Source organism: Rhinichthys klamathensis, unplaced genomic scaffold (genome assembly GCF_029890125.1).
Source record: "Rhinichthys klamathensis goyatoka isolate OS25496 unplaced genomic scaffold, OSU_Roscu_1.1 h1tg000008l_1, whole genome shotgun sequence".
In the NCBI taxonomy this organism is placed as follows: domain Eukaryota; kingdom Metazoa; phylum Chordata; class Actinopteri; order Cypriniformes; family Leuciscidae; genus Rhinichthys; species Rhinichthys klamathensis.
This window is the reverse complement of record NW_026606561.1, coordinates 704,429-836,611: the sequence shown is the minus strand read 5'-3', so window position 1 is coordinate 836,611 and position 132,183 is coordinate 704,429. Positions and strand designations below refer to the sequence as shown.

Sequence of the window (132,183 nt, the reverse complement as noted above, 5' to 3'; positions counted from 1 at the left end):
TTAAACATTGAAGTCCATGTTGCACAAAAATAAACACTGAAGTTTATAATTACTATGTTGTTGTTGTTGGTCATAATATATCATATCTTTTAGTTTGTCAGTGTGTTTTGTGGTGTTAGGAATTGTTTTTCTGCACTAACTCAAAACGTGCGTACACCACCTCCTGAGCTGGCGTAGGATTTGAGCGTGCCGTACACCAACGTCCATATTGATAAATCTCAAAGTCACCGTGGTTTTGGGTGTACGCCAGGTGTACGCTGGAAATTTGGTGTACGCACTTTTGATAAATGAGGGCCAATGTGTATATAAAATTGCATATAAATGGCATTAGATTATTAATGTTTTTTTCTTTCATCAAGATAAATTATGGCAACAAAATGAATGTACTAAACAAAATAAAGTACATGCAGAAGATGCAAAATCCCAATTTACCATTAACTATGTTGGTCACAATGTTTATTGGTGCTGGTCTTGGTGCTGAAGTACTAGCACTGTTCAAATTAGGGTTATTCTGTTCATTACTCTCAGTATTGAGTCCTGCAACAAAGACACATGAACAGTTATTGATTATGGCATCCTTGCACATAAACCGATCAAGTACTAATACCAACAGATAAAAAAATCAAAACCTGACAGTCTGTGCTAGAAATCTTATAATGGGCCATGTTTGGATCTTCAAAAATGTGTCACTGAGCACAAAACCAAGCATCTGCAATGGCCATCCCAGTCCCTGACCTGAACCCTATAGAAAATGAGTGGGCTGAACTGAAGAGAAGAAGCACCAACATGGATCTGGGAATCTGGAGAGATTCTGTATGGAGGAATGGTCTCTGATCTCTTGTCAGGTGTTCTCCAAACTCATCAGGCGTTATAGGAGAAGACTCAGAGCTGTTCTCTTGGAAAAAGGAGGTTGCAAAAAGTATTTAATAAAAGGTGGCAAATAATTGTTCCCAATGTGTTTTGGAGAAAAATATTTATTTCATAATGTGATTTCCCCCCACTTTCAATTATTTTACCTCAATAAACATTTTTGTATTTTTAAAAAATAAAATATCAAAAGGATAAACAATGCAGTTTTTTTTTTTACAGCCATCTTTGATCATAATTACCATGGGGGCAAATAATTCGGACCAGCATTGTATCTTTTATCCCTCAAGCAATTACATTTTTAAATTCTTCTTCTAGTGTTAATTGATGGTCAGCTGGTCTGGTTATTTAAATTAGATTTATTTGCATTAAATTATTGTTTATATATGTCTTTTTAAATGTCTGTTCATGAGAATAGCCTTAAACAGGCTATTCTCAGTTGTAACTGAGTTATGGTCTGGCAAAGCGTCATAGACAAATCATTTCCAGAGGGGCGTCACCAACAGACGTCGCAGATAGACCTAAAACCAATCAGAGCGATGAAGGAGAAGACGTATGCAGAGCGGCGGAGAAACATCTCCGAGTGTTGTTCTTTGCTCGGTTTTTAACAAAAAGGAAACGTTCAAATCGCTTAAAACAGACGCGATAGCGGATTCAAACGAGTGATGTTCGACGGCGGCATCCATCTTTGTAATGTAGGCTACAAAATCTGCTTCAAAATCCCAGCGCTGAAATCGTGTAAAGCCCGCCCCAACGTTTCTGATTGGTGCCTCGATTTTGGCGGATTGGAAATGGGCTTGAATGAGCTCTTTGCCAGACTAACTTTCAGAGCAAATCTAAATTTGCCGGAAGTTGTCAGGGTTTTCCCAGGCTACTTAATGTCTTAACTTAATTGTAAATATCTGTAGTAATCTGTACAATTCACATATGCTTTGTTTACTCAGAAAACCCAAGTTAAGATTAATTGATTGGTTTGAGTGTGGTTTTTGAGGCAGGGAAATTCTAATGGACTTTTCACTCATTTCCTGCACTTATTTTTCTCTGTTTGCATTCACTCATTTCCCAAAGTCATCTTGAATGTTGAATTGTCAATACAACAAAAAAAATTGAGAGACCATCACATAAGATGACTTCATAAATTGATGTTGATTTTCCTAAAATGTCTTTAGTCACTATTATGGCGATTAGTGATTACTTTGGTTGGGCACTTGGAACTTCATTTACACTATTTGTAATACAGTTATTTGGTTTCAAAGGAAGAGAAGTAATATATAAATATATATATATATATATATATATATATATATATATATATTAGGGCTGTGCAAAGATTAATTGCGATTAATCGCATCCAAAATAAAAGTTTGTGTTTACATAATATATGTGTGTGTGCTGTGTATAATTACTTTGTATATATAAATACATATACATGCATGTGTGTGTATTTATATATACAAAATAATTATACACAGCACACACAAATATATTATGTAAACACAAACTTTTATTTTGGATGCGATTAATCGCAATTAATCTTTACACAGCCCTAATATATATATGTATGTATGAATGAATGATGTATAACATAACTATATTTCATGTAAATTAATTATCTTTTATCGTTGTGTTGCTAACACTTGTGTCCTTAACACCTTGTGAAACTTTTAATTGGATTTATTTAATCCCTCTAATCTATATTTGTGACAATCTTGCAATTGATCATGCTTGAGTCACACAGACTTCAACATTCAGCATGCAAGACACAAGAATGGTAACAATTATATTTTATTTAAAGTAAATTATCAAGTACTCTCAGTCTCTACAGTTCTTTTTTAGTTACTAGAACTCTTGTGTAACTTGTTTTTTTTAAGGCAATCGGTTTCCATGCTTTTTTTAAGTAAGTCTAATAGATTTTACAGTGTATGCTGCAAACTTACTTTCTCTACGGGGATAAATAAATGTACTACTATAACTATAAAAGCAAGTATTCATGTTGTACATATTAAGGTATTATGAATGTTAATATGAATACTGCTTATACAATGTGACTGTCAAGTAAAAAAAAAAAACGTCAACAAATATATAGCTTTAGACAGAACCATAAATGGAGTCTAATAATGTTTGCCTTGTTCTCTAGCCTTTCAAAAAAATTCAGATGTTTGAATATTGTTCCCAAAGGTAATTGATTCCCACGTGTAAGCATTGAAAGTTGATAGAGAAGAAAGAGTACAGCTGTAACATTCACTTTTTGCTGTAATACTATACAAATCCTACATGTGATTTTTTCCCCCTCATGAGATCTGTCCACTAATAAAAATGTTGTCCCCATGTAACACTATAGCTCAGGATGGGTAACACTAATTTTTAATGTGCTAAATAAGATATTAGGCCTACATCCAGACACATTTTATACTGATAGTTTTACAATATTTTTTAAAGTATGCATATTTATCAGTTTAGTTTTTTTTTTAACTTTATACTCCTAATCATTTTCACAATTGTGGCAGATATACCTTGTCCCATATCAGAACAGTCAACATGGGACTGTATATATTATCACATATTTTCTCATCATGCTAGCTGTATCAGGACATACTGTATCAGTAATTACAACTGGCACAGTTGAATAATTTATTCAAAAATAAAAGAGGAGGAAGAAAATGTCTACCAATAACAAGGTAAACTCACTTTTACATGGTACTGGTGAATCAGGATTATCAAGCTTGCGTTTCCTTCTGACACCACCTGTTAAAAATCAACCACAACAGATCATAGATTACACCTACTGTACCTATATATTGAGCTCATAAATCTCTTTCATAAATGATTGTTCTCTTACCCAGGTCTTCGAAGAGGTGTAGTTCATGCTTTTCCAGCAAATTATAAATGGCAATTTTGACTTCATCTCCAGATTTGAATGAATCAAAAAGCTTTCTCATTTGTCCCTGCTTGGTTTTTTCTGCTTTGATCTCATCATATTTCTCTCCATGTAACATGCCCTTACTTTTTAACTCATCTGCTATTGGCATCACTGAATCAACCCTTTGAATAAGCGCTGCAGAGTTATCATCCACAAACTTGGCCTCTGGGGACAAATTAATAAAATGTATTACACTGCAACCTTTGCTGTAAACGTGCAGTTCTTTTTTTTTTTTTTTTACTCTTGTTCAGAACAGCCACCTCAGAACTAGCATCAGAAGTAGCCTGTGTTTAGTGAAACTAAAGTAAGTTTCACAATTCTAGTAAATTGGAGGAAAATGCAGTATCTGAGACTGGTGTCTCATGTTGATGTCTCCAAATTTTCTTCCCCATATCAAATAAAAACATAGGCTACCTTGTTTTCTTCAGCAGTCCTAAAGCATTATTGATAAACACTTCCATTAACCAATAGCTTTTGTTTGTTTGTTATCAAAGTTCTTCAAAAAAAAAACATGTCAATTTACATAAAAATTTAGTTTATCTTAATAGATAGAGCTACCTTTGCATCGCTCCCGCGGCTCTCCTTCAAGGTTGCTCTCGCACATTTTTGTGGATAACCCCAAAAACACGAATTCAGATGATATAGGCTATAATCTAGGGCTATAGGGAAATATTTCAATTTGTAAACCTGTCGAGACTGTTTCAAAGTTTCGTTGTTTCACGGAAATGAAGTGGGGTTTAGTCGAATAAAACGAAAGTGATGTGTTAAAAGACAATATGATTGGTCAATGTAACTGAGCCGCGGGTGTGTGATGATGTCTCTGCGGAACAAAAAAGGGCGTTTCACAATTTTGGGGCGTTTTCAAACGGGGATCGGTGTTTTTCTATTCGACCTCTTTACCTTATTTTCTCAAATTGAGAGGGAGATTCCCAGAAAAGAGAGATCGCTAGCATATGAATATAAACGGATTGTGTTAAATCAACGGTTGTTTAACGTTTCATTTGTGTGAATTTGCTAGCTACCCATTGTAAAAAGATCCAAGCAATCTATCCAAGCAATCTAATTATTAGGCCTATACTTCCACTCACAATCTAGCATTAACTATTAGGCAACGATTTACCATAACAGCAACAGTGAGAGTTGTAGCCTGCAAAAATACAAGATTCATCATTATAATCTAAATATTTATAAAATAGAAAAATTAATTTGTTTTTGGAGTGTACTAGAATAGATTTTCATTCTTGAATGTAAAAAAAAATCATTATTTTTCCCATATTTTACAAAAAGTACAGTTCTGTAGCCTACTAGCCTATGTGAAACAGAGAATAACAGCAACTAAAAGAAAAACTAACGGGATAAAAAAAAGTGCTATAATATTAGGGCAGTTATACATATTTTTTAAAAGCTTTACATTTTTTATTGTTTTTATAAGCTTTTTGTTTTGTGATCTCATGTTTGAGGGTTTCAAAATATGTGGGATTACAAAATTAATTTATGAGAATTTATTTATTTTTGTCTTAAAAAGTTATTTTTGTCTTATGAATATAGCCTACAACTTAGAACTACAACAAACCCTAACCCAAAATAATTAAAAGATTAATAATGTAATTTTTCTGAAAAATATGTTTTTTGAAAACAAAGTGAAATGTCATAAGGTTCTAAATTAAGAGTTTTGTTTAATTTTTTGTCATGTCTATTTTACAGTAAAATCAATCCAAAAATAAATAGGAAAGTGTCATAAAAATAATTGTTCAATATCTTCAAATGATGTGTTACAAGTTAATTTATCACTAACAGTATGAATATATAATGGCTGCATTTACAGGATAACATTAACATGTAATTTTGAAAATTATTATATAAACCGTTCCGGTTCACCATCTCAGGAGAATCAGACAGCTGACTTCTAAAAATCAGAAACCAAGCACTTTGAACAACTTAGAATGTCAGTGGAGAAAAGCATATAGGCTAGTTCACCATAACATCGTAATATACATCATATACATAAATCAATATTGCAAAATGTACCTGATTTTTCATATCAACAAAAAATTATACCTCTTGAGACTCCCCTGCTTCGCATTTCATGATGTGCTCCCCAGTCCCCACAAGTTGACGTGATTGGTTCCAAGATAGTTTGTGACATAAGAAACACAACACTTTTTAAGGACACTCAGCAATGGTGTTAACTTATTATTTGCACATGCTTTGTCTTAAAGCATATTAAAAACACAGACATATAACAACCCTTGTGCATTTCTTATGGACATTTTTGTCCTTTTCATTTTTTTTTTTTATCACTTTGCCTGTGTTAATGCTAACTGCATAAAATTTGGCACAGGTGTGTATTTTTATTGGAATTTTACTATTTCATCGCCAATTTCTTAAAAAAAATTTTTTTGCACTAGCTACACAAAATACTCCCTCTCAGCGCCTTTTGGACAAAAACGGCCCCATTGAAACCCATTAAAACTGCAATTTTTAATCCCAGGTTCATTTAACTATAAAATGATGAAATCTTTGTTAAGAGGCTTTCATTCTGTTGGCAAGGCTTCAAAATTTAAATTTTGACTATTTTTTTATTAGATGGTGCCATTTTTCCAGGTTTGGCCAATAAAACAAATATCGCTTTATTCCTGTTTTCTACTTTGGCATATCATAGAGCCAATTGGATAAATTGTGCAACGATAATTGTGTGGGTGTGTTGGTATGGATGTCTGAGTGTGGTTAGTATGTGTGTTATAAAAAAAATACGTGCATGTGTGTGTTTGTAATATTGAAAGAGAAAAACTCAACTGCAAATAACAAATCCAGTCACTGTGTGCACCAGTGGAGTTTTGCTGGCACCCAATGGGGAAAATCGGTTACTGCGCCCAAACAAACTCTTACCGAAAGCTCATTTTTTGAGATGTCAACCTCAAATTTGTTGATATCTTATTTAGATTTATGGCTTTGATTTTCTTGCCATTTTAGAGTTCAACTTGTTTTATAAAATATATATTTTATATAAAATAATTTTCATAAACTTATACCTATATAACTTTTTTTTTAATTCACTTATTAATTTTGTTTTACTTCAGCAAAATTTGCCAAGGGTCTTCTTTAAAATGATACCAAACTTAAGTCTGTGCTCCCAAGCTTCACATTTTTATGACACAGACATGTTTGTCCTCTAGTCTATGTACCTATGAGTAACTTTTTTTTAATTGATGCACAAGGGTTAAAAACTTTAATATTTCTTTTCAGTTTACAAATCCGTTTATCTTGCATTCTAGCATTAAACAGTTAAGTGATTTTATAATTTAGTTAGTTAGTTTTGCTGTCCATATTGCAGTGTTGTTCTAAAGCAATATATTCACTAAGAGAATCATTAAGAATCAGAACGCAGCAGTTCTTCAGAGAGGTAAGGCTCCTGTTTCTGAAGAATCACAACGAATTTAACTTTTGCAATCATACCACTTGAATGCACTGTCACATCTTTCTCATACTCCTGACTGGTTAAATTAGTATGTGTGATTTCAGAATATAGTTCCTCATGAATTATTCTCTGCTCAAGCAGTTTATCTGCAATGCTCTTCACGTTTTTAACCCTTTGAATGAGAGCCGATCTATGTTTATCAAAAAAATGTGCTTTATCAATCACAGAATTCAGTTGCGGCTCATCTTGGACTTGTCTTTGATTTAACTGAGCAAGTTTGGCTTTCCATATTGTGGCAATTCCACACAGATTTCTTGTCCTTTTCTCTGACTAGATTCATCTGTACATCACCATCCTGATGTTGCATGATCTTAAAGAAGTTTGGATCAATATCGAAATGAAATCCCCTCAGAAGCACCAGGGACCTCAAGAAGGTGCGGCGTTTTCATCTGAAATGGCCTGTTAGGTCTGGGATGGCTGATCGGATGACTTGATTTTTCATTCTGCTCAACTTTCCCTTTTGAACAAGTGTCATTCACTGGAAAAAAGTAGACGTGAAGAATGAGAGGAACTTTACAGCGCATGTAGAGAAGAAGGTTACAGTGTTCTTCCCACTGCATGAACCAGCTTATTAGAGTTGTGAAAGAGAAAGATGGTTGGAGTATTTTGGCATGATGACGGGTCAACTCTACAGGTTGTAAAGATATTCCTTCATCTCTTTTGCTGAGGAGCTTCACAGCATCTTTGAGAGAGGGGTCAGACTCTGCTAAACAGGCGTAATGAGATGCTGAACTTTGACCCTCCTTCATCTGTACAGACTGACGGCTCCACATGAACCCACTGATCACGGTCGACAATGTGAACACAAGACTGACAGTGAAGATTCATTTCAGAAGGTTCAGACGCAGAGACGTTCAGCCTGGAGAACAGAAAGGGTAATGATATATTAGATGACGAGAGATGTATAAAAGAGAATTTTTTTATTTTTATTAAATGATCTCACTCTTCCAGCTCTTCCAAAACCTTCGGTTTGAAGTGAATCTTCACTTTCTCATTGCAGCTGTGACTCCAGTCCTGTTCTGTGCACTGGTCAGTGAGTTTACGGCACTTCCTCCTTTTAAAGATGGAGATATGAAGAGATATGAAATAATGATAAGAAAATGAAACTGTATTTCACTTGTATTGATAACATTTTAAAAATAAAATTTTGGAGATTAAAATGGAACTTGATGGAGATTATGGTTTACCCTTCAATGATCACAGTGCAGTGTGGATCCATCAGTGATTCCTGCAGTAACTTGAGTCCCTCCTCAAGCAGCAAACCAGTGACACTGACACTATAATACAACATTTGATCATTTTTAGTCTTTTGTACAGGAACACTGTTCTAATGACAAAACATTCAGCACAAAGATTTTAAAATCACAGCATGGTCTGGTTCATTAATTAATGCTATGTTTCACATCAGTCTTACCAGACTGCTGCAGGTCTGGATGAGAGAGAGAATCCTGCGAGCCCAGCTCCACACACTTGATTCAGACTGAATATCATCAGCTCCACACTCTTCAAACCACACACAGAGTGCAGGAAAGAAAACAGACCATTACATGCTCATTACACTCTGGAGATCTGCAAGAAACACATTATAACACATCACTACAAACCTATGACCAAAACACTAAGCTGGGCATTTAACTATTGCCTTAAAAGTGCATCAAGTAATTATTTTCCACTCAACAAAAGTTTTAAACTGAAATAAATTATTAGTAAAGGGTACATGTTCACTGTAAAATGATGGACGCTGAGCGTGGACAAGGGAGAGAGATTATCGAGAGAATTTCAGACTTCCGTCTATGCCTCATATCTAACCTAAAAAACAAAGTTTAAACATCAGTGTTAATGCAAATACAGTTATTTGAGCGATGAGTTCTTTCGAAGAAAATTTAGTATGCATTCCTAACACTGGATGTGTAGTGCCTGAGTATGTTTTTTTACTGGAAATCTGGAATTTCATTGCCATATTTGTGTGTGTAGGGCAAAATAAAGTACAGTGCATGTTTTCATCATCGTAAACTAATACACTAAGAGTTGAGAAGAGTTGCTGTCTTCCTCAATACTGGCAAAACAGAATAAAGGATAAAATATATACATCGCAAAGTCAAATATCATATTTATCTGCAAAAGAAGTAGACTTTATGAGAAACACTGAAAGCTGGCTGTCTCCACTAGTAAAAAATAAGTTAATTTAGTAGAAACTGTTTGGAAAAAATTTGTAAATAATTTTTTGTAAAGCGTTCCCTCTTTTTTCTAAAATATGAATCGTTTTTATGTCGACTGGCATGTTGTAGGGTTAAAAATAAACAATGACATTTGTTTTTCTGTTCCAAATCCCCTCTTTTTATTACCCCGTCTCCATCTCTCAGGTAACATTCTGGGTTCAATAACTGTTTCATCATTTCAGACATCTATTCTGTAATAATTTCAAGTGTAATCATAGGTCATTATGACTTATGTCTGTAGGTCTTGCCAAACACTGTACATTGTACACATTGTATTAGATTCTGTACTACTCATGAGCTGCTGGACAAAACTATTTATTCTTCTTTACATCCAAATATAAAAAAGTCACTAAAAAGTACAACAAAGACATTTCAAAGTAAATTTTTTGTCAGAATTCATAATAAAATAAAACCCCTTATTTTTACCTTTAACATTTTTCTGATAGGTTATATAGAATGTAGAATCACTAAATGTCCCATAGAGGAAGCAATATTAAGGCCATCAGTATTTTTGATTTATTCATGTCTGCAAAAGATTACAACCATCCACACACAAATACACACATAGCTTGAGGTTAACCTCGCTCATAAATAAAAGGTCGTTCTACTTAGTTGCGCACATTCATGTAAGTGAGGAGAAAGACAGAAATCTAAAGGTACCAGATGAAGAGCCTGCTGCTTATTTCAGATCATGGGCCTTGGTATGTTCTTACCTTGGGCATCTGCTGTAACATCAGACACCTTGTCCCTTCTAGAGATAAATCAGAGACTAGAATAATCAAATGTAGTCATTTATTTGTCAGGTAAGAATAATGCCCTTTACAAAATTAAGAAATAAAAAGAACAATGTAAACCAATTCACAAAGTTATCAATTTATCTGGAATGTAAAAACAGGTGCACAATAATTATGTCAATGTGTTGTGAAAGGAAATGAACAGTAAAGGCAATCAGAGATATAAAGGCAGCGCGACATGAAGGCGAGTATATGGCACTAAATTGTGACATCATCACTGATGTATAAGTCAATGGAGGATTTTTGCAAACACTGTAAAATCATTCCTTATTTCTTTTAAAAAAAAATCATTTTATTAATATAAAGGCTTTAATCCTTTAGATGATGATGTATAAAATGTTATCTTTATAGCATTAAAAGAGCAGTAAAAAAAATGTTTATGGGTTTAAAATGCTCAGCTAAGATTTTTTAATATTTTCTTCCATGTAACACAAAGGTCAAATGTTCCAAAAAAGTCAAACTTTACTTTCATACATTTCAAATGTGTAGAACACAGCCTACAAATTCTGGTATATTAAACGAATTAGATTTTTTTTTTTTTTTTTTTTTACATGACAAAGTTGAACTGTTCCTTTCATTTTAAAATTTCTTTCATGTTCATGTAGCTGCATCTTCTCTATTAGGTCTGTAAAGTCTTGCCCAGTACTGTCTGTTGAGCATCAAGGACAGAATATCAGTAATCTGTAAAAATAAAAATAAAAGTTTGCTTTGTTCTCCAGTGAGAATATTCCTAACAAAGGAGGTTATTGTTTGATTTCAGATCATAAGTGTTTGACATGTAGGGTATATTAAGTAGGCTATAACATGCAATTGACACTCACCGTTCAGTTCACTGTAGCTGCATTCTCTCCGGCAGGTTACACTCACTGTTGTCCAGCTCACATGTGTTTTCAGTAACACTACCACCTGTTATCATCAACCACAGGACAGGACAGGTCATATACAGGTTTGAGTTTATAATCTCAAATAATACCAACTGTAGATTATTTTACCCAGGTCTTTGAAGAGGAATGGTTCATGGATTTTCAGTGCATGATAAAAGTCATGTTTCACTCTGTCTCCTCCGGCTTCTAGAGCTTCAAAGAGATGTCTCATTTTTTCCTGGTTGGTTTTTTCTGCTCTGATCTCTGCATATTTTTCACCTTGTATCATGCCTTTATTTTGTAGCTCATCTGCTATTGGCATCACTGAAGTAACCCTTTGAATAAGAGCTGCACGGTTCCTATCCACAAACTGGGCCTCTGGACATAAAATAATGAATAGGCTATACATCATAGAAACAAGGATATATGTAAAAGTTTAAGTAACTCGTAACCATTATATTGAAAAAATAAACAGGTTAATTGTTTACTTGTACAAAATAGAGATTTAGATTTGTTTCAACTATTTGAGTTTGCCAACTAGATCGCGCCGTTTCTCTCACTTACCAATCCTGCTCATCGTGTTGAATAACCTTGATCCACGAAATGGCGAGCTATGATCCGCCACGTCTGCCTAGTTATAAGTTAGGCTATAACTCTTGAATTAAAAACAAATAAACAAAACAAATTTTAATCTGCCGTACACACGTTGGCAAAATACAGTCTATTTTCAACTGAACTAGTTTGAGGTAAAGAAAGAGCTGCAGCAAGTCCCGGACGTGAAAAACGAAAGTATTCAATGTAAATGTAAACCATATGGGCTGGGCGTAGCTATAAGACGTAATGTCTTCGTAATGCATCACTCTAGTGGGCCTATTATTAGTAGGCTACAGTGTAGGCTTACTATATATGCTATTCAATAAAATAAGACACTGGATGATTTGCGCTTGGTCTGGATACAACGTTTTTTAAACTAATAATTTCCATATTTATAAATAGTAGTTTCTATTGTGTATCTAGTAGTGTATGCATTTTAAAATTATATATTGACTAATAATGGTCCTAAAATGAATGATCATTCTCAGTGGTGTGACAAAACAATCTAATATTTTCACCGTTAAATTGAATCAATCAAGATCAAGAAACTGAAAAAGTGTTTGACCCACTACTAGTGCTTAATGCAAATGAATGGAGCCGTATTTGAGAATAGGGTTATTTATTCCGACACAGCAGCAGCAGACTTGTCCCATGAGCCTTTATGTAGTCACTGATGTCCAAATATCATTTAAGAAAGGAACACAGGAACAACACATTATTTCACTACATGACTTAAGAGGGCTGCTTATTAGCATAAACGTGTCAAAATGTTAGTTTGGCTTTGATTTAAAATTAATAACATTAATTAAAAAAAAAAAACCTAATAAGATTAAATAATAAAATCTATATCATTAGAAAATATACAACATAAACAACCCAAGAATATGGGAGACAAATATTATAAAACACAAAAAAAGTGCAAGATCATAGTATCAAACTATTTCACTTGTTAATTGAAGTTTAACAAGCCTATGTGCCAATGCCCAAAACATTTAATCTAATGTTTCTTTCAGCACTACATATAGACTGAAGTTTAGATTCCCTTCATAAATCTACATTTAAAAACTCAATACTTTGATCCATGCCATCAATTCAGAGGCACTCACAAGGGCTGCAAACTCGTTCAAGCAAAAACAGTGAAATCCAAACATCAACCACTTTAAATGACGGACTTACTTGACAGCATTTACAAAGGCAGTTTACATTGACTTGGTTTTGATATTTGCACGAGCAGCTGAATTTTGATACAGTAGTTGCAGCGGGCCATAAAAAATATCCATATATCAGCCAAGCATTGGACTGCATGTACATCTCACTCGAACATGTTCCACTCTTACAGTTTTCACTCAGCAGTTTGCAATGATACATCAGAAATTACTTAAATAAAGAAAACTGCATCTATTTCCAGAGGCTAGATTCAAACAGGCAAGTACAGACACACTGTGATCTGTGCGGACACACAGAGATGCTATAAAATCTCAGGAAGGCCACAGAATAGATCACATGACACCACTGAGTGTGTGTTTTTCCAATTATGTGTGGTGTGGTTCAGTGTTTGATAAAGGTTACTGAATGGAAGTGCATATGTAGCCAAGCACACTACAGCAAAGCATCACATCCCAATATGGCTCAGGATCATGAGACACACAGACACATGGCACTGGCAGTCAATCAGTTACTATGTACATAAAAAGGGTTTGCATTTATCTCAGCCATACACTGTGAATCAGAATTTAAGGTCCAGAAACAAAATAAATACACAATCATACCAATAAAACAGAAGCACAGCGCCACACATATATAAATGCACGTGTTGTTTCCCTCTAGTGGCCAGAGCTGGCTCTACGTGGCCTGTGTCCAGAGTGTGACAGTGCGGTCAGCGGAGGAGGACAAGAAGGAGAGGTGGTGTGTGTGCCACCTGCACTGGATCACCTTATCCGCATGCTCTCCTGCTACAGTCAACGGCAGCGGCTTCGTAAGGTCACCTGTGCACACATACAGTATAATGATCAAAAAATCATTTCATTGCTTTAAATGTTTTAAAAATGTTAAAATACATATTTTCACTGCATCATCTGCATATATTATACACTGCATTATAAGTGTGGCGGACACTTCCACAAACTATAAAACAGGTTCCTGCCCTTTTTGACCAATGAACTTCTTCAGTTATTTGAGATTATCGGATATTTTACAGATAAAAAAAAATATATATATTTGATTTAGATTAAACTCACAAAGAGCAATTTCAAACTGATTACTGTAAATATTTTACAGAACAACATAACTGGGAAAAATATATATTTACTATAATAAAAAAATATACTATAATTTTTGTGTGTGTTATCCATTTTTTTACAGTCTATGGTGTTATCCTTTTGGCACACACCGAATAAATGGGAAAAAAGTGAAAAATTATGCCAAAAAATACAGTATTAATACTAAATACTTTTGTTTTTTCCATTTAAATAATTTTCCGTTATGCACTCTTAACACTCTCTCAACTCCATGTAATCTGGATACACTGAAAATGTATATAATTCAAATGAATTTCTATACTGTAGTAGTAGGTAACTGGCCCGCAGTCTATGGATGTGTAAAAATGTAGTAAAATAAATTAAAATGTAATAAATAAATATAAAAGTAAGTTTAATGGAGGGTTATAGTTAACTAAATCTAAAACTATAAAAAATGTGTTACTTGAAATAAAATAAACTTTTAACTGAAATAAAATATAATAAAAACTTTCATTTCATTTAACTTGATGTACTAAAACAAAATTGAAATGAAAATAAACAAAAATTATACAGACATAAAAAAAGTACTAAATCTTTAAAACACTAAACTTGTAACTAAAATTAAAATGAAAACATAAATATATATAAAATTCAAACTGAGGGGCATCTGCGATCTCACCTTGTAGGTCAGTGACGATGACCTTGGTGTCGTAGGATCCCGTGAGCAGGTAATGAGCCCCGGGGGAGAAGCGCACCGATCGGACATCGCTGGAGTGCGGTTGGTACGTCTGAACCATGCGCCCGCCTCTGATGTCATACAGCATACAGGAACTGTCCTCCTGGCCTGTCGCCAGCAGACGCCCGCTCGGGTCCACCGCCACCGACGCCACAGGACTGCCTGAGACACACACACACAGGATATACACCACATCAACAATCACTAACTCAACAGCACTGACCAAAACTGATTACCTAGACTGTAAATGTGGAGACTAGATTTATACTAATTTTATTTAGTCAAAAACTTCTCAAAATATTTCTGAATGGGGCATTAAGAGGCAATATAATGTCATTCACTGTTGTAATTATTTTCACTGTGGTATGTTTTAATTGTCCATCACAAAATTTTGAAACAGGGTTTTAATACAGGGTTTATTAGTTAACTAAAACTAAAGCCATAAAAAAACCTTTATTACTCAAAATAAAATAAACTTTAACTGTAATAACATTTTTATTTCAGCTAGTTGCTGAGGCAACTTTGTCATTTTCATTTAACCTCATACTAAAATAACCAAAACAGAAATAAAAAGTAATACAAATTATAGAAACATATTTCAGAAAATAATTAAAATTACAAAAAAACACAACAAAATTACCAACCCTTCAACTAAAATGAAAACAGAAATAATAAAAATAAAAACTGATTCAATATATTAATAAAAACGATATTATCTCAAAGATGCTAAAATAACAGTCCTGAAAGTGAATTAAATGTTGTAACATAATATCCAAAATCGCAAAGCGCATTAGTATGTGATATGGCAGCCATACGATGTTCCCAGTGAATCAGGTCAGATTTCAGTGCTGGAAAAACCAGGTCATACCAGTTCAGGTGTTTTTTTGTTGTTTTGTTTTTTTTATGTGATACTGTAGCTGTTTTGTTACCATTTCTAAATAGCTTGACTAAAATAGTCTACCAAGAAGATTTCAGCCCCACCAGCATTTAATGAACAATACACTCGGACATTCTCTGCTTCCACGTCCATTGAAATGCATTGCAGTTAGTCAGTTTTCATTCGTTTTTATATGTTTTTTTCTTGTCATTTTAAGTTTAAAATGGTCAAACGGTGTGCATGGGGTACATGCAACACCGACACTAGGTATCCCGAGAGGCAGGGCGACGATGTGTATTTTATACCCTTTCCCAAGCCACATCTCAACCGAGATAAGTGTCTGCTCTGGATAAAGTTATGCGGTAGACCACAACACCAACTAAACGTGGATAAATTAAACAATTAAACAAGGATGTCTACATCTGTTCTAAGTCAACAACGTATTTAAACGTTATCTTTAACATCTCTAACGTAACGTTAGCCTAACATAAGAAAACGTTGATGTTAGCTTCTAGCTGCGTTGTACATCGTGTCACTTAGCTTCATTAACGTATCTTTAAATAACCGAGATAACAAATGTTAGCAATGTTGTGCTGAAAGATTCATGTAAATACTGCAGTGCATGAACAATGCTGATCCTCTATCTTGTCTGAGATGGTGATGGCAACGAGATGCGGTTTATCACGTTTACACTGTGACCTGTAAATTTTTGCCTGGAGCTGAAGCTTTTCATCGACCTTCTCAACAATAAAATTATTAATATAACCCTCCAATGAATAGTTAAGGCCCTTTTGGTGACTTCGAGATGATATATAATCTTTCTGTCTCCAAAAATCATCAATTGCCTCCTGTGAAATGTCTCCTACTGTGACAGCGCCTGTCACCGAATGTTGACTGTTTGTCCCGAGTGAGTGGAGGGAGCGTGGCTTAGCCATAGGTCAATTGTTGAATTTTATTCATTTTCAATGGTTGAAAACTACAGGCACGCAAACTTAGGGGGAAACAACACAAGAAGTGCTTTTTCACACTTTTGAACAGTCAACATTGGCATGTAATGCAACGACGATTGCTTAAGTCAACAGCTGTACCCCCCTGTAATTTGGCAGATTCAGATCTCAGGTAAAAAAAAATCAGGCATTTTCATCCCCTCTACAAAATATCAGATTACTCAGTAAATATCCATCCATGCCATTTAATATTTTGGCTTTCTTTTTCATTTATGTATGTCTTTCACCAGAAAATAAATCATTAAAATCAACATTTTTAGCCAGGGATCTCTGGTTGACACAGAATCACATTTTAATTGTGTGCATTTCTTCAGCAGGTAAAGTGCTAAAAGAGTAAAATGAAGGCAGTGAAGGAGGTGAATCCCACCTGAGCCTTGGAAGGACGTCCCCACCACTCTCACACAGCTGGGAACACGTAGGTCCCAAAAACGCACGGTCTTATCCTGAGAGCCGGACGCGATCATCCAGCCCCCCCATGTGTACAGAGACAGGATATGACCTGAGGAGAGAAAACACACACATCACATATAAGAACGAAAATATTTCTGAGGATCCGTGTATATATAATATAAATGGGGGGGTTGTACCTGTGTGTCCGCTCAGTGCATGCAGTCCCTGTCCTCTCTGGCAGTCGGTGGTGTAGATGTTACAGTCTCCAGCTCCTGCACTGATTAAAATGGCCCCTCCGCTCTCAGGACCCTCCATAAACGCCAAATCTCTGATAGTCCCATCATGCATACTGAACTCCAGATCAGGACCTGAATTTTAATATATAAAGTACAAGTCATTCAACCAAACTACATTCAATTCCTCTATGAAGATTAATGAATGTTGGTTTGCAATCTTTGTCCCCTCACCTGTAGCATTGCAGGTTTCAGGGTTGAAGGGCAGCACTTTGACGTATTTGTCGTTGGAGCCGGTGGCCAGTAACTGTCCGCAGGGGCTCCAGGCCACACAATATATAGAGCCTTTGTGATGCTTGTTCCTCTTGAAGCGGATTGCAGGAGGTTTACTCGTGCCCGAGCCACTGAGAGAAACAACAATACAACTATATTAAGACATCATATTAATATGTCAATTAAAAGGTTCTGATTCCCTACAAATGAACTGCCGCACTTTGTTGATTCAGCCAGAACAAGTTACATTTGTATGAAAAATTACAAGGACAGTTTTTTTTTTCTTTGGAATAACATGCACTGATGAATCGTTCACAGTAAGACTTGGATAGGGTGATCTCTATTTGGATAGGAAAATGTCTCTATTCTGGGGTTTTGTTGATAGCGAGACGATATTATTAAGTTAGAATAATAAGACACTTTAGGCTTAAATGTATTTACACTGCAGTTATGATTGCGTTAATAATGCATTGTTTAAAAAGTTCAATTTGACTCATTCTATAGTTTAATTCAACTATAATACTTTACAAGCAATACTTTACATATGAAACTAGTATGTAAACTGTAACTGTGTAGTTAACTGTGAGTCACTGATTCAATCATTCAAACGGCTTATTCATTCAGGAACAAAGCAAATGGCTCTCTTTATGAATGGATCATTGAATCGTTCAAATTTCTTTGGCAAAAACAGCCCCCTTGCTCGTTACTCAGACACATCATCGTGTTTTTCATTTTCTAGTTTTTTTAATTAAAGTTGGGTGGCTGAAATGAGGATTTCAGGCCCTTGCTTGTGTCCCATCATCTATAACGTATCTGATTCTGATCTTTTAAGCAGGTTTTAATGCAGTGTGTGGGCGGCTGACCTCGTGTCCAGTGTGTCGGGGTAGGCACACACGCGCAGAGTTTTAGAGTTGGAGCCGACCGCATATAATGTTCCTGTGGGGTGGAAGGCCACGGCGCGGACCGCCTGCGTATCCTCCAGGGTGTTGACAATCACAAACTTGGCTTTAGACGTCTCTTTCTGCAATATACGCATATAAACACACATTTTGCATGTGAGAAGGGTTATTTGAAGATTATGTTCATTTAATCTCAAATAATCCCTCAACAATCTCTTATAATCTGTTTTTGATCTGAGAAGTTTTAGAGCTGTAATTAAACTAACACTAAAGCTTTCAGAGGGAGAATGTTTTATTCAGTGAATGTTAACCCTGTAAAGCCTGACATAAGAAACAAAAGTCTAAAAAAACTAATTTGTTTGGCATATTTGTTTTTTGTTGAGTATCTAATGGACATTTTTAGAATCACACTAAAAGGCCTTTTACCTGCTAAATGAACTATCAATCAGATGAGAGAAGGCATGTAAACAGGGTTTTCAGCAATGTTTTGATCATGTTGATATTTTTGAAGCATTATAAATTTGAGAATCAAATATGACACAGTAGGCTTTATAGGGTTAATTAGGTTGAGCTGTACCTCTGGGCCTTTAGAGCGGGTCAAACTGCTGTCATTCAGTCCAGTTTTGTCTTCAGTTTGGACACTGCAGGTGAAAACAAAACCTTTTTAGAAATTTAGCAAATTTCACAAATTTGATATGACAAAAAGCTAATATTTTTCTCAAAAACAATCTTACGTTCAGGATTCACTAGAATAGAAATTTTGAAACTCTTTGAATGACTGATAAATTGATTGAGTGTGACTTGAAAGAGTTAGAGAACTGGTCTCTTCTCACCTCTGGGGCAGTACAGGAGACTGGCTGGGCGGAGGGAGGGCTGCTTGCCCTGCTGACCTCTGAGGAGTGCTGGTGACCACATCACTGGCTCCTCCAACCCCTTCCTGTGTCTGTGGCGTGGCTGAGGCATCTATCGCCTCGCTGTTGTTGTTACTGCCTCCATTACACTGCTGAGAGAGAGCCTGCACCTCTTCTCCCAAGTCATCCATTCCCACATTCAGCTCCTCCAGTCTTTGAATAGACCTGCACACATACATACAAAAACATGAAGCTTTAGAGCCAACTTGGTGCCCACAGACTGCCCGCTGACTGTTCACTGAAAAAAGAGCTTTCTCAAAATCATAAGATCCTATTAAAATCAAAAATACAAATTGGCTTTATGGAGTAAGTCAGTAACTAACAAAATTATTTTTTCAGTAGAATTTTAAAATGAACTTTATACCATTATCAGTGAGTAAACTGAGAACATTTGCCATGCATAAATGTCTTACAAGCCATTAAACTGTATTTTGCACTATTTTTACATGCTCTGGACCCTGGTTGTGGACCCAGGGTTTCATCTGAGACAATAACAATTACACTGTAGAGATATGTAAACTGTATGTGAATATGAACACTGGTCATTTTACATGTCGCTCATACAGTTGCTTCCTGTCAAAGTGACCAGAATGATCTAATACTAATAGTTAAATGCCTGGCTAAATGGGACTAACTTTGGGCTTGTTCAAAAGATTTTATTTTTAAGTTCACATGATTACTGATGATCACAGTTGCTTTTTTAATATCATACACATCAAAGTGCATATAGCTTATGAAATGTATTAGTGTTTTCTTTGGGGATTTCTCCACCCACTGAAAGATCCATAGCTGCTCGCTGCACCATCTGTAGAAGCCTGAGGTTCATCTTATTAGCCTTTCATTTGATATTCCTCTTAATCTCTGCCAAACACAAGCCACGATTAACACAACTGGTCATTTCCCTGTGGTCAAGGGGGGGTTTCCCCCTCAAAATCCCCTGAAGCAGATGGCATGAGGCCAGTGTGAACACAGAATAGGTTTTTATTCGTTTTTAGATTATTTGTCCTAATAAGCTATACTTATATATTGTCCTAATATATTTTCAAATTAATATCCTAAATTTCTTTAATAACTCAAGACAAGTACGGCTTCTGTTGACAGAACAATGAATGTTTCTTCTGCCCTGCCCTCCCCTCTGGCACACTGCATTATTTATGGTTGTAGCCTTTAATGATGACATCACCAGTGGAACGGTACGGCAGAGTTCCAAAACCTCCCTTTGTTATGTTTCTGTGTTACAATTGTGCCGTAACCACAGCAACACAACTAGAGAAGTATCAAAGCCAAAAAGACACACACACATCCCCGTTACAAGGGCCATCAAATAGGGGGCGGGACCTTATGGCAAGAGAGGCCCACAGTCCACCAAAAACTCACAAAAAGGTAGGCCTCAAAAATATTCAGAATTCCAAATATAACTTTAAGGGATATTTCCCCCAAAATTTGTATTGTTTCATTATTTACTCACACTCATTTTGAAAAAACTTTTAGTTTCATTAAAATAGCTTTATTTGTGTTCCAAAGATGAAGTAAACTCTTGAGGATGAATATTAGATGACAGAATTTTCATTTTTTGGGTGAACTAACACTAAAGCTGGAACTAGAAAGAATAAAAAAATAATAATAAAAAAAACACTCTAATGTCAGCTTGAGTTCTGCTGTCATTGAAGCAAAAGAAGACAAACCAAATAAAAAATTCTAATATTTTATATTTTTCATTCAAATTGTTATCAAATTTGTAATGAAAAAATTGACTATTTCATGTATTATTTAAAAAAAGGTTGGGTCATGGATGGTATTGCCTACTTGTCAGACCGGAGGAGCATGGCCACCCATAAAAAATTGTCCTGGAAACCATGAATACAAGCTACTACCCTGTCTGGTACTAAATAAAACACTATGTAAATGTGAGTTGAAGGCACACAAATGTAAAACAGGTCATGTGTGTGTATGTGTTTGTATTCCTTAGGGAATTCTCCTCCCACTTCAAGTTCTGTGGCTGCTCGCTGCACCATCTGTAAAACCCTGAGGTCATTCTCATCTACATCTCATTAGTCTTTCATTTGATATTGAACCTGCCATGCCTTTTTCTCTGCACCCCACCCTCTTGCTTCTAGCAGCATCAGATTTCACCTTGCGTCTTTGTGTTTGTAAACTTCAGCTGGTTTGCTGTACATCAGTGTGGCTCTAGACACAAAAGCTGACCTTTGGATGTGATGTTAGCGGTGACGTGGAGCTTGGCTGACCTGGTAAGGAAGGCCTCTGTGAGGTTGTGCTTGGCGGTGGGCGGAGCCTCGTGCTGCTGGACTCCGCCCTCTCGCAGCATCTGCTGGTAGAGTTCCCGCTGCTGCTGCTTCTGTTCCAGATGTTGCTGGACACGCAAACGCTGGCGGTAGTACTCCTGAAACTGCTCTGTGGAGTCCCACAACTACACAGAAACAGAGGGGACAAAGATGAGATGAGAGAGAGAATCTTAAAGTCACCATGAAATGAAAATGGATAGTTCTTATTTTTTTTATGGAATATAACAGTGTTTATTTTAAATGATTTATTCGTGGACATCATTATTTTAATTTTTATTCGTGTGCCCTCGTAATCTTTAACCAAAATAATGTCCCTTCCTTCTGGCAGCGACATCTCTTCTCTGATGTCGTGTTTACTGACACGAGGGCGGGACAACCTGTCACTCACATGACATCTCAGCAATAGCAAACAACAACCAACCATCCGATCAAATCCACATCCTAAACTTTTTCTTTGTTCAAGAAGACCATTCACTACATCACAATAGGGAAGAAAAGACGATCACAACTTTCCATTTCTGACTTTAAAGCCTAAAGGCCCTTCCACACAGAGTCCGAAATTTTCGTATGCGTTTTTTCGTATTCGTGATTCGGTGGCTCTGAATTGTCAAAATACCATTTAAACTGCTTGCTACGGATGCGAAAAAACGCATACGAAAATTTCGGACTCAGGGCGCAAGGACCTTAATGCTGAAAAGTTACTCCCATTTCACCCTCAACGCTTATGAGTAGACAGACGCTGAAAGGGAGTCACTTTCTGTTCTGGTGAACAGATTTAATACATCACAGCTCTACAGTGATTACAACCACAGATTAAAAACCTAGACAGGAAATAAACTGTGTTTGTTGTGACAGAGCTCAGAGTCTCTGCAATCAGAGGTATCAATACATTGGCTGTTTCTCAATTCTAAGAACGAATTTGACTTGGAAAGACATGAGGAGATGACGAACTTGGAAGGACATGAGGAGATGTGCTGTGAGGTTGTTTTAGATTTCCTTGTGCAGAGAACACAGAAGGTTAAGTAAATGGCTGTCTTTCTGAATGTGTCCTCTCTCCTTTATTAATTATTTTATACAAATGATTGCAAAAGAATTTTAGAATTAGACATAAAATTTGCAGACTACTCTGTAATTGTTAGTTTTATATTGAGTGTGGAGGATACAACACATGGACCTGTGTTTGATGATTTCGTTACCTGGAGTCAGGATGCCTTTTTTTAAACTTAATGTTCTTTAAACCAAAGAGATGATTATTGACTTTAGCTCTTGGAAGCAATCGATTCAGTATAAACAAACAACAATAAATGGAATGGGTGTTGAGAGTGTTGAGCAGTATAAGTATTTGGGCACTATTTTAGATAAAACATCTCCTAGCTGTTGCTGCACGGTGCGATGCAACAACGGTTCGGGTCCTGTGTAGACACTGTAACAGTATCTTAATGATACTAAAACAACACTGTTCTATAGCACAACATTCCAATTTACTTTTAGAACCCTTCGTACAACAGACTAAATATCAGCATTCCAGACAACAGCCACTAATGGTGAACAATCTAGAACTCTTTTCATCACAACCTCTGACAGTCAACATTCTAGAACCCTTCACACAAGAAAGATCTATAAAGGTAAACATTCTAGAACCCTTCACACAAGAGAGATCTATAAAGGTCAACCTTCCAGAACTCTTCACACAAGAGAGATCTATAAAGGTCAACCTTCTAGAACCCTTCACACAAGAGAGATCTATAAAGGTCAACCTTCTAGAACTCTTCACACAAGAGAGATCTATAAAGGTCAAAATTCTAGAACTCTTCACACAAAAACAAACTTTATCATTAAACATTCTGGAATGTTTGCTCATACAGTCCCATCACAAACACATGCCTAGCAACTGTAGCTGGGAAACAGCCAATCCAAGCCCTCTGCAACTATGCAGTGATAAATTGCAAGCAGTAGCTGAGCTTGCCTGGGCTGTTTATGAGAGAGAAGAGAGTGCACATGCAAACTTCTACTGCTCACAAACAATTGCAAGGCATGTTAATAACAACAGCTGGAGCTAATAAATCAGAGAGTCACTAAAAATTTACTTGAATTTTAATGCTAAATTAAAGTTTTATTACATTTACATCTAGATGCATTTAGCAGATTCTTTATCCAAAGAGACGAACAAAGCAATTCGTCAAGGAGCCAACAATATTCGTAAAATACAATGCCAGGTTTATTTGAAAACTAGATTAGGAAGCAAGCTAAAGAAGGTGAGATTTTATGTGTGTGGGAGTTATAGTCACATAACTAATAATTGGAAAAGCAACATGCCTAATAATTCAGTTAAGTAGCCAAGTATCGTTGAATCTAATGTTCAGGTGATATCAATGGATTCATTGACTGACAAAATACCTCATTCTTCTCTGCAGAACCAGGTGCTGGAGCATCTTGACCCGGGGCAGAGGCTGGGCGAGAGTTTTGAGGACCAGGTGAGCTCAACATTTTATCAGATGGAGTTTCAGTTCTGGAGCTGCAAGACCAGAGAGTCCACATTACTGTTTCAGACGCACACCGTACACACCTTTGTAATGACTATGTTCTGAAAAGATTCTGCTTTCAAGTCATTCTTCTCTACCACACCCATCAAAATTTCTCTGAATTGAAAAAGCCTTGAATATGCAACAAACATTGCCATTTTATTCACAGGGTGTTTTAAACAATAACAAAAAATTGGAATAATCAAGATTATATAATGCTCATGAAAGAAGTCTCTTATGCTCACCAAGGCTGCATTTATTTGATCACAAATACAGAAAAAACAGTAATGTTGTGAAATATTATTACAATTTAAAATATCTATTTTCTATTATAATATATTTTAAAATATACCAGAAAGTTTTATCTTTATTTATTTAAGTCATTGTCATTTGAATAATTACAGGTAATTTGCTAATAATCAGCAAATTCAATCTGTGATAGTGCTCACCACATAATAAATATTTATAGTATTCTGGAGTTTGTTTTAAATGGGTTACGCTTCTCGAGCTCGAATGCAGATTTACAGGTGTATCAGATGATGATTACCTCTCTGGTGACTCCTCAAAGATGCTGTGACATCCTGAATTCTCCATCATCACACTGCGGTTCAGGTGTTGAAAATTTGCAAATGAGTGTGACATGGGAGAAGTTTTCCCTCCGTCTGTTCCCGCACCTCTCTTCTCTTGGCCAGAGAGACCGTAGGACAGGCCGTCCAGTGCTGGGTTCAGAGAGCGGGTCATGTAGGTGTCTGCAGACTGCGGGCGCCGGAGAGGGGAAGCGGGATACGGGGAGAGCTTGCTGATGAGCGGAGTGAGGAGGTCGGCGTAAGTGGCCTTGGCAGGTTTAACAAGCCGATCCACGTGGATATTGAGCATCTTCTGCTCAAAGGCGCAAGAGAAGACGTTGGGCGACAGGTTCTGGAGCCAAGAAAGCAAGCTCAGGTCGAGATCATCGCAGCCGTTCCCGCACAGCATGTCTATACCCAGGAGAACCTCACTCTCTGTGATCTCCTCTCCGGTGGCTTTGCTCTGGCAGAACTCCACGCAGCATTCGTACAGTACGCCTTTAATCAGAAGCTGGAATAGACGGTTGGCGCTGGCGCGGAACCCCGCCTCGCTCAACTTTCGGTCAGCGGGAATAAACTCCGCCACCATGACACAGGCCTCCTCAAAACACTGCACGCGTGCCGTACTCGGATTCCAGTCCTTGAACTCGGCATGGTTGGTGAGGCGGGGCAGCGTCAGGAGAAGGCAAAGCTTGCTGTAGTCATCTTTAGTTGGACAAAACTCTTCCAGAGCATGAAGACACTTCACAGCCTCTTGCATGGTTAGCTCCAACTGAACATAGACAGATAGAATGAGAGAGAGAAGCTTAAGAAAGCTGGTCAGAGCCATTTGCAAACAAGCTCTATGCAGTTTCTCAAATGGTGTTACCATAGTTTTTTGGACATGATAATCTTTCAAAATTTACATGCTAGTAAAATAAGCTTAGCAGAAACAAAGTAAACTAAAATGACTACATGCATATTCCTTTATCTTCTATATAATATATTATATATATATATTTATCTTCTATATAATATAATATAATATTGTTTGGTTCACATTACTGTTGATTATTATAAAGATTATTATTATGCATAAACTACAGCTCAAAACTTTAAGGTTTTTTAATATTTTAGAAACTCTCTTATGCTCACCTAAACTGCATTGATTTAATGACAAATATCGTAAAGACAGTAATATTGTAAAATATTATGGCAATTTAAAATAACTGTCTTCTGTTTGAATATATTTTAAAATGTAATTTCTTCCTGTGATAGTAAAGCTGAATTTTCAGGATCATTCCTCCAGTTTTCAGTGTCACATGATCCTTCAGAAATCATTCTAATATGCTGATTTGGTGCACAAAAAAAAACATTTATTCGTATTACCAAAAATGAAAACAGTTGTGCTGCTTCATATTTTAGTGGAAACTGTGATACTTTTTTTTCAGGATTCTTTGATGAATAGATGTTACTCACATGCTGTGGCTCATCCTCGGCTGACATGGCGTTGTTCACACACAAAGCTTCCAGAAACTTCTGTTTCAAAACAATGTAGCGGAACCTGAGAGGCCATGGAAAAATGCACATATATGTGAAGTTAAACCAGCAGTGTCTGGTTTTATTAAAATATTTATATACATCATTTACATTAAATGTAATATTCAGTGAACCCCTAATCAGTGTTTATGTACAAAATGATACAATTCTAAAGGGTAAAATATGCCTTATTCATTTATTTTAAGTGCATTTAAGTGCAAGTGGGCTCCTATTATTTGGGTTGCAATTCTGGAAAGATTCTGAGCTGATCTCTCACCTTTTCCTGTCAAATTTATCCAGACACTCAAGAGGCTGAATAAACTGTAACACTTCATCCCACTGTCCATCCAGAATGAGCTGCCTGCAGGGGGGAGAATGAATGAGAAAGAGAGAAAAAGAGTGCGTCTAGCCTAGACAATTTGACTCATAATAGCACAATAATAGTACCAGTTTCAAACTAAGAACATAGCCTACAAGTTTAGACTATATGAATTGATGTTATTTTACACTGCTTTAAATAGTAATAATCACTAGAGACAAACTATATGCAAATTCTTGGTGGTAAAACTCTGGAGTTGTCTTATCAGTCAGACTGTGGCCCTGTTTAGACCAGGTAGATGCGTTTTGGTCGATGGGACCAAATCCATAAAGTTTTTGTTAATTTGCGAATATAATCATGATGAACAAAATGTGAAAGTATCATAAACTTTTGCTGGTCACAGAGCTTATTTTCTGCAATAATCCAAAAGCCAATGGAAAAATCCAAATGGGTTCTTGTCGATGAAACGAGTGTGATGCTAACTTCTGGGTTGGCCTGCAAAAATGTGGCATCACTGCAGCACTCTAGTAAAACCAATGTTTGATTTTCTAGCTTCAATGCAGAGTAAAACTGATGTAAATTGGCAAAAATATAAGCATTATATTACTGACTCATGTTAACGCCACATTAGGTGTCCCATATATGCCAGCATTTGAATTCTGCCTGAGGTGTGTTTAGATCATACCTGAGGAAGAGCATGTCGTCTGAGTAGAGGCCATTGATGATCCCGCTCTCCTTCTCCAGGGCCAACATGCTAATGTGCAGCTTGCGTGAGTTTAGGAAGTCCAGCATCACCTTGATGATCTCCACTTCCTTTACATTTATGATCTCCTCAGCCGTCATGGTGGCAAGCTTTCACAGAAAGGATGAGAGAATGAACACTTCGTTTAGAATATGGTTTTATCCAAAAACAGTTATAGTTCACATTTGCTCAAGCGACCAGTGGTGCTCAGGCCTTGTAGGGCTTGAACCAGGACCCACTACTAAGGGACGTGAAACTATTTTTATGGCAATCGCAATGTAACGGAAGTAGTACTGTAACTTTATTTTGACATACAGTATTGTGACAACATCAGAGTTGTAGGGTGTGGTCTTGGTTCTATCCATCAGTTGTTGATTGGATGGAGGCAGATCTGAATGCATGCTTGCGGTTTATTGTTAAAAAAGGGGCAGATGATTGGAAAAGATTTGATTAAATATTACAAGGTCCAAAAAACAACAACATTAAACACATGGATGAATCATTCATAATAAGATATAACATGCAAATTAACAGATTCAATGAACAAAGGAAAGCAATTTGCGATCATTTAGATTGAAAAAAACATTTGGCATGGATACTATTATTAATAATTAATTACTAAATTATTTAAATTATATTATATTTTGTTTTTCATTGTTGTAACATGAACAATAAAAAAAATACTTCTAAAGCATTTATTTATCTTATGTTAATTTGAACATTTATTACAGCATTATTAATATCAAAACTTGTATATGTTAATATTATTTAATGGACCCGAGCTAACTATTTGTATTACCTAATGTTAACAAAGATTAATAAATACAGTAACAAATGTATTTCTTATTGTTAGTTAATGTTAGTCATTGCATTAACACTGACTAATTGAAAAATATTGTAAAGTGTTACCAATATGATGTAGCAAGTAGCAACCACTGTATGGCTTGAAGACTGCAAAGTGAAAAAGTGACAACAACCTTCTAATTAAAATACCAGACCATGTTGTGACAAAGAAGAGTCATGCCAGAAATTGCAGATGTAAACACACACACATGGGTGGTGACATTACACCCAAAAACAAAACAGCCTGTTCCTCAATACTATTCTCTTCTCAGCAGATGTTTTCACATCCAACTTAACCTGTTTTAAATCATTTCAAATAACTGTAATAAAAACACTAGTTAGACGTATGCTTTAAAATTACACATTATTGCTGAAAGCTAAAAGAATTACAACCATACACATGAGAAAACTATATTAATGTTAATCATCATAATATTAAACAATAATATTGTTAATTTGAGGATGCTCTAACACACACATAGGAAACGAAGGAAAATGTGAAGAAGAAAAATACAGTTCTACAAGAAGCACAATGGTAGTAGCTTACGAATTACCCTTTTTGGGGCAATTAACTTTAAACCCTTTAGTTTTAACCACTAAGCCACACCACCGGGCCCCAACCTTGCACTATGGGCAACGCAGATTTGCTTTCTCATCGCTGGATCGGGATGAACTCATTGCAATGTATTTATCTCACCGCTTACATTAATTATTTCTTAGATAAGCCACATTACATCCTTTTAAGCACCAGTGAGAGGGGACATCCACCCATATCTACATTATTCTGAAGCTGCGGGGGGAGAGTGTGTCATCCAGGCGGAGCAGCAGCAGCCTCTCCAGCCTCTCCGGCCTCGCCTATCCTCAAAACAACAGCGATAAGCGTCGCGAAGAGCGATTTAAATCTCACCTGATAAACTCTACATATACGCGAAGTGCAGAAATCCTCTGTGGGTCCACCGAGGGTGTGTCGACACGCACTGTCTGGTGTTTTTTCCTCCGTGTTTCGGGGCGAGAGGCTCTTGTTGTCTCTGGCGCTCGCTGGTTGTCAAGCACAAGCTTCCTCTGCGCGCTCCACCAATCCTCGCTCACGCACACAAACCCCCGCAAAACCCGCCCCGGCCCGCACCGGTCTGCGTGTTATTCAACAAACTGAGGCTTAATGCGGATTTGTGATTAGCAGCATTATATACGCATTATACTATGTGTGTAAACTTATACTAAGCCGAGGAAGTAGCGGTTTATAGGGACTGTTTGGGCTTTGAATGATGTCAGGATTATTATGTTCATCTAATGAATTGTAAATTACAAACAATTCTCAAATAACACGCAAAAAAGCAGGAAAATACAAGTTGCACAACACAAAATAAAATACCGATATTTGATGCAAAATTCATTGTTCATGGGTTTAAACATTCCTTTTTTATGTGGTAATTTTAAACAATTAATTCCAAGGTCAACTGACGATTCCAAAACAATAGTTTGATATTTGCCTTTTTTATGTTTAATTGTGTTCCATAATTGTTTTACTTTTTATTTTTTTTAAGTGAATATAAAGTATAGTCCGACTCCCTAATGAATCATTCTTGTGAGTCAAAATCAAAATGCATACAGCACGGCCACTGTAATCTGACTCTTGAACGTATGACTCTTCTGAACCAGTTCTTTTTAGTGAATCAAAGCGCGACCGGTGAGGTTCGACTCTCTAATGAATCACTCTTATTAGCTGGTTCTTTTTAGTGAATCAAACACAAGTCAAACGCTATCATTGCTCGATGTATATAACTGTTGTTATTGAATTTTCATACCTTAAATAAACACAATATGATTTTCAGTAATTTTTATAAATAACTTTCTCGATTCCCTTCTATGCCCATTATTACTCACAAAGTCATGAATGATGTTATAATAAGTAGACAACAATATTGGATCATAACACAAAGGAAAAAGGGGTCAAATAGGTCAATATTTTGGATGTAAATCTGTATTTATGTTAAGGTTAACATTCAAATACAAACAGACAAAGCGTATGATGAACAAACACAGCGGACATGACCTGAAAAAAAGATTAGACAGCGTGTGGAAATGAACATCTCTCAGAACAGCTTTTATCACTGATCCATACTTGCACCTGTTAAACATCATCTTTTTCATATGAAAAATATCAGTAATATTCAATGGCTTAAAAAATATGCTTAGTATGTAAAACTATATCTGTACAGCATCAATAAATTCAAACGATGATTTACTTCACTTAGTAAAAATAACAAATATCTTTCGATTCTTTTGCACCAGAAGACAAAATGTCTTACTAGACAACAGCCTGACCAAACATCCCAGCTCTTTTAAAATGCACTTCATAATTAAAAATGAGTAACAACATCATTTAGCAATAATACTCACCATTTCTTTGAAAGCTTCATTATTTGATGTTCAATATCTCAGTTTTTCCTCTGTATTATTTATATGGATTTTTACACTACTCAGTCAGTTAACAGATCTGTCTCTCTAAAATGTATGTTTCAAACATACATGGCACACAGATATTCTGGACCGTGACACAAGTGATTGCAACATGTCTAGGGACGTATAATTCTAAAGCTATAATGTTTAGTTTTGGTCCTCAACTTCATCAGTTAAAGGCCCCATCATTACTTTTACATGACAGATATAGAGCAACACGAGTGTTCATTTTGTAGAAAGAGTCTTGAGCAACCACTCTTACTGTAGCTAATTTTACACAAGTTCTTCTGGAGTAGCAGATGTGCAACCAGGATTACGAATCCTACCCAAAATATAACAACACAGACATTAAATAAAGCAACAAAAAAAAGTCAGTTTCTGAGGTTCCAGTACATTAAATGCTTCTTCAACTGCATGACCTTCTGAAAAGTTAGGCTTCAAGTGTAGTATGTCCCTAATATTCTTTTACACCTGCATTTCCACAAAAGCAAAAGAAGCAGATTGTGTACGACGAAATGACTTGCTCATAAACTCAGTAACTGTGCGTTAAGCATTGCATAAAAGACACGACAAGACAAGCATAAGGCCACAAAATTGAACATGTTTGAAATAAAAATCGGGTAAAAGCGCATCCGTCAGTGCTGCAAAGACTGTAGAACAGAGGGTCTCAAATTCGCCACAAATGACCATCCAACAAAGCCTGCAAAAGTGTTTTCGTTACATTCAGGATGTGCATTATAATGTCCGATGGGCAGGAACACTCAGTGAGCTGTGAACTTATTTGAGGAGTTTTTTGGGTGTGATTTGTTTCTTGTTCTGCCAGAGGTGGCTGTAGATGGTGATGGCATCCACACTAGCTGACATGGTCTTGGCGGGGATTTTGCTGAACTGTTTCTTATCCGAGCTGTATTTGTAAAGGTTCTCGATCATTTTGGGCGTGATGGTCTTGGGCCCGATGCCAGCTAGCTTGTTGATCTCCTCCGCTTCTGGATAATATGAGTACAGAGAGCGAAATTGGCAGCCAGAGTCTCGGAACAGAATTAGAAAGCTGTTGGCTTCTGTTTTCTCCATTTCCTGGGGAAAAATAAAACAAATATTTACAAATATGAAATGTTTATTATTTCCCTTCAGGTTTAAAATGATAATCTATACCTCTATACCAAGTAAAACAAGAATGAATTAAAACGGATTGGTGTCATTTCTATATATTCCACAGTTCTAGGGTAAAAATTGTTTTAAATAAAACAATATAAAATAAATAAATATTATAATAAAATAAATAACTAAATAAATATAGTTAAATTTCATGTAAAGAATAATAATTCACTACATCTATTAAACTAAAATACAAAAGATTACAGTTTTTAGATTAGCACGCAGATCAAAACTGATTTTCTACAGCAATTTTTTTGTAAAATTTTTCCCCTCACCTCCAGGATTTTGTTCTTCTGTCCCTCATTGACGCGGCCCGCGAGGCAGCAGTGAGCCAGTGCGTTCTGGATGATGTATTTATTTGATTTAGCACTGGGCTCCTTGTACAACTTTGGCCCTAGAGAGGAAGAGAAATAAGAATTAGAGGAAGCGATCAACATTTGTGAGCACTGTTGAGGGTCAAAGTTATGACATTTATAAGGGTCAGTACATTTATATATGTAATTCCATCCATTTTAAATGCCAAAGTTCAGTGTATTCAGTTTAATGTCGGAGTAAATGGTATATTTACTGCATAAAATCTGTTTGCAGCTGATAAAATACAGTAAACACGTTCTTTCTTCTGCATCAAAATGTTTGTTAAAATGTAATCATTCAAACATTTCAAATCGGTAAATCGTTTGTTTTTGCAGTTCATTAAAACAAATTAAGTTCAAACAAATTAATTTAAAAATGTACAAACACTATATATACTGTATATTACTGTTTAAAACTAAAAAAAAGTGTCACGATTTCCACAAAAATAACAATAAGCAGCAAAACGGTTTTCAACATTGATAATAAGAAATGTTTCTTGAGCACCAAATTTTTTTTAACTGAAAATGTGGCTTTCCCATTACAGGAATAATATACATTTAAAAAATGATTCAAATAGAAAAAAGTTATTTTAAAGTGTAATAATATTGAATATTAATAATATTTCAAAAAAATTTATCAAATAAATGCTTTCAAAAACATTACAAAATCTTTTCAACAGTGGTGAAGTATCTAAATGAGCAAAGTCATACAAAGTGCATGCATGCATAATAATGAAAAAAGTTGAACTAGTTTTGGAATATAAAATGTGACACAACAGGACTGTCATGTCACCTGCCCACCTGTGTATTCTGTGTTAGATGCTGCAGATGATGTTGATTCGAGCTCCCAGTTCTCACCGTTTCCACTTACTGATGGACAAGGTGACAAAAAGCCCTCTGCAGACTCCGGCCTGAGAATAAACAAACATACACACTGCAAACATCTCTTTAATAAAGACTGAGGTACTAATTTAACAGGTGGGCCCTTATTGAAGGCTAGAAAATCACAGAAGCGAAGCATGGATGCAGCAGACATAGGCTATTCATTGCATCATGCATCAAGTTTCCGGCGACAAATAAAGCCCAGAGGGAAAGCAAAAATGCTGCACGACTTGTCATAGAAGTCATAGCCAATCAGAACATATGTGAAGTTTTTATACAGTGATACTAAGCATGCTTCTGTAGCACTGAGATGTCAACCAAATGGATAGACAAATCCATGTTGCTTGTCATTTTTTCAATTGCGGAGGAGACATTATTTACAGTCTCACTTGTTTATGATATTGCACCTGGTTAATACACAATGCTACGCTGTTCACACCTGGTATTCGGATGCATTTTGGTCGGATCACAAGTGGGCGACACTAAATGTGACTATAAACTATAAACGGGGTCTAAAACGTTTTGAGCTTGTCCACTTTCGGCCACTTCCAGAGGTAGTCTAAAAAACGCATTCGACCGGATTACTTTCGTAGTGTAAACGCTCATGTGGTCGTATGTTTTCAAACAGCCACAAAAGACCAACTACTGACCTAATGCTTCAACATTATGGCAAGCACGCTAGCCAGACGGGATTTAAACTTTGTTGGCTGGAGACCCAAGTTTGGATTGAAGACGGAAAATGTACCAAGCACAATGTTCTCTCACGTTCCTTATTTCTAACACACACTCACAGCTTTCGCCATGGACTTGCGGGTGTCCGAGCAGAAACAAAAGCTGCTGCACTCCGTGTGTTTTTCCGTAGTCTCTTTGCGCGTTCATATGTAAATTGCTTGAGCTTATTTTGTCCATTAGATTGAAAGATCTGAAAAACCCATTCACCCGCCCATAGTCCCTCCCCTCAAAGAAATCAGGAGAGAAGTGGTTGAAAGTGGACAAAAGAGATGGATTAAAATACCAGGTTAAACAGGAATGTGTCTCCCTCGTCTACTTGTGATCCGATCGACCAAAACGCATCTTAATAGCAGGTGTAAACAGGGCCTGAGTCTTATAAACAATTGCCAAAATTAGCCATTTTCTGTTGCTGCAATGATAAAGTAGCTGATAAATAAACACAATTGCAAAGAAACATGAGAATCACAAGAAAATCAAGTAAACTAAAAATATTGACCGTTCTATAACATATGATTCAAAGATGATAATTATATAACAGTTTATTATGTTCCACCTATATGCTGATGAACCAGTGAACTGATCTGTCCAAGCGAATGAGTTTGTTCAGCGCCCAAGCTGAAATGACCGTCAGCACTGTGAGGCAATGACATGTTTGTGATGCTGTCTGCAAACTGACCTTCCCTTTCTCCCTTTAGGGGAGCTCAGAAAGAAACACAGATTGCCAGGAGACAGTCTGCTTCCTCTGAGCAACCAGCACAGAGAAAACACAGAGATACCAAAGACAGAGGGAGGACAGAAGGTTATGAACACGACCCGTCTCACAGCAATAGAGATGTGTGTCAGTCTTGATTAACACATGAGCGTGCCATTTGTGATCACGACAATAACTCATTATTTTCTCTGCTTTTGAATGATCTTTTACAGGGAAGGTAATAGTGAATTGGACATGGTCTCACCTAGATGTCCTCTTATCTGATTGGACGCTCTCATTGTCTGCCAAGTTAAGGGAGGCGAGTGATAAGCTGGACACTGAATATCCACGAGGCCGTGACCCTGGACACACAAATACACATATTTGCATATGCATACACATAATTTGCATACATTTTCTTTTAGAAGCCAGTTTCAAAAGCTCTCTGGATATCACAACAGCAAATTAAAGGGTTAGTTCACCCAAAAATGAAAATTCTGTCAGTAATTACTCACCCTCATGTTGTTCCCGTAAGACTTTCGTTCATCTTAGGAACACAAATGAAGATATTTTTGAGTGACTACAGTGGCTCAATCTTAAGTTTATCAAGTGACGAGAATACTTTTTGTGCGCAAAAAACAAGCAAAAATAATGACTTTATTCAACTATTCATTTCCTTCCCTGTGGGCCTCGAGTGAGTTCACGTAGTGATATTGCGCAAAGGTTCTGTGTTGCACGTCACACGCATCACACACATGACCAGCGTCGGGCAATAGTGAGCCTACGTGTAACATGCAACACAGAACCTTTGCGCAGTTACACTACGTGAACTCACTCGAGGCCCACAGGGAAGGAAATGAATAGTTGAATAAAGTCATTATTTTTGTTTGTTTTTTTGCGCACAAAAAGTATTCTCGTCACTTGATAAACTTAAGATTGAGCCACTGTAGTCACTTGGACTATTTTAACGATGTCTTTCATAACTTTTGGGCCGGTCAGTTTCGATCCCTTAAGAAGCCTATGGAGGAGTGATCCAGCTCTCAGATTTAATCAAAAATATCTTAATTTGTGTTCCGAAGATGAACGAAAGTCTTACGGGGTTGGAACAACATGAGGGTGAGTAATTACTGACAGAATTTTCATTTTTGGGTGAACTAACCCTTTAAATGTGGAATTTTAATATGATTAAAAATATAAATATTTGATTACAAAATAAAAAACATAGGTGTATTACGAATGATTAATATTATAACAAAAATATAAAATAATTAGAATTCATTTACCAATATTATTAAAATAATATATATTATTAAAACATAAATACTTTATAAAAAAAATATATATTAATAATTATTTATATAATTAATATAAAATTATTAGAATTAATAAATGTTTTATATTTTCTTTATTTTTTAAATATACTGTAGATATAATATTAATATTATAAATATAATTAAAATATTATTATTAAAATGATTTTAAATGATTCAATTAATATATTGAAGTTTAATAAGCAGAGACAAGAAGTAAGCCATTCGTAGGTTGATATCTCTATAAAGTGCAACTGCTGTGGCTCTGTCACAGCAACACTGATTCCCCATCGCACCTGTGGCTGCCCGTGCTGGAGGTTTCGGAGACTCCATGATGTCTCTGTGCATAGATTTGGGCCGTGGTTTCTTTTGCTTGACACCAGGGGGGCGGGGCTTAATGACGCTGTCCATGTCATCCATCAGTTTCAGCTGCTTCTTCCTCATATATTCATTTCTTATAAACTCTCGTCTTGCCTTCTCTTCTTCCTTCTTCACAAGATCCTCTTCCGCTTTCATTCTGATCAAGGAAGCAGAGATTTCATGCATTTCGAGCAAGTATAATGACTTTTACAAACCATTTAAGATTGCTTTAAATACAGAAGTAAAACAGGTGAATGTTGCATGGAGTTTTAGTAAAAAATATAGGTAATTATTACATTATATTATTACGTATTGTTATACTGCTGCATGTAAATGAAATAAAAAAGGTCCCCTACTTTAAAAAACATTTTTAAAGTTATATATTGAATAAATGCTGAACATATAAAGACTTAATATTTTTAATAGTTACAACTATAATTTATATTATATTTTAAATTGCTCTAGTGTATATTGATTTCTGTGAACATGACATGTTGCATTAGTTGTGCTATCTTTGATTGTGTGGCTTTGTTTTCTGTGATCATGTCCTTTTCTATTAGTGTGTTGTGTTTTTTGTGGTGTTTTTCATACCGTGCTGCTTCTTTCTTCTGTTCTATCTCGGCCTCCTGTTGCTGTTTCTTCATCTGCATCTCTTTCTCTCTCCGCAGCCTTTTCTCCATCAGAGCTGCTTTCTTCTGGGCAACATCCTCCTCTCCCTTCAGGTCGTCCTGAGTCACAGCAACACAAACAAACAATTATTCAGTCTGACACAGAAGCTCATGTGCAGCTGGCTGTATGAGACAATGTCTTTCACAGAACATTGTGATGTGCTTCATGAAGAAAAAAACAACACATTTTTAAAACACAAAATATTCATTTCAAAAGGAGTGTTTTTCTTGAGATGAATTAAAAAGAATAACAAAGACACTTGTTGAAGCTACTGAACAGAGAAACATGCTGTCACGACCATTTATATCAATATATACACATTATATGGACCCTTTTTACATACTGTGATGACATCAACATCACAAATCGAGCGTGTTTATAATACAACGGCTGAGGGAGTGACGGCTAATATGACATCTTTCTCTCCTCTAACCAATGTAATCAGTCTCTCTATATTTTTTATTCTCTTTTGGAAAGTCTGCTATTGGAGATATTGGGAATACAAAAATTATATTAGCCGTCGTCTTGTGTTCACTATTATAGAAGTTTACCCAACTATGACAACTTCCGCTTCTGAGAACCCCTGAAATGTGAAATGGGTCTATTATTTGGTCTGAACCGTGGTGCATTTGCATCAAAGTTGCAGCTGTTTACCTTGCTTGGTAATGATGATGCAGGAGAAGGCAGCAAAAATGCATTGCATTGCTCACCTCACTTTTATATTTTTGTTTTTGAACCTTTTGTTTTGTTATTAAAAGGGTAAACAAATAACGGCACTTGCCTCTATCTCCCTCGAATGTACTGAACATGTTCTAAAAAAGTCCATTCCTGTTAAAGGCGAGCCATACAATCTCTCTGCTCACATTGCATCAGTCACGCTTGTCAATCAAAATGAGTGAGAACACAGACAAACACAGTTTTAGTGTGAAAGTACCCTTAGAGAAAAATAAATAAATAAATAATCTGTAATTTATTCCTCATGTCTCAAGCCCAAAGCATACATTGGTTTTTACTAGGGATGTCCCAAGCCTATCTCAAGGATCGGTGTAAGAGCCAAATGTGTGTATCTTTTATTTTGGGCCACTAGATGGTGCTGTAGGCTCATGTATATATGTGAGGGGTCAACAGGTAGTAGGGAGGTGTTGACCCGGAAGGGCAAACAAGTTTTTGACCGCTACGGCGGAGTTTGATGAATGCTGTTGTCGTGTGAAGTTCTGGGAATCTTCGTGCTTGTGGACCTTGTGTGCTGTGCAGTTATGTGGAGGACAATAAAGATGGTAATATTGCAACGAAGACGATGCCTATGGAGTTACTTTGCACGTAACAACAAGTTCAACATTAGCTGCCTGGCGTGTCATAACAAGTAGCTACGGGACAACAACTCTAGCACAGTATTAGACTGGCTATTATACTGTCAAAAACTTGTCCTTTTTTGGACTTTCTTTGAACTTTGATGCCTTGGGAACGGAGCGGCAAAGACGTCGTTGGACACCAGCGGCAGCTGAGGAGCCGACCGGGGCGGTGGAGCACCGCAGCCGGAGGAGCCAAGCTGGAGCACCACGGAGACTCTTCACGTGTCAGGTTGGACGACGGTGAATTACAGTAAAGGCGCCCAACGAGGTATGTGTAGCGCTACACCTTTTGATGGCCAATTGTGTGCACACATTAAATCCAATGCATTGGTATTTGCGGTTTGCGGCGTTTGGAAGGTAAAGTTGAGTGTGGCCCTTTTTTCGTTTGAGGCACATAAGTGACTTTACTTGGCGGTGCGCTGACTTCAAGCGAACTCTTATTGCGACGCGCGTTACTGACTGTTTATGCGTAATGGAATCACGCACTGTGGAAATGGAGAACAATACTGAGACTGAACAGATGGCGAGTGGGGGGGAAACTCAAAAACGCACTGTTAAGTTAACAGAAAAGGCCTTGATCGAAAAAATTGATAAATTGCAAAACGAACGAAGGTTAAAATTAAACAAAATGGGTAACATAAGACGTGAGATTCATGAGTTAATGTCTAAAGGTGATAACTCAAATGTATTAAGTACTGTGGATGTGTTAAAAGGGGCATGTGATGATGCCAAAAATTTACATGAGTCCTTGTTGGAGTTATTGCCATGTGATGAAAAAGAAAAGCATGAGATATGGTTTAAAGCCAAAATGATTCCCAATAATGAGTGTGTTTGTAGTGTGAATAAGTGGCTCTCTCAAACTGAAACCAACAAAAATGATGATCGTTTTGATGATGATATAAGTCCTCATGACAGTGTGTCAAATGTTGGCAGTAGACAGTCACAAAAAAGTGTTAAATCCAGCACCATTTCATCTGCTAAGCTGAAAGCAGCAGTTAAAAGGGCCTCAGTATTGGCACATGTGAAAGCCATGGAAGAAAGACATGCTATAGAAGAAGAGGAGGAGAAGCTGAGAAGAAGGAAGGAGCTGCTTGCATTGAAGACCGAGTTGGTAGAATGTGATTATCAAATGGAAATGTATAACTCTATGCTGGAGTCTTCTTCACAAACAAAGTTAACTGGAACGAGCTCATGTTATAAAAGGAGATCAAAGGGAGTGGTAAAAGAACTGAATCCCGTTGCCAAAGAGTTTATACCTGAAAATGATGTTGAAATTCAAATAATTAAAAATGACAATAAAATGCAATCTCAGCAACGAAATGAACCAAAGGTGGCATTAATTGAAACTAAACTTGTGGATGTCAGACCAAAGAAAACTGTGACAGCAACACCCCTTGTGGTTGAACAACATAAACCCAGTGGAACTAAACTGCAAAGGGAGCGTTATACATACAATGAGAACATAACTCAATCAACAACCAGTCTACAGTTACCTGGAGAATTTCTTACCATCATGAACAGACAAACTGAAATCACAGCAGCCATGGTAAAGCAGCAGCAGTCAATGACTTTACCATCACGTGACATTCCTGTATTTGATGGCGATCCTCTGCAATACAGAGCCTTTATTAAAGCATTTGAACAAGGAGTGGAAATGAAAGCAACTCAAGCTGACAGTTTGTACTACTTGGAACAGTTTACTAGAGGCCAACCTCGTGAGCTGGTGCGCAGTTGCCAACATATGGACCCGGATCATGGCTACACAGTAGCAAAGACTTTGTTACAGGAACATTTTGGAAATCCATACAAAGCTGCAACTGCATATATTAACAAGGCCCTTTCTTGGCCAACGATAAGAACTGAGGACACAAGGGCATTGCAGAGTTATTCCTTATTTCTGCGTGGTTGTTGTAATGTGATGAACGAGCTGGAATATGTGCAAGAGCTCAACATGCCTGTGAATATGAGAGCAATTCTTGCAAAACTTCCATATAAACTACGAGAGCGCTGGAGAGGTAAAGCCTATGATATCATGGAGACAACTGGATATAGGGCTGGATTCAATGATATGGTTGCATTTATAGAGCGTCATGTCAAGATCTTGTTAGACCCATTTTTCGGTGACTTACAAGATTATAGTTTAAGTACAACACTTCTTAGTCAGCAACAGCAAAGGCCACACCTGGGTACCAAGATTAAAAGAAATGTCGTGGCCAGCACTGTAACATCTGTGAGTGTTCCTGAAGAATCCAAACAGACATATGTTACAATAGAAGGAAATGAAGATGAGCCTTGTGTTTGTTGCTCACAAATTCACACATTAGGGGATTGTAAACAATTTGAAAGAAAACTGCACAAAGATAAAATATTTCTGTTAAAGAGAAGAGGAGTGTGTTTTGGCTGTCTGCAACGGGGCCACATCAGCAGGAATTGTGTGGAACGATTAACATGTGAAATTTGCAACAAAACCCATCCAACAGTGTTACACATAAAACAACAAATGGCTCCCTCTGAGCATGAAGCAGAAACATCAGAACCCCTGCCAGTTTCACCCACAATATGTGGCCATACAGGGGCCGGAAAGGATCGTGGCATGCTGTCAGTGCTTCCTGTAAAAATCAAGGCAGTGAAAGGTCAGAGTATTATCCAAGCATATGCGTTCTTGGATCCAGGCAGCACCGGTACGTTTTGTTCTGAACGGCTGATGCATGAACTGAACCTCACTGGAAAACGAACACAAGTCCTGCTTCGAACAATGGGCCAATCTAAAACGTGTTCAGCATTTTCACTGTTTAATCTTGAGGTGGCAGGGCTGGAGAGTAACACATTCTATCCTCTGCCAGAAGTCATCACACAGAAACAAATGCCTGTCACTAGGGACGACATGATAGCATCTGAAGATCTAGTAAAGTGGCCGTATTTAACAGAGGTTTACATGCCATCCATTCACTCTGAGGTTGAACTGTTGATTGGTGTTAATGCCCCCAAGTTATTGGAACCCTGGGAGGTCATCAACAGTCAAGGAAATGGTCCATATGCTGTCAGAACTGTTCTTGGCTGGGTGGTTAACGGTAAATTAGATGGCAATGATGAGCAGGAAGTCTCATCGGTAACAGTAAATAGAATATCAGTGACCAAGTTGGAGGAACTGCTCAAGAACCATTATAACCATGATTTCTGTGAGAACTCAACCAACAAACAGGAAATGTCCAGAGAAGATCTAAAGTTTCTCAGCATTATGGACACATCTGCAGTAATGCAGGAAGGAAGGTATTGCCTGAACCTACCTTTTAAAAGGATGGATGTCGGTTTACCAAATAATCTTGTTGTGGCCAAACAAAGAATACAAGGCCTTAGAAAGCGATTTAAATTCAACCATCACTTTCACCAGGAGTACGTAGAGTACATGAACAACGTCATCTCATGCTGCTATGCAGAGCGTGTACCTGAACATCTGTTGCATTGTAACAATGGAAGAATTTGGTATATCCCTCACCATGGAGTCCATCACCCTAGAAAGGGATCACTACGCGTGGTGTTTGATTGTGCTGCAACATTTAAGGGAGTGTCTCTGAATAGTGAGCTATTGTCAGGGCCCAATCTCACGAGCACACTTCTGGGCGTCCTCATGAGGTTCAGACAGGAACCAATAGCCATCATGGGAGACATTAGAGCCATGTTTTATCAGGTGCGTGTGCCTGAAGAGGACAGAGACTTCCTCCGCTTTCTCTGGTGGCCAGAAGGAGACACTACACAAGAACCAGTGCCTTACAGGATGATGGTGCATTTGTTTGGAGCCGTTTCATCTCCAAGCTGTGCGGCCTATGCCTTAAAGAGAACTGCCAAAGACAATCAGAATGAATTTCCAGCAGAGGTCACAGAAACTGTTAGACACAACTTTTATGTTGATGATTGCCTAAAGAGTTCAGCTACAGACAAGGAAGCAATCAAGATGATAAATGATCTCGTTGCGCTGTGTGAAAGGGGAGGCTTCACGTTGGAAAAATGGATAAGCAATAGTCGCGTTGTTCTGCAAGCCATCTCAGAAGAGCAAAGAGCTAAGGATTTAAAGACGTTAGATCTGGATATTGATAAGCTTCCAATGGAAAGAGCTCTGGGTCTCCAGTGGTGTGTGGAAAGTGATGCTTTCAAGTTTAAGATGGATCTGAAACATCAGGCCCTGACCAGGCGTGGAATGTTGTCCGTCAACAGTTCTGTTTTTGACCCGTTGGGGTTCCTGGCGCCAGTGACATTGCAGGCAAAAATGATGCAGCAGGAACTGTGTAAAAGAGGCTGCAGCTGGGATGATGCATTACCTCAGGACGTTTTACACCAATGGAAAAGGTGGCTGGAGGGGCTGACTCTGCTGGCTGCATTTAGTGTGGACCGGTGCATAAAACCTGTCGGATTTGGAGCTATAAAGCATGCACAATTACACAATTTTTCAGACGCCAGTGAAGCAGGCTATGGCACTGCTACGTACATTCGTATGACAAATCATGAAAACATCATCCATGTTGCCTTTCTCCTTGGCAAGGCCAGAGTAACACCACTGAAGACCATAACCATCCCACGGCTTGAGCTGTCTGCAGCCGTTCTAGCTGTAAAAATCGATGCTATGGTCAAGGCAGAGCTGAACATACGACTGGAAAATTCTGTGTTCTGGACTGATAGCACATCTGTGTTGAAGTATATTAATAATGAGGACAGGCGCTTTCACACATTTGTGGCTAACAGAGTTGCAACCATCAGAGAATTGTCTGAGCCCGCTCAATGGAAACACATCAGCACAAAGGAAAACCCAGCTGATTATGTGTCTAGAGGACTGAAGGTATCAGACTTCCTGAAAACCAGTGCGTGGTTAGAAGGACCAGCATTTTTGCGGAAAGAAGAGGAAAAGTGGCCTGAAATTGTGTTGGAGGTGGCTTTGGATGTTGGAGACAAGGAGGTTAGGAAGGAGGCTGCAGTTTACGCAATCAGCATTGACACTCCTACTCCCTCAGACCAGCTTATTGCGCACTTTTCGGACTGGAGGAGACTTAAAAGGGCAGTGGCCTGGTACTTGAGGTTGAGGAGTGTGTTGAAAGAGAAGTGTAGGTGTAGAAAACAGTTGGACATTCCAGTGAGAAAAAATACAGTGGTGCACAAAATGAACACAAGAGGGCGCCAGAGGACCACTAATGACCCAAAGAGCAGCAGTCTGTCCACGGCAGAGTTACAGAGTGCAGAGTTCTTCATCATTTTGTACTGCCAGCAACAAAGGTTCAAGTTTGAGATTGAAGCTCTATCGCAGAACACCAGAGTGAGCCGTCAGAGTTCCATCTATGTGTTAGATCCTGTTTTGGAGGATGGGCTTTTGAGAGTTGGAGGCAGACTTCACAGAAGTGCAATGCCAGAGGAATCTAAGCATCCAATAATCCTGGCCAAGGAGCAACACATCTCTGAATTAATCATCAAATGCTTTCATCAAACTCTTGGACATTCCGGACGAGCTCACACTCTGTCGGCTGTAAGAAGAAAGTTTTGGATTACAAAGGGAAATTCTGCTGTGAGAAGGATTATTGGACAGTGCAGTATCTGCAGGCGATACAATGGGCGTCTCTTAATGCAGAAAATGGCTGACTTACCTGCTGCAAGGATTCTCCCAGACCTTCCCCCCTTTACCAACACAGGGGTTGATTACTTTGGACCAATTGAGATTAAAAGAGGAAGAACACATTGCAGAAGATATGGTGTTATATTTACCTGCCTGGCGAGTCGAGCCATTCATTTGGAGGTAGCAGCTACTCTTGACACTGATTCCTGCATAAATGCGTTAAGACGATTTATCAGCCGAAGAGGACAAGTGAAACATCTGTGGTCCGACAATGGAACAAACTTTGTTGGAGCTGAGAGAGAACTGAAAGAAGCTCTTGTCAAACTGGACCAGGACACAATAAATTCATTCTTGGCACAGGTAGAAATTAATTGGACTTTTAATACACCTACTGCCTCCCATTTTGGTGGTGTTTGGGAGAGAATGATCCGATTGGTGAGAAGGGTGCTGAACTCAGTACTGCGTCAACAAACCCTGGATGATGATGGGTTAAATACAGTGTTGTGTGAAGCTGAAGCCATTTTGAATGATCGTCCTATTACAAAACTCTCGGACGATCCAAATGACTTGGAGCCTTTAACACCAAACCATCTGCTCCTGCTTAGAGGAAAGCCATCATTTCCTCCTGGGATTTTCAAGCCAGAGGATCAGTATGGAAGGAGGCGATGGAAACAGATTCAATACCTGGCTGACCTTTTCTGGAAGAGATGGGTTCGAGAATATTTACCCTTGCTTCAAGAAAGACAGAAATGGAACGAGAAGATGAAAAATCTTGCTGTTGGAGATGTTGTGGCCATTATGGATCCATCTGCCCCTCGAGGATCTTGGCCTCTTGGAAAAGTTGTGGAAGTTTTTCCAGATAGTCACGGCCTTGTGAGATCTGTGAAGTTGAAAACTAAATCCAATATTATTGAGAGACCAATTTCTAAGCTTTGCATGGTATATGGAGTCTAATTACTGTGTATAAGCCACATGTGAGGAACTCATTTGGTCTCCTTTATGGTTATTGTTTGAGAAAAAATAATAATAATAAATTGTCATGTTTGTTTATCATGTCAATTAGGGGCCGGTGTGTAAGAGCCAAATGTGTGTATCTTTTATTTTGGGCCACTAGATGGTGCTGTAGGCTCATGTATATATGTGAGGGGTCAACAGGTAGTAGGGAGGTGTTGACCCGGAAGGGCAAACAAGTTTTTGACCGCTACGGCGGAGTTTGATGAATGCTGTTGTCGTGTGAAGTTCTGGGAATCTTCGTGCTTGTGGACCTTGTGTGCTGTGCAGTTATGTGGAGGACAATAAAGATGGTAATATTGCAACGAAGACGATGCCTATGGAGTTACTTTGCACGTAACAACAAGTTCAACATTAGCTGCCTGGCGTGTCATAACAAGTAGCTACGGGACAACAACTCTAGCACAGTATTAGACTGGCTATTATAATCGGTATTGGGGCCGATTAAGTGTTTTTTGTACTGATCGGTATTGGCTTTCCTAAGCCTGATCCTTAATTTTATGTCAGCTGTCATGCACAGTAAGTGGTGGTATGCACCTTCAATTGGGATTGCCAACCACCATTAAAGGCAAAAAAGAAGCTAAATTGTGCATGCTTGACCAATGAGGTCTTTTCTAGCGTGTCACACGTGCACGTTTGACCTTCCGTGTTTAGCATATCTGATGCGATATTACTTTTGTATCAAATCACTCTAAAGCTATGGGTTGCGTCCAGCCTCGGACTTGATTGAGAGGCAGGCATTCTGACACCGCGAGCTTCATGCTTTCTAAACCTTAAATCCCCATATTTTTCTTTTTTTGTTGCAATTATTCTGCTTATTGTAAACATAAAATACAAAAAGTTAAAAGAAGTATTTATAATTGTGACCACACAGTCTGTTTACATCAGATGTCCTTGCCCTACACCAATGTCCTTATACAGTATATATACATATATAATATATAACTGAGAGAAAGAGAGAGAGAGAGAGAGAGAGAGAGAGAGAGAGAGAGAGAGAGAGAGAGAGAGAGAGAGAATTACTGTAGTAATTGTTATATTGGAATTAAATTATAAATAGGATGCCCTTTTTTTTTACATTTGAGCCCCTAAGAAACTGCACATCCCTGGATACATTGGCTTGATTTTAATAAATGTAATGCACTTTTAAGTGGACACCAAGCACTAAGAAAACACAAGTATCGGAGCAGGACTCTGTATCAGCAGATACTCAATATTCAATTACTCGGATCGTAGGCACAACAAAAACTTGATCGGGACAACCCTAGTTTTTACGCGTACAATAAAGTACAGTGTAGTGGACAATAGAGTACAGTGACAATTTCATCATCAGCATAGTATGTGCTTACTGTACGTGGATGGTCAAATTTTTCTAACTGGACATTCAATGTACTCCTAGCTAGCATGCTATCAGAAAGGTGCGTTTGGCAGTACGTATACAAAGCATTTGGGCCAAACCTGAACTATACTTTGAGCTTTAGTTATTTAGGCAGCTTTTCTCTATATGTGTGTGCTTTCTGCTCTCTCTACTTTGTATGTAAATATCTAAGTCTCACCTTGTAGAAGAAGCCGCAGCACATCTTCTGGTCTGGTCCAGTCTCTGTTTCTCTGTTGCTCTCCAGGTCATGCCCATCTAGAGGCTTTAGAATAGAGAGAGGAACCTCAATCAGATCCTTCTTCTCTTGCGACTGTTCTTCATTTGTGTTCCCACTTGCTGTTTCCGTCGAACGGTCCATTGTCGGAGCCTCAGACGTTGGCGCATTCATGTTTCTATCATGTTTAGCTTCTTCCTGATTAGCGTTCACCTGAGCAGACGGTGGATTTGCAGCTGCTTTCTGTGCGTCCTCACTTGAAGGTCCCTCATCATGTCCCAAGTATGCAAATGAGCTGGTCTGCATCTGGCTGGGCAAGAAACGTCTAAGTCGAGGCAGGCTGTCCACCGACTGCTGCGTGTTGAGTATGCGGCTGAAAGGTGTGACCTTCAGGTCGTTGGGCCTTGGCGTTCGTGGCGTCCTTGCATGGAAAGACGCGGACTTCCTTTTGATCATAGAGGGCGAACGGTGTGATGTGCGTGGCGAGCCGGTGGATGACAAAATGGGGGAGAGCGACCCCACTGAACCTCGGCCCACTACACTGCTGCTGCGCAACTCACGCAGCTGTTTGCGTGGCGCCGAGTCCGGCGGCGGAATCACCCAACTCTGGTGATCGCGCATCTGCATGATGCGTTCCTGCTGCTGTGCCAAACGCTGCATCTCCGACTGCAGGAAGCTCAAAGACGTGTTCAGGCGCTCGATGGATCGATTGTACTCTGCCAAGTCCACCTCGACGGCTGCTTCCTCCAGGGGTGATTTCGGCGGTGCACCGTCTGGTAGACATCTCTCAAGTCTGGAATTGGAGTCATTCGAATTCAAGGGTGTCTTCAGAGGTTGAGAGTCACTGATCTCTTTTTCCTGACCATCTGGTCCTTTGCTGTCACCCCCTATTGGCGACACGACTCCTTTACGCCTGACCACGTTGAGAAAGGCTGTCCTGCCCATGCGCTGCCTGTGACGTGTGAAAGCCGCTTCGACTTTCTTCTTCTGCGCCTCAATGGCTCTGCGTTTCTCTTCCAGCTTCATCTTCAACTGCACCATCTCTGACGCCAGCAGTTGCGAGGGGTCGCGAGGGGAGGTGATGCGAGCAGGGCTGCGTGCGTCAGGAGTAATCGAGCGAACCGTTCCTGTCGCTCCTGGGGTTGAGACGTTCAGCTCGCCACTCTCAGGGGTGTTACCGCCACTACCACTGCTACGGCCATCGCCGTGGTTCAGTTTACGAAATTTCTGTTCGGCGAAGCTGGTCATGCGAACTGCAGAACCCAGCGAGGAGGCCATGCTGGTGGCCAGGGAATGCATTCCCAAAAGGCTTGGGCACGGGCTGCCGACAGTCTCTGGAAGTGGGCAGGAACGAGCTTCATGGTCCTGGTCCATGTCCGAGTAGTCCTTCAGGGACGAATCCTCATCCTGTCCATCCTGGATGTCCTCGGTACGGACATGGATTCCAGTGTCCATGTCAGTAGAGGTGGAATTTAGGTCCGCGTCGTCTGCTCTGACCTTGGAAAGCGAGTCCTCGGAATCGTTCGAGTCAGTGCCGGAGTTGTGGGAAGATGGGTTGTGCAGGAAAAAGGCACTGTCTCCAGATGGGGGCTGCAAGCTGCTGTGGGGTTGTTCAGAGTCATGGATGATCTTCAGGGCTTCTTCTATACTAGGAGTGTTGGGCTGAGGGTCATACGAAGGGCTGAGGTTATCTGCTGACACGCCATTTGAGTACCTGAAACATGGGATATTCATTCAATTATAGTGAACTCTGAAGATTTAGATAACTTCAAAATAAAACAGCTTGACACATAATAAAACTAACATTTCTTTAATATGTTTATTGTTGACCATAAAAATTTAACAATCTTTTTTAAAGATTAATATCATTAAAGGAATAGATAAGAGAAAAAGGTTAATGGTTAATCGAAAATGATGTCATTATTTCAATCCCTTATGACTTTCTTTCTTCCAAGAAATACAAAAGTAGAAGTTTAATAGAATTTTTGATGAAAAGAAAACACATGATGACAAAAAAAGTCACCATAAAAGTGTTCAAATGACTATTGTTAAATGAAACAATATATTTAATGTCTTCTGAAGACATATGAGCGTATGAGAAATGACCAACCAACATCCATACCTGTTCACTTATTTTACATTCGCCCAAACCTCTCCTTTTGAGTTCATGAATTAAAAGTTATAAGGGGGAAACAACATCAGGGTGAGTAAATGCTATATAAAGGGCAAAGTAATTATACAAATAAATAAATAAAAAAGTGTACCCAGTGTAGTTTCCCAGACGATGCCTGCTGGATTTCTCATCATCCTCCTCATGTATTTTGCTGTTGGCGTTCCCGTTAACGGGCTGGAAAGAAAGGTTCCTCCGCATTCCTCGAGCTGCATGGTGGACTTTAAAACACAAACCTTCTGTGCTTGCTGATCGACTCAGTCCACGCCTTGAAGATGAACTTGAGCTGTCATCAAGTGGAATCTCAAATGATATCCCATGAGCTGAAGACCTGAGGTGAAGAGAAAGAATTATATATCTGGAGCATGTAAAGACAGAGTAAGAGAGTGAACGGGATAGAGAGTTAGTATAGGGCGCAGACCGTTTCTCTTTTGGCCATGTCCCCACACATCCGTCCACATATGACATGGATGATGACTGCCTGATAACTGCTGTGAAAGAAAGAAATACCCATTTACTTTCCTGCAACACCAAGTAAATGTTTACAACTAAATAAAAGCTTAATCTACATTTATTCCATGCATTCAAGCTAAAAATTGTATCAGTATGTGTGTGATCGCTGTGAATGGAACCTATTGCTAGAGCCATGTTTTACCAGTTGAGCAACAGTAAAACTAAAGAGGGAAGCAAAATCTCTTTTTAGTTTTATGAAGGACTGACTCATTTTTTAAAGTCTTACCTGAATTGTCATTTTCAGGTTGTGACCTATAGGAGGAAATTGTTTGAAATATAAATTCTTGCATAAAATCATGATAAATGAAACCTCAAACTTGCATTGTATTAAAGACAAACCTAGACTGCTCTGGACTGCCTGGTCTTTGGATCGGGTTTTGTTTGGGTATGGGAGCCAGATTATTGAACTGGGATGGATCAAAAGCTAAAAAAGAACATATATGAAACTTGGCGTTAACCAAATACATAGCATGAACAGCAAACATAACACCCAATGAGACGGACCTTACCTTTGGTATTGACTGTGCGGGGCTGAACAAAAGATGGTTTCACAACTTCACACCACCAGAATAGCTCTGCCATAAACACAAGGTAGTTACTCTGAAACACATAAACAGATGTTAATATTAATTAGGAGAAAAAAAGATACGGATCAAAGAAAGAGGAGAACTGAAGATGCCTACATGGATGAATTTCGGACAATCTCTTGAATCTTGCAAAAAGAAAGAAATGAAGGGTCTGATGTGTGTGTGAAGTGCTGCTCATGTAATGTTGTTCTATAACCACAAGGTGCCACTGTTCTCCTTTAGATAGAGATTGAGCCTTTACAAACCTTTACTAACTTTATGACTAGTGTATTCAAAATGAAATTATAGCATACTGCTTACTATGGGTATACAATATATATTGTCTTCTATTTCAAAACATTGTCCTATGATCTTTTTACATTGCATATTGAGTTCAACAAATGGCATCCAGCTATTATTTCTGAAAAAAAGCTTTCTTTAATCCAGGTTTGTGTAAATTATGCATCAATTTAGAGGGTCATCTGTTGATGTATTCATCTGACATCAACACATTCTGTTGTGAAGGAAACAGAATTGTGCAAATTTAAGCTATTGAAATACTATAATAACTGAACAAAATGCACTTTAAATAGTGTATAGCAGCCTAATAGTGTATTTATTGAAAGAAACAGCACAGCAGCCATGAGAAGAGTCTCTTTCAGTGCATTAAAGGGTCTTCTGGCCCGACAAGAGGAACAAAGCAACCGGGGTAGCCTGACACGAACAGAACAGACCCAGAACTCTCTGCAGATTTATTCAGTCCTGACACATTTATTTCACCACAGTTAAGGGCTGTTAGCCTCATGAAAACAGCCTCATTTAGTGTAATCACAACATTTAACGTCTAAATGACCAAAGAAATCAGACGTACCTTTGTTTTACTGGAGAGTATGTGATTGGTTGAAACAGCCGACAAGCATTTTGACCTGGTTTACATAATCGACCACAGACTCATCTGACATAATGGCAAATCCACGGCTGCCGGTTTGGAAAATGTAATACATTTTGCTAATATTATTGGCTGGTGTCATAATGGTGGCTATGTGAGGTAAAGGCTACACATGGAGTGTGTTTATCTAGACAAACTGCTTCACTAACATAACTGTCTGAGGCGATCCACATGGCAGCGCTCTCCCACACACAAACTATGACTCAGTCATTCCAAACGGTCAGATTTAAAACACGCACTGGTCATTATTCCCATCCTGCATCAGCCCTGCTGAAATTCCCTGTAATACTCCAAGTGATCACTCATTCATGGTCTCAAACTAAAAAAGGATATTCAGTGGAAAAATCAACACAGAAAGTGCCCAGATTCTGTATCCTAGAAACCATACAAAGTTTTCAACACTGAACCAAGTGGGAAACATGCGTCCTACTCATTGTGTTGAAACATCTGAGAAAACTTCAGATACTAAATCATACCAGGAAAAACAATCAATACAATTTTCCACTGGTTAGTCAGCTTACATATTATAGTCTTCAGTCTTAACACTCATCATATCATGGCCACATCGTTTAAAGGGATAGTTTACCCAAAAACGGTCATAATTTACTTATTGTCATGTTGTTACTAACCTGTATGATTTTCTTTCTTCTGTGGAACACAAAAGAATATATTTTGAAGAATGTCAGTAACCACAGAAGAAAGAAAGTCATACAGGCTTGGAATGACATAAGCATAAGTAAATGATGACAGAATTTTTATTTTTGAGTGAACAATCCCTTTAAGAAAGCACAGATCTCCTCAATAAGTCACACAATTTGAGGTTCATGTTTGTAGAATAAACGGTGCAGGCCAAGAAGTTTAAAATTTAGAGTTAGGGGTTTGTTCAAACTCTCATACTCTTAGTATGTTGAACAGTAATAGTGATGTAACATTAAATATGTGCAAAAATAAATGCAAGAGATGTGGAAAATTATATCGATCAAAATAAATCTATCAATCAATCTTTCAGTAAAATGGTATCAGTAAAGAGAAGTGAAGAAGTGCTGCACGTGGACGTCAGGCTTTACCTTGATGGTGCTGGAGGCGTACAGCATATCCTCCAGGGTGAAGTGACAGCAGTTGCTGAGGTTTTCCCTGCAGAACTCCTGGATCAGCTGGAGATTGTACAGACTGTCAGCCAATGACATTGTTTCTTTGATACAGATATCTGGATAGGGAGGGAACAAACCACATAACAGCCAATGATGTTATGAATTAATCTGAGGCTGAGACAGAACACAAGTAGAAGCCAATGGAGTCTTTGAGGGCGGGAACAGAATGTGTGATGTAATAAACAGAATCCTCCGAGTCACGGGGTGGGGAAATGTTTGAATAACTGCTCCTCTGTTCTCTCTCAAACTTCCATTCACGCACTCCTACTCACTCTGTTTATTCCTTTCACTCATTTCTTCTTCCACCCTCATGTACCCACATTCGTATCAAGAATTGGTAACACTTTATTTTACAGTGTCCTTGTTACATATGTTACATGTACTTACCAAAGTAATAACAATAAAGTATACATAAATACATGCAACTAACCCTCAACCAAACTCTAATCCTACCCTAACTCTATGGTAAATACATGTAGTTAATTATTATTACTCAGCACTTAAATATATAATTACACTGTAACTATGGCACCTTAAAATAAAGTGTAATCCAAAAAATTAACACTTTTATCCAGCAAGGATGCATTTAATTGAAAATAATTTTTATTCATTAAAGAATCCTGAAAAAAATTGATCACGGTTTTCACTAAAATATTTCACTAAAGTATAATCAGCGCAACTGTTTTCAACACTGATAATAATATGAAATATTTCTTGCACAACAAACCAACATATTAAAATTATTTCTGAAGGATCATGTGAAATTTTTTTGTAATACTTTTTCACAATATTACAGTTTCACGAGTTCACACTTACATCAATTAAACAGAGTAAAGATTATGCGTATTTGGCGTGCTGTCCGGGGGGAGGGCTCCGAGCTCGGAATTTTGCCCGAACCCAGAGTACTCCCCCCGTTGTTGTAAGAGTATTAGGACTATAAGTGAGGAGATGGGGTGGTGGAGGGATGCTGTTAAACTGTCAATGAACGGAGGTAAGTTTGCTGTATATATACACAGCGCTTAACTCGTTGATTAAGCACCACTCGTGTCTAATTAGGTTTGATTATCTGAATGTGCTCCACGTGTGTTTAATTAGGTTTAATTATCTGAACGTGCTCCTCCCGAACTTTGTTAATAAAACATCATTTTACTATATTTCTGATCAAATAAATGCAACCTTGGTGAGCATAAGAAACTTTTTTTTAAAACGCTTTAAAATCTTACACCAAACAGTGTAATCGAGAGGATTTTGTAGTACAACTTATTTTCTTTTAAGCAGAGTTTAAAATAAAAAACCCTGCCATTATATTAATAAGTCACTTAAAAAAAAAAGACAGAGACAGTGTCCTTCAGCTGACCCTGAATATTTGAACGTTGTAATGCTCCTGTCATGAGGGACTTCAAAGAGAGTTTAGTGGATAACGTAGTTTTCCTGATGCTGTTTGTGTGTGTATGTCTGTTATCTACAGGGCCAGAGTATGGGCAGAGTATTTTGTTGAGGGTTTATCTGTACTGGCCTCTGTTAGAGGGTTTGTACTCAACAACACCTCTCAATGAAACAAAATGAAGACACACACACTTCTTTCTGACTAAAATATTGTAGTCTTATAGGCCAATTTCCAGGAAAAGTCTAGTCTACACACTACACAATAAACTTTAGCAGTCTTAGTACAAGATTAGAAAATCACTCCTAATTGTGCAGTTTAATGTCAGAGATGTGGTCTAGCAGTGTCATGTATGGTTGAGGCAAAGATACCAAAATACAAAATACAAAATAGACAGATGACATGGAAAAACCAACTCATAATAACGTCTCGGTAACGTATGTAACCCTCGTTCCCTGAAGGAGGGAACTGAGACGTAGTCGACGTGTCGACTGATTGGGATCACGCTTAGGGAGCCTGTCATCTTTGAGTACTGTTAAAATGAGCCAATGCACATTGGTGTGCGAGATCTGCATCTCACACTCCGCCCCGCGGCGCGAGTATAAATACGGAAGTGGATGCACGCACCAGTTGTTTTTCGCTGAGGAGACGAGTGGAGCCCGGAGTCAGTGGTGGTCCAGAAATAGTGGCGATGGGACTACGGTCCATTCCCTCCTTCAGGGAACGCAGGTTACTAACCGAGACGTTCCCTTTCAGTCGCTCACGTTCGATGTAGTCGACGTGTCGACTGATTGGGATCCCAATTAAAACGCCACTAGTGCTGCCACCTTCCAGTTCCTAGACAAAAACCTTCTGATCCCCCCGCATTATTTGAGGCGGAGATGGGACAAGGTTTAGGCCAGGGAAGTCACTGCTGTTCCACAAGACCACTGGGAAAGCGTTCTTTTTCGTTGGAAAGGAATACGATGCGGAAGCCACATCATGCCCGAAGGGAGTTAAAGGGATACTCCACCTCTGGGAAGATGAATGTGTATTTAATATTGGTCATTTATATAGTAGAAATGTGAAATTATTTTTGAAATTGAAGCATTCTAGACTGAGAAAAGGCAGAAAATGTATTTTTTACTCATGTGGCTGAAAGACAACAACTCCCAGAATGCACTAGCTTTGCTGCCCTTACGAGGCCACTCCCAAACCACGCCTACCGGTTACAGGCGGCAGAATCCGAAAAATGGATACAACTAGGCTTGCTTTGATACATCGTGAGTTATTTGATACATTTCCATCGAAATGGTGCTAAATTGCGTTGTACCAGGATGTACTAGCCTAATGTATTTAACACAACTTAGACTTTTACATTAAAAATATGATGCAAGGCAGGACCATGTCAACAGAGTAGCTTATGGCGCTTTTCCATTACCAGTACCAGCTCGACTCGACTCGACTCGCCTTGGCTCGCCTCGACTCGGCTCACTTTTCGCTCCGTTTTCCATTGCAGAAAGTACCGCCACAAATAGTACCCGGTCGTCATAGCGACGTCTTTCGTTCCTCGTTGCCCCATGAAGCTCTCGCTGGATCCTCTCTTTGGCAACCAAACAAAGGAATGTCTGCACCTCCTCGTTTGACCACGGCGTATTCTTCCGAGTTGCCATAATAATAGTAGTAAGTTTAGTAACTATCTCTGGCCAAACTATTTAAAAATGGCGTGGTTATTCTGGATACTCCATCTGGCGCGTGCAATGATGACGATGACGCAGTGAATAGTGACGATTCTCTCTGATCAGCAGTCGGCATTGTTTTCACGTCACATTTTAGTATCGCCTTAGCTCGCCTCAGCTCGCTCAGAACCTCGCCGGAGGTGGTACGAAAAAAAGTACCCGAAAGCAGGTACAGGTACAACTTTTACACAGTGGAAAACCAAACAAAGGCGAGTCGAGTCGAGCCGAGGTGAGCTGGTACTGTGTAGTGGAAAAGCGCCATTAGTAGCTCTGCATATGAACTATCATGAAATCACTATTTCTCTAAGCTAATAGCCTACATTCTCTAGGCTAATCCATACTCTAGTAACACTAAAGGTTTATAAAAAGAACCACAGCCAATGTGAGTTATAACTTTTAATTAAAAAAATAATTAATATTAACACTTTTACACTCAAAGCTCTGCAGATTCAGCGATCTCGTCCAGAAGAAAATGGCATCGCTGAGATTCGCGACAGCAATAGGACTCTATATCTGTTTCCATCGGCGCACAGCGAGAGCACTGACACCGCCAGTCCGCCCCAGCTTGAGTCTGGCCGGGCTCAGGTCTCGCTCCGGCCGCCTCTTGTTCCTCCATCTTCCGCAACTGTTTATCGCTGTATTGCGGCTCGTACAGCTCTCGCTCCGGCCGCCTCTTGTTCCTCCATCTTCCGCAACTGTTTATCACTGTATTGCGGCTCGTACAGCTCTCGCTCCGGCTGCCTCTTGTTCCTCCATCTTCCGCAACTGTTTATCGCTGTATTGCGGCTCGTACAGCTCTCGCTCCGGCCGCCTCTTGTTCCTTCATCTCCCACAACTGTTTATCGCTGTATTGCGGCTCGTACAGGTAGCCGCGAACATCAGATTCTCGCAACAGATCTTCGAAATCCCCTTCTGCCATTTCAACTTCAAAACTATCTTCCGCCATCGTGATTAGCCTACTATACAAACTTTTTACACAGAGCAATAGCCTGTTAGCTTAGCTTCTACAGAAAGATGGCTGACACTCTCTTTACATTCTGTGAGTGAGATCCCGCCCCATATGGGCGTGGTGAAAACATGCGGAACACTGGCTGTAGTCTTCAGCCTCTGGCACAAAAATCCTCCGATGACGCAAAATGACGATTTTTGCGTCATCGGAGGATTTTTTCCAGACTAAAAATTAATTTTTCTCTCATATCAGGGGGATATGAGGGGGGGAAGCACGGTAATTCGAAAATACTACTGGTTTTCTACTGATACAAAGCTTAATGCTAAATCCTGGAGTATCCCTTGTGGAGAATACACATATGGACTGGGCGGATGACCGGGCAGTACAATATATGGAATGTCACTGGGGTGGCTCCAGCCTATGACAGGGGGCAGACTCAACCGGACAGTGACAAGACACGGGCTTGCCGCAGGTAGCAGTACCGTGGAAGAATACACATATGGGATCGCCAACATATGGACCCAGCCTAACACAGGTTCCACCAGTGCATACGACTGATAGGCCTGGCTTCGGACATTCCGCCACGTCCGTTGCCGAAGGGTATGGACGAACTCGACAGGGTTCGGCTAAAAAGGGGAAGTCACTGGAGCAAGAATTGCGCACGTATCCAGTCCATAGGAGGGGAATGGCGCAGCAAGCCGACACTTCGAACCGGGCTTACAGTGAAACTGGCTTCATGTGTAGAGAGCCCACGGGAAGCAGTGGTTTGACACATAGGCTAGTTCTCTCTCAGGTGGGCACGTGCATCTTGGGAATCACCAAGATAAAGGCAACCACATGTAGTGGGCCAACCTCTGCTTGGGAACAGCCTTTCCTTCTGCTGGTCTCCGTAACAGACAAGAGCTGGTCTGACCTGCTCCATCTCCTCCCCGACTTTAGCACAGTTGCGTGCAAGAAGGCTCACTGGGGAACGCGGGGGGCCCGGGGCCAGCTGTGGCCAGAGTTTTTTCTGTGTCGATATCCACTCAGACAGAAGAAAAAAACAACTGGTGGAGGGATGAGTCCGGAGGGACAACAGATGTAACTGTGCGGCCCTGAAGTGGTCCCAAACAGCTGAATCTCCTGGGGACAGAGACTCTACTCTCCCTGGTCCATAGGCTGTCGTGAGGCTCGTCAGCAGCACGATTGAGTAAGCCAGAAGTAATAAGTGGAATGAAGCGACCTCAGAAGCTTCTGTCTCCGAGGAGGAAGTGGCTGGCGAGTTGTGACATGCGAGTTAGCGCAATGGTCGCAATGTTTTCTTTTCAGACCAGTACAAATTCGCTGAGTAGCGTTCTCAAAGCGAGATAAACTGCGAGCAACTCGAGGCAATGGATGCCAATGCAGTCGGAGGGCCGCCCAGACTTCCGTTACGGCATGCCCTTTGTACGTGGCCCCTCAGGCGGTATTGATGGACAATCATTCTAAGGACCGTTGGCCCAGAGAAACAAAAAGTCTGTTATGGACTGAGGGTTTGGCGGCAGGCCAAGGTGCTTTCACATGCATCCCACCTCAGGCCGTGAAGTCAGTGCTGAAGCGGTCTTCATATGGTGGAAGCCTAGCGGCTGCGTCTACCATATGCCCCAGGAGCCTCTGGAGAGTTTCAGTGGGACCCTTTCTCACTTCTATACAGCACTAACCACCCACACGCTCTTTTTCAGAGATGTGGTGGACCGAATCCATCTCCAAACTAGAAAAGAGATCCTCAGCCCGTGGACGAGCTTACTCTTGAATCCCAGTTGACCTGAGGACCCAACTGGCTATGAGCACTTGAAGGTTAGGACTTAGTACTGATACTTCACACCTTTCGAACGCATGAACACAGGATGGCCTGTGGTGCGGAAGGATAGAGATCAGGGGCCGTATTCACAAAGAATTTTATCTTACCACTAGGAGTACTCCTAAATCGCACTAAAATATTTTAGCTAGGAGTTTTCTCTTAAAAGTTATTCACAACGCCTTTCAGACCTACTCTTAGTAAGGAAAAATGACAACTCCTAAACTAAGAGTGAGTCTTCGTTGCTATGGATGACGTCAATTCTAATGCACGAGCTTCCTCGCAATGATCACGGTGATTGGTTGTTAGATGACAGGGCCATCATGCGGAACATAACACAGACGCAACAAATCATGGAATTACGACATCTAAATATGTCTGTGTCCTACACTAAATAATAATAGTAATGTTATCGAAATGCATATATAATGACATGTTTGTGCAGGCCCCAGTGAAGTGTAATTCTAAAAAGGCAGAGAGAGAGAGAGAGAGAAATCTCGTGAATTCAATTAAATTAAATCAAGGTAGCCTAATACCCCAATGAAAACCGCCACTTGCCTAATAATGAAAAACGACGCTTGCATTAACACTTGCTTGGTTAATTGACATCCTATTAGCCTAAATAGACTACTTAAAGCAAGGCAATGTTGCTCCTATTGAAATAATGTAATAGTTGAATGACGGTCGATTATGAAGTCGCCAAAACGGAAAAGAAAGCCCAACTGGACGCAGGATCAGTTACTGCTGCTGGCCCAGTTGGTGCTGAAAAAAAAAAAAACATAATAAAAGGGAAATTCGGCACTGGGATATCAAGCAAAACTAAGCGTGAGAGTCGAGACATGGGAGAGGATTTGTTTGCAGATCAATGCAGCATTCCCGCTTGTGTCGCGGACCCCGGACGACTGCGAGAGGCGGTGGTATGCGCTACAATCCTTTGTGAATAGGTCTTAGTGAGTTAGGAGTCCTCTCGACTTCTTTTAAGCTGTCCCAGACTTAGGTGCTACTTTTAGGGCTAAAATGCTTCGTGAATTACTCTTAGTGAAAAGAATTAGGAGTCCTAAAGTTAGGAGTGACACGCCCATTATTTTTAGGAGTTGCTCCTAAATTCGTCAGTTAGGAGTAGGGTTGGGTATCGGTTGGGTTTTATCCGATACCAGTACCTACTCGGTATTTTTTAAACGGTTCCGGTGCTTAACCCTCTGGGGACCAGAAACGCGCCGGCGCGTTTTGCCGTTTTTTTTCACATAGCAGAAAAATAGACTTAAAATACTCTGTTGATTTTGATCGTACATATAAGTGTTATACATCAATCGATCCTGTTAATTGTCTATTATTTTTCTGTATACTCACAATAAAAACAAAGTTTTGTGCTTTTTGTCAAATAAAGAAAAATAAACATGATGCGAGTTTTGCCTTCTCTCTGTCAGTGCAGTCCATTCTGAAACACGTCCGAAAAATTAACTCTAACTCTGCAAATACTTGTCATACAGGCACGAGAGATTTTTCTTTATGAAGCTTGAATTCTCTTCTTTTCAATGAAGTAATTTATATAAAAAACAAATATTCTCAGTTTATGTAATCTGTATGAAAAGAGAGTGCTGTCAGAATTTTTTTCCCCAGCTCATTACACTTCATTACGCGTTAATCTGACACGGCCACGGAGGACGCGCGCTATTCAAACACAAATGTTGAGGCAAGCCATGACAATGCCCACATCAGCCGTTCCACCGTGGCGGTAAAATGTGGGGTGTATTTTCTGCCTTTTACCGCTAAGAGGCGCTACAATCATAGACTCTGAAAAGTGTTCGTTTATTCTTTCTAATGCGTAATCTACCGCGGCTCATTCAGAGCGATTGAAAGCTGATAGCAGATGAATTCAACAAGTGAAACGTAGTTAAAATAATTCATAATCACAATACTGAAATTAGGCTACTGAAATGAAATTGAATAAATAATGAAAACATAAAACATTGCGATAAAAACATTTACAGACGTACAGACGGTAGCTCGACCCGAGATCGAATCTCAATGTAGCATACATGTTGTTAACCGATGTTGGCCAACAGCGTTTATATTTTACCTTCTTGATGCTTAAATAGCTAACTGTTTATAACTGTTTACTTATTTAAAGGCAAGAGTTTTGTTTAATTATCATTACAACATAAATTTGCTACATTCCTGTAGAACCGCAGCCGCTGCACAAAGGACATAAACTGATGAAGGAAGATTGTCAGCCGATTGCATCAGAAAATGAAAATGAAGAAGCTCGTCTTTAGTCTGCTAAATTATTGTGTAATGTAAAAGAACACTAAAATTACTTAAGTTTGAAACCAAGTTCGAACATTTCAAGGTTTAAATAAAGTGTCGGGACAGTTTTTTTAAAATTTAAAACAGGGTTGCATCGGGTTTAGAGTTTATTTCTTTTGCGATGCAAAATAAGAAACACTAGGCTAATCTTATTCTTGCGACATTTTAAATTTGTATTGCCAAAGAAATGACAGCTATATTAAACAATTAAAACAGTAGGCCTACAAAACGAAAATTGTCCAAAGCAACATAATTAAATTAAAACATGCGTTTTTCTTTGCCTCTCTCGCGCTGAATCTCTTTTTAACAAGTTTATTTAGTCTCCCTCGCTCTCCATATGAAAGAGGAACATTAACACCTAGGCCTATTGTCCTGCGCGCACGATACAGCACTGAACTGTCCCTCCAACCCCCCACAGGCTATCGGAGTCTGAGGCTGATTTAACACAAAGAGAAGTCGTAATTCACACTTAAATCGCTATTCTAGACAGTGTTGATAATGAAGGAATTAAATGATTTAAGTTACATGTAGCCTAGTGATATTTCTGTCATAAAAGTTTATTACTAAATATTTCATTATTTCAATAATTGATGAAATAAAACTGGTTTGGGCCAGCTTTTTCCAAGCAAAACTAAATATAATCTGAAAAAACGCATGTTAATTTGTTGTCATGAACAAAATGTTCAACTCAATATTAAATTCTACAGGGATCTTTGGATCCTTACAACCAGGCATGCAATTTGTGAATTAATTTTTTTTTTTTTTTTTTTTATTCAAATAAATATCGAACCACGGTGCTTCGTGGTAATGCTGCTAAATTAAATAACATGTATAGAATAATTATGAACTTAAATGAAACAATATCGCAACATTTCGACAAATACATTATTTGATCTGTTTTTACATTTTAATTCAGGACGATTTAGCCTACATTTAATTAGAGCGAGATTTTCACCCTTGTCTTGTCATTTTCTCATTGGGAAGCGCTTACATAGGCTACATGTTTGAGTAGATCCTCTGTACCTCTCGTTTTCATATGGATTACATAATCAGATAACATTTATTAGCCTGAATATTTAGACATTTAAAGGCTTTAGACATAGCCGATTTCTTATAGTGACTGAGCTGAAGTGGCTTTCGGTTCATTTTTGTGACGCGCAGTTCCCAGAGACAGAGAAGACAGATAAACTTTTGTCGTTAGCAAAAGTTCGAATAAAACCCGACTTTAGAAAAATGCATAGGGCCACTCGGCGTGGTCTGCCAAAACACTTAATTATAAACTTCAATATTTCATTCAAAATAATCTCAAAACGCTTTGTGAAATTTTGAAAAGCCGTGCATGCATTAAGGCCACTTGAACTAATGAACAACTGAAACGCTGGTTTTGATTTTATTGTTTGTCGTTTAAACGTGCTTGTTGCATATCTCTATTTTATATTTGATATGGTCTATTGGTGAAGTAGCCTATAGCATTGATTACTGTGGAGGGAGAGGTGTGGGGATTCAAATAATTCAGCAGAAGCAGGGATATTTAGACCAGAAGGAAATCCCCGTCCCCCCTGGCAAATCACACTTTACTTAAAACCATGTTTTTAAAAACTCTAGGTTGTAGGGAATCAAAAAAATAATAATAATAGGCCTAATAAAAAAAAAATATATATATATATATATATAGGCTATATATATAAAATTACTTTTTTTACAGAACTGCTTTTGAAATTACGATTGGTAGCCTCGTACGATTGGTACTAGAGCCCGACCGATATGGATTTTTGGGGGCCGATGCCGATATTAGGGAGTAAAAAAAGTCCGATACCGATATATCGGCCGATATTATTTATGTGTATATTATAATACAGTAGCAATATTATTTATGTGTATTATAGTACAGTACCAGTCAAAAGTTTGGACACTTTCCTATTGGTGTGTACAAACTTTTGATGGGTACTTTACACAGTATAAACAGAATAAATATATTTTATAAACACGTTTTGCAATGATCACTCAAATGTGGTGATCAAACTCTTGTGTGACACAGATATGTAATGGAGGCAGGGGGAATGATAGAATGAGAATTATACAGTTGAGCTGTAACCAAACTAGTTTGCATTGCATGTTATATTATATTATATTCTAAATACTGTTGCATAATCTTCACTAACGACTTTGTCTTTTAATTTAGTCATAACTTGTAGCCTATCAATAAATATATAAAAAGTGTCACTGACAAAACCTTATTATCTTCTATTTTTAGTCTTAATTCCTCTAATCTCTACCAGTGGAGGAAGAACTCAGATCTTTTTACTGAAGTAAAATTAATAATATCATAATGAAAATGTTTTTAATTACATATGTACAGTACTTTTATACTATTTTAAATAATTAGTAAGCAAAATGTACTAAACGTGAAACTAGGCTACTCTTAATGCAAAATAGCCCTATATAAAGGGTTATAATTATATAAATTATTGGAATATTGCTTGATGTTGTAACGTAGCGTTATAGGCAGAATGAGCTTTAACACTGTGTCTACACCGGACGCGGCCGTTATTGCTCGTCGCAACAGCTGTTTACCATAGATGCGAGAAAGCGCCCGAGACAAAGCAGAATCAGTTTACTGTCGGAGATATGACGCTCGCGCCACGCATTTTAATCAATGTTTCATCAACCAATTGCCTGGATTTTAATAAATTAGAAGTAAATATAGCAGACAATATAATCAGGACTTCTCAGCTGCGCGCTTGCAATAGTCACAACTCACAAGCTCACACAATACGTGACAGAGGCTGGTAGCAGAGAAATCAATTCTGTGAATTCCACTGCGCAAATCACAAGTAGGCTACTACCCACCGGATGAAGAAGGGTTGGCTCTCAGTCTCCACAGGCTACATAAAATATTCATTTAATTTTATTTTATTTTTCGTGTTCGCATTTATGAGGAAAAAACAATGTTACAGACGCGACAGTTCAGCACTATACGGACGTGAGCGCTCTGAAAGCGGCACTAAAATATGCTTTGAAACTTTCACATAGACATCAAACAGAAAGCACAAAACCTTTCGTTTCAAAGTGAATTTCGTTTTGTATTAATTGTATCTTAATTTTAATCAATGTTTCAGCAACCAATTGCCTGGATTAAAGAAGTAAATATAGCAGACGATAGATAATCTCGACACGGAGGCGCCTGCGGGTGAACTGGAGCTCGTCTCATGAACCGAAACTCAGCGTATAGACCTGAGAATTGAAATATATCTATATTGAAATGTCTACTTTTAAACAGAACAATTCAAAACGAAAGACAGACAGACTTATGTAATCGAATGAAATGTGCATTTCTCTCTGGCGCGCGTTCACTGAAGATCGCGAGTCAGCATCGTCAACTTCATCTTTGGCTGACACTGACTGAAAACACTTGTTTATTAATAAACAATTAAAATGTCTCCTTGCTATATTTGTTGTATTCATAATCATTACTTTTGCCAGTTCTTTGTGACACCTTTTAGGTGCTTTATTGGCAGCGCCACCCTTACATGAATCACCGCACCGCATTTTTTAAAATATTCATTTATCGGCCATTATAAATGCCGATACCGATAGTTTGGAAAATGCCTAATATCGGCCGATAATATCGGCTCGCCGATATATCGGTCGGGCTCTAATTGGTACAGATGCAAAGTCGTTCTGTTGGATACTATTGTTCCTTAGTGTAAAATGGAAATGCATGGTAATTTTATTTTATAAATATAAGCAAAAAACTGTATGGTGTAACAGAGTTTTAGAGCTAGACAAATCTCTCTGCATTAATAAATATAAAATTTACAGCAGACCATGTTTGATCGGGATTTGAACCCGTGTCATCTTGATGATCGAACCGTAAGTTCTACCGCTCGGCTATGAATTTTCTCACTGAGAAATGCCCAAACGTTTGTTTCTCACATGAGTGAGAAAACGTTTTGTCGTTAGCCTGTGAGTGTAGGCCTACTTTAGCCTACATGAATAAAAGTAGACCTTTTACAGTTTTAAAAGATGATATCTTATCTGTATGACCAACAATTACGCAGTAAGTTCTTTTAGCTGTTATGAGAAAAATAAATTCAAATGAACGCGCCGCCGCGTTTGTCAAACTCTAATTCAACATGCCAGAATAAAGCCAGATTTTAGAATAATGCATAGCCACTCGGCGTGGTGTGCCAAATTACCCTAATTATAAACTTCAATATTTCATTCAAAACCATCTCAAAACGCTTTGTGACATTTTAAAAAGCCGTGAATGTATTAAGTCCACTGGAACCAGGATCGTAACTGAAACGCGCTGCATGTCTCAATACAGGAGCAGAAGCGCTGGTTCAGATTGTATTGTTTGTTGTTTAAACGTGCATGTTGCATATTTAAAAATATTTGTTTAAAAATAAATGTTTGTTGTAGGCTTATTTGCAAATTACCATAACTTGTAGAATTTCATCCTTACTGTTAATTGACATTAACCCCACTTACGTTTTGATAAATGTCCCTTTGCGCCACCTGGCGGTCATTTCGCGAGCGACTTTGAAATGCGACTGGTTTATTTTTATTGTATTGGTCTACTTTAAAAAATAATACTTTATAAGACATTTATGGGAAAAGACTATTTTCTTTTCAAGATGTTTCCAACTGTAACTTTGAACCAATTCTGTAGAATGGCCCATCCGCATATTGCCTTGGCAAACAAAAAAATGTTTTTCACAATTTAAAACAATCTATTGTTTTATGTGAATGATTAGGAAGGATGATTTTCAGATCATTTTGAAGCAAAAACTCTAGGCGACAACGTACATTAGTCGAAAGTCTTGTGGACACATATTTAGTATGTTTTTTGTGTCCTTATGTTTTTTCAATAACCATGCATAAACAATATTCTCTCAAAAATACAAACGTGTACATACATGTTGCTCACACATTATGGTAGCCCTGTTTGTGCTAAATAGAGTGTAATTTCACCTGTGCCATTAATATGTTTATAAGCAACTGAAAAAAGCACAAATGTCAGAGCATGTCAAAACATCTCAAGGACCCCAAAAACACCTTGGTCCCCAGAGGGTTAAACGGTTCTTGAAACGGTACTTAAGAAAAATGAAACCGCACACACTTTATCAAAAAATAATACCCTTTTATTTACAGGGCCAAACTGGACACAATATTAACTTAAATCTTTAAACAATATAAATACAAATAATAATAAAACCAATATAAAATAAAAATTCACATTTACATAATATCAAATAAAACAATATTGTATCAAACAATGTAATAATATTGGAGATTAATAGAGATTACTAGCAGGCAGAGCTGCCAACTCTCACGCATTGACCGTGAGACTCACGCAATTGACCCTTTTCACACGCTCTCACGCACGCCACACATCCATTTTCTCACGCAGAGAAAAATCGCGGACAAAGAGGACACTGACACCGACAGACAAGACAGAGAAGGTTACTTTTGATATGGAACAAATCCACAGCTGTCAGATTCTGTCAATATTTTTACGAGATTCACACAATAAATAAAGTTTTGGCTCTTTGAAATGTGACAGATCGCTGTAGCGCGTCAGTTCAAACGGCACGTGATACAGCAGCCTACAAATACAAATCCACTGCTTCTTAGCTACGCAGCGTTGAGTGAACCTATGAAAGAGAACATCTCTGGTTACTGGTGTAATCTATGTTCTCTCAATAGGGAACGAGACGCTGCCAAGCTCCTCGCGCTGCCGACCAGCTTCCTTTTTCGGCAGAGAAATCTGAGGAGCAGATGGCGCGCGCGCGCCAACATAATATGACGACGTAAGTGCGTCGAGGCGGCGCCCGCGCCATCAGCCAATGAATTGGCTTGATTCTATATGGATTCAGACTATCGGCACACCCAGAGGGCGTTCTGACTAGAGATGCACCGATTACAATTTTCTAGGCCGATCCCGATTCCGATTTTTCCTTGAGTTTGACCTGCCGATACCGATTTTAGCCGATTCCGATTTCATTTTTTCAAACCACTTTACAGCACACACAAATATTTATTTTCTATCTTCTCTTTAATAGAACATTTTGCATAGAAATTTTTTTTGAAAAGATAATCGCTATAAAATAGAACTATATAAATTACTCCTGGTGTGGGAAATTCACACACATATAAAGTGCAGTGTTATGGAAGAACCATTTCCTTTTCACATCCAATATCCAACTAAAAAAAATTTAGGTCCCACTTTATATTAAGTGGCCCTAATACCTGTGAACTTACATGGTTACTAGATATGTACTTAGTATGTAACTACAGTGTAAATACACATTGGTACATAGTATTTACAACTGTAATATTTGTGTAACTACACATATGTAACAACCCACGGAAAGGTATGTGTAAGTACAAATGTGTAACAGGACATTCGTAACAACACTTTTTCCACTACAGTAAGTACACATGTGTAACAGGCATTATGTAACTACATTTTGTAACAACAATATGTATTCACACAAGTTGTTCCACTTCCACACGCAGTCTTCCATACTGTAGTTACCAGTTAAGAACACACTGAAACCATGATGATTCCTATGTGTATACCATGTATTTACTATATGACCGGCAGGACTTATGTTGAATTACAGCTAAAGTTTTCCCTTGTGGTACCAGTGTTCTTACATGGTAATTCCTCAGGAACTCTGCACTTGATACAATGTGTTAAACTGTCATAACTTACATGTATTATGCAAAACCCAAACCTTTGTGCAACTGTACTAACAGTGTACTAACATGGTAAATCCTCAGGAACTGTCCACTTAATATAAAGTGTAAAACGGTCATAACTTACTGTGTATTATGCAAAACCCAAACCTGTGTGCAACTGTACTAACAGTGTACTAACATGGTAACTCCTCGGGAACTGTCCACTTAATATAAAGTGTAAAACGGTCATAACTTACTGTGTATTATGCAAAACCTAACCGTGTGCAACTGTACTAACAGTGTACTAACATGGTAACTCCTCAGGAACTGTCCACTTAATATAAAGTGTAAAATGGTCATAACTTACTGTGTATTATGCAAAACCCAAACCTCTGTGCAACTGTACTAACAACAGTGTACTAACATGGTAACTCCTCAGGAACTGTCCACTTAATATAAAGTGTAAAATGGTCATAACTTACTGTGTATTATGCAAAACCCAACCTCTGTGCAACACTGTATTAACAGTGTACTAACATGGTAACTCCTCAGGAACTGTCCACTTAATATAAAGTGTAAAATGGTCATAACTTACTGTGTATTATGCAAAACCCAAACCTGCGCAACTGTACTAACATGGTAACTCCTCAGGAACTGTCCACTTAATATAAAGTGTAAAATGGTCATAACTTACTGTGTATTATGCAAAACCCAACCTCTGTGCAACACTGTATTAACAGTGTACTAACATGGTAACTCCTCAGGAACTGTCCACTTAATATAAAGTGTAAAACGGTCATAACAGAGACCATCTCAGCAAACCCAAACCTCTCATAGTTTTATTAACAATAGCATTAAAATATATTTTGAGCCACTAATCCTACTCATACCCCTAAACCTACCCATAACCATTCCTTAAAACTACGTAGGCTACACTTATGAAGAAAATTAAAACATAACAGACAGACAAGTAACGTTAACGTTATAAATTTCACAATAATTTGTTTATTGCGAAAATGTCAAAACCAGTACCAAAAGTCGTTCACATGATGATGCGTTGCAGCCGCAGTCCTCTCTGGCAGTATTATAATAGTTGTGTATGAGGTACAGATCAGAATATAAATTATTAATCCATGAAAATGTTAATCCGGTTTCGGTTCGCTCTGTGAAGGCGCGCGCGCTTCTCCATTTCAAATGTACTACACCGACTGAAACACGGCATGTCGCAATCTGTGACGAAGCAGGCGAGAGCCAATGAGCGTTTGATATCACGGCCGTAAACCATGTCGTAACGCTTCTTGAAGGCGCATTTTTTGAATTTGAATTCATCACCAGCGCGCCTGAGCGCGGGATTTGACGTTTGCGGTCGCTGCCGAGAAATGGAGATGAAGATCATAAAGGGCTGAATTTGGATATGTTTCTTGCAAACAACGTATGGATTCTAAAGATTTGGATTACATCAGGCTAATACAATTGATGTTTTTTTGTGAATTTATGTTGTGTTTTATTGGAGAAAACGCTTTTTGTGTCTCACGGTAAATAAACTAAATACTACAAATTGGTTAAACGATTAAACAAGGTATTTTTAAGGTTTAAAGTGTAGGCTATTCTTGTTTATTGTTTACAGAACACTGTAATTTACTGTAAAGGCAAATAGGTCACCACAATGTCAAATCAAAAAATCTAAAATAAAGAGTAAATCTTTAAAAGTGCTATGCCGTAATATCCCAGAATCTATCAAAGCATAACTATCACATTTATATTTTAGAGTTTACTATCCACTACGTAACATTGTGTTTTGCATTTACTGTGGTACACAACAATGACCCAAACAATTACACTTTATATTAAGTGGACAGTTCCTGAGGAGTTACCATGTTAGTACAGTTGCGCAGGTTTGGGTTTTGCATAATACACAGTAAGTTATGACCATTTTACACTTTATATTAAGTGGACAGTTCCTGAGGAGTTACCATGTTAGTACACTGTTAATACAGTGTTGCACAGAGGTTGGGTTTTGCATAATACACAGTAAGTTATGACCGTTTTACACTTTATATTAAGTGGACAGTTCCTGAGGAGTTACCATGTTAGTACACTGTTGTTAGGACAGTTGCACAGAGGTTTGGGTTTTGCATAATACACAGTAAGTTATGACCGTTTTACACTTTATATTAAGTGGACAGTTCCTGAGGAGTTACCATGTTAGTACACTGTTAGTACAGTTGCACAAAGGTTTGGGTTTTGCATAATACACAGTAAGTTATGACCGTTTTACACTTTATATTAAGTGGACAGTTCCTGAGGATTTACCATGTTAGTACACTGTTAGTACAGTTGCACAAAGGTTTGGGTTTTGCATAATACATGTAAGTTATGACAGTTTAACACATTGTATCAAGTGCAGAGTTCCTGAGGAATTACCATGTAAGAACACTGGTACCACAAGGGAAAACTTTAGCTGTAATTCAACATAAGTCCTGCCGGTCATATAGTAAATACATGGTATACACATAGGAATCATCATGGTTTCAGTGTGTTCTTAACTGGTAACTACAGTATGGAAGACTGCGTGTGGAAGTGGAACAACTTGTGTGAATACATATTGTTGTTACAAAATGTAGTTACATAATGCCTGTTACACATGTGTACTTACTGTAGTGGAAAAAGTGTTGTTACGAATGTCCTGTTACACATTTGTACTTACACATACCTTTCCGTGGGTTGTTACATATGTGTAGTTACACAAATATTACAGTTGTAAATACTATGTACCAATGTGTATTTACACTGTAGTTACATACTAAGTACATATCTAGTAACCATGTAAGTTCACAGGTATTAGGGCCACTTAATATAAAGTGGGACCAAAATTTATATTTAGCAAACTAAACTTCTGTATGAAAACAGGTAATGGCAATAAAATAATATATAAATAACAAATAAAAATAAAATAAATATAGCCTTGCAGTATAAAGATATCTCTCTCTCTCTCTCTCTCTCTCTCTCACACACACACACACACACAAACACACACACACAGGCCTATTGCAATCACTTGTACATCAATGGGAAATATTTCTCAAACAGTTCTTCTCTCATCTGACACATGTCCAGCCAAGCTAAACAGGACAAGTGGAGCATGTGCAGGGAAATGATTGGGAAATAATAAAAACAAGTTTAAATGGGTAAATTTTCTATAAATATTTTTGAGTCTTCATTTTCTTTCTGACATAGCCTAGCCTACTTCAGTTCTTGTTAAAACACACCAGACATGCAAATTCTGTGCATTTTGGGCACTTTTTGGATGAATTCATATTTATTTTGTCCATCAAAAGTGTGCTTTCACTTAAATGGAGCGCGAGCAGAATAGACTCGGCGCCGAAACCCGCGCTTCACTGTTGCTCACGCGACGCTCCTGCTCAACGCTCACGCGCTGCTCCGGCTCCCGGTGTGAATGCACTCATTGATTAACATGCACGCCGAACAAAACAAAAAACGCGCTGCTCCCGCTTGCGTTGTGAAACGGCCGTAATTCATGAGGTTTCCTACATGTGCGCGTTCCGTGTGCACGTGTAATGCTGATGTTGCGCGATGTTTATCATGTGGCGCCCGAGTGCATTTGACCGGCATAAAATCGGATTATGTCAGACTGACCGGCCGGTCGCCGATCATGGCCGATCACGTGAAAATCGGCCGATTCCGGTCACCAGCCGATCAATCGGTGCATCTCTAGTTCTGACGCGTAATTTTACACGTGAAATGCAGCCAAACCTTGCGAGCAAGAGCGCGCATGCGAGACTGAAGAGACTGTGCGTGTGTGTGTGTGCCTAATTAAGTCAGGCACCGAAATCAGGCACCGAAATTGTCGTTCTTATTCGGTCTGGTTACTACCGTTTACGTCGGAACCGGTTCCCTATTGGCACCAAGTTTCGGTACCCAACCCTAGTTAGGAGCTACTTTTAGCCTTAAAATTCTTTGTGAATACGGCCCCTGAAGTACATGTCTCTCAGGTTGAACGTTGCAGACCAATCTTGGGGACGGAGAATTTGGAAATGCATCCATGTGTAACAAATTGAACGGAGGCTTTCGAAAAAGGGCCTGTCTCAATAAACACAGGACCAAGATGGCCGTGACCCACCTCTCTAGGGTACAATGAAGTACAGGCTTATAGAAGCCGGCCTTCAAATTGGCTGGAGGGAGCAGCTGCATTGCGTCCTTTCGCCAGTAGACTGCAAAAAAAGCTTCCCAATCGGTCCAGATGGCTCCTAAAATTAGTGACTTTAGTCACAACAATTGTGACCTTCAGAGGGGGACAGGGAAAGACTGCATCCAGAAACTCACGGATGGAATGACGTCTTGAAAAAGACGCAAACGCACCCGTGTTGCTCTTTCAGGAAATGGGACCCGTCACCAGTGCCAGAGCACACAGGGGAATGACCGTGGCAACACTGAACAGTGAACTGAAACAGTGAAGCACTCACTTCTTTGCCCTCTAACCAACCGTCAACAAACACACAGAAATGATGTTGTTAAAACAGCAGTTGAGAGCTCAAAAGCTGCTTCAGCGTGCTGAATATATATATATATATACTCGTTGAAAACTTCAACACTCTTCAGAGACATCGACACCGATCGGCTCCGAAGCGGAAGACAGAGAGAAAGTCTACAATAAAACCAACCGCACATGGTCCCAGAACCACTCAATGAGCTAAGGCCCTTTCCTGGCATGTCATCATTACATATCAATCTATATATATTAGGGCTGTCAGTTAAACGCGTTATTAATGGCGTTAACGCAAACCAATTTTAACGGCGTTAATTTTTTTATCGCGCGATTAACGGTCTTTTTGGCCTAGCAAACTTTGTAGTTTTTTTCACATGCTTTTGCAACAGGACGTGGCATGCGCGACGCTGCGCTATGAAACCCATTCATTTCAATGGCTTGCGCCGCGCGAGGACGTTTTGAAAGCGCAAGCGGATCCAGCTAGACCGGAAACAAAACAACAGGCACGCCACACACACTTGTTTGGGCTTGCGAGCCGGATGCGCGAGCGCGAATCTCGTGGCGAGACGCCGAAATGGATGCCAATAAGATTCTGAATGGAAAGTTTAGACACACACACACACACACACACACACACCTGATGCAAATTATCCACCCCCTCGTCAATATCAGGACCTCACCAGTATTTCTTTCACCCTTTTATTAATGGACAGTGTTACATTGTGTGAGAGATTATTTGCTCCAAGTGAGAATGTTTTAGTGTGAAATTTAACAGTATATGCCAATATTGTTTTCAATAAAAAACATTTGCACAAAGCAAGCCGATCCACTTTTCCATGTTGATAAGAGCATTAAAATGAGAAAAAAATAATGGGACAAAAATAAATCAAGAGACATTTAGAATAGATAAAAATGTGCGATTAAATGCGATTAATCGCAAGTTAACTATGACATTAATGCGATTAATCGCGATTCAATATTTTAATCGTTTGACAGCACTAATATATATATATATATAGAGATTATTTGTATATATATTATTTGTATATATTATTTGTATATAGATATATATATATATATATATATATATATATATATATATTAGTGCTGTCAATCGATCAATCACACATTTTTTCTGTGATTAATCGCGATTATTAGCAATTAAAATAGATCACGTAATACTTACGTTTTTATGTGTTTTTAATATATTTTATAATTTAAACATTTCACAGTTAATCTCCAGATTAATTTAGAAACAACATAAAGACGGCACATTTTAAATACTTGTTTAATGGCATCTTTTGATACTAATACAGATACTGATGTCTCGATAAAAATTACCATTCACAGGCAGCGCATTGTCTTTTGTCTTGTCGCACTTGAATGGTTAAAAGCATTTGCATTAATAAGAGCGTGATCTTAGCATTTTAATTTAACGCTAGCCAAAGGATGACTTAAATTGCATTAATTTTAACGCGTTAAACAGCACTAAAATTAGGCGGTTGGGCGGTTGGGGCGCTGAGGGCACGCAAGGTCTCTCGCTCTCTGCCGCCCGCTGCACGGTTTGGACTTGGAGCACATACAGTATGTTCTGTCTCGCATGCGCGGCTCTAGATTCCAAGAGATTTTAACTAATTTACGGGCATCAGAGAGCCGCTATCATTATGCGGGCTTTTTATAGGTTAATTATTTTCAACAATTCAGCGCAACTCCAAAAAGGAGGACAAATGAGTGTCCGGCTTGAGGCTGCGCCGGACGCCGGACAGGGGGCTTAAAATCCGGACTGTCCGGCCAAAATCCGGACGTATGGCCACCCTACAAAGAAGAATTTTCAGCAGCAGTACCTTCCAGTGGCACAGCCTCAGGACAGTAGAAGTGCAGCAGTGCAGCCAGAGCGCAGCCATCAGTGTTGTCCTTTAGGAGATTGTCCACCAGAGGGAAACAAAGAGCCAGACCTGCTTTAGAGTCTTCTTTCCTGCACCGCCCCTGTGGATTACACACACAGAATGGTTGCCATGACCATAGATATACAACCCGAATTCCGGAAAAGTTGGGACGTTTTTTAAATTTGAATAAAATGAAAACTATACGACTTTCAAATCACATGAGCCAATATTTTATTCACAATAGAACATAGATAACATAACAAATGTTTAAACGGAGAAATTTTACACTTTTATCCAATAAATGAGCCCATTTCAAATTTGATGCCTGCTACAGGTCTCAAAATAGTTGGGACGGGGGCACGTTTACCATGGTGTAACATCTCCTCTTCTTTTCAAAACAGTTTGAAGACGTCTGGGCATCGAGTTTATGAGTGTCTGGAGTTTTGGTGTTGGAATTTGGTCCCATTCTTGCCTTATATAGGTTTCCAGCTGCTGAAGTGTTCGTGGTCGTCTTTGATGCATTTTTCGTTTAATGATGCGCCAAATGTTCTCTATAGGTGAAAGATCTGGACTGCAGGCAGGCCAATCCAACACCCGGACTCTTCTACGATGTAGCCATGCAGTTGTAGCTGCAGTATGTGGTTTTGCATTGTCCTGCTGAAATACACAAGGCCTTCCCTAAAATAGACGTCGTCTGGAGGGGAGCATATGTTGCTCTAAAACCTTTATATAGTTTTCAGCATTCATAGTGCCTTCCAAAACATGCAAGCTGCCCATACCGTATGCACTTATGCACCCCCATACCATCAGAGATGCTGGCTTTTGAACTGAACGCTGATAACACGATGGAAGGTCTCCCTCTTCTTTTGCCCGGAGGACACGGCGTCCGTGATTTCCAACAAGAATGTCAAATTTGGACTCGTCGGACCATAGAATACTTTTCCACTTTGAAATAGTCCATTTTAAATGAGCCTTGGCCCACAGGACACGACGGCGCTTCTGGACCATGTTCACATATGGCTTCCTTTTTGCATGATAGAGCTTTAGTTGGCATCTGCAGATGGCACGGCGGATTGTGTTTACCGACAGTGGTTTCTGGAAGTGTTCCTGGGCCCATTTAGTAATGTCATTCACACAATCATGCCGATGAGTGATGCAGTGTCGTCTGAGGGCCCGAAGACCACCATGGGCATCCAATAAAGGTCTTCGGCCTTGTCCCTTACGCACAGAGATTTCTCCAGTTTCTCTGAATCTTTTGATGATGTTGTGCTGATGAGATGATGAGATTTGCAAAGCCTTTGCAATTTGACGTTGAGGAACATTGTTTTTAAAGTGTTCCACAATCTTTTTACGCACTCTTTCACAGATTGGAGAGCCTCTGCCCATCTTTACTTCTGAGAGACTCTACCTCTCTAAGACATCCCTTTTATAGCTAATCATGTTACAGACCTGATATAAATGAACTTAATTAGTTGCTAGATGTTCTCCCACCTGAATCCTTTCTAGTTTTTTTGCTTTTTCAACCATTTGTTGCCCCCGTCCCAACTATTTTGAGACCTGTAGCAGGCATCAAATTTGAAATGAGCTCATTTAGTGGATAAAAGTGTAAAATTTCTCAGTTTAAACATTTGTTATGTTATCTATGTTCTATAGTGAATAAAATATTGGCTCATGTGATTTGAAAGTCTTATAGTTTTCATTTTATTCAAATTTAAAAAACGTCCCAACTTTTCCGGAATTCGGGTTGTACATAATAAAGGCCTTTATTATGTATATCTATGGCCATGACAGCAAGATGTGTTGGGTGTGTTTGAGTTTGCTCTGGTTTAGGTGTGGTCAAAGTAACAAAAGTAACAAAGGCAGGTAAACAATAAAACTGGTCTTTGGGCTTTTGAATGCAGTTTATAGGCACTGCGCATGTTTATACGGAAGTGTTCCTCAACACTACCTTCACTGTGACTGTATTTGCATGCATATTTTAGTAACAACAACCTGCAAAGCAGCACTTAGTCTTGCATTAACTCAAAAAGAAGATTTCCAGGGTAAGTACTGCTGAAAATTTCATTGATTCTCAAGCTGTAGAATGATATACTAATTGTTTAGTAGGTGTTATATTTTAACTACTTTCTATAAATGTTATTTAAATTTAGCCTATTTATTAATTATTTAAATACTTGTCAAAAGTAAATAAATCGGAGAAACAATGCAAATGAAAGCCTTAAGTGCTGCATTGGTAGGCTATATAAGAGCTTTGAAATGTTTTTGTTTTCACATTAATTTCTTTATATATATATACACACACACACACACACACACACACACACAGTAGTCAACATTTGAAGAGGATCAAAACCTTTCATCAAAGTTATACATAAAATACCTGTTCTTGTCTTAGGACAACTTTGATGAACTTTTTTGAACCATTTCAAATGTTGACTACTGTATATGTGAAAGCTTAACTGTCATTGATGGGCTTTTAGACTATAGACTTTTCTGTGGATTGACTTTACTAGATTGTCCCAAACATCTGCAGGGCGATATATGATTCAGCGGTACAATGAGGATGTGTCTAACCTCAAAGGAATGGCATAGTTTGTATGAGCTGTACACTGGTACAAAAGCTGTCACTGGGGCGGTACCTTTTCAAAAGGTACTAATATGTACCTTTAAGGCATTATTATGCACCCTTTAAAAGTAATTAAGATACAAATGTGTACCTTTTTAAAGAGTAACACTCCAGTGACAGCTTTTGTAGCAATGTAGAAATTCTAAGAAAGTGTTTGAATAGACTTGATTTTCATGTACAGATAAAATCTTTCTGTTAGATGAAAGTAAATGAAGACTCGGTAGATGGCATTTATCATAATTTATCACTTAATGCCATTTAATGACATTAATTTATCACTATAGTCAGTTTTCAACAGAATCCAAATTTAAAGACCCCCTGTGGTGAAAATCAAGGGGGAGACAAAGAGCCAGACCTGCTTTAGAGTCTTCTTTCCTGCACCGCCCCTGTTTATTACACACACAGAATGGTTGCCATGACCATAGATATACATAATAAAGGCCTTTATTATGTATATCTATGGCCATGACAGCAAGATGTGTTGGGTGTGTTTGAGTTTGCTCTGGTTTAGGTGTGGTCAAAGTAACAAAAGTAACAAAGGCAGGTAAACAATAAAACTGGTCTTTGGGCTTTTGAATGCAGTTTATAGGCACTGCGCATGTTTATACGGAAGTGTTCCTCAACACTACCTTCACTGTGACTGTATTTGCATGCATACTTTAGTAACAACAACCTGCAAAGCAGCACTTAGTCTTGCATTAACTCAAAAAGAAGATTTCCAGGGTAAGTACTGCTGAAAATTTCATTGATTCTCAAGCTGTAGAATGATATACTAATTGTTTAGTAGGTGTTATATTTTAACTACTTTCTATAAATGTTATTTAAATTTAGCCTATTTATTAATTATTTAAATACTTGTCAAAAGTAAATAAATCGGAGAAACAATGCAAATAAAAGCCTTAAGTGCTGAATTGGTAGGCTATATAAGAGCTTTGAAATGTTTTTGTTTTCACATTAATTTCTTTATATATACACACACACACACACACACACACACACACAGTAGTCAACATTTGAAGTGGATCAAAACCTTTCATCAAAGTTATACATGAATTTTTAACAAAATACCCGTTCTTGTCTTAGGACAACTTTGATGAACTTTTTTGAACCATTTCAAATGTTGACTACTGTATATGTGAAAGCTTAACTGTCATTGATGGGCTTTTAGACTATAGACTTTTCTGTGGATTGACTTTACTAGATTGTCCCAAACATCTGCAGGGCGATATATGATTCAGCGGTACAATGAGGATGTGTCTAACCTCAAAGGAATGGCATAGTTTGTATGAGCTGTACACTGGTACAAAAGCTGTCACTGGGGCGGTACCTTTTCAAAAGGTACTAATGTACCTTTAAGGCATTATTATGCACCCTTTAAAAGTAATTAAGATACAAAGGTGTACCTTTTTAAAGAGTAACACTCCAGTGACAGCTTTTGTAGCAATGTAGAAATTCTAAGAAAGTGTTTGAATAGACTTGATTTTCATGTACAGATAAAATCTTTCTGTTAGATGAAAGTAAATGAAGACTCGGTAGATGGCATTTATCATCATTTATCACTTAATGCCATTTAATGACATTCATTTATCACTATAGTCAGTTTTCAACAGAATCCAAATTTAAAGACCCCCTGTGGTGAAAATCAAGTTCTTAATGCTTTTATATTTCTGTGTGGTGTTTTTAATATGCCAAACCATGTACGTATTCATCCGTCAACACCATTGCTAAGTATTTTCTCCTTAAAACTGCAGTGTACCAGTCTCTCCTACCATCAGAGATGCTCACAAGTCTCTGTGCTAGAGTCCAAGTCAAGTCTCAAGTCTCTGAGCTAGAGTCCAAGTCAAGTCTCAAGTCTCTGAGCTAGAGTCCAAGTCAAGTCTCAAGTCTCTGAGCTAGAGTCCAAGTCAAGTCTCAAGTCTCTTGTGGTTATAAGTGTTGCATCACGTACAGCGACCCATCCAGGTTGCTTAGAACACTGCATAGCTTTATTTAAGGAATTCAAAGCATGTAATATGTTAGGTTACACTTTATTTCGATAGTCCACTTTAGACATTCAACTAACCATGTACTATTTCAACTACATGTCAACTAACTCTCATTAGAGTATTAGTAGACTGTGGTAGACTGTCAGGTTATGATGTGGGTTCGGGTTTGGAGAACAAGTTGACTTGTAGTTGCCAAGTTACTTATAGTCAGTAGAATATCTGTTGGGGAACCAACAAAATTAGAAATTATAATATATAATTAGCAGATATTAAGCCTACTAATACTCTAATGAGATTTAGTTGACATGCAGCTGCAAAGTTACTTATAGTTAGTAGAATGTATAAAGTGGACTATCAAAATAAAGTGGTACGGTATGTTATTAGGACTCCTTTATCTATTAGCATACAGTATCAGCTTTGAATTTGGTATATAATCAGTATAAACAGGCTATTGCAACATGACAAAAACACCAAGAATGCTTTACCTTTAGTTAATTTCTTTATTTTGCCTTGTAGCTTGAACATACCAAGACATAAGACCAAATATAGAAAATGATATAACTCACAACACTAAAATTGACACACTCCTATTAGTGCAAAACATCAGTGTATCTAAATGCAAATAAACTATTGCATCCAAATGAAATTTTTAACACTACAGTGCACTTCCAAAACATTAAAATGCTCAAAATCTTTAGTGTAAATGTGAAGCAACTGACCAACTTATGGCATGTAACTTGTTAAGAACAAAATGTTTAGAAATAAAAAAAATCCAAAGGGTGAGATCAGACTGGTTAACCTTCTCTTCTCTTAACACACTAGGTATGGGCCACAAAACATGTCTGGCTTCTTCTGGCTGCACTGCCTATGCAACTAATCATAGCTTATATACTGTAAGTCAACACATCCCAGACTCTCAAACCAGTGTAACGTTATAACTAAATGAAACTGTAACGTTACATAAACAACAATCATCCTGTAACCTGTTTGTAGACAACGGGCAGCCAGCGGCACGTAAATGATTAACGTTACGTTAATCGACCACCACAAGCTTGGCAATTAAAGAAACGCTCATTCATATTTCATAAGGAAGACAATCGGAGTTAACCTCCCGTAACGTTAGGTAGCTAAAGCAATAAGCAAGCTAACGGTAGATGGTCAATGCTGAGCTAAACATGTTTACTCACCTATCAGGGTGCGTTTTCAGATGCCTGATAAAATTAGATGTAGTTGAGCCAGAATCTTTTATCGTGATACTGCATATTTTGCATTGAGCGCTTCTTTTGAGCGCGTCTTGTTTGAAGTTTTTGAACCCAAAGCTAACGATGAATGGCACAGCAGCGGCCGGTGCAGTCGAACTTTTTGTTTGTTTTCCTTTCATGTGTGGTCGCGCGCGCGCTGCCAGCAATAGACCACGTAGTACGTGGTTACGTAGGCAGGCTGTAACGGAGGGAGGGGGATAACAGCGAGCTCATCAGACGTTTCCTAAAAATAAACATTGTTCACGAGTCCCGCAGCTCGAGTCCGAGTCGAGTCTGAAGTCTTTCGAGGACGAGTCTCAAGTCGAGTCTGAAGTCACTGTGTGTGGGACTTAAGTCGCACTCGAGTCCGAGTCTCAAACTCGAGTCCCCATCTCTGCCTACCATCACAAACTTGTAACCAATCTTGTCAATATGTGGGTGGGGCTTTTCCTATCAATATTTCTAGGATACAGATTTTTAGAAGGCAGCTGTCTGACTCTGAAATGGTGAACGGGAACATGGTTTGTGTAACATTAGCAACACATTATTAGCTGTTTGAGAATGTAGTCATTCCAAAGGCTAATCTAAATTACAATTTACACAAATTCCCAGGATAGGTTGTCGTTTAATTAACGATACTGCAATATGCATCTACTGCAGACACATATAGCCAACAGCAAGACAGAGTGTGCAAATGCTGCTCAAAACGCCATGTTCCTCACCAAATGAATGAGAAGGGTTTTTAATCTAAATAAAGTGCTAGTAGGATTGTAAAATTAGTCAATGTGATTGATCATTTATCAAATTACTTATCTAAAGCTCTAGTCCATAACTTTTTTGGGTTAAGGGGATACTCCACCCAAGAATGAAAATTCTGTCATCATTTACTCACCCTCAAGTTGTTGCAAACCTGTATGAGTTTCTTTCTTCTGCTGAACACAAAGGAAGATATTTTGAAGAACAAAATAATCCTTTGTGTTCAGCAGAAGAAAGAAACTCATACAGGTTTGCAACAACTTGAGGGTGAGTAAATGATGACAGAATTTTAATTTTTGGGTGGAGTATCCCTTTAAAAATTATCCAAAATAATTTTTTGAGCAAGTACATAACCAGCCAGTGTTCAAAACTATCTGCTCGCCTTAGCTCGATTCAAAGCGGTAAGCTTGTAATAATGTTTTTAATTCCAGTGATACTAGTGGTGGATTTCCGTGGGAGATTCGAGCATGTCTTTGCGTCATTACGTCACATCTGTACACATAAAGAAGGAGTCTCGGCTAGTAGGCTATATTGCGTGTGAGGATGCTGGAGGTGGAGATTTATAGCCTTTTCTCACAGCACTTGATATAATTAAACTTATCAATTTGATGGCGGATCCAGAAAGGTTCAAACGACAATCACCAGTGACAACTGGAGATTCACCCGGTGTAAAATGCAAAAGACTTTGGACTTCGGAGTGGCTACACAACAAAAGAGACTGCAACCGGGCCCATGCGAAAACAAGGATACATATCTGAAGGGCATTAAATGTAGTCACGCATTGCTGACGTTGTTAACATTAACAATTTGAGAACAAAGTATAATTTGCACGGGTTGAAGTGATATGATAAGCGATCGTTAGATTTAATCAGCGCGATTTACAGCAATGCTTTTTTCCCCTTAGTTGGTCAGAAAAAATATGGATGTTATTTACTTGTTCAGATGACATTTTCTGACGAAAATTCTTATGTTGGTCATACTTCCAAAAAGTAGAATCTGTGATTCCGAATGACAGTATCCACACCGGCGCGGTGACTGACAGCCGCACATTCTTTTACATGGATTTCTCAACATTTCTCAAAACATTTGATTCATCTGCGCAGTGCCATGCCGAGGCACAACCCACGTAAATTTGATAATTCCGCGAATAACTGCAATTGCAGATTTCGAATAGAGATGGCGACAAAAAGGAAAAACTACGGACTGCAGCTTTAATAATCAAATATAACGCATCTAACTTATACAACGCGTCACCAACGCTGCTTCAGATGCGTGCTTGTCAAAATGTGTGCTCCTGTTGTGGACACGCTCTTCCTGGAACACGTGCTAAAAACGGAAACTAAACCCAAATAATTCACAACAATTTATTACAATATTGTTCTCTTTATAATGTTATGTAATGTTATGAGCTGAAGCTGATCTCCGGCACACTTTACTAAGTTAATTCTTAACCAAATGCATCCTATATAAATAAACACAATATTACAACTTACATTTGCACAAAACAAAAGGCTGCGAATGCTCACGCAAACTTATAGTCATGATGAAGGTGCAACTCTAGCTGTAAAATGTTCAAAACTCTGGCGCGAACAAAACAAACAAAACTCTGGCGCGCTCGCTTCATTTTTCTGCTTTACATGTTTTGCAGAGTGTTTGTGGGTGGGTGTGTTTGAGTTTGTTGTGGTTTAGGTGAGTCAAGTTAAACAAGGTCTGGCAGGAAAACAATAAAACTGGTCTTTGGACCTTTGAAACCAGTATATACTGTACATGTTTTTACAGAAGTGTTCTTCAACACTACCTTCACTGTGAGTGTGACTGTATTTTAGTAAGAACAGCCTGCAAAGCAGCACCCAGTCTTGCATTAACTCCCCCCAAAAAAAAGATTTACAGTAAAATTTTCATTGATTTCTCAAGTTGTATGATTTCTCAAGCTGTAATATGATGATATTACAGTATCAACTGAGTGTGCTCTTGCTTTTCGCTTGAGGGTGCTCGTTTGAGGGTGAGTTATGCTAGCACCCCTGTATAATTTGCTCTTCCTCTTCTTCTTCGGAATCCGTTTCTGGTTCTAACATATTTGGCTGAATTAAACCAATATTTCCATTTGCCATTGTGTAGAGTTAACTATAGTTGACTGAGTGGATTAGGTAGTCCGAGATAGTGTGATTGAGTACAAGCGGGAGTTGCGGGACTAATTTGCACATACATGGACCCGCATACTAAATTAAGCAATGGTGTAGAGTTACATTTTAGCTATTTTAAGGCATGAAGAAATTATTTTCACAAGAGGAAACGATTATGAAATATGTAATTTTCAAATAAAAATATTCTGAATATTTCCTCACCTTTTGAACTGTGCAGGGTTCTCCTATATCTCGGACTCTCTGTTCTTGAGCCAAAAGGTCTCTAAGATGTTCATCTACCTGCATTGGAAAATTAACACATGTACAATAAGCATGTAGCATGCATAGGGACATACAAGAATAAAAACACAGACTCATACACACATTTTTTCTGTGCATTCTGCTAACAGGTTAATTTGCACACATTTTAGAAATAAACTGCTCATTCATATTTGTATTTACATCACTTTGTATTTACATCATTTACATCCAATCTAAATTAAAGTTTTTTTATGGTTAAATGGTTAAAGAATGGCTTTCAAGAAAACTTTCAAGACACCTTGGCAATGTGTACAATTGATTTAAGAAAACAATGCACAGATATGTGTGCATTTCTGTGGAATTATAAAAAATCCTAGAGTAATGGGCCTCTGAAACAGTGAATTACTGTGTGTGGATTTAACTTTAAATATATCTTCGTCTTAATTTGTCTTGTCAGCTGAGAAAAAACAAGGATGGACAGAGCTTGAAGTGTTTCATACTCCACAAGAGGTAAGATAAACACCAGAACATACTATTTTTATATATTTTACTTCCTACAAAAGGAAAGTTTTACGGTTTTAATTTACAGCATGATGCTAAACACCATAAACACACATTTAATTTTGTCTGTCATCATAAAATGAATGGACAAACTAATTGACAAATGTGTTTGAATGTCAAAAAATTTACCTGATTCAAAATAACATCACTTTTTGAGTTCAAGTAATATTTTAGTGTACTCATAGAATAATTTGAATCTTTTTAACAATAAGTATTAAAAATACATCATAATCATCGTAATCAAGTAAACTCTCATTTAGATTTTAAGTGTTGCAAAAGACATATTGAACACGGTCATCAAAAGAGAAACAAAATTGTAAAAACCAAACTGCATATAAAATCTAAAAACCAAACCAACAAAAAAATAGGTGCCGTATTCACACAATTTTATCTTACCAATAGGTGTCCTAAGAGTTCCTAGTTTTAGCTTAAAACCTATGCACAAAAGCACTTAAAGAGGAAGATTTACAACGGAACTCTTAAGACACCTATTGGTAAGATAAAATTGTGTGAATACGGCACCTATTTTTTCGTTGGTTTGGTTTTTAGATTTTATATGCAGTTTGGTTTTTACAATTTTGTTTCTCTTTTGATGACCGTGTTCAATATGTCTTTTGCAACAGTAAAATCTAAAAACCAAACCAAAGAAAAAATAGGTGCCGTATTCACACAATTTTATCTTACCAATAGGTGTCTTAAGAGTTCCGTTGTAAAACTTCCTCTTAAGTGCTTTTGTGCATAGGTTTTAAGCTAAAACTAGGAACTCTTAGGACACCTATTGGTAAGATAAAATTGTGTGAATACGGCACCTATTTTTTCTTACCAATAGGTGTCCTAAGAGTTCCTAGTTTTAGCTTAAAACCTATGCACAAAAGCACTTAAAGGGGTGATGAACTGAGAAATCAAATTTTCCTTGAGCTTTTGACATCTAAGAGGTCATCATATTATAAGAATATCCTGTAAGTTTCAGAACTGAAAACGTCCTTGTTAGTCCAATAAAAGCTTTTATTGACACCAGGCTCAGCAAACGACTCGTTTTTCAAAGTGGGGAACTATGACGACAAAGAGGATAAAACACCACCCCCGCAGAAGAAGATCAACGCCTACTTCAACACGGACGGTTTAGCCCCGCCCACCGATTCGCGCATTACACGAAACTCATTATAATATGCAAAACTGTTATCCACTCACAGCAGTGGGCGTTTACTTCCAAGTCTTCAATGCGAGACGCCCATAAAAACCGAGCGTTTTTGAGCTAGGCTCAAAACTAGGGTAGAAAATAGCCTATTACTTATTCATTTTGATGTTTTTGAATGTAAAAACCAAGCGAACGTCATAAGTTGACCTCAGACAACAATATAAAAAAATTTAAAAAGCCAGTTCATGACCCCTTTAAGAGGAAGTTTTACAACGGAACTCTTAAAGGAGCTGTATGTAAGATTGTGGCCAAAACTGGTACTGCAATCACTTTCAAATTACTGTAGAGCGGTGTATCCCCTCCCCTCCCCTCCCCCCCTGACTCGAGGTTGACAGATCGGCTGCATTTTTCTTATCCGACACGTTTGTAGCTGCAGCTGTGGTAACTAGAGCAGAGCTGGCAACCCGGATGGCGCAACACTACTGACTTTGTGATTGGTAGATAGGTGGAGGGTGGAGCATCAGACCAAAACACAACATGACAACATCAACATCAGTTGAGGGCTGCAACTTCACTTTTTAAATGACAATATTCTGGCCGGACTACTGTTGTCAGTGATATAAGTATTTGAAATGAACATGATTTCTTAATGTCTAGTGACATATCAGGGCCATTTTATGATTAATTTAAATACATTTCTTACATACAGCTCCTTTAATATAAGAGTAAGGCAGGGTTGACCTCATTGCGATGGATGATGTCATTTTTTATTGCTATGATGACATGATGTCACACGCTCTTTTAAATTGCACACAGCGGTTGATAGAGAAGCATGGCAGGCAGACAGCGGTAAGGAGAAATACTTATAAAGATAGAAATATATAACTATATTTAAAAACAAACTGGGTCTGAATTGGTATTTAGATATATTTACAGACCAAAACAGTTTGATTACCTGAATTAAAAATTTTGGGCAAACTATCCCCAAAATATGCAATAATTTTTTTAATGAAGTGATACTCTAAATAGGAAACTAAAACTGCCAGAAGGTGGCGGTAAATGTCCAAATGAGTAACGCCTGTTTCACACATACTCCGCTTGCAGTGCGTATGCGGTGCGTGTTGCAGTGCATATGCGGTGCGTGTTGTAGTACGTATGCTGTGCAGGAGCAGCACCCACTCATGTGCTTTCAAATATGACGCATTTGCAGCGTGCAACTGATCCGTGGCTGTATACCACAAACACAACATTTAACGAACACCACTAACCACTCGGTGAGTTACAGTTTTGAAAACGAACATTAAGGGTTGTTTTAAGGACATGTTTGTGTATGCTCGTAGACAGCCACTCTGAAGCGGTCAGAGGCGATTCTAAAATAGTTAAAAAGTCGAGACAGGACCCATCATCAAAATTTCTGTGTCCACCACTTTTGGTTTATTGCACATTACGCCCAAAACACACCCATTACTCATTAAGAGAATAGGGACCAGCCTTTTAGACAATGCGCCAGGTGCACCGACTATTTTTCCTGTCGTTAAACTAGCAAAAGTGGATTCGGACACACCCTGAGTGCACTTGCACTAGGAGCTTTAGAACATGCGCTTAGATCGTTGAAATAGGACCCATTGGGTTTCAACCAATTCATTCAGGAACGAAGCATTTGACTGTCTTAATAAGTGAGTCATTGAATCATTCACTCAAACGATTCATTCATTCACCGCAGTGTGTTGCTCAGAGATGCAAAACAGTCTTGTGGCTTTGTTTGGAACTATTTTCAGTGGTAAAATAGAACAAAAACAGGCTATTGCTATTCTGTCTAAAATGTAAGTCACTTAATATTAACTTCTTGCTTATTGAACTGTTGTATAAAATCAAATTGACATTTGTAATCAAGCTGATATTTGGAGAAAATACGGCCCACTTTATGTTATATTGATTAACTATATTAAATGATTTAAATATAAAAGACATACAGAGGTATTTTTGCCCCCTTATCTTGAATATTGGAGGCATTCTAAATGCATTTTATAAGACTAAATTACGGAGTTAAAGCATGCACTCTAAATGAGCCTAGTCTAACCTACTAGACTAAATCACGCAGTGTATGCATGCACTCTCTATATCTAACTAGACAATATATGTTGCACTCATCTAGTTCCAACCTCATAAGACTTTTGTTCATCTTTGAAACACATTTAAGATATTTTTATTGAAAGACACCTAAGAGATTTTTGTCCCTCCATTGTGATTAATATGAATTAAGTCATTTAATCCAAGTCTTCTGCAGAGACATGATTACCTTATATGATAAACTTTTAAAGTAAGCTTTCATTCAAATATAAACAAAACATTGATTAATATACATACATGCATACAGCTCAAGTATGGCAAAAGTTCAAATGCTCTTGCTTATTATACTGTAAACGTTACATTGGTCTGTGCATTTGACTGTTGTTTACTGCATAGAAATCACACTTTTTTTGCTTTTTGTTATAGTATGGCTACAATGAGTCAACAGATAGAACTTCCTCGTCGAGTGGAAGAGTGGACGAGAGATCAAGTTTACTACTGGCTGACTGAGCTGATTCAAGTGAATAAAATACATGCAGATAAGCTGTACGAAGAAGAAGTATCAGGGGAAGAACTAGTCTGTTACCAGCTCAAACATCTGCAGGATCTTGGTATTAAGCATGGTCCAGCTGTTAAGATTATCACCCGGTTAGAGAAGTTGAAAATGAAAGAACAAGGATCATATTCTTCTGACCATTCCCACACACAACACATAGAGGCCAGACCAAACACAACAATGGAAAACAAAGACAGAGCTTCAACAGATCAAACAAAAATAGTCAAAGGTGCTAAAAAATCAAAGAGAAAATCACACAAAAAAGAAAATTCTGAATTAAGAAGGACTAATTCTATGGCAAAAGATTCAATGGATGACATCTCTCAAAGAAACAGTCCAATAGAATACTCGGAACCAAATGAACCTGTAAGGGCGTCCCCTTCACAAAACAAAACCAATCCACTTTCAGGAACTTCAAGTTGTACATCTTTCAACGAAACCAAACTAACAGAGTCAGCTGACCCTGAAACATTGTACATGAATGCTGATAAAGTAGCTGAAAAAGAAAAGCATATGAGGAAGTCTGGATCCTTACAGCACTTGTGTACTCTCTATCCATTTGATCAGAATTCTGCTTCTCATCGATACATTCAAAATTACACTTTACCACCAGAGACGGGACCAGGCAATCTGACCGATCCAGTTCATGAGTACAAGTTTATGGGCAGAACAGATGATATGAATGTAATGAAGAAAAAATTCAACAAAGAGGTGTTCCGGTTTACTGCTGGTTGTATGAACAGCCGAACAAATGGAACAATCCACTTTGGTGTAGCAGACTCCAAAGACTCTCAATACGTTCATGGTGAGATCATTGGGGTCAGTGTTGACAAGAAGGACACTATCATTGATCATTTTAATCAGGGTGTTAAATCATACTTTGAAGAGCACACAGATAAAGCTAAGGCATGCATCAGGCAGCCACGCTTTGTAGAAGTACTCTGCCCTGACAGCACCCTATCTGGCAAATATGTCATAGAAGTGGATGTTGTTCCATCCCACAGCATAGTTCAGGGTAAGCAGTTTACTATCCAGACTCTGGATGAGGACAATCAATGGAAAAGGAGCAAAGGAAAATCACTATTCATCAGAGATGGAGCGGCAACACGAGATATCTATAAAATTGGGAATCCAAAAGACATACAAGATGAACTGACAAGAATAAATAAACAAATAAATGTTCTGGATGACAGGAGGAAAGAGGCAGAAAAGAGGCCTGAAAGCAAAGGAACATCAAACCAAGGGGAAAAGCTGAAGAATCTGATGACATGTGGAAGCGGCAAACTGGATAATTATGATTACTTCATCATTGTTACAAACAAAAGCCACTCTGAACAACTCCAGCATCTTCAGTTCATGACAATATTGAGATTGTTCTGTGTACTTGACTATGATTCTAACTCTGTAGTAAATGGGTCCTGCAACAACTATAGAAAAGTTCGATTTGCAAACCTTCACATGCCAAGTCAGTTCAATGGGGATCCAGGAATAGTTGTGAAAAATCTCAACTTGTACAAACAAACAAGTTGGGTATTTTGTAATGGCAGAGAAGACATTGACACTGAATCTGACAGACCACTCAGACCAAGTGAATGGTTAATACACAAAGCAGGAGAGGTACAAGACATGATTTCATTCCTCTGCAACCGTGATACTCTTCCAAGAGGTCGATTCTTAGTCATATTCCTCCTACTCTCTACTGTTGAAGCCATGAAAGATCCAATGTTTGACACATTCATGTCATTTTATAAAAACCTTGGGGGTACAGAGAACATTTTATGTATTTGTACTTTAGATGCTTCCTTTCAAAAATGGAAAGATTTCATTCATGCCAGATGTGAACATGACATCAGTCACCGGAGTGTATATGACCTGGAGCTCAGTGAAATCAATGGGACAATACTGAAACTGGCCCAGAACAAGCAAAATGCTCTGAAACTTCTTCCATCTGCAGAGGGAAGTTCAGTGATTCTCGAACAGAATGATGAGGACCTTATGCCCTCTCTTAAGATCCTTTGTGAAAATGAGTGTGAGAATGTGTTTGATGAGAATAGTCCAGAATTCCAAGAATTACAAATTAAAACAGAGGCTGAATTCTACAGAGGTGACGAAGTGAAATGGTGGAATTTCTATTTCTCAGAAAAAAATACATCAAAACCATTCATAAAACGGGACAAATATGATCAACTTAAACGTATGATCGAATCTAAAACCAAAAATCCAACAAGCACATGCGTCATGCTAAATCTTTTTCATCACCCTGGTTGTGGGGGCACCACTTTGGCCATGCATGTAATGTGGAACCTGAGGAAAGATTTCCGTTGTGCAGTTCTGAGAGACAACACCGTTTCCAAACTTAATGTAGCACAAGAAGTTGCCTACTTGGTAAGGTGTGGAAAAAATGAGACTTCACAGACAACGCCAGTACTTTTATTAGTTGATGACTCCGAAGAGACTGAAAATACAGTGGAACTTCAGCACTGTATACGAAAAACTCTTGAGGAAATTTCTCCAAATGCACTTGTTGTCGTACTAAATTGTTTACGTTCAAAAACCCCAAAAGTAAGATACTCAAACAGTGTCATTGAGAGTCAGTACATCACAGCAACACTATCTAAAGACGAAATGGATGCCTTTGAGATGAAACTAAAGGAACTGCAAAAAACGCATGAAAAACCAGAAAGTTTCTATAGTTTCATGATCATGAAAACAAACTTCAGTCAAGACTATGTTACAAATGTTACTCGTAATATTCTGAAAGATCTTGAAATTGACAGACGAGCACAACTTCTCTCAATTCTGGCGTTACTGAATTCCTATGTTGCTGAATCAGCGATTTCTGTGTCACTGTGTGAGGATTTTCTTGGCATTAAAAGAAATTTATGGGTGAAGCAAACAGTTTTGGATAAAATGGAACCTCAGTCCTGCTTGCTAATTGAGTTTGAAGTTGAGGAATGTGGAGTGTACAAAGCAATCCGTTTTGTTCATCAACGTATTGCAACAGAGTGTGTCAAGGAGTTAGAAGAGACACACAAAATGCCAAGATCTGACATAGTCCAAAATTTGCTGCATTTTGACTTGTTTTTTAAAAGTGGAATAGGAAAAGACAACCTCTTGCAGTCAGTAAAAAGCATGCTAATCACACGACAACGCAAGACAGAAGGTGATGAGAAAGACACACTCTTTTCACTTTTGATAGAGGACATCAATAAACAGAATGACGGACTGAAAAAAATCCAGGACATCTTTACAGAGGCATCAAGACGATTTGACAAGGACTTTGTAATTCCTCAAGCTTTAGCAAGACATTTCTATCTGAATGAAAAGAACTTTGGATTAGCAAAGGATTGGGCAAACACTGCTAAAAGCATCAAAGAGAATTCATATACTCTTGACACAGTTGGACAGGTCTCTAGAAGTGAGCTAAAACATAAAATTGATTGCAAAAAGCAAGAGAACAAAACATCCACACCTGATGACCTGAATGAATATCTCAATCTAGCTGATGCAGCAATAAAAGCTTTCCAGAGGGCACAAATCTTGGCAAGGACAGATCTGGATGAGACAGATCTGAAAGAGACACTTCATAGGAAACCAAACACCTACAACATATCTGGACACATGAGTGAGATTGACATTGCTATGACAGTCTTTGACATTGTGAGGGGTCTGCCGTTGTTCAAGGAGGGGGACTTCATGAAAGATTATTACATTCAGCAGTTTTTCAAAGGAAAAATGTCCATAACAAACTTTCCCATTTTCGAGAATGATGCTAACAACAAACGGGTTGATATTCTTAAGGAGTATGAACCATTCCTTTTGTCTTTGAAGACACACGTAGACAAAGCCTTTGATTTCCTTGAAGTTTTCTTCACTTACACAAGGGAAAAGGGCATTGTTGACAAAGAAAAGCAGTTTAAGAACAGAGAAAAGCTCTCTGACCACTTTAAAAAATACATCTCCCTGTTTTGCTCTTCATCAGAGGAAACACAAAATGAGAAAAAACGTAAACCAAAGCTCAGCATGAACATGGAAATTGAGGAATGTCGAATGTTCCTAGAGGAAATCAGAGCAAACAATTTTCCAAGAATTCTTCAGTTTCTGGAGTTCAAAAAAAACATGATCGAGCTAATTGTTGAAAAGCATGCATTCATATACAAGAATTGTGTCACCAAATCTCTCAAGGACAAAACAAACCATTTGCTTGCCCACATAATTCTTAAGCTGAATAAACCAAATTCACCATTTTCAAAAACCCAAAGAGAAATTGCTGATCTTTTGAAAGAACTCTTGCAAGAAGCTGGAACACAGCATCAACACCCAGAGCCTTACTACCTTGCTGTATTGTTGCTGTGGCCTGGAAAAAATAACACTGATCCACGAATAACAACATATGTGGAAATGCTAAAAAAATCCTCCAGAAAGCAACTCACACACATTTTTAGAGTCAGAAATCCAATTGCCCACTTCTATCTGGGGAAGTCTGATGGATTAGAAAGACTGGTTTCCAAAGCAAACCTTGACAGCGACTTCAGTAAAGTAAGAGACCGCAATGTCCTATGGCAAAATGCAGACATTTTCAAAGAACAGGCAATTAAAGACAAGCTCTTTAGAGTAAACGGCACATTGGAGCTTGGTGAGCTTTATGCAGAGTATGGAAAGCTAAAGATCCCTGTGCGACGCACCTACCTTGGAGGACATAGTGGTCATAGTACAGAGAGGGTGACTTTCTACATTGGCTTCGCTATTGATGGTCCACTTGCCTATGACATTCAGTATGCAGACATGAGAATGGAAAAATGAACTGTCCATTTCTGTCCTTCATCTAAATTTACTGGCTGAGAGGATCTTTCTAACCAGAGTCTGGAGAAAAAAAGAAGAATTCTGCATGATCATATGATTCCCTGCAAGACTGACATGTTATTTATTGGAATGTTTTTATAATCCAATTTTCAATCAAGCAGCCAATTCTTAAATTATATCAGTTATATTACACTTAACACACATATTATTTTATAAGTATTGAATGTGATAATATGAGATGTAATCAGATGTAACTTTTGTCAACCTGAAGTTTGTATATAAATAATAGTTGTCAGCCTCATGCTTTTCAGTTTTCAGGATTCGTTGTAGTGAAGTTGCTGATATTTGTTTGATATTAAAGTACCATGAAGTGGAATGGAATAAAAACGTATTTTTATCTATTTAAAAATAAATTAAAACAATATAACAGTGTCATTGTAGTAAGGTAAAAGCAAATTATATGGTATTTTATTACAAGTTTAAATGTACAATAAAAGATCTGTTGAGAAAAAACTGAAGAAAAAATATGTTGAACTTGACAGTTATTATTGAAATATTTTCTATTAGGTAAAATGTATGTACAGAACAGAACACCTTACAATGTTTGACAACAGTCACATTAAAAAATACAAATAAGAAGCAGGTAAAAAAGTGCTTTACAACAACGTGTGATAATGTGCAATTATAAAATTAGTTGTAATACATTATTAGTCTTGAGAAGAAGAGAATTATCTAAATCTGAGATCCATAAAAGAATCAGCAGTTCTTTCAACAATTTACAAGAAACTGCATAAAAAAGAATTGAAGGGTAGAGAGCACATTCAGGTTGAATTTTAGCAAGAGGTCGTTACATACCTTATAGAACATACCGCATAGAACTGCTATCTTTGATAGCAATCTTTCATTTGAAAGTCACTATAAAACCGCATTTTTCCATCTTAAAAATATATCTAAATGACATCATATGATCTCATTAAAGAATGCGGAACAAATAGTTAATGCGTTCATGACATCAAGGCTAGATTATTGTAATACTCTACTGGCTGGTTGCCCTGCACGCTTAATAAACAAACTCCAGCTGGTCCAAAACGCAGCAGCTCGAGTTCTTACCAGAACCAGGAAGTATGACCATATTAGTCCGGTTCTGTCAACACTGCATTGGCTCCCTATTAAACATCCTATACATTTTAAAATATTGCTGATTACTTACAAAGCACTAAATGGTTTTGCTCCCCAGTACTTGAGCGAGCTCTTAACGCATTATAGTCCTTCACGTCTATTGCGATCTCAAAATTCAGGCCAGTTGATAATACCTAGAATATCAAAATCGCCTGCTGGCGGTAGATCCTTTTCCTATTTAGCACCAAAACTCTGGAACAGTCTTCCTACCATTGTCCGGGAAGCAGACACACTCTGTCAGTTTAAAGCTAGACTAAAACATATCTCTTTGACCTTGCATACACATAACACACTATAGACTTCTATAATTCAATGTTAGGCTGGAACCGGGAGCACTTCCCATAAATCCTGATGTACTAGTTACATCATAAGAAGAATGGCATCTACGCTAATATTAGTCTCTTTGTTTATCCCGAGGTTTACCGCAGTCCGCCGGATCCAGATCTGATGAAGGAACTGCGTCTGGACGCGACGACAACGCAGTCCTGAAGTGTCAACTAGTCCCTCCCCTGTGAAGGCCTCCTTCCCTTTACCTGTGTACAGATAATCGTTGTCGGGATAATTCCGATTCACGTGGCTACGCCGAAGCGATACAATTCTGTATTATACATTTTAAGGCCAGACAAGTAGTTTGTTGAGGGTTGGTCTTTTAGGGAAGGACTACATGCCTGCGCACATACACTCACCGGCCACTTTATTAGGTACACCTGTCCAACTGCTCGTTAACACTTAATTTCTAAGCAGCCAATCACATGGCGGCAACTCAGTGCATTTAGGCATGTAGACATGGTCAAGACAATCTCCTGCAGTTCAAACCGAGCATCAGTATGGGGAAGAAAGTTGATTTGAGTGACTTTGAACGTGGCATGATTGTTGGTGCCAGAAGGGCTGGTCTGAGTATTTCAGAAACTGCTAATCTACTGGGATTTTCACGCACAACCATCTCTAGGGTTTACAGAGAATGGTCCGAAAAAGAAAAAACATCCAGTGAGCGGCAGTTCTGTGGGCGGAAATGCCTTGTTGATGCCAGAGGTCAGAGGAGAATGGCCAGACTGGTTCGAGCTGATAGAAGGGCAACAGTGACTGAAATAACCACTCGTTACAACCGAGGTATGCAGCAAAGCATTTGTGAAGCCACAACACGCACAACCTTGAGGCGGATGGGCTACAACAGCAGAAGACTCCACCGGGTACCACTCATCTCCACTACAAATAGGAAAAAGAGGCTACAATTTGCAAGAGCTCACCAAAATTGAACAGTTGAAGACTGGAAAAATGTTGCCTGGTCTGATGAGTCTCGATTTCTGTTGAGACATTCAGATGTTAGAGTCAGAATTTGGCGTAAACAGAATGAGAACATGGAACCATCATGCCTTGTTACCACTGTGCAGGCTGGTGGTGGTGGTGTAATGGTGTGGGGGATGTTTTCCTGGCACACTTTAGGCCCCTTAGTGCCAATTGGGCATCGTTTAAATGCCACGGCCTACCTGAGCATTGTTTCTGACCATGTCCATCCCTTTATGGCCACCATGTACCCATCCTCTGATGGCTACTTCCACCATGTCACAAAGCTCTAATCATTTCAAATTGGTTTCTTGAACATGACAATGAGTTCACTGTACTAAAATGGCCTCCACAGTCACCAGATCTCAACCCAATAGAGCATCTTTGGGATGTGGTGGAACGGGAGATTCGCATCATGGATGTGCAGCCGACAAATCTGCGGCAACTGTGTGATGCCATCATGTCAATATGGACCAAACTCCCTGAGGAATGCTTCCAGCACCTTGTTGAATCTATGCCACGAAGAATTGAGGCAGTTCTGAAGGCAAAAGGGGGTCCAACCCGTTACTAGCATGGGGTACCTAATAAAGTGGCCGGTGAGTGTATATTCAAACGTGCATAGTAGAATGAACTCTTAATGTGCATGCCATCAGCGTTCTCACAGGTTCGCGTTTTTAAAGTTTGCGTAGAGAGAACTTAAGAGTTTTCTTTTAAAACGGTGTCGTGTTAGCAGCCCCTAAGTTAATAGCTAATGATCGTTGCGACGGAAGTGAATCAATTAAAACTAACTTTAGCTGGAAAACAATCTCTGTTACTTTCATTTCCTATTATCACTGTAAAGCAGCTTTGGAACAGTCTACATTGTTAAAAGCGCTATATAAATGAAGATGACTGGACTTGACTAAAATGCTATCAGTCAAATTCATCATTACTTGATTTGTGTTTTTTGTTTTGTTTTTTGGCAAATGAATCACACCATTGCATACAAAAGGAACAATTTCAACTATTTGCTACCAGATACTGATAAACAAAACTGATAAAAGATATTTTTAAGTAGTGGTTGACCAATTTTGTTTTTTTGATGGCCGATGCTGCTGCCGATATCATGGTGGCTGATGGCCGATATTTTTATATATATATTTATTTTAATCAATATTTGATAAATTATAAATAAATATGAAAATAAACATGCTTATTCTTCATATAGCAACTTCTTGAATCTGCAATCCTATTACAGTATTTTTCACAAATTAGGTAATTGTTTAATTGGAATATATTAAAGCTGCAGTCGGCAGGTCTGGCAGATTGAGTGGACTTAGGCAAAATTTTGAATGTTTACAACTCTCGTGCCCCTCCCCACTATCAACGAATACCCTCCCACCGAGTTTGTGCTCGTCAGTGCGTGTGCACCAGATTTTCTGTGAACGCGCCCGTCTGATTCGCCATCACTCTTCGTTACTGCGCGAACTTCAGGCGTGTGCATGTGATTGTAACGTGCGCGAGGGGTGGCGTGTGCACGACCTGTGATTGACAGTCAGATCTCACACCCCCCTGCGCTGATTGGACCCGATGATCCGGAGCGGTGGATTTTTGCAAAACAAATAACACGCTCCAGGTGGAGTTAGAAGCTCGGGTTTTTTTCTAAAACCACTTTATTTATGTTGTTCTGTCGGATTATAGTGTCGATTTCACTGAATATGATCAAAAAAATGTTGCCGACGGCAGCTTTAATAAATAGGATGTAAACACTGTAACAGGGCACTCAGTAATCTGGTAATTTCGTGCGCACTGGTAATATATTTTTTCAAATAAAGACAAGATAACACTAATTTTACATACAGCACACAGTGAAACCGATATGAATATGACACAATGGGCAACTGGATATAGCACAGCATATTTTAAAATGAAAGATATAAAGTTTAAGTTTGTCAATCGCGTCTCCAGTGCTACTCTCCTCCTGTCCGCATTCACTTCGCACGGACCGACCATCAACATGATCATGCAGACTAAAATGCACACTTCACAAGAACTCACAGTTGGATTCAATTAAAGGTTTGTGAAATTAAATGTTTATTAGATATTCAGAGATTTCTTTAAATGATATAGATAAATAGGCTATTTGCTGAATGTTGACGGTAAATGAGAAAGTATTAGCCTAATTTTTTGCCTTTCTGAAACTAATAATATAAAAGCAAACGCTTTACTTTTTCACATACTGTTTACTTTCTTTGTTTAACAGTTCTGTCTAATAACATATTAAATATGACTACCCATCAAATACCCACTTTTGCTGTCTTGGCCACTTGAGCGCGTGCACGCAACAGGAAGTAAGTGCACAAGACTGTCCCATTCTAAAAAATGCCAATGAGCAGTGCACTGAACGCACACTAAACGCACACTATGGGTGTTTCTCTAACGGAAGGCTACATCCTACTGAGACTGCGTTCTTCCTAGTCCAGTCCTTCTGCGGCTTGTAGGCTAGAGTCTTCCTCAGCAATTAAACGCTAGAATGAGACGGTCTAGCATGCATGGCTACGTCTCACATGTTCCCACCCCCATAGTCACTGCACAAAATACACTATTAAAACTTAATTCTGGAAAAATACTTTGTTTTACAAATTTTTATATTTCACTGGCTTTTTATTAATGCAATACAGTGAATGACAGCCAACTTTGTCTCCCAGTGGCTTACATTTTCGGCAGTTAATTTACAGCAAAACAAAAGATAACATCTATGGTAACATTTCATAATAAACTCAGACAAGCTCAGTACCGACTCGTTTTCCCACCGTTTATTTTTGTGAATTTAAATGTGTGCAAAGGATTGTGGGTGATTTAAGGCCACGAATGATACATCCGACTCCTACATCAAAACAGGCCGAATGAACGACGCGAAACGAAGGCTGCTTTCCAAGGATCCTTGAAACTGAGATGGCCTTCATCGACGTTTGATGACGTGGCAGCCGAGACATGAAGCCTTCGTATGATACAGCCTTCAATTTGAGAAACACCATAACTTATACCGCTTTGGAGCGGTTTTCGAGGCTAAGTTTATCCCATCATGCATTAGGTTTGGGAAATCGCGTGCCCCGAAATCGTGAGATAGCGAGGAAATCATTCCACTGTAAGTTAAATTAATTAGATATTACATGACATATTTGGTAGTAAAAACAAATTGTTAAAGTGTCATTTTATTGGTGCAAAGACTAGTAGGCTACAGTTTTTTGTACATTTGCAACTGCTTTTTATCACTAAGAAGCACCACAATTTTGGCCGACCATAAAAATCACCTTGAAACTGCATTGAAACTGCAATTTGGACCTTCAAACCGTTGTACCCCTTTGAAGTCCACTATATGGAGAAAAAAATGTTTTCCTTAAAAATCGTAATTTCTTTTCGACTGAGGAAAGAAAGACATGAACATCTTGGATGATGTGGCTGTGAGTAAATTATCAGGAAATTTTTATTCTGACGTGACCTAATCTTAATGTTAATCAAACAACAAAGGACAAAGAAATCACTCACTGCCCTTGACTGAATTACTTTTTTAACTTTAATTAAATTAATCTATATTTAATTTATACAGTGAAGACTCTGCTGCAGTGTTATTTTTCATTTGATTACTTTATTCAAATTCTGTACCTATATAACATATGGTTATAGCGCCACTTAGCGGTCAAGAGCAGAAATGTGTACCAATGGCAGGAAAAAAATGCATTCTGGTTAAGTACTATCTGTAGAGAATTCTGTTTATGCAGCCGCATATGAGCACTGTTTATTCATATCGCACATTAAATTCATATCATGGGCTCACAGCGTCTCTGGCACAGTAGAGAGCACAATGTGTGTAAATTAGCACCATTTGTTGTTTGCTTTTGCATCTGATAGAGCGTTTGGACCTTGAAACGGTGACACGTGATGTAACAAGTGGATAATGAATGCAGTAGGATTCTCACCTTATTGATCCAAGTGGTTATTGCCTCTTCAGCATCATAAGGGAAGTCCTCTTCAGGAAGGAAAGGAGTAAACTTCTGTATGCATGTCAGCACTCTCTCCACGCTGACCATTTCCACAGTGTACGCCATCATTAAAGTGTCTATCACCGCAAGGTGAGAACTCTGAAAACAAAATAAAAATAAATAAATTACACATTTTCCTATAACAACACAAATGCAGATGTTTTAAATGGCCGGCCGTGACATACATAACTGACAGAAACATACATAATTTACAGCTATATACTCTACATAACTGTTACACAATGTTTCACATCATCTAAATTAGTAAAGGGGAGAGATACATTTAAATAAAATACAAGTGTATTTTTTTTTTACCCAAGTAGACATTAAACATATCTACTTAGCTTGCATTTACATTTAGATTGCTTACACATTTACTGAATATTCTCTTAAAATCAGATTCTCCCTGGAACTTAATTTTAGAAACAATAAAAGAAGCTGAAACACACAATATGTGCAACACACAATCCATGATGACTGTGTTGGTGCCTTTTCTCTAACTTCTGTTGAATCAAACATTAACACATGTTGTCTGGTTAGTCAGTGACAGTTTCAGTCCTCTAGAGGGTGACAGTAAAGCCATTTTAACCAGAGAATGGAGAAAGTAGTGAAAGGTCCATGTTCAGCAGAGAACCACTTTTTCTCAGAACATAGAAAATGTTATAGTGTTTGTTGAAATACATAAGAGTAGCTTTGATGGCAATGAGTGAAAAAGCAGACATGGAACATAAACTTCTGGTCTCAGACCTCTTGTGGAAGTGGTGTCCTGGAGAAATGCCTGACCAGAACTCCATATTGTATTCTCCTTAACCCCATTTACCAATATAAAACACTTAATTACTATAGCAGTCCTATCTTTGGAAAGTGCAGCAGTGGTAAACCATTACTTGTGTATTTGTACACTGGGCAAGTCCCATGTGATTGTGCTTTGCCATTTAAAATTATGTTGTTTCTATTATGTGTCACCTATTCAACTTTGATACAAGAGTATCTGTAGGCTGTGACTGGCATAAAATCTCTTTGACCATTTTTAAAGAAAGTGTAACTTTCTGATAAAAATTATAAAAAGGACATGTAAACCAAAACAAACATGTAACTCCTCAAACATTAAACCAAACAAATCCTCAAGCAACTAAAATGAACAAAATGACAGTTTAATCCATGGAGATCAGCAAGCGTAGGCTTTTCACCATCCCTAAATAAAGAAGAAAAGATTTAGTTTAAAATCCAAACATGCTGTATAAATCAATTTCAGAAGAAACACGTGCTTTCAAGCATGTGCTCATATTTTGCCATTTAGACAGTTTGATTAGTAAAAACTAATTCAATACGCAAATGTAAAGCTCCTATAAATACTAACAGATGACAAGCATTTTAAGTTTTTAATCTTTAATCTGTCTTATGTCTTAAGTATTTTACCAAGCATTTATCGTAAGCATCCAAAAAAAACTTCTCCCAGTTGGACATTCAGCATGTCCAACCGAGTGCTGCCAGCCTACCACACACAACTTGGGCAGTCATGATAGGCCATGCTATAAAAAAAATTATGCTATAAAAATAAACATTTGCAAACTCTCAATATGCCACAGTAGGGATTGGGGAAACTTTGTGTACGGATTTGCGGGCATGCGGATTTGTCAGATATAATCTTGTGAGCTACACTGTATATCAGAAACTCATTTGGCAATATAGTTTCTGATATTGCCACTCTGGCAATATCAGAAACTCATTTGGATATAAATATAGACAATTCACTATTGCATATAGATAGGTACAATCTGTATAGATATGATAGAAATGCATATGGCGGTGGGGTTGCAATTTACATTCAAAATCAAATACCTGCAAAAATTAGAGCTGATTTTGGTTGTGTGGGTATAGAAGCTTTGTGGTTACAGGTACAGTTACCACATCTTCGGCCTGTTCTAATTGGTGTTTGTTATCGACCACCGAATGTACCCATAGTTTATTTAGATAAGATTTGTACTATGTTAGACAGAGTTTGTGATACAAAATATGAAATATATTTTTTAGGAGATTTGAATATTGATTGGCATTTGAAAAACTGTTCGTTAAAAAATAAGTTGCTTTCATTAACAGAGATTTGTAATTTATCACAAGTTGTTAAAAAATCAACTAGAGTTTCTTATAGATCTGATGGCACAAAAATAGCTACGTGTATTGATTTAATTTTCACAAATGCCGCAGATTTATGTTCAAAAGCAATTTCTATGCCGGTAGGCTTTAGTGATCATAATTTAGTTTCAATTAATAGGAAAACCAAGGTTCCCAAATCAGGGCAGAAAATTATTGTTAAAAGGATATTTAAATTTTTTTAATGAAACTGAATATTGTGAAGAAGTCAGAAATGTTGATTGGTCAAAGATATTACTTGAGGATGATCCTAATAGAGCCTTAGAGGCTTTTACTAGCTTAATAATGCCAATCATGGATAAATATGCACCATTGAGACGAATAACTGTAAGAACCATTGCTGCTCCTTGGGTAGATCTAGAACTTAAGGAGCACATAAAGCTGAGAAATGAATTAAAGGCTGAAGCAATAGCATCAGGTAATAGTGTCCTGTGGAATAAGTATAGGAAATTAAGAAATTTTGTTACTAAATTAAACAGAACAAAAAAAAGAAATTATTATGAAAATAAGATTAAAGAGGCAAAATCTGATAGTAATAAAATTTGGAGTATGCTTAATACAATAATGGGGAGAAAAGCTAAAATGGTGCCATCTTTTATTGAAGTTGAAGGATCCTTTTTGACTAAACCTAAATTGCAAATCATTTAAGTTCTTATTTCAAGAATAAAGTTTCAACTTTAAGACAAGGTATGTTTTTTAAAGTTATTTAAATAATAGAACAATATGTAATAAAATAATGGGAAATAAAGCATGCAAATTTGACTTTGAAAGAGTAAGTACTACTACTGTTGAGAGTTTATTAAAAGTAATTAAAGAGAAACCATCAGGTGCTGATAACCTTGATGCAAAATTATTAAAAATAGTAGCTGATGTAATTGCTAGGCCTATAAGTTATATAATAAATCTAAGTTTAGAGAAAGGCATTTGTCCTAATAGTTGGAAAGTCGCTAAAATTATGCCACTTATAAAGAATAAGAAGGAACCACTGTCGGGAAAAAATAGTAGACCGATTAGTATTTTATCTATTCTGAGTAAGATTACAGAAAGAATTGTTTATGAACAAATAAGTATGTATTTTAGCATAAATGATTTAAATTCTGTTTATCAGCATGCATACAGGAAGGAACATTCTACAACAACAGCTTTGGCTCAGATAACTGAGGACTGGATAAAAGATATTGAAAATAAAAAAATTGTTGGAACAGTATTGTTAGATCTGAGTGCTGCTTTTGATGTACTTGATCATGAAATTTTGTTGGAAAAGTTAATCTGTTATGGTTTTGAAACATCTGCTATTGAATGGATTAAAAGTTATCTTGCCAATAGGGAGTTTATTGTAACATTTAATGGGAGTAATTCTGATATACAGACTCTCGATTGTGGTGTGCCACAAGGGAGTTGCCTTGGGCCACTTTTGTTTTCTATCTTTACGAATGATCTGCATTTTGTTTTAGAGAATTCCACCATGGCCCTATATGCAGATGATTCTACAATTTACACGTCCGCGCAAACCCTTGTTGAACTTAACAAAGTTTTACAAGTTGAACTGAAACTAATTGAAAATTGGATTAGGGACAATAATATGGTGATTAATGCAGAGAAAAGTAAATGTATGGTGCTGGGATCCAAGTATTTGTTAAAAGATCCGCTTGTGTTGAGTCTGACTGTGGGGGGTACTGTGATAGAACAGGTTACGGAGGCAAAGCTACTCGGTGTGATTGTTGATAACTTGTTAAATTGGAATAGTCATATAAATCAAATATTATTGAAAATGGGCAGGAGTCTGGCAGTTGTTAAGCATTGTAGAAAATTTATTCCAAATCGAGTGATGAAAATATTAGTAGAATCCTTAGTTCTAAATAAATAAATTACACATTTTCCTATAACAACACAAATGCAGATGTTTTAAATGGCCGGCCGTGACATACATAACTGACAGAAACATACATAATTTACAGCTATATACTCTACATAACTGTTACACAATGTTTCACATCATCTAAATTAGTAAAGGGGAGAGATACATTTAAATAAAATACAAGTGTATTTTTTTTTTACCCAAGTAGACATTAAACATATCTACTTAGCTTGCATTTACATTTAGATTGCTTACACATTTACTGAATATTCTCTTAAAATCAGATTCTCCCTGGAACTTAATTTTAGAAACAATAAAAGAAGCTGAAACACACAATATGTGCAACACACAATCCATGATGACTGTGTTGGTGCCTTTTCTCTAACTTCTGTTGAATCAAACATTAACACATGTTGTCTGGTTAGTCAGTGACAGTTTCAGTCCTCTAGAGGGTGACAGTAAAGCCATTTTAACCAGAGAATGGAGAAAGTAGTGAAAGGCAGTTGTTAAGCATTGTAGAAAATTTATTCCAAATCGAGTGATGAAAATATTAGTAGAATCCTTAGTTCTATCACATTTGGATTATTGTTCAATTATTTGGTCAAGTACAACTGAAATGAACTTAAGAAAATTGCAAGTTGCTCAAAATAAAGCAGCCCGGGTAGTTTTAAATTGCCCTTTTAGGACTAGTGTTAGAGACTTGAATACTAGGTTAGTTTGGTTAAGTGTAAAAAGTAGGATTAATTATTGTATTGTTAATTTTGTTAGAAAAATTATTGTTACAAAAATGCCAGAAATATTATACAGCAGACTGTCTTTTTTTAGTGCTGTGCATCAATATTCCACTCGTCAGTCAACAGAGAGTCGCTTTTTGTTACCTTCGTGTCGAACTAACCTTATACAAAGGACGGTGCTGTATAGAGCAATGGTGGTATGGAATTCTCTTCCGCAGTTTTTGATTTTGGGAATGAATGCAATGAATTTTCGTAAAAGATTGAGACTTTATTTATTTACATTTGAATAATTCTTATTATTTATATGTGGTACTTTTTTTTATATTAATGGTTGAAAAGAGGAAAAAAACTTTGTGAAAATTATTAACCCTATAGTAGTATTGCTGTAACTGTGTACTGTGATAATGCATATTGTAGAGCTGTCGTTTTGTTGTTTTATTGTTTTTTCTTTTAGTACGTTGTTGTATGGTTATGTAAGAATGTGTACACTCCATTTTTGTCTATATAATGTATGGTTTTATGTTATACGAATATTTTTTTGTTGTTGAAGTCTATAGACCCCAGGAAGAATAGCTACTGCTTTTGCAGCAGCTAATGGGGATCTTAATAAACTAAACTAAACTAAACTAAACTGTAAAAAGAAAAGGTGCCTGGAGGAACCTTTTGGGGTTCTTCACTTTGCCACACCGGCGGAACCGTCTGTAGATCCTCTAGGAACCCTTTAAAAAGGGCCGGTTCTCTGAGGAACCACCCAGGTTTCCTGAGGAACTCTTATATTAGGCACTGTGTGGAACCGTTTGTGGTGCCTCCAGGAACCAATTTTTATTTATTTATTATTATTTCATGTTGTTACTATGGTTACCATTAACTTCTATTATTATAATAAACAAACTGAACCAAATACAAAATAAGAATTGTTTATTACATATTTTAGATCCATTTTAATACATACACTTCCATGCACTTGGGAAAAGAAGCTAGTAATAGATTAATATCAATGAATAGAATACACAAATAAATAGTATAATACATAAGCAACATGAATAATCAACCGTGTATATACAATAGGTTATACAAGAAAAGACATCTCAACAAAATGCATGGAAACACATATGTTCCATGTAATAAATCAATGTAAAAAAAACAAGTGCATCTTCACTGAAGTTAAGTTGTGTTAAGCTTGTTAAGTCTGATGTCACTGTTTTCAAATCCAAAAGCTCTATCAGATGCCAAAAACAAACAACAAACGGTGCTAATATACACTCATTGTGCTGTAAAATTCCTGAAAATTATGATCCTAACTTTTATCTCTATACTGAAATCTCAGATGGTTAGGTATTCAGCTATTTTGAATCGTAAAATATTGAAGTCTGTGATGCCGTGAGACTGGAGACTGTAATGAACACTATGGCTTTTGAAAAGCTTAAATGTGTGACTTGAATCAACAGGACTCATAAATGGTTGTTGAGTATTCTCACTAGAAACAAGATAGATAGTTAAGGTGCAGTAAAATTATCTGTTGTTCATTGAATTTTCACTGGTGAATTCCAGTCATTTCAATAAGAATCCACACAATCAGCAATTTTGTGTGTGGTCAAAAATGTCACTATGGGAAGTTGGTCACTGGAATTGGCTGGATTTGACCAACAGAAAGCTGCTGGAAAGTGACTCCTGTGTGAGCTGTGCTTCATACATTACGTCACTACATTGCTGACAATGGTCAATGGACTTTTTTGCCCGTGTAATTTCACGAATTTCACAAATGTGACCGCACCTTTACTCGCTGCAACATAAAATGCAATCAATAATAAAATCTTCACAAGGGACATGTGAGGTACTTCACGAGTAAAAAAAAAGTAAAAAGGTGCAGCAGCTTAATTTTCCGTTTGTTTTTCCTCTTTTCTGGTGGATGGTCCAGGCACTTCAATGATCTTCAGGTCTACAGGAGGATTTTTATTCTTGTTCAAACTTGTATTTCAGCTTACCGAGGTCCCTGCAAAGAACCAAAATTACTATTAGCAATGTTATTAAAGTGATAGTTGTGAACTTAAAATAATTTCCTTAGCCTTGTGACATTCCTAACCTGTTTGACTTTCTGTCTGTGGAACCCAAAAGCAGATCTCGGGCATAATGCAACCCCAGTCATCATTCAATTTCACTGCATGAGACAAGCAGAACAAAATTGTGTAAATCATTCATGAAACCATTCTTATGTACACTTGTCTAGTTCAATTCAATGCAACAATTTATGTAAAAATGGTTAAATATTCTGTTAAGCTCCAAAAATGTCCCAGAAAAGTTTTCTGAGTAACATGAATGAGATTAGAGCATCAAGGAAGATTTTCAGAGAATAACTGATTAAAAAACACAAGTACACTGTCAAACAAAACAAATTCACACAGAAAAGTTAATAGTAATAACGTACTTGCATGTGGTGCAGGTAACTTACTGTAATTCAATGTTGCCTCTGAAATGTTCAGATGATTTTAGAAATGCAGTGGTTGTTCTGGGGAAACAAAAGAACAAAGCTGATTATATCCATTCACAACATAATATGTAGCCTATTGGCCAGTAAAGGGCTTTAAAATGGTATTTGAAAGAATCAGGGTAAGTTACCTGTAGTAAATAAACAAAAACAGACCAAACTAACGTTAACTATAATAGGCCTATCCACTTGTGTTATTCATAACAAAAGCCAATGACAGCAGGAATCAGCTATTCATTAGTTATATCAGCAATTTGAAGACACATTTGTACAGAATACATTGAAGTGAATGACTAAAACAATCTAAGACAATAAGTCAATGATTTCCATTTGTTCTTTAACGTTAGTTCATTAGATTAACGTTAGTTAGCATCGCGGCTAAAACCTTCATACCACATAGCCTACTGTGCAATAAACACTGTAAAAACGATAAATAATAAAAAATTAGTTTGTATCTGTTTGAATATATAGTGAGTAGACTCTGTATTTATATTTCTTTGGCGAGTTTACAAACCTTGTAACGGAGAGCCGAACAAACAGCTGAAGCACCGTGAGGGGACTCGGGAGCCGTTACTTTCAAACCCGATGACGATCAGCTGATCTGTGATGCGCGCGAGCAGCGCGAGGTTCACTGAAGCGATGACAGCAGAGGAATAGCAGCAGTTTCGTGACAGAATAAAACTGTTCTCCTCCTGCTGCTTCTCCTCCTGCTTCTTCTTCTTCTTCTTCTTCTTCTCCTCCTGCTTCTTCTTCTTCTTCATATTATTATTATTAGGCTACTTACTATTTATGGTGGTTAAGTTTTAAATGAATCAATAAAATAGGCATATACTAAATAAATGTAAGTATACTGAATCAGAAATAAAAATTTATTAATATATATATATATATATATATATATATATATATATATATATATATATATATATATATATATATATATATATATATATTAAACTTAAGTAGCCTATAACAATAATAGGATAATAATAATCTTATTCGGGCCTCACAGAACCATTGGGTTCCTCCAGGTGCTGGCTTTAACATAAGAGATCTTCCAGGAACCTAAATGCTAAAAGATCTTACAATAACCCTTTTATAGCATTCAAGTTCCTCTATTTCCCCCCAAAGCACTTCGAGGTCTCATGGTAGTGAAAAGGTGCCTCCAGAACCTCTGAACTGAATACAAAGTGCTTAAAGGATCCCATAAGTTCCAGCAAGAACCGCAAAGATTGTCAGAGCTCCACCAGTAACCTTACTATAGGAGAAAGAGCTTTGAGGCACTTAAATTATGTTTTTAAGTTCCTTGAGTATCCGACAGGATATTTGAGGCACCTTTAGTTTTTACAGTGTAGCGTTAACTACATCCGTGCAGGAGTGTTTACTTATAATGCTGGTCAGAATTATTTACCCCTTAGTAAATATGATCAAAGATGGCTGTAAAAAATAAATCTGCATTGTTAATCTTTTTGATATTTTATTAAAAAAAAATAGCAAAAATCTAACCTTTCATTGAAGTAAAAGAATTGAAAGTGGGGGGAAAATCACATTATGAAATAAATGTTTTTCTCTAAAACACGTTGGGAACAATTATTTGCCCCCTTTTATTAAATACCTTTTGCAACCTCCTTTTTCCAAGAGAACAGCTCTGAGTCTCTCCTATAATGCCTGATGAGTTCGGAGAACACCTGACAAGAGATCAGAGACCATTCCTCCATACAGAATCTCTCCAGATTCCCAGATCCACGTTGGTGCTTCTTCTCTTCAGTTCAGCCCACTCATTTTCTATTGGGTTCAGGTCAGGGACTGGGATGGCCATTGCAGTTGCTTGGCTTTGTGCCTAGTGACCCATTTTTGTTTTGATTTTGATGTTTGTTTTTGGATCACTGTCCTGTTGGAAGATCCAAACATGGCCCGTAAGATTTCTAGCACAGGCTGTAAGGTTTTGATTTTTTATCTGTTGTTGGTATTTGATAGCCTGGGAAAACCCAGACAACTTTCGGCAAATTTAGATTTGCTCTGAAAGTTAGTCTGGCAAAGAGCTCATTCAAGCTCATTTCCAATCCGTCGAAATCGAGGCACCAATCAGAAACGTTGGGGCGGGCTTTACACGATGACGACAGCGCTGGGATTTTGAAGCAGATTTTGTAGCCTACATTACAAAGATGGATGCCGCCGTCGAACATCACTCGTTCGAATCAGCTATCGCGTCTGTTTTAAGCGATTTGAACGTTTCCTTTTAGTTAAAAACCGAGCAAAGAACAACACTCGGAGATGTTTCTCCGCCGCTCTGCATACGTCATCTCCTTCATCGCTCTGATTGGTTTTAGGTCTATCCGCGACGTCCGTTGGTGACGCCCCTCTGGAAATGATTTGTCTATGACGCTTTGCCAGACCATAACTCAGTTACAACTGAGAATGGTCTGGTTTTAACCAGGCTAGGTATTTGATAGAATCCATGATGAACAAGATGTCCAGGGCCTCTGGCAGAAAATTAGGCCCACAGCATTAAAGATACAGCAGAGTATTTCATTTTACACATGGGGTACTTTTTTATCCCTGTGTGCACCAAACCCATCTTAACAGATGAAACAACAAAAAAATAGCTTTTTGGCAGCAAACACTTAATATGGGTTTGGTTCATACAATTAATTTCATATAATTTTCTGCCAGAGGTCCTGGACATCTTGTTCAGATACATGGCATCATGGATTCTATCAAATACCAACAGATAAAACAGAGATTCTGTATGGAGGAATTGTCTCTGATCTCTTGTCAGGTGTTCGGCACTGTTCTCCAAACTCACCAGGCATTATAGGAGAAGACTCAGAGCTGTTCTCTTGGAAAAAGGTTGCCAAAAGTATTTAATAAAAGGGGGCAAATAATTGCTCCAATGTATTTTGGTGAAAAACATTTATTTCATAATGTAATTCCCCCCCACACACACTTTCAATTCTTTTACTTCAATAAAAGGTTAGGTATTTGTATTTTATTTTTAAATAAAATATCAAAAGGATAAACAATGCAGATTTATTTTTTACAGCCATCTTTGATTATATTTACCAAGGGGGCAAATAATTCTGACCAGCACTGTATAACCACAAACAGCACAAGCACTCATGTAGGCCTACTATTCACAAACAAATGACTATGGACCAGTAATTTTTAAAAAGTCACAAAACAGCTGTGCACTCACTCCTGAGTTTGTAGTTGAATCAGACTCAGTCAGTGAATCATTTACAGTTGTTTCTGAGCTCAGAATTCACTGCCTGATTGAACTGAGTGTCATTTTATGTCACAGTGTCCAAAATCCAAATGTTTCCCGAAATGTTTTAGGTTAGTGTTCCCCGTAGCACTGCTGTGCAAAAAAGGCAGAATTTATATATTGTATACCAAAGTTTCTTATTCAAGGAGGTTCTAATACCATAGATTGTTAATTTCTGGGTGAACTATCTCTAAAATCCAGTTTGCAATGCACTATCGGGCAACTGGAATGCCTCCTAACATTAATTGTAAATGTAACTGACTTCTTGACCATAATACAACACTAAACAATACAACACAAGCATGTGCATGGAAATTTTAGGGATTAAACTCATATTTACACATATTCTTTCAACTTTATTGTAAAAACATTCACAAATACAAAGCCTGTAGTTGATCTCAAACAGTGCTGTTTAGAGATAGCAGAGGATTGTAAGGCCCTGTAAGATTGAATCTGAAAAGTTTGTCTCTACACTGCACTGTTTGTTAAACCAGAGGACAAATGACTAAAACCTTCTATAAAGAAGCAGTGAGCACTAAACGTGGCTTTGAATTTCTCTGACATTTCTCTATTATACTTTCGGCTGTTCTTTAAAAAAATATAATGTCCAGTTTTACTCTTCAAAGTCTTTTTTACATAAACTAGTATGCTCTAGTATTACTAATGCTGTTTAACATACATCCACTATGTATTGTAAATGTAATAATGTAAATAAAGTAGAGATCCAAAGAAGTGCTCATGAACTGGGCACTGAAACAGTGTGGCCTGGTACAGTGTGCATCAACAGGAAGTGCTTTCACATCATCAAAGGCTGAGAGCAGCAGGTCTGGAACTGCTTCTGAGAGCTCAGGTATCTCACACTGATAAACATAATGTGTTGATGACGTGTGTGGTGCCATTTTCAGAGGGTTCATGCTTTGCTATGCAAACATGCTTTTCTCCCCTTTTCTCTCTCTGCATAAAGACATATTGTGTTTGTCCTCCATCCTACTAACAGAGAGACTGAAGGGTGGAGCACTGCCAACCAAAGAAGGTGAAGAGTAATTCTAGGAACTATTCTTCATGGAGTTTTTATCCTGTTCACCTGACTTTCATCCTCACCTACAATAACACTACAAATCACACTCCAATCCAGAAGGGGGCGTGAGTGGTAATGCAACGCTGTTTGCTAACTGCCACAACAGGAAAAAGAGCAGAGGAAGAAGAGACGATCAATGTACCAACCCAAGACAAGAGTTCAGCATGCAAGAGCTTGCTAGTAGCCTATATGCTGAGTTTTGATTAATTTTTGTGACGCGCTACACTAACTTCATGGAAAGGAAACCGGGACGGCAGAAAGTGGCATCTTGTTTGTTTTCTTCATTTTACAAAAGCACAATGTTTGGTTTTTATCGTGAGTGTAGTGTAGACAAATAAAAATAGACTCGAATGATGTCTTACTCTTATGACCATAATTTATGCCATAAATGATGGAGTGTTTTAAGTTGTTTTCGCGGTTATAATAATGAGACAAAATCATTTGGCATTGTGCCGATTTGTGTCGTGGAAGTCTCACTACAGTCCAGTGATGAAATGTGCATGTCCTGGAAATGGGAAGCCTCAGGGTGCTTCTCAATTCTTATTTGTGCATTCTCGTTTCCTTTCCTCGCGTCTCAGCTCCACCCCCTGTAGGATGCGAGGGAAGGCTGTAAGGAAAGAAAAGGAGGATGGAGGAATCGAATGAAAGCTTTTTTATACATTGGAATACTTCATCACTCGAGCGTCACTTCACAGCGTCATCAGCTGCGCTCAATGGATCTGCCCTTATGTTGTTGAAGTTTGGTTTTTTAAGAAATTAGTAATAAATAATATTTAAAGCAAGATACCCTGTTGAAATATGTGAGATGTGTGGCTTATATAAACTGCAAAGGTAAAGTATAAATTAAAATGATTGTGACCTATGTGAAGGGGGAGGGGAATGTATACGTGCGTCACGTTTAGTCGATAAAACACTTCCGCAAAGGATAGACCTGTCTATCCTCACTCATAGCTCCTCTGGAAGCCTCCTCAATCCTCGATCCTCGACTCCTCGGTGCAATTAGAGAATTGAGATGTCCTTCAAGATGGCTGAGCTCGAACGGTTTCCGGGTCATAGGATGGAGGACGGAGGAGAGAGGAGACGAGGAGGGATATTGAGAAGCACCCTCTGGCGCCGCTTCATTCGTCGTCTCCTTGTGGAAAAGTAAAATAGACTCAGATGTAGATGGCACTTTTTATTCTTGTCGCTAGTCTGTCCGTGATTTCTTGAAAAAGAGTAATATTGAATTTTGTGCATCCCCATTGTCACCGCATGTTAATAAACTCTCACACACAAAGAAAACCAAACTCTGAACAAGTTTTATTTGTCATTTTTCTATTTATTTTGTACTTTTATAATAGAGATGCTTTTCAGTGTTGTAGCTAATTGTGACCAAATACCTTTTGTTTTAAATCAGCCCAACAAAAATATGCATTTTATGCAAATAGTGCATTCTGTTTACTGCTTAAACGATTAGTTCACCTCAAAATGAAAATTTCCTGATAATTTACTCATCCCAATGCCATCCAAGATGTTCATGTCTTTCTTTCTTCGGTGGAAAAGAAATTAAGTTTGAGGAAAACATTTCAGGATTTTTCTGCACACAATGGACTTCAAAGGTAACCAAATTGTTGAAGTCCAAATCAATGCAGTTTCAAAGGGCTTTGAAGAGCTTCAGGCCCCATCCACACTACTGCGTTTTAGTTTAGAAACGGATAATTAAAACGAATACGATCTCCGTCCACACCAGCGTTTTAGCTGCGTATTAGAATTGATCTCCGTTGACATTAAAACGACTGAAAACGTGGATCACGTGACCATTCACCAACACTGGGCATGCGCGTGCCGGTGTAAACACAACATCATTGATAAAATTATCCCACCATGCTCTGGGTTAACCCCAAACCGACGCTCCATGTACGGTCAACGCCGCCGCTGCACACGGGAATTGTCACAGATCGCTCGAATAATAGCTTGACTCCGGCGCATGTAGGCAGTTATAGCGTTGTAAAATGCAGAATTTACTTGTACAACAGCTGCTAGCAAAGATATATGCCATGACTGATGACACCCAATCATAGAGCCGAGCGTGAGCCTCTACTACGTCATCGTTTCTAAAGTCCTCCGTCTTGACCCGTCTACACTAAAACGCCCTCCGGAGATTCAAAACGAAAAACGGATCGGCAGCGTTTCTACACTTCTCCGTTTTGGGTCTCCGTTTTTGCCGTTTTAGTGTGGACGGGAGGTGCAAACGTAGCAAAAGGTCTCCGTTTTTAAACGAAAACGCAGTAGTGTGGACGGGGCCTCAAAGTGCTCTGCACGATGCACGAAAAAAATGTATATACTTAATTACGTTGGAAAGGTCACGCTGGACGTAGACAGAAGTACCGCCCCATTGTTTTAAACATCCAGGATACGCACACGAAAGGACCATTTTAAACAATAAACTGACACAAAGACATAAATATGTCATTCAACATACAATAAAACTTGAACGATCCTCCTTCTCCACGCTTGTAAACAATGGGGCGGTACTTCAGTCTACGTCCAGCGTGACCTTTCCAACGTGATTACGTAATGCCTGGCGCGTCGCAGACCAGCACAAGATGAACAATTGTGGTTAAAAAGTATATACATTTTTATTTATTTTTAAATGAAAATGACCGATCGTTTCGCTAGATAAGACCCTATTCCTCAGCTGGGATCGTGTAACTTTATTTGTGAAATGTTTTGATTGAAATGTGTGCTTGTGCTATATTTCTTTAAAATAATTGCCACTTGCTTTGATAATTTGCTCTATAATGTAAAGACATTTTTAATTGTGAATAAGTGTCCATGTACTTTTTAGGGCCACTTTATACAGTGGGGTCCAAAAAGTCTTAAGGCCACTTTGAAAATATGAGAATTTTTTTATATTTAATATTTAAACCTGTTATAGGTGAAATATCAAATAGTTAAAGGGATATTTCACTAAAAAATGAAAATTCTGTCATCCTTTACACACCCTCAAGTTGTTCTAAGCCTATATGAGTTTCTAATCCCCACTGACTTCTATAGTGTGAAAAAAATACTATGGAAGTCAATGGGGACCAGAAACTGTTTGGTTACCAACATTCTTCAAAATATCTTCTTTTGTGTTCAACAGAAGAAAGAAACTCATATAGGTTTAATGTGAGTAATGTGACTAACTAATGTGACCGCACCTTAAAGGTCATGAAACCCTAAAACACATTTTTGAGATGTTAACATGAAACGGCATGAAACGGAAAACGCTATAGTTTTTACCCCTATTGTGATGTATCCGAGTGAAAAAATGAAGGACGGGACTTTGTCCATGGGAAATTGATTGGATGGTAATGCAACATGTTTATTTAAAATCCAAACAAAACAGAAGCATTTTCATCAGTGGTTTCAGACATTCAGTCTCCACTGTACATATACAGTTTAAACCATTACCTTCTGTGTTTAACCTGCTACATTGTCGAGTGAGAGCATTATGTGCAGTCAACACTTTTTCTCCCAAATATGCTGATTAAAGGGAATATCATCAATGCAGTTTCACAGCAATGCAGACCTCTCTCACACACACCTCGACACACTGCCGCAGTGCTAATCGCCATGCCAACAGGCAAACCCACCCATGTGCACATATTACAGTGAACTCCTATGGAGACAGGAGAATGACCTGTGTTTGTGGACATGGTAAGGTGTTTCTGTGTATCAGTGGGAGAGATTTACACACTGCGAGACAGATAAGACATGCACTTCTCACATGTGCACATCATATCTGAACAACCCTGCCAATCATAAACACACACGCTATGGCTGAAGCAAAGACAAATCTGATAGCATGTGTTTTCATTTTGAAGCTTACTGTACGTTGGGTGACTCTGCAAGATTGTGGATGTGTCTATGTTTCGTGACTTAATGTGCCTGTAGTGTCTGTGTTAAAACAGATGGTCTAGACTGAGTAGTGCAATACCCTCAGAAAGGTATATGCACCTAAATTGAATTCTGAAAGGATGCTGACTGTTACTGCAGAGAGAGTGAGGGAGAGAAAGGGAATACTGCAATGCAGACATCAGCAGTTCCTAATATGGCAGTGTCCAGTTCTCCTCCTCATCCACCCTACACTTTACATCTTACAAGACCCTTAAATCAAGTGCACACTGCAACCTACATATAGCGACCAAAAGCAGTATGCATTACCAGTCCACTACCATTAAATTGATCTTAATGCCTTAATTAAAAAAATGAGGAAAAATCCAACCTTAAAAGACACCAATTTTCTTTGTGAATGAATAATGTATCGTAAATAAATAAATGTTCTTCCTTAAAATACAGGGTGCATAAGTCAGGACACCCCCTGTTAAATTCCCATAGAGGCAGGCAGATTTTTTTTTTTAAAGGCCGGTTATTTCATGGATTCAGGATACTAGGGAATTAAAATAGCCCCACATCATCACATACCCTTCACCATACCAAAACTGTCAAGTAAGTTTCATTCATAACGTTTCTCCTTTAATTTGATATAAAATTACATACCGTATTGTCCCTCATAACCTGTAGTAGCAAGCTTAAAGGGATAGTTCACCCAAAAATGAAAATGATCCCATCATTTACTCACCCTCAAGCCATCCTAGGTGTATATGACTTTCTTCTTTCAGCCAAACACAATTTGAGTGATATTAAAAAATGTCCTCCTGGCTCTTCCCAGCTTTATAATGGGAGTGAATGGTAACTTTTAAAACCCAAAAAAGTGCATCCATCCTTCATAGAAGTAATCCATACGGCTCCAGTGCATTAATAAAGGCCTTCTGAAGCAAAGCGATGCGTTTGTCAGAAAAATATCCATATTTATAACTTATAAATATAATCACTGACGTAGGATGTAGGAGTAGCGTAAGCTTAGCTGAGAGTAGATGACTCTTGGGGCATCACACTCAAGCTCCTCTTCTCTTATATTGAAATCCTCCGACATTTCTCTTTAAAAATTCTCATTTTAGACTTGTAATTTGTGTTTTGCTCTATCCTCTGCGCTTCCGCGTTCGTCGATACATCATGCGTCGGGTCAGAGGTCACTCTTCTACCGGAACTCGACACACATTCGGTTGTTACCGGAAGCCAGTTATTATAGTTTATAAAGCTGTCAAAATACTCCCTCACCTTGCTTATCTTCCGAGTGGACATTTCTTTGAACCCGCCGCCACAGAGAAAACCAACGCATGCAAAATCTGAGGTCAAATTAAATGATTTTGTTTTCCATTAAAAATATATACTTTTCAAAATAACATAATCATTTTAAACTGTAACATTAACATGATGGTATTTTAAACATAGCCTTTGTAAAAATATAAAGCAAAACATTAAATGTGAAAAAAAAAAAAAAACTAGTATTTCCAAGTCGACTAACAGCAGCATTATCGTTTAATCGACTAGTCGAATAGTCTCGCACATCTGAAACCCTTGCACTCTAAATCTGAAAGTATGTTCTGCAACAGCAAAAAAGGTGTAGTGCCAAATCACTTGCCATCTGTATGGGGGTCTTGCAGAGGTCTCTCTCAGTCACGAGTCTCTCCTGGTCAGTGACGTAGAGGCCTTTCTGAGCGAGGGCCTGGATGATGGCGTTATGACCCAGCAGAGGTTTAGCCGCGTCGCTCCTGAGGATCAGACTCCCCGCGCGGCAATACAACTCCGCGGACAGCAGCAGAGACACAACCGGAGGCTTCACATGCTCCTGGTCATACTGGTCCCGGTAAAACGGATCGTCCAACTCCACAGGTACACAGTCTAAACAGAGAAAGAGAGAGACTGGGATTCATTACACAACCAAAAATAGTTTGTAGGGTAATAAGAAACAGTGATTACTTGAGCTAATCATGTGAGGAGGGTAAAACATATTTGTCAAAAACCAGTTCTATTCAATTCTTCAGGTGGGGAAAAAAAAGAACTTAATGTCCCTTTAAATCTGATTCAGGATCAATGCTTGGTCGGACAGACTGATGTGAGGTCAATGAGTGGAATCTGAAAAGAAAGACACACTGTTTTCAGACTAATCCCATTATGGCTCTCACTTAATCTGATTTACTCTATCTGAAGCTCTTCAGAATAGCACCATAGATCCAAACACAGAAAAAACAGACAGGTACAGGCATGCATGAATTCAGTCACACACACACACAGACTGTAATCACTGGGCTGACACAATTACACACAAACGTAAACACCCAGGTACAGACCAGCAAAAACTGAGTCACGAGCACTTGCCCACAAAAAAAAAAAGCAGTTGTTATGCACGTAAACAGAAATTAACAGCATCAGGATGACAAGTTTGACAACATCTGCAAACAGACTGACAATTCAGCTCTGTTTCTGACGCTGAAGTGCGACTGCAAATATCTGAGTCTAGAAGGCCAAGGAAATTCCTGGCATCCCATAATGCTTCAGCGTGAGTCAGACTACAGGCAATGTAGATTCCTGCTCTTTCCGGGTCATTTCCTTTCAATATGTCTTTGTGTATGTGTGTTCTTTTTCTTTTTCAGCAGCAGGAAATGTGTCTTAAAGGTGCAGTACAGATCCTGTTTAAAAATAAACATCACAAATAACAAAATGATGGGAAAAAAACTTTTAAGATTAAAATAAATAGATAGATAAATAAAAATGTATTAATCAGCTAAGTCTGTGTGCAGCAGGAAAAGTGTCTTAAAGGAGCAGTACAGTTTGTGTTAGATGTTCTTAAACACATTAATTATTGTATTTTTGTTTAATGCCTGATACAGACTGTGTGATTTCAGCAATCCTATAATCTATAGGATTACCTATAATCCTACAAATCACACTGTTCGACGTGAATCTAATAAACTTGTGTCTGACATGTATGTAGACTGTACGATGATGACATCTATTGAATTGTAGGCTACGACGCAAGTTAATATGGAAGAATAAAACTTCATCAGCATGAGCTAGTCAAGTGGTAAACAAATAGCACTTTGGCAAAAAAGAGGAGGAAGCAAAAGAGGAGAATATGGATGCGGTCATGGGAAAAGAGGCTAACTTGGCATGCCAGTTTTGTTGAGTTAGGGGGTTATAAATTTTAGCGCAATGTAGCGTTGATCAATACGCCATTTCATGCTCCATTTTTATTGGCTAGTCAGTTAACGTATGTCGTAGCAGCAAACAAGATGATCATGCTAAAGTTCTGTCTCTGTCAGAAAATGATCAAATTCCCTAAACAGCTGTTCTACGTTTGAACTGTACCCTAAGCACCTGCCATCCAGTTTAACCAGGCACTAAAAGCCCGTAAAAGCATATAGCGTATGCAAAAAAAATTCAAATAACTCATTCAAAAAAGTCCTGGATAATTGGGATAGCTTTGATTTCACCGGTCCCCAATTGGACAAGTTTCTTATGGGGCGTTTACATAAGATGCATCTTTTAAAAGATATAATATATAAATATAAAACCTTTCACACTAATGATCTATTTCGATGTTGGGTAACACTTTACAATAAGGTTCATTAGTTAACATTAGTTAACTACCTGTAATGATGCGGGAAGAATGGAGCAGAGAGCGAATCCAAGTGCAAGCACATTTAATGGTGAAACAAACAAAAGACAATCAGGCCAGGAACATCACGACAGCCACCATTACAACGCTAACAACATTAAGAACTCACAAAGACTGAACTGAAACACAGGGCTTAAATACAAGGGAAGACAAGCTAAACAAGATAACAAGGGGGGCGTGGTAAACCTGGAACACCTGGGAAGACTAATCAACATAACGGGGAACAGCTGAACATGGGACAAGACACATGGCAGGATCACATGACAAACAGGGAATCACATGACAGACAAGAACAAGGAACAAGACACAAAACCCACACCGTGACATAGCCCCTCCCCTATGGGCGGCTCCCGACGCCCATAAAAAACAAAAAACAATAGTTCAGGAGGGTGGTGAAGCGGAGGCGGTCTGGGGGAGGGATGGAGGGCCAGGCCCGCACAGGGGAACGGGACCAGGACATGGTGGACCTGGGCCATGGAGCGTGGGCAGACCAGGCTGTGCAGGCGACCAGGGTGGAGCAGGCAGTTCAGGTGGCCAGGGCGGTGAAGACCCTTCGGGCGGCCAGGGCGGTGAAGACCCTTCGGGCGGCCACGGCGGAGAAGACCCTTCGGGCGGCCTCGGCGGAGAAGACCCTTCGGGCGGCCACGGCGGAGAGGACCCTTCGGCCGGCCACGGTGGAGAAGACCCTTCGGGCGGCCACGGCGGAGAAGACCCTTCGGGCGGCCATGGCGGTGCGGCCTTCATGGTCCCATCCAGGGTCCTACTGCCCCCCCCCAAAATTTTCTTAGGGGCAGCCATGGGGTCAGCGGCCTCTGGCGCAGGATCAGCAGGCTCTGGCGCAGGATCAGCGGGCTCTGGCGCAGGATCAGCGGGCTCTGGCGCAGGATCAGCGGGCTCTGGCGCAGGATCAGCGGGCTCTGGCGCAGGATCAGCGGGCTCTGGCTCAAGGGTGTGCGTAGCCCACACACACCACATGGCTGTGGCCATAATGGCCAGTGTTGCGGTCACTGAGGGCTCAGGCGGCGCATGCGTGGCGTGATCAGTCTCTGGCTGGGCAGACGTGACGTGAACAGTCTCTGGCTGGGCAGACGTGACGTGAACAGTCTCTGGCTGGGCGGACGTGACGTGAAGCTCAGTCTCTGGATCGGCAGAAGTGACGTGAAGCTCAGTCTCTGGATCGGCAGAAGTGACATGAAGCTCAGTCTCTGGATCGGCAGAAGTGACGTGAAGCTCAGTCTCTGGATCGGCAGAAGTGACGTGAAGCTCAGTCTCTGGATCGGCAGAAGTAACGTGAAGCTCAGTCTCTGGATGGACGGTCTCTGGCTGGACGTGAAGCTCTGGCTGGACGTGGCTGACGTGAAGCTCTGGCTGGACGTGGCTGACGTGAAGCTCTGGCTGGACGTGGCTGACGTGAAGCTCTGGCTGGACGTGGCTGACGTGAAGCTCTGTCTCTGGATCGGCAGGCGTGACGTGAACAGCAGCCTCTTGCTCGGCAGGCGTGACGTGATCAGCAGCCTCTTGCTCGGCAGGCGTGACGTGAACAGCAGCCTCTGGCTCGGCAGAAGTAACGTGAACAGCAGCCTCTTGCTCGGCAGGCGTGAAGGGAAGCTCAGGCTCGGCAGGCGTGCAGGGAAGCTCAGGATCGGCAGGCGTGCAGGGAAGCTCAGGCTCGGCAGGCGTGCAGGGAAGCTCAGGCTCGGCAGGCGTGCAGGGAAGCTCAGGCTCGGCAGGCGTGCAGGGAAGCTCAGGCTCGGCAGGCGTGCAGGGAAGCTCAGGCTCGGCAGGCGTGCCGGGATTGCAGGGCTCTGTATCTGCCAAACCCACCGTCAGGGCAGAGTCATAAAATAACAAGGCCAACTCCAGGTAAAACTGTAAGGTCCATTGCGGATCGTGTATTGGCATGATTGACCCTAATGGCTCAGATAGCCCACCTCTGAAGAAAATCATAAGGCACACCGAGTCCATTGAAGTTTCATTAGATAAGTCAATAAAGTCTCTCACATAATCCTCAATGGGCCGGTCTCCCTGACGGAGGCGCATGATTTGTGCTGCTGGATTCATCGTAGTGGTGAGTTCTTCTGTAATGATGCGGGAAGAATGGAGCAGAGAGCGAATCCAAGTGCAAGCACATTTAATGGTGAAACAAACAAAAGACAATCAGGCCAGGAACATCACGACAGCCACCATTACAACGCTAACAACATTAAGAACTCACAAAGACTGAACTGAAACACAGGGCTTAAATACAAGGGAAGACAAGCTAAACAAGATAACAAGGGGGGCGTGGTAAACCTGGAACACCTGGGAAGACTAATCAACATAACGGGGAACAGCTGAACATGGGACAAGACACATGGCAGGATCACATGACAAACAGGGAATCACATGACAGACAAGAACAAGGAACAAGACACAAAACCCACACCGTGACACTACCTTAGTTAACATGAACTAAGAATGAACAATACTTCTACAGCATTTATTAATCTTAATTTCAAAATTTACTAATACATTACTAAAATCAAAGGTTGTATTTGTTAACTGTGAACTAACATTAACAAACAATGAATAGCTGTATTTGTATTAACTAACATTAACAAAGATTAATAAATACTCTAACTAATGTATTGCTCATTGTTGGTTCATGTTTTTTAATACATTAACTAATGTTTACAAATTAACCTTATTGTAAAGTGTTACCAGTTGTTGAATGACTAGCTGACCATCATTATCCATCCCTTATTTCCTCTATTAACATTAAGTTAAAACTGCTGGCAACAGTCATGTGTTTTCAATATTTACAGAGGCATCAGAAAACTCTTAAAATCATTCCTCCAAACCTTTATGAAAACCTGCTGCGTCAATGGAAACCCTTTCCCTGCCAGTCTTTACTAGTTCAGAGCCAAAAACATAAAACACACACACACACACACACACACCTTCTGTAAAGCTCACAGTTTTTCCTGAACATGCTCCTAAAGAGCTGCCTGATTATGGAAAGGTTTTTCCCCTGCGTTTCATCCCAGCTCGGACAGAGGCAGGAAGCGGCTCTCGGAGGAATGACAAACACAGGGAGGAAGTGAGGGGTCAGAGAGAGAAAAGCCTGAGGCAGCAAGTCACCACGACCCACAAAAGCCTTTCAAACGTCCAACTCTGTGCTTTTGTCTAAATGTTACAGTAAGAAAACATAACTCAGTTCATTTATGAAATTATAATCTTAAGGTCAATTGAAAAGGTTTTTACTTCAGATAATATACCTACTACATTCTGTAGGATTTTAAAGATATTATTCTAGCCATATGCTTATAATAATCATTCCAAACATATTGAGACTGACACTAAAAGCATTATAAAATAATCATAAAAACCTTGTCGGTTGGTGTACGCTTCAATCATAAAAATGCTCTGTAATACTTATGCGTTATAGTCCAAGTTATATGTTATCATATAAAAAAAAAAGACCAAAATTAAAAGTAATAATTCACTGATAATCTTCCCCTCCAGTTGTTCTCAACTAGCCTGGGAAAACCCAGACAACTTCCGGCAAATTTAGATTTGCTCTGAAAGTTAGTCTGGCAAAGAGCTCATTCAAGCCCATTTCCAATCCGTCGAAATCGAGGCACTAATCAGAAACGCTGGGGCGGGCTTTACACGATGACGACAGCGCTGAGATTTTGAAGCAGATTTTGTACATTACAAAGATGGATGCCGCCGTCGAACATCACTCGTTCGAATCAGCTATCGCGTTGAACGTTTCCTTTTTGTTAAAAACCGAGCAAAGAACAACACTCGGAGATGTTTCTCCGCCGCTCTGCATACGTCTTCTCCTTCATCGCTCTGATTGGTTTTAGGTCTATCCGCGACGTCCGTTGGTGACGCCCCTCTGGAAATGATTTGTCTTTGTCTATTTGCCAGACCATAACTCAGTTACAACAGAGAATGGTCTGGTTTTAACCAGGCTAGTTCTCAACTAGTTTAAATAATAATTTATTAAACATCGGATTCAAAACAACACTTTACAAATCAGGCAATGCCACTTCTCTTATAAACTCTCCTGAACACAGAAAGGAGAGCTGGGCATAAATGTGGGCATGTTTCTCACAGCCTTACTCCCCATTTACTTTTATTATACTAAAAGAAGGAAAAAAACAGCCAGAATATTCAAAAGTGCCAACTTTTGTGGAAGAAAATAAGTAATTCAGGGATTGGTGAGTTAAAGCTGCAGTAGGGAGTTTTGAGAAAACGTTGACATAGCCTGAAAATTTGAACAAGCACAACTTACAGGTCCCACCCCCTTGCTCTCTGCTGCGCTACAGCCCTCCCTCCACAGCTCGTCCTCCACAGCGGAGCCTGTCGTAAACGCGCAGGCTAGTAAACAGGGCCACCGATAACAGCGGATAAAAAGTTATATGGCACATTCACTAATAGGGACTAAACGTCAATAATATGCTTTACATTGACTATGGCCTGCCCATACTTTGACTACAAACTTGGTCCTCAAATCATTATGTATTTTCCAATAGCCTACATGTAACTTTATAACGTTGCACTCTTTCTCTAAGTTATAAATAGCTAGTAAGATAACCTTAATATAACGGTAACTAACGTTACAGTATGTAAGTAATTATTATAGCGATATATAATGCTAGATAAGGTGTGCTAGTACATTATTTCAGCAACATGACAAGCCAGTGAATTAGCAGGTTTCAATTGTTGCTTAGCAGAGTGCGTGACATTTTATCTACATGTTATGCGGCTAGAGTCAATGGGCTCTGTGTAATTCTTTCTTTTTCGCTTGTTTATCGTCATCAGTCTTTTTCCTTTTACCTCTTTGTTTTATGAGCAGGTGTCACTCGAGAATTGGCAGTTTAGGTTGTTTCTCCGTCATAAGCACAGCTGCAGCACGCCGGCAATCTTGAGTTTGAACGACGGCTCGCGCTCCGGCGCTCGCGCTGTGCAAGAGAGGGGTGTGATCAGCGCGTACACGAGCGTACACGTGATTGACAGTGCTAAGACAATCCTCCTGGCTCTGATTGGTTGTTTCTGACCGGGAGCGTGTATTTCTTGCAAATGGCAATAGGACCACTGGGAGGAGCCAGAGGAGCTTGATTTTTACACCGATTATCTGTCTCATATTCTACTGTCAGGACATAATGACAGTTTTAACAAATACATGTTTTCAAAAGTTACCTACAGGAGCTTTAATGATGACAATTTTTTTAAAAATATTTCCAGTGTCAGATTTGCCAGTTGTGATAGCCTACATTTCTAAAACCTTCATTTAATCAGTCTCGTTTAAAAATCTGCTGACACTATCCCTTTAAGAACCACATTCAGCGCTATTGATTTCTCACATGTAACATGGACGTTACATACAGTGCGTTAGAGTTTCCAGCGAGAATAACAGTGCACACAGTCACATGTGAACATCACACACTCCCAGCACCCTTCAGGCTTCAGTGATGTAACAGGAACGAATGCTCTCTGTCGTGGTATGTGCAGTATGCCACAGATGTAAGGCTGGGGGTAAAGACAGCACAACATGAACAACACAGCCGTGAAGGCCTGCAGGCACTCAGAACATCTGTTTGTGACCTTGTTTATTTTTCATTTCTGAGCAAAGTATCTGAATGAACAGACATCCACCAGACTCTCTTTTCAAGCTAAGGATGCCTTGCAATGGTGGGGCTCATTTTCCTGTGTTTGTTTCTCTCATGCTGATCAGCAGTTTCATTCTGCTGTGAAGAACAGTGACTGATGGGGAGATGTTATCACACTTACAAAAACAGTACCATGGTACTCTTGGTATTTAGCCTACATGGCATATATCCCAAAATAGGACTATCAAGGTAAATACATGTTATTTTCACATCCCTCCCTTGTGAAAAATAGCACACTTTAGCATACTTTAAAAAAGGTGAACTTATTACGGAAATAATTCCTTAAAATTTGATTACTATTACAGTTTTTCACAATTGCTATAACACATTTTTTGAAACCTTCACCCATTTTCTCACAACATTAAAACCCTTGACTCTTCTGGCAAAGTCAAACAATCGCTTCAAAACCATTTCACCTGTACTCAAAATCAAACAATGCTTTCAGATACACACGAGTCAATAATATAAGCACAACAGGTCATTCATTAGACACTACTGCAGTCCAACTGCAAAAGCCAAAAAGGTCCAATAAAACTCTAAATGAAAAGCATGTTACAGTACACTCAAATAGACAAATACTGTAAGTTGTGCAACTACAAAATCCAGGTCAATGAGAGATTGAATCTGCTTCAGGATCATGTCGTCCTGCTGGCTCTGGCCTGAGGACACAGGCAATGTTGTCTCTTGCCAGGCAAAGAGAAAAACCCTCTAGTCTGACAGATCCAGCTTTGATAACACTCTTTACCCCTTGCTCTTTCTCATCCTCTTCCTCCTCGCCCACCACCTCTTATATCTTCCTCTTCTCCCTCCCAGACTGTTTCCATCTATAGTTGGTATTCAGTGCATCCGTGCGCTCTGGATAGGCTTATGTTTTGTACAGTTGGTATGATCGCGTCATTAGAAACAAGGTGTGAACAATTTTGAAACGTTGTGTGTAACGATGACAACTGTTTTTAGTTGTGTTGAACTTTTGCCTCTTGCGTTTAGTGTTTTGCGACACAAATGTATCACAGTGTGAAATGTGTGAGAAGAATGTGTTTAGAGTTTTGCAAAAAAAAAAAGAGAGCATGAGATTTGCAAATAGTGTCTAAACTGCCTAAACTGGGACTGCCTAAAATAGTGTCTAAACTGGAAATTTATGAATTACTTCTATTGTCTTTAAAGCTGCAGTCCGCAGTTTTTCCTCTTTGTCGCCATCTCTGTTCGAAATCTGCAATTGCAGTTATTCGCGGAATTATTAACTCTACGTGAGTTGTAATTCGACACGGCACAGGCGGATGAACACAATGTTTGAGGAGAGTGTGCAGCTGTCAGTCGCCGCGCCGGTGTGGATACTCGCATTCAAAATCACAGATTATTCTTTTTGGAAGTATGACCAACATAATAATTTTCACTGGAAAATGTCATCTGAACAAGTAAGTAACATCCACCTTTGTTCTGGTTCTGACATTGCAGTAAATCGCGCTGATTAAATCTAAAAATCGTTTATCATATCACGCAAAACCGTGCAAATTATAATGTTAACAACGTCAGCATTGCGTGACTACATGTAATGTCCTTCCGATATCCTTGTTTTCGCATGGGTCCGGTTGCAGTCTCTTTTTTTCTGTAGCCACTCCGAAGTCCGAACAACGTCTTTTGCATTTTACAGCGGATGAATCTCTAGTTGTCACTGGTGATTGTCGTTTGAACCTTTCTGGATCCGCCATAAAATTGATAAGTTTAATCATATCAAGTGCTGTGAGAAAAGGCTATAAATCTCCACCTCCAGCATCCTCACACGCAATATAGCCTACTAGCCGAGACTCCTTCTTTATGTGTACAGATGTGACGTAATGACGCAAAGACATGCTCGAATCTCCCGCGGAAATCCACCAGTGCCACTGGAATTAAAAACATTATTACAAGCTTACCGTTTTGAATCGAGCTACGGCAAGTAGATAGTTTTGAACACTGGCTGGTTATGTATTTTCTCAAATATGTATTTTGGATCATTTTTAACCCAAAAAAAGCTACGGACTGCAGCCTTAAAATATGGTTACTGTTGAATATACTGACAAGCATTCGCGGCAACTAAAATATTTTTTGTTGAATTTTGGTTAAAATTTCAATACAGTTAAGCACATTTCTTTTTCACAAGGGCTGCTATGTCCAAAAACGATGGTGGCCCTGAGTAGTTTTTGTTAATGTCACTGTCAGCACTAATATAGGGGATTCAGAGACATCTGCAATAGAGATCAGAGTAAATCCATGCTTTATCAACCACATTAGAGTTCATGTACACACCAGCAAAAAAGCTTTTTACACACACACGACACACACACTTCTGTCAGGAGCCGTCTTCATCTTGGCCCTGTTGCATTGCACTCCACAGGTCTCTGTTGTGGGCGCTCTAGCAATAAAAGCCACATTGCTTTATGTCCATGCGAGTTTGATTGTCTGTGTTTATGTTAATTCCAGCATCCTCCATAGGGAGTTATTTTGGAAAATTTCAATCCTATTACAGTGTGCAGAAGCGGGGAATCTGCTTTGAGCATTTATTACGGACTGTGGGGACGGACACAGAGCCATAAGCCAGCCTGTGGCCTTTCATGAGTCTATGCAGGGATCTAGGCTAATGATTTCTGCAGACTTGGAAATAGTTACCACCATGGTGATTTTTGTCAAATTCACTATTTTTAACCTCTGTATACTGATTCTCATGAGACACATGTGCACTCAAAATACATTAAAATGACAGATTTTGGCCTGGTTTCACAGACAGGGCTTAGATTAAGCCAGGATTAGGCCTTAGTTCAATCAGGACATTTAGGTTTTTTTTTTTTTAAACGTGCCTTAGAGAAAAAACACACATTAAGAACATTACACATTAACTGGTGTGCATCTTGAGACTAATCAATGGCACTGACATATTTTAAGATACATGCCAGTGCAAGTTGCTTTCAGTTAAAACAGTTTCCATGCATTTTAGTCTGGGACTAGCTAAGCCTTGTCTGTGAAACTGGGCTTATAGTGGAAACTCTCCTCAAAATGTAGTTACCCATTAACAAAATCGCTCCAATAAACACTCATGTCGCAAAAATGTAAAATATACCTGCAGTAAAACATTATAGGGAAGACACTAGTATGTTGTCACTTCTTTACTCCAGTCAACATTTCTCAAGGTAGGTTTAGACATAATATTTGTCAACAAAAAGGCATGCCTGCTGTTATTGCCAAGCAGGGGGAAAGACGGTTGATTGAATACGGTGAGCAATAGGCATGTTGTCATATATACAGGGTAAGTTGTCACAGTGTGGAAAGGAAACTGCCATTAAACAGGCTTTACAGATACAGTCAATGGTAACATTAACATAGTTAGGAAAGACAAAACAATTACTGAAAGGGTAGCCTATATTAAACCTGTGGATTTCGACCTTTTAAATGCTAGGCTACTGACTTCCAAACATAATTGTCCTTGTGCAAGGGACCCATCCTAAAAATTTAAAAGACATCTATAAAGTATTTATAGCCTACTGTGAAAAATTAATATATAAATATCTCAAATAGGCTATTATTTTTTAAATGTTTAGTTAATTTTAAGTGACATACTCATTTTAATACTGTAGGCTATTTATTTACACATTTATTTTATACACATTAAAATAGTTTATTACTTTAATCTATTTAAATCTAATATTTTATTATTTTAATCTTTTTTTTTTTCCTGTAAAGATTTCCAAGCACTCCATTGCGACCCACTTAGGGGTCCGGGACCCCCAATTTAAAAACCAGTGTATCTAAGCAATTGATACAGCATTGCCCTTATTGTGACAACTTCTTCAAGTACTAAAAATATTGATTTTCAAACCTTCAAGCGCCACCTACCAGATCCAAAGGCTTTGGCGATGAGCCACGTCAAACTGCACGATATCTTGGCCCTTGTGAAATCATAGTGATCCACAGATTTGATGGTCGGCACGATGAACGTCCTCTTGCTCTCCTTGATCTCTGCGGCATCACCCATCTTGACATCTACGCGTGGCTGCATCACGTCCCACGGGACTATGAGATCACAGCGGTGGACGACATTCCCATGCTCAAATATGATGAGAAATATAACGGGTCGGCCCAAACACTCGTGCAGTCCAATAATCCTCCTCTCATATATTGATTATATACACGAAAACGATCCCGACTGCATCCCCCAGCGCCGGATTCAATATCCAACAAGCGATTCCAAGCGTCTGCAGTAGTTCTCATCCGTTTCCCGGCATTATATCCTCAAGTTGGTGTAACGTTAGATGACAAAAATCAATATTTCATAGGTGACACATGCGCCATGATGAGGGATGTCACGTTTAATGGCGAGGAGAGGCGGTCGATGAGTTCACTGTTTTGTGTCATGATTTCTCCTCTTCTTTAACTTTTGAAACTGTCCTTAAAATCTCTTCTTCTCCCTGCGGTCCGCCTGCCGCACTGGCCTGGAAAAAAAGTAGAAAGATGAGTGCGCATGCGCGAAACGCCCAGACGCAGACAAGCAGTGCTGGCTGAGGTAGATTCATGCAGCTGTTAAACAAAACGAGATTTTACACACCTCATCTGTTTTATTACTTATTTACACTATTTTCTATTTTACAGATCTATCCTTTTAGTTCTGTAAATATAATCAAAACGGATAAGCTATTTGTAGGCTAGGCTGAAAAAACAATTCAGATAATTTTTTGTTTGTTTTTTACTGTAGGCTAATGTTGCTACAATTGTTTGGGTTTAACTTGCTTTGAATTTTAATAATGGAGACTTTAGTTAATTTTAGACTATAATAAATAGTGACTCAATTTACCCGAATTGTGTGTGTGTGTGTGTGTGTGTGTGTGTGTGTGTGTGTGTGTGTGTGTGTGTGTGTGTGTGTGTGTGTGTGTGTGTGTGTGTGTGTGTGTGTGTGTGTGTGTGTGTGTGTGTGTGTGATGTAATGTATATTTAGAATTGAAGAAAGATTTCCTTTGAAACAATTTTCACTCAGAAATTGCTAATAAACTTCACTAATAATTACAAAAAATGGCAAATAACATGCAAAAGGAAATTTGAAATGGTATTTTCTTGTAAAACCTTCTCCTATTATCTGTTTTATTTACAACAGTTGTTGTGCACGATATTCATTATAGCAAATATAAATGTGTCTATAGACTATATTTATAAATGTTGTATCTGTTGGTGTTGACTCACATTGAGTGATATGAAAAGAAGAAATGGAAAGAGACTGCATCCGAACATAGATGAATACCTCTAAACATGTCAATCAAATAATCAAAAATGATTTTTGAAACAAAACCATCAGTTGTTTTTCTAAACGTATTAGCTTGTTCAATTAATACAAAAAAAAACATTATTATATTCATATCCTTTGAGACTGATGAGGAGGAGTATTAACTGACATTTACAGTAGAATAGTGAGTAGAGTCCAAACTGTGTGATGTTGAGGCAGATGTGAGTCTTCAGGTTAGCAGCAGGAGTCATGGATCGGCTCTCTCAGACAGGAAGGGGTGTGACCAAGTCTGTGGCGGCTTCTGACTATCAGCTCTGGAGAATAGCTGTAATTACTGCCCTCTACCCACACACACACACACACACACACACACACACCCCTTTCATCAAACACACACTCACACTAGTCTTTCATGTGTGAGGGAGCAAGGCTCCAAGTTCTCAAGCAAGACTGGAAGAAGTCAATTATTGAGAGGGAGGGAGGAAGGGGAGAGATAGAGAGAGAGAGAGAAATCCAGATGTGACTGAAATCTCTCCTGCTAATTTTAGCAGTTGGCTTCTACTCGCTGTTAAAGCTCCTGACCCTGTTTGAATGACATCACACCCATTATGTGCACTAATTCAATTGTTAAAAGACGACTTGACTAAAAATAGTTAACTGATAATTAATATATAAAATTGTGTTTTTCCATTTCAATGCAAAATCTGTGCCAACTAAGGTGACCATGAAACAAACCAAATGTGGGACGATTATAAATTTGTGTGGGACAATGTGACATGTACCAACACTAAAACATAACCTGAAACTGTTATGTCTACCTAACTTAATAAAAACATTTGTATTCTGCCTTTCAGCTAATACAAATTCTTTGTTCTTTAGTCCCTTCCAGAAAACACCATTACATCACAACATAACATGTCTTTATTTTACATGTCATTTCAACATCATTTAGAAACAGTTCTTCTGACCAAGTCCAACTAAAATCCAACAAAATAAACAATGAACAAATAAAATATAAAACAACATGAAATTGGCTATATATAAAGAAAACCAAAAACTTTTATATATTTTTTTTAGAAAGGATGTGAATTAAAACAACCACAGCAGGCAACAAGTTGATAAATTATGTTAAATTAAAATGTTAATTGACCGAATTATCCATTTGTTTTCTGACAGGGAACACATAGAACGAATCACCGGTCCACATTTTGATTGACAGCTGTCACAACCTACTAGTGACCGTGTTTACTCCTTTCTTTTCAACCATTGGATACGGCTGTTGTATCTACTTCTGAGTCTGACGAAGCGCTGTTAAATATGGGTGAAAAACTATACGCCACAAAAAGAATAAATAAAATACTTTCTTAAAAAGGCAAAAGAATGCACGCACGTTTTCTTAATATGATAATTAAAAACCAATAATAGACTGATAAAAATGCGGGACATTTTCTCAATATGCGACGTGCGGGACAAGGGCGCACAGCGGGATGGGTGGTCAGTCCGGTCCTCAACAGCCTAATGTTTCTAGCGGATACCGGCACACACTGCACCAGTGGCGTAGCCACGAGGGGGCCTGGGTGGGCCTAGGCCCCCTCATTTAAATGTCCGGCCCCCTCAGATTTCTGATTGCTTAAAAAAAAAAACTTTAGGAGGCAAAAATATTTTTTAGTGATTAAGGGGTGTGCCTGTTTGTTTCAGAATTGGTGATGACGGTTATGACGTGAGTCAAATGTGACGGTTCGTAACATAACCGTCGTCGTCCGGGGGAGGGGGGGTTATAGGACGTTCGGTTGAATAACTGTTCGTCTGTTATGGGACAACTCGCTCTTAAAATGAACAGCAAGACAACTAGAAGTGTATGTGCTTTCCATTAAATGAATCACACACAGTAAACAAAACCTTAACAAATTAACTTTGCCATTTAGACGCGCAAACTGCGTGCCGGTGCGGTGAGACATAGGCCTACATGCTCGGGCAGATTCGGCTGGAAGTCGGTCATCCTCGGACGCGGCGCCGCGCGCGCTGTTACAAAAAAGCCATGCATGCACACAGCCAAGCGAAATGGGGTCTTGCCGGTCTTGCGCACCCAACGCGTTTTTTTGCCGAGCGCACCTTCGCGCTCGTGCGGACGCGTCGAGTACAAACAAGGCTTTACTCCTTGTCAGCGCGCGCTCTTATCGGTAAAGGGGCAGATACCTCTCCCGAATCATCTCCAGCACTCAGCCTCCGAATCCGAAGCACCACTAACTCCGCCTCCGTTTCCCTCGTAATTGATATTAGTATTTAAACATTCTCAAAAATGTTTTAAAAAATATTTTAATATTTTACGGTTTAATATACGCACGGTTTTGCCGGTTATAGAGTTCTAATGACGGTGTTCAACTATAACCGTCGGTCTCATGGTTATAGCTAATAACGTCACACCCTCAGTGCGCAAACCAAAGTAATACTAGGCCTATCCACCGGATGAAGAAGGGTTGGCTCTTATGCCGCGTTCCAGGCAACCTGTAACCCGTGTTTTTCCAACTCGTAACTGGGAGTACATCGTTCCAGGCAACCTGTAACCCGTGTTTTTCCAACCTTATACCCGTGAAAGTGCACTGGAACGGCAGTCAAACCCGTGACTTCCCACCCGTGAATTCGTACTAGATCGATGTACTCCCAGTTACGAGTTGAAAAAACACGGGTTACAGATTGCCTGGAACGCGGCATTAGTCTCCACAGTAGCCTACATAAAATATTCATTTTATTTTATTTATTTTTCGTGTTCGCATTTATGAGGAAAAAACAATGTTATATGGACGTGTTCTCCATTACGGACGCGACGCGCTCTGAAAGCGGCACTAAAAGATGCTTTAAAACTTTCACAGAGACATCAAACAGAAAGCACTTTAACCTGAATTTTAAACTTTCTTTAACCTGAATTTCGTTTTGTATTAATTGTATCTTAATTTTAATCAATGTTTCATCAACTTTAATGACTTTAACAGGATTTAATAAATTGAGAATGAGAAGGTGACGTCACGCGTATCACTCCGTGTTGCATTGTGGGAAGGATTCGCCATCTTGGAAGGATACGCTATCCGTTGTCATGGTTACTTCGACCGTGAGACCGAGAGAAATAGCGACAGAGAGAGAGAGCAGCTTGATATTTGTTTGCATTTTTGCGATAAGGCACAGTTTCTTGGGAATAAATGAAGAAGGGGGAAGCAAAAGGAAAGGGGCTCTATCGGGAGAGACTAAATAACAACACAAAGCAGCGTTATTTAGAGAAACTACTTGACATCAACATGGACCCGTACGACCTGCTACAGAATGGACGAAAGACCAAAGCACTAACGTTACCACCTTTCACATACGCTGACAAAGTTAATTACCTGGTTTGTTTATGGTATCAGTGACTAACGTTACTGCCTACACAATGCAAGAGGATTAGAAGCTGAACAAGTCTGTTGCGGCTGCGGGTGCAAGACTTAGAAACCCCCAAACCTGTAACGTTAAACTGCGAGAGTTCAGTCATACTTGATGTTTCATTCAGGCCTCATTCATATGTGGAAATAAATCTGATATGAATCAGATACGTGCATTTGCACCTGCCGTGCAACGTTAAGCGAACAGTTCGGACATTCCACTGTCAATGCGAATCGTACGTCATTAAAAAAAGTGTATTTTTAAAACATTTCACGGTACAGATATATCTATAACAAATTAAACAACTCTAGTTGAAAAACAGAGTATTAATTTCGTTCGTTTGTGTTAAATAAAAGGCGAACTGTGCTGAAATGTGTTGCTTTTGAAAGCAGGCTTTGCTCGCTTTTGCTGCTGTCAGTTTATTGACAAGCAGTTTCTCTAAGCTGGCTAGCATTGTTATTTACTCTCTCCCGATAGAACCCCTTTCATTTCTCTTCCTTCTCCATATCTTCCAAAGAAACTGCGGCGTATCTGTAAAATGTAAACAAATACTAAGCTGCGCTGTCTCTCTTTCGCTATTTCTGGATGAATGTTTAGTCGCGCCTCAGTGAAGTTCTGAAGGCGTTGCCCCTGGCAACCGATAGCGTCTCCTACCATCATGGCCGACCGGCTCAGAGCCCGCCCAAATCGGCACGTGACTCCTCACTCTCAATAGGCCTACCGAACCGAAACTCAGGGTAGGCTACCCTACTTGCCTCACATGTCTACTTTTAAACAGAACAATTCAAAACGAAAGAAAACAGACTAGGCTACAGACTGCTCTCTGCTTATGTAATCCGTATGAAATGTGCATTTCTCTCTGGCGCGTTCACTACTGAAGATCGCGAGTCAGCATCGTCAACTTCATCTTAGCCAACAAAGAAAACACTTGTTTATTAATAAACAATTAAAATATCTCCTAGCTATATTTTTTACATATTCAAAATCATTACTTTTGCCGGTTCTTTGTGACAGCTTTTAGGTGCTTTATTGGCAGCGCCACCCTTACATGTTACACGAGTCGCCACCGCATCACCGCACCCACCAGAATAGGCCTGTATATATAAAATTCTGGCTATATATAAAAATCTGGCTATATATATATATATATATATATATATATATATATATATATATATATATATATATATATATATATATATATATATATATATATATGTTGCCCCCTCATTTAAAGACGGGACCCCCCAAAAATAAAATTCTGG

At 38.6% G+C, this 132,183-nt stretch overlaps 3 protein-coding genes across 3 annotated transcripts; 1 reads left to right on the top strand and 2 right to left on the bottom strand.

The window, feature by feature from the left end:
• Positions 1–12,337: 12,337 nt before the first annotated feature.
• Positions 12,338–29,187, bottom strand: wdr47a (WD repeat domain 47a). Its single transcript, XM_056260324.1, has 15 exons — positions 29,019–29,187; positions 27,212–27,378; positions 26,485–26,568; positions 26,148–26,232; positions 24,671–25,461; positions 23,999–24,116; positions 21,545–21,726; positions 19,221–19,463; positions 18,965–19,028; positions 18,352–18,509; positions 17,450–17,619; positions 17,180–17,350; positions 16,960–17,091; positions 14,652–14,870; positions 12,338–13,720 (listed from the first exon to the last, which is right to left on the bottom strand). Exons 2-15 carry the CDS (start codon positions 27,367–27,369, stop codon positions 13,578–13,580), a joined length of 2,718 nt encoding a protein of 905 aa, XP_056116299.1. The 5' UTR covers positions 27,370–27,378; positions 29,019–29,187; the 3' UTR covers positions 12,338–13,577.
• Positions 29,188–31,152: 1,965 nt separating this feature from the next.
• On the bottom strand, positions 31,153–126,753 carry camsap2b (calmodulin regulated spectrin-associated protein family, member 2b). The gene is made up of 20 exons (XM_056260313.1): positions 126,473–126,753; positions 126,130–126,439; positions 114,566–114,825; positions 97,420–97,581; positions 81,831–81,908; positions 72,836–72,977; positions 51,537–51,676; positions 49,464–49,554; positions 49,294–49,378; positions 49,181–49,206; positions 48,863–48,932; positions 48,536–48,772; positions 46,236–47,985; positions 36,646–36,782; positions 35,991–36,211; positions 34,650–34,746; positions 34,370–34,435; positions 32,881–32,990; positions 32,002–32,120; positions 31,153–31,645 (listed from the first exon to the last, which is right to left on the bottom strand). The coding sequence occupies exons 2-20, from the start codon at positions 126,290–126,292 to the stop codon at positions 31,349–31,351; spliced, it is 4,251 nt and encodes a 1,416-aa protein (XP_056116288.1). The 5' UTR covers positions 126,293–126,439; positions 126,473–126,753; the 3' UTR covers positions 31,153–31,348.
• Positions 82,325–91,432, top strand: LOC130092443 (sterile alpha motif domain-containing protein 9). The gene is made up of 2 exons (XM_056260303.1): positions 82,325–82,379; positions 86,065–91,432. The coding sequence occupies exon 2, from the start codon at positions 86,066–86,068 to the stop codon at positions 90,995–90,997; it is 4,932 nt and encodes a 1,643-aa protein (XP_056116278.1). The 5' UTR covers positions 82,325–82,379; position 86,065; the 3' UTR covers positions 90,998–91,432.
• Positions 126,754–132,183: the final 5,430 nt, after the last annotated feature.

Excerpts from the sequence above, each read along its gene's own strand:
- wdr47a (XM_056260324.1), bottom strand. The coding sequence starts at position 27,369 with ATGACGGCTGAGGAGATCATAAATGTAAAGGAAGTGGAGATCATCAAG. Across the intron at positions 19,464-21,544 it reads ACAGAGGCCTTCCTTACCAG|GTCTATTCAAAGACTGGAGG; the intron begins GTCAGCCAAGCT and ends GTATGTGTGCAG. Across the intron at positions 18,510-18,964 it reads CCCGCTCTAAAGGCCCAGAG|AAAGAGACGTCTAAAGCCAA; the intron begins GTACAGCTCAAC and ends CGTATATTGCAG.
- camsap2b (XM_056260313.1), bottom strand. The coding sequence starts at position 126,292 with ATGCAGCCACGCGTAGATGTCAAGATGGGTGATGCCGCAGAGATCAAG. Across the intron at positions 49,207-49,293 it reads GGCAGTCCAGAGCAGTCTAG|GTCACAACCTGAAAATGACA; the intron begins GTTTGTCTTTAA and ends TTCCTCCTATAG. Across the intron at positions 32,121-32,880 it reads ATCTAACACAGAATACACAG|GGCCAAAGTTGTACAAGGAG; the intron begins GTGGGCAGGTGA and ends CTTCCTCTCTAG.
- LOC130092443 (XM_056260303.1), top strand. The coding sequence starts at position 86,066 with ATGGCTACAATGAGTCAACAGATAGAACTTCCTCGTCGAGTGGAAGAG.